The sequence below is a fragment of the Diadema setosum genome, chromosome 1 (genome assembly GCF_964275005.1).
Source record: "Diadema setosum chromosome 1, eeDiaSeto1, whole genome shotgun sequence".
Classification (NCBI taxonomy): domain Eukaryota; kingdom Metazoa; phylum Echinodermata; class Echinoidea; order Diadematoida; family Diadematidae; genus Diadema; species Diadema setosum.
Window position 1 is genome coordinate 6,326,361 of NC_092685.1, and position 117,955 is coordinate 6,444,315.

General features: G+C 38.5%; 5 protein-coding genes across 6 annotated transcripts; 2 read left to right on the forward strand and 3 right to left on the reverse strand.

Annotated features, from left to right (window-relative positions):
* The first annotated feature begins 10,267 nt into the window (after positions 1 to 10,267).
* LOC140226158 (leucine repeat adapter protein 25-like) lies at positions 10,268 to 17,426 on the forward strand. The gene is made up of 3 exons (XM_072306651.1): positions 10,268 to 10,392; positions 13,525 to 14,069; positions 16,363 to 17,426. The coding sequence occupies exons 2-3, from the start codon at positions 13,812 to 13,814 to the stop codon at positions 16,546 to 16,548; spliced, it is 444 nt and encodes a 147-aa protein (XP_072162752.1). The 5' UTR covers positions 10,268 to 10,392; positions 13,525 to 13,811; the 3' UTR covers positions 16,549 to 17,426.
* A 4,849-nt stretch (positions 17,427 to 22,275) lies between these two features.
* On the reverse strand, positions 22,276 to 41,067 carry LOC140233639 (T-complex protein 1 subunit delta-like). Its single transcript, XM_072313747.1, has 14 exons — positions 40,866 to 41,067; positions 36,635 to 36,687; positions 36,217 to 36,306; positions 33,746 to 33,854; positions 32,676 to 32,818; positions 31,722 to 31,843; positions 31,038 to 31,173; positions 30,147 to 30,286; positions 28,470 to 28,566; positions 27,501 to 27,608; positions 25,985 to 26,115; positions 25,285 to 25,519; positions 24,653 to 24,766; positions 22,276 to 24,168 (listed from the first exon to the last, which is right to left on the reverse strand). Exons 1-14 carry the CDS (start codon positions 40,966 to 40,968, stop codon positions 24,154 to 24,156), a joined length of 1,596 nt encoding a protein of 531 aa, XP_072169848.1. The 5' UTR covers positions 40,969 to 41,067; the 3' UTR covers positions 22,276 to 24,153.
* Positions 41,068 to 43,471: 2,404 nt separating this feature from the next.
* LOC140233652 (sec1 family domain-containing protein 1-like) lies at positions 43,472 to 62,029 on the reverse strand. The gene is made up of 19 exons (XM_072313756.1): positions 61,945 to 62,029; positions 60,662 to 60,752; positions 60,051 to 60,173; positions 59,061 to 59,148; positions 57,964 to 58,109; positions 57,419 to 57,504; positions 56,548 to 56,647; positions 55,582 to 55,721; positions 55,076 to 55,166; positions 54,130 to 54,203; positions 53,567 to 53,648; positions 52,928 to 53,092; positions 51,974 to 52,053; positions 50,651 to 50,789; positions 50,169 to 50,222; positions 49,215 to 49,267; positions 48,386 to 48,488; positions 47,722 to 47,805; positions 43,472 to 47,078 (listed from the first exon to the last, which is right to left on the reverse strand). The coding sequence occupies exons 1-19, from the start codon at positions 61,962 to 61,964 to the stop codon at positions 47,049 to 47,051; spliced, it is 1,749 nt and encodes a 582-aa protein (XP_072169857.1). The 5' UTR covers positions 61,965 to 62,029; the 3' UTR covers positions 43,472 to 47,048.
* Positions 62,030 to 68,015: 5,986 nt separating this feature from the next.
* On the forward strand, positions 68,016 to 79,022 carry LOC140226169 (centriolar and ciliogenesis-associated protein HYLS1-like). 2 transcript variants are annotated; one of them, XM_072306663.1, is made up of 11 exons: positions 68,016 to 68,093; positions 70,722 to 70,844; positions 71,152 to 71,214; positions 71,749 to 71,846; positions 72,369 to 72,568; positions 73,025 to 73,080; positions 73,628 to 73,758; positions 74,263 to 74,323; positions 76,297 to 76,360; positions 77,252 to 77,333; positions 77,697 to 79,022. In XM_072306663.1, exons 2-11 carry the CDS (start codon positions 70,745 to 70,747, stop codon positions 77,865 to 77,867), a joined length of 1,026 nt encoding a protein of 341 aa, XP_072162764.1. In that variant the 5' UTR covers positions 68,016 to 68,093; positions 70,722 to 70,744; the 3' UTR covers positions 77,868 to 79,022. The 2 variants fall into 2 exon arrangements, with proteins under 2 accessions (XP_072162764.1, XP_072162771.1); XM_072306670.1 differs by lacking the exon at positions 68,016 to 68,093 and adding an exon at positions 69,836 to 69,886.
* A 4,194-nt stretch (positions 79,023 to 83,216) lies between these two features.
* LOC140226187 (tectonin beta-propeller repeat-containing protein 2-like) lies at positions 83,217 to 116,472 on the reverse strand. Its single transcript, XM_072306681.1, has 15 exons — positions 116,218 to 116,472; positions 111,178 to 111,422; positions 104,604 to 104,732; positions 103,869 to 104,003; positions 102,424 to 102,584; positions 95,714 to 96,165; positions 94,250 to 95,140; positions 92,268 to 93,864; positions 91,644 to 91,776; positions 89,961 to 90,174; positions 88,987 to 89,076; positions 87,953 to 88,180; positions 86,764 to 87,054; positions 85,501 to 85,650; positions 83,217 to 85,069 (listed from the first exon to the last, which is right to left on the reverse strand). Exons 2-15 carry the CDS (start codon positions 111,418 to 111,420, stop codon positions 84,921 to 84,923), a joined length of 4,863 nt encoding a protein of 1,620 aa, XP_072162782.1. The 5' UTR covers positions 111,421 to 111,422; positions 116,218 to 116,472; the 3' UTR covers positions 83,217 to 84,920.
* Positions 116,473 to 117,955: the final 1,483 nt, after the last annotated feature.

Consider the following 117,955-nt stretch of genomic DNA (forward strand, 5'->3'; position numbering starts at 1 on the left):
AGAAAATATAATGAAATGATAAAAATAAAATACCGTTCTAATCCACCCTTTAGTTGTGATGATTGGCGCAAGAGCGCTGTGCAAACCAAATGCGTATATAACCTGATGTATACGATAAGGCCAGGAAATAAATGTTTTATTTGGCGAATTTTAACATAGTATAAAGTGGACAAAGCCGTATGGAACATGAGCCAGGGATAGATAAACAGGTATGTTAGGGAATACTCAGTAATGTATAGCTTTTGGTTTGTAATTCTGATTAACTTAATTGCAAAACAATAATAATAATAATAATAATAATGATAATGATAATAATAATAATAATAAGAAGAAGAAGAAGAAGAAGAAGAAGAAGAAGAAGAACAAAACAAATAATTAAAAAAAAATCTTCTTTTAGAGTCATTATTCATACTTGATTTCAGTATCGTATTTCATTGTGAGCATTTTAAGACAATGTTTTAAGATTTATATAGGCCTATAATAGTTTTCAGGTTGTCTTGTGTGCTCACAATGAAATACTCCTTTGTCGCATATAGCAACAGCATTGTATAGATGCTATTCAAATTGTTATAATTTTATTTGGATATGATTTGATTTGATTCAGTTTTGATTTCGTTTTTATTTCTTTTAAAATTGGTTTGGTATCAAACATTGGATATATAGCCCAGACTAGAAACGGGCGTGCAAATATCGCAAGCAAAATAAAATTGAACTTTATAATAATATAAAAATGTGCGACAATCAAAATCATAAGAAATGTCTTAAAGGTAATAGTGAGGGAGTTTGCTGCTTAAAGCAGCTTGCGGCTCGTATAAGTGAAGAAGTTCTACTGACTCACTCGAGAAAAGATGAAAGGGTAGGGAGGAAAGAAAGAATAAAGTGCACCATAATCAATTATCTCGCCCGTAGTTGCCCGGAGCTGCGCACGCAAGTCCGATTTACCCGCAGCCAAATTTTGAGCAGCACCTCGCAGGCAACTCCCACGCAGGTACTTCGCAGTCCCCGCATGCCGTCAGCGCGTCCGAGATAATGACATTCTGTCATCTCTGTTGGACTTCTTCTGATGAATTTCTGAGTTGTCAGCCCCCACGCGCCTAACACGCAGGTCACACAGAATACCCGCAAGAAGAACATAAGTAGCACGCATCCAGCAAGTAAGACACATAATTATGCACAACTCACGCAAATCCTTGTCCGCCCTCAGAAAAATTTCCTGGGAAAGTGCGAAAATCCTCACACGCAACAAGCCCGCGTAGCTTGCCCGAAAAGGTGTGACAAGGCCTTAACATGGTTACGGGTAAAAAGGATTTGCGTGCGCTCCTCCGGGCAACTACGGGTGAGATACGTACTAGGTACTCTTACGTGCAGGTCATCTGCGGGGACCTCTGGGTAGTAAAAATTGTTCTTCTCAATTCGTACGCACGGCTCGCCCGGAAAGATGTGACACGGCCTGTAAGGGCGTGTTACACCTTTCCGGGCAAGCTACGCGGGCTTGTTGCGAGTAACGATTTTTTTCAGCACGCAGGAAATTTTTCTGCGGGCGGACAAGAATGTTTACGAGTTTCGCACTTGTGTTGTATTTGCTAGACGCGTGCTTCTTACCTTCTACTTGCGTGTATTCCGTTTGACCTGCGTGAGAACTTTGAAACCGATCCGTTTTCTGTTACGAGCGACTTACGGGTACTGCGATAAGGGTACTCCGGTAAGGGTCTCCTACTGGTGTTCTGCGTGTACCCCCGCAACTCACTCGGAACATATTTTGAACATGCTCAAGGCCTTGTCATACCGTATATGGGGAAGTTTGACTTGCGGGGAAGCAAATTTGCTACCCGGAGCTCTCCACAATTGGTCCGCACCTATCCGCACCTGACAGTACCTAGCGCGAATCTCGCCTGTATGACCAAAGCTTTTTCCGGGTGAGTCGTGGGAATTGCCCGCAGAGGTACACGCAGAACGCCAGTAGGAGGCCCTTAGCGGCAGCACCTCGCAGGCAACTCCCACCACATGTATTTCGCAGTCCCCGTATGCGGCCAAATTAATGACATTCTGTGGTACTTCTGCCATTCCTTCAGAGGAACTCCTTCACCGAGTTGTCAGCCCCACGCACCTGGCACGCAGGTCACACGTACAGCATACCCGCACGAAAAGCAATCGCAATACAATAGCTTACTCGAGCCTTCAGCTCGGGTGAGCTGAATAATTTAAGTGTCTTGCCTGTCTTTACTGCTGCAGCAGGCCTGGACCGTACTATTAATCTCAAGCCCATCCATGGGTTTTTAGTTCAGTTACCAAAATGTGCAGATTGTTTAAAATGTGCAGGCAAATCTACTTTTAACTGCACATTGGTAACAGTTGATCCCGTCAGGTATAGGTGCACTATCGGCACATTTTGGTAAATTTTACCAAAATGTGCCATCACTAAAGTGACGGCACATTTTGGCAACTTGCACATTTTCGTAATTTACCAAAATGTGCCGTAACAAGGTGGAATTAAAAAGAGCCGTAACAAGGTGGAATTAAAAAGAGCCCTCTTCCATCTCCCTGGATTTGTTACAGTCTTTTTTCTCTCTCTCTCTCTCTCTCTCTCTCTCTCTCTCTCCCTCTCTCCCTCTCTCTCTTGAATACTGTCTGTTGCAGCACCTACTACGCTCGGCATCATTCCTACGTCATTGTAATACAATGTACTAATTATGTATCATTGCTTGTTTGGGGTTCAAAGTCGTCCAACCGAACGTCGTTATGATCGTGACATTAAATCTGATTGGTTCGACTAGGCGAATGAATCACATCACTCCCCATTCAGTACCACTGATCTCTATGTAAACTAGAAATCAGTGTTCAGTACGCAGTACGGCGCTTTACTTCCGAGTGTTGTATGCATAACTATGGCAAGCCAAATAAAAATAAAATTTAAATATTCGTAAAAATATATATCTTTAATCAAACTTATTTCACTTTCAAAAAGGAATATTCCATTTAAAGGTGCATGGTCCCGGTGTTTTAGTCAAATGCGTACGCGGGCGCACGGCGCAAGTTTCCTATAGAGACCTACGCTATCGACTCCTCTTTAGCGCTTACGCTTTGGCCCACTTCCCCGAGTCCGAAGAAGTCCGATCCACTGTAGTTAGTGGTCCGATCACAGTTCGGCTCATGATTCGGCTGAGGGGCATGACAGCTTTAGCAAACTTCTTTTGTGATGTAACAAGCACATATGCACGCACCCTGGCATTACTACAGACTGCGAGATGCGCATGGAGAAGACAACGAAGGCAACGTTACTTAGCAACACCTACGCACTTTACTCTTGATGACAGCTCAATTTCGGTAATCTTCGTATCAATGCTAGCGGTGATCGGCAGTATCATCAACAGCGCCCTCTACACTACCGGGACTATGCCCCTTTAAATAATTTGTCTTCTATAAGGCATCCGTCTACTCAGTATCTGCCAAATCTTCATCTTCACAAATCATTAATCTTACACAATCATTCTCCTTTTTGCAGATCCTTTCTCATTTACAAGTTATTCATCTACTTGCAAACAATTTTCATTACTTTTTTTTTGTAAACTGTATGTCTTTTCAAGATCACTCTTCATTTTGAATATCATTTCTAATTAACAAATTATTAATCTATTTGTAAAGAATTCATACTTTTAAAAACCATTTTCTTCTTTTTTTGTAAATCGTCTGCCTTCTTACAACCTTTATCCTTTTTTGCTCATCATTGTGTCTTTGCACCAAACATTTTGTCTGTTTAAAGCCAGCAGGGCATTGATCTTTTGCATTGATTCATGTAGATATTGTGGATGTCAAACCATTATTCTTCCAACTGTTTCTCATATCCTGCCAGGCTTCTCTATCGAAATTTTGAACGGCCGACCGAGAAATCCATGTTGTTGTTGTTATTTTAAAGATCGAAAGAAGAGAGAGAGAGAGAAGAGATACATGAAGAGAGAAGAGAGAAGAGAGAAGAGAGAGAGAGAAGAGAGAGAGAGAAGAGAGAGAGAGAAGAGATACAAGAGAGAGAAGAGATACAAGAGAGAGAAGAGATACATGAAGAGAAATCCATGTCTCCTTAGTCTCATAAGAATAGAATTGATGTGCATATAATAATAATAATTTATACACCTGGGTCGAGAGGGACATAGTGGGTAAAAACATCTTGTCCAAGGACGTAAGCACTGGGCGGGATTCGAACTTGGGTCCTCCGATCGGGAGTCGGGAGTCGGGAGTCTTATCCACTATACCACAGCGCCCCCACATACCACAGCGCCCCGCATAATATTGATATTTCACTTTGATTACCTCAGCACCGATTAAAATGTATCGTTACTGGTCTCAACTATTGTTGTTGACTCGACCTGTACACTTTCACATGCACTATATTTCTGTCTCAAAGAAAATGAGATATATACAGTCAAACCCAGGGGCGGATCCAGGAATTCTGTAAAGGGGGGGGGGGCGTGACTAATATTTCTGGTGCCACTTCCGGGTTTCATTGCAGTATTTTCTTTTTATTTTCTTTGTTTTTAACGAAAATTAAAGGGGGGCGTGCGCCGGTTGCGCCCCCCTCTGGATCCGCCACTGAAACCTGCCTTAGCAGCCACCTGTCTATAGCGGCCACTGAAAAATCCCCCGAGAGAAAAGCCCTGTTATAGACCCTGTGTATAGCGGCAACCTGTCTAACGCGGCTAGCGGCCACAAATTTTGTTTCCCGCGGTAGATTTTAACCTGTCTATAGCGGTCACAGACTCAATGAAGCCGTAGCCGAGCCGATAATTCAGCGTGTTTTTCTGCTGTGTATAGCCGTGCAAGTCATTGGCAACGTTCAGTGATCGCCACCGCTGCATTCATCGTGGATTCAGTCATTATAATGCACTAGCGTTAAGCTTTTATCACGGCTGTACACATGCTCTGTGCAACAATTTCATTAACATTGGCATTGTTCAATGCATGAAACACACGTGTGCTTATTATACGTACACACATACATGTAAGTCCTTATAGATGTACACAACGATGGCACGTGTATTGTATTATATGTCATTGTGGAAACACGGAAATAAATTTGATCTTGAACTTGAACTTGCATTTGAAATTGTTCATATTTCGGGCACGTGTGTACTATAGAGAGAGAGAGCCGCGAGGGGAGGGAGAGAGTGGAGATGGAGGGAGGGAGGGAGACGTTCTAAATCGACTCGATGTTGAGAGATGCACGAGAGATCAACTGCACAATGTACTTATACTGTTCGGCCCTATATACTGTCCTCGCTCACGTTTGGCACACACAATTACTAGTATGTTGAATTGGGAATTGATTGGTGCTGAATTATAACTGATGCTGGTCATTGAATCGCTTGATGTTTTATTTCATTCCCGCTGAATTCCAAGTTAACATTACCTCTCATAATTGACTTTAAAGATTCGGGGCGTATGCCTTTACCTAGGGGTACTATACCCCTTCAAGTGGCCCACCATGAGAGCCCAACAATCGCCAGTTGGTCAGTCAACCCTAGATGAAGAGTTGGCAAATAGACAAACACTTCATAAAAGACAATTTTAGAAATAAGTGAAATATAATTTCTCCGGTAGTTACACTGTACTCCTGGATGCCTGTTTTAAATAACTTATTCAAAAGGTCGATCAAACATATTCTATTATCAGCTTCACGCTGAACTCCTGGATACTATTAACTATTAAACTTGATATGATCATATATTTCCCCTGAAATCAACATTTGAATGGGATTTTTGAAAAATTTAATCAATTTAATCAGTATAATTTGCTTATAATGACTTGACACTTTAAACTTTTTCTTGCTCTCTCTTGTCAATGTCCGACAGGACAAATAGGCACCACACATGCATTTCTTCTTTCCCCCTCATGTTCCCATGCTCTTAAACTATTTGCAAGCATATAGATTGTGTGCACGGGGGTTGCAACGATTTAAGCTTATTAGTACAGAGGTGTATGTTGCAATTCCTTTGCGTGTTCGTTACCTTGAATAATGTAGCTCTCTTAGTGGAGTTGTATACTATCCTGTAACTGCTTCTTATCAATGTATACTTATTGTATATATTCTGTCTTGGCTATATTAGATGTACTTGCATACATTTGTATGCATTCTAGTCTGGGTGCCAAAGCCACTTTTTGGGCCTAACCTTGTTTTACCGTCCACCCAATGTTTTTTGAAGGTTTTACCCTGTTTCGGGGGTGCTGAATCCGAATCTGGATGATGCAACTCTTGCATCCTTGAGGGTTTTGAGATATTCAAGATGGCCGCCAAAATGGCCGCCAAAACCGGAAATTCCCACTATTTACTTCTTAATGGTGAGATATTGAAAACAATTGATGGATTTACCCTATTTCGAGGGTGCTGAATCCGAATCTGGATGATGCAACTCTTGCATCCTTGAGGGTTTTGAGATATTCAAGATGGCCGCCAAAATGGCCGCCAAACCGGAAATTCCCACGTATTTCCTTCTAAAAGGTGAGATATTGAAAACAATTGATGGTTTTACCCTATTTCGAGGGTGCTGAATCCGAATCTGGATGATGCAACTCTTACATCCTTGAGGATTTTGAGATATTCAAGATGGCCGCCAAAATGGCCACCAAAACCGAAAATTCCCACCTATTTCCTTCTAAATGGTGTGAAATTGGAAATAATTGATGATTCTCCCTATTTGGAAGGTGCTCAATCCGAATCTGGATGATGCAACTCATGCATCCATGAAGTTTTTGAGATATTCAAGACGGCCGCCAAAATGGCTGTCAAAATGGCCGCCAATTAAAACCGGAAATTCCCATGTATTTCCTTATAAATGGTGAGAAATTGAAAACAGTTGATGTATCTACCCTATTTCTATGGTGTTAAATCTGAGTCTGGATGATGCAAACCTCGCATCCTTGAGGTTATTGAGATATTCAAGATGGCCGCCAAAATGGCCGCCAAAATGGCCGCCAATCAAAACCGGAAATATCTATGTATTAGCTTTTAAATGGTGAGAAATAGAAAACAGTTGATGGTTTTACTCTATTTCGAGGGTGCTGAATCCGAATCTGGATGATGCACCTCGAGATAGTCAAAATGGCCGCCAAAATGGCCGCCGAAACGGAAACTCCAATGTATTTTTTATCATATAAATGGTGAGAAATTGATAACAATAAATTGATGGTTTTCGTCAATGGCACAGTTTGAACTTGCTGTATACAGTGAAACCAGCTCTACTGGAAGTCTTTGAGTTGGTACGATACAAGTGTGCCAGCAATAATTAACCCTTCAAGACTACAGATGCGGTTGAATAATTGCAAGATTACACTGTTTCCTCTACATATAATGGATAAGTTTTGAACACTAATAATTAATGGACAAGACATGTTCATCTAAATCATATTGTGATAGTGATGTAGAGAAGTGTACTGAAATTACCTAACATTACCTGCCTTAATCCATGAGCAGTTTTAATCTCTTTATCCATGAACACTCAAATTGGTTATTTGGTTTATATTGGTGGTCTTGATGACATTGTTGAAGACACGAGTGGGACATTTTTATTGTTATGCTTCAATTTTTTCTTCAATATGATGTAACATTATGTATGTATATATGTATATATAATCTATTACAAACACACACGAGGGGACGGACAAATCACAGGTAACGCGCCTTGGAAAAAAAAAAAAGCTAAATAAAAATCAAACGACAACATGGAAGGTAATAGTTGATAATCCAGTACTTACGAATATCATAATCGCGCATGCAGAGTGCTTTTGAAATTACCCTTATTGATATCTACTATAGTGGTCATGGATGCAACCATTTCCAATGACCTAATCATAATATGCGACAAGTTTTACAAGAATACGAGGCGAGACTCGTCAGAATACAAGACAAGTTTGAACACCAAATACCAACATGCCATAATTTGATTTTACTCTATTGATAGCCGAAAAGGATTAACTTTACATCTATGGAGCCATATTATTGGAGACCACAAGCATTATTTCATAACAATTATGCATAAAGACATTTTCAATCGTATCTTTCTTTGCGTTTGTACGTTACAGTATGATGTCAATATCACTTCTTCTTTTTTCCAGTACGTGTTAAAGTTCCGTTTGAGACATATCGGAATATCTCAAATATTACAATACCATTGTGACTGTCATTTTGACTTTCAATAAATTTTGGCTGATTTGACAAATTCGCTCAACTGAGTTGAATTCAAGAATACGAATTATTGCTTTTCACCCTGCATGGGTTTAATCTCCCGCTTCGCGTTGGAGCACAATACTTCACCATTTCAGTATAAGAACATGTTAAGGAGTTTCCGTTCATACAGGACATTAGTTGTCCGAAAACCTTCAAAGACCTTCAGCACCCTCGAAATAGGGTAAGACCATCAATTTATTTCAAAAATTTTACCATTAAGAAAAAATATATTGACATTGGAATTTCTGACACTTATTTTGGCTGTCATCTTGGACGTCTAAAAACCGCTAAAGAATGGACGAATTTCAGCAACCAAGTTTCGAGGGTGCTGAATAGGGCCTAAAATGTATTAATTTTTGACAGTTATTTTGGCGGTCATCTTGGACATCTCAAAACCCTTAAAAAGAACACGAAAGTTGCATCAACCAGGTTCGGATTCAGCACCCTCGAAATAGAGTGAAACCGCCACTTGTTTTCAATTTAGGGGCCGTTCTGGCGGCCATCTTTATTATCTCAAAACCCTCAAGGAAGTAAGAGCTGTATACTGGAGCTTCAAATTCAGCAAAATCAAAATAGTGTAAAACCACCAACTGTTTTATATTTTACACAATTTAGAAGGAAATAGGGGGTCTACATATGAATTTCCGTTTTTCGCGGTCATTTTTGGCGACCATCTTTATCATCTCAAAACCCTTAAGGATGCAAGAGTTGTATCCTGAGCTTCGGATTCAGGACACTCAAAATAAGATAAAAACCACCAATTGCTTTCAAATTGTCACCATTTAGAAGGAAATACATGGGAACTTCCGTTTTGGGCGGCCATTTTAACGGCCATATTGACTATCTCAAAATCTTCAACAATGCAGGAGTTGCACCATCTAGATTCTGATTCAGCACCCTCGAAATAGGGTAAAAAAATCAATTGTTTTCAATTTCTCACCATTTAGTAGGAAATACGTGGGAATTTTCGGTTTTGGTGGCCATTTTGGCGGCCATCTTGAATATCTCTAAAACTTCATGGATGCAAGAGTTGCATCATCCAGATTCGGATTCAGCACCCTCGAAATAAGGGGAAAACAATCAATTGTTTTCAACATCTCACCTTTTAGAAGGAAATACGTGGGAATTTCCGGTTTTAATTGGCGGCCATTTTGGCGACCATCTTGAATATCTCTAAAACTTCATGGATGCAAGAGTTGCATCATCCAGATTCGGATTCAGCACCCCCGAAATAGGGTAAAACCATCAATTATTTTTAATTTCTCAACATTTAGAAGGAAATACGAGGGAATTTCCGGTTTTAATTGGCGGCCATTTTGGCGGCCATTTTTGGCGGCCATTTTTGGCGGCCATCTTGAATATCTCTAAAACTTCATGGATGCAAGAGTTGCATCATCCAGATTCGGATTCAGCACCCTCGAAATAGGGTAAAACCATCAATTGTTTTAATTTCTCAACATTTAGAAGGAAATACATGGGAATTTCCGGTTTTAATTGCCGGCCATTTTGGCGGCCATCTTGAATATCTCAAAAACTCCACGGATGCAAGAGTTGCATCATCCAGATTCGGATTCAGCATTAATTCTTTTCAGTTTCACACCATTTAGAAAGAAATACGTGGGAATTTTCGGTTTTGGCGGCCATTTTGGCAGCCATCTTGAATATCTCAAAACCCTCAAGGATGCAAGAGTTGCATCATCCGGATTCGGATTCAGCACCCCCGAAATAGGGTAAAACCATCAAAAAACATTGGGTGGACGGTAAAACAAGGTTCAGCCTCTGGCACCCAGACTATTCCTATTTTGTGAACACGCATGAAATCTTGAATAAATAAATACAATGTAGATAAATTCTCTTTTTGGCTTGCCATAATAGTCGTGCACGTACTTTTGTTGAATGTGTTCAGTGTGTTCAGTGCATGTTTGACATGCATTTACTCGGATGCATTTATGCAATGCAAGTGCATAGCGAGCGCACCAACGCAGTTTCAATGAAATCTGTGCAGCCGCATCATCCAGTCAGGACCACTAAGTGCATCTGGACCAGAGACATCTTTTGCATTCTCGATCATCACGCCTCGAAACCCTCCCCATGATTAGTCTACGTCTACGTCTACGTCTTTGAACAGCTAAAAGGACTCTCTGCCTTCGCCTCTCGTATTTGAACACCCTCGCTCCGTAAGTTAGCCGTCTTTATTAGGGCCTAGAACTCTTTAATAGTCTTCATGCTCTTTGGATTCCAGATCCACTGATACTGATCCTAACGTTACACTTACTAAGCTAAGAGTAAGAGTCGGAGACGATAAGAACAGTCAGTAATGTCTTCACCAGTGATTGAAAGGTTGTAGGGCCTACTACGTATTAGAATGTAACGTAGAACAAAACTCGCATGTTTAAAAAGAGACTGTACAGTACTGGCTGAGGTGGGGATTCATGTTTTGAACATTCCTAAGTGAGATACACTGTAATGAGAAACCTCTTATGAAATGTGAAAGAGCATGTAATTTTAAGAAGGATTCAACGTTTATTTGATGAAAATTGGTTTTCAAAAGGCTGAGATATTCCAAAAAGTGACAATAATAAAACTCTAATTATTTTAGGCGACAGGCCACGCCTTTTATAATACGGAATCTCTTTGACTTTGTTTCACATTGTTTTTGGATATCTCAGCCATTTCAAAACCGATTTTCACCAAATAAACTTTTGATACCCCTTAGAATTGCATGCTCTTTGACATGAGACTAGAGAGTGGTTTCTGAATATCTTGCAAAATGTTAAAAACTAAATCCTCATTTCAACCAAAACTGTACACACCCTTTGGGCTTTAATCAGCTGTTAATACCAATGAGCTCAATGGTATGAAGTGAGGATGGTTATGCATCACCGCGACTGTGGTTTATAGGGCAGAGAGAGTCTGAAACAAAGCAAAGGGATCCGTACAGCCACAGCATTGCAAATGACGATAGCACAGTAATGTGCCAGACGGTGTAAATTTTTGTAGCTTTTTTTTTTGGTCTAAATATTAATTTAGATTAGGGCCTAATACAATTCTCTTATCTAGCAAATTTACTGTAATTTACTGTGGACTGTGTCAGCTGTGGTTAGTTATACCAGCAAGTCTAGTGTCTGATCTGCTGATGTTAAAAGTTCATAGATAGAATCTAGATGCCATGGTCTTGATATTTATAACGAAGGTATGTTGTGTCTTGATCAACTAGATGCTTTTGTGATGCTATTAAGGATTGCTATGGTACATTATAACTTTATAAGTCATTACCATAGCTTTTACAAGCCAGGCCATGTTGACCTATTACATGTCAGTATTTCCTGCATTTCAGAATTAATTTAGATCTTAACTCCGTATTGCTAATGAAATGCTAGACCATTAGCGTTACTATTGGGATAAATGAAAGGAATCATGATAGACATAAATTGACTGTAGGGCCTACAGTACAGTAAAATGGTTTTCTGGTATTGGTTCTAGTAGTACTGAACACAAGCAAGTTCTACTTCCTTGTATTCTCTAACGTGGTTACTATGGATAAAGTCTAGACTGGTTTACTAGGAATAGGATATGGCCTGAATAATTATGATCTAGGCCCTATCTACAATTTGTACACATACAATTACAATGTAGATCCTCTATCATCACTGCCTTCCTTGTGTTGTGATGCTCTTCTGGGTGATTGTTATTTTTCATTCCTACTTCTGACTAGACAATTTCCTGTTTCAGAGGTTGCTTACTCTATCCATTCTTTCCCTGTATGCTCATAAGCTGACCTCAGAATTGTCACCAGGACCAAGTTGTCTGCTCTGCTGGCTGTTAAATTAGATAAAGAAATGTTTACATACCGTTTCTTTTGGTCCTAAACCAGTGTAAACAGGAAGAATTAAATTTACGTGTTTGTAAACTCTGATGCCAGGTTTTTTGTCTGGATTGTTTAAGGTCATATCAGAGTCAGTCATGTGGTACATAAAAATTAGATACTGCATAGACATGGGTCTACTCCATTTCATTTGATATAATTCAGGAAATGGAAGCTGAAATGGCTGTTCATGCACAGGCATATATGGATGTTCCATTCAGAGCTGTGATCTAGAACAGAACTCCATCAAAGAATGTGTCTCACCTAAATAATCTCTAGAGTATGGAATAGTAACTTGGAACACGTGTTGTCTGTATACACCATGGGGGACTATATTTCAATAATTTGGAGTTATAATATTTAAAAACAATTTTGAAAGTGGTTGAATTTGCTTTCAAGTTAAGAACCACATTGACAGAATTAGAAATAAATACACTATCCATTTTCAGGAGGAAGTTAGTGATTTTCCACCTTGGAGACTATGATATAGAACATTTTTACCATGGTGCAATATTGGCCTTTTATTGCGTGGCTTTGCAAATTTCAGTTGACTGATGAAATAAGCAAAAGATATAGGGCTTATCACTGAAAAGATCACATACAATAAGTTTACTCATGAAATTCATGAAAATACTATAGAAAAATGTGGCATTCACAGTAATCTTTATCATCAAGGGAGGCAAATTGATTTTAAAAAAAATGAGAAACAGAGTGACTCACACTTTGTTTCTCCATGATATCAGAGAAGTTATTGACTGCACAAGGGGTATGTTCAGTCATCAGACTTCTTTTAAGCAATACCACCAGGAAATCACAGTTGGCTTGCTAATTGCTATGTTTAAGATTTTTCATAATCTTCTGCTGGCTGGTCGCTGAACTCTTCTTTTTCCTCCAGTGGTTATCTTGTGTATTTGTAGAAAACATTAACCAAGTAGGGTATGAGTCTGTCTCCTTTTGTACAATGAAATTTGTAAGATTGCAACTGCTGATATACATTTTTAATAGAACTTGTTCAAATTTTGCCAAATGATAATGCTTAATAATCCCTTGCTCTCATTTAATAACAAATGTTTTCATTACTTCTCACATTTTACTCAGACCCTTCCCATCAACTCAAAGCACTTTTTGTTCAGAGGTGCTCTCACCAGGTAAACATAAACCAATGCTATACAGCAAGCAAAGCTGTACTGTTTTAGTATACTGTATATTTTGCTTCAAGATCATTTTTAGCCCAGCGTACTGTACATTGGAGGTCACCATGTGTGTAGAATTGATGTTGATTGCCTACATCAGAAGATCAATCTGTATTTTAATGGTTGTTCCTGTGATACTAACCTTTTCCTCCTTGAAATTTTTTCACCAAAGTTTAATGTCCCTCAGTTTATGATGCTATGATGTTGCTAAATCCTAACCATCATTTCTGGCATTTTTTGTCTACCCTCAGGAATCCCATGCTTTCTATCAAAGCAACAAGCAGTGGAGACAGTGCAGCGGCTCATTGCTTACGTTTGTTGACTGGATTATCTGCACAGGGAGAGTTCTTCCAGTCTGACAGACATGGCATATTGTGACTGAAACTGTTGCTCTGCATTGTTTAACCCATCTGGGAGCTACTGGTATCATCCAGTAAAGGAGTCAAGGCTGCAGTGGGACATAGACTTTGTTCGCACCTCGATGAACAGCTGCCATATATTTATCTGAGGTAGATTTCATCAAAGGCAATATAACATCATGGATGCTAACTCCAACCCAAAGTTACCAGGATTACCGGCCTTGCCTAAGAGTTTGAGTGGACTTCTGAATGCCAACAGTGGGATATGGCGAGAGACGAGCAGAATCTTGGCCCATCAGACCGATATCCAAGATCACCTGGCAGCGGGCTTCTCACCCAGTCACGTAAAGAAGAGCGGAGGCAGGAAGAAGAGAAAACGAATCGAGATTCCCAGGGGAAATCTGGATGCTGCCCTGGCATTGCTGCGGAAAGAAATGGTAAGGAGGATTTCAGTGTTTAGCAGAAGCTTTGAAATTGAGTGACAGTGGTTTGGCCTGTGGAATCGGGTTTGGGGCCAAAGTTTAAGTTGGTTATCTTTCTCTGTTTAAAAAAAAACAAAACAAAATCAAAAACAAAAAACATAAAAATCTGTAAGTCCAGGTATATGAATAATAGCACAGGCCTCGAATTAACCGACGGCCACCGACGGCCATGGCCGTCGGTGCCCCTCTCGTTGGCCGCAATGCCTTTTTTTCCTTGATCAAAGTTACGGCCAAAAAAAATGTGCCCTTTTTCTTGTGGCCGTGGTGCCCTTTTAGAATGAAAGTTATTATTTATGACGTATAATATGCCCTTTCTCAAAGTCTACACTTAAATAAGCTTGAACAACTTTCCTGATCTCAAATATCATACCTTCAGTTCACTCGCGTCCCAATATATTTGATTCAAACTCAAAGTATCTTTCCGAGATACGAGACGACGTGTAGAAGTCTACGTACATGTACGCCCGATCGGCTTTCACTGTCCCGACTGCCTCCGCAGCGCAGCGGCCATAGAGTTACTACATGTAGCTAGGCAGCGGCGGGCCGGAGCAAGTGGTCGCAAGCCATGCTAAAAAATGCCAGGCCTGTCGGACGGCTGCGAGCATTGCCATCTCTCTCGCTCTGCATTCATGCCCTCATGTTCAAAGCAAAATGGCGCCGGAAGTGCTCCAAAGCGAGCGCGGCGTACGCGTTGAGAACGTACTGTATTACAGAACCTACATCGTATTGTGTATGGCCTACTGCCTAACGTCGTCTGCTGTGGAGAGATCTTATGCGTGCGTGCGCTGCTGGAGTGTAGCAGCACGGTCGATAGCATACAGCTCTATGGGGCATTCACATCACGTATAAACACCCAACATGCCCTTTCCAGTGTGGCCTTGGTGCCCCTCTGACTGACCCAAGTGCCCTGGCCTCTTGGAAAAAGTGCCCTTTTCTAAATGGCCTTGCCCCTCCAAAATCCTATTTCGAGGCCTGATAGCACATGGTTGAAATAGCCTGCATGTATATCAGCCTATGCCAAGATTGACACTAGGCATGGTAGTCATTTGTATTTAGTTCTTTACTACATGTATGTCTAGATTTATTCCTGTGCTCTGTGTTTTCATGCAGACACAATTATGACTTATGATTTCCAGTTGATGTGATTGTATGTTATGATGACACACACTTGCCCCACCAATGGCCACCATCGTGCAGTGCTTGCTTTGCACACATGCTAAGTAGATTTAGAAATCCACAGCTCTAGGACCAATGGATTTAAATGTTTAATTCCCTGGTGAATTTGCTTTTTGTTATTTTAATTTTTGAAATGGAATGGCAAGGTGGAACATTTTGGTTTTCATGGAATTGAATGTTGTCAAAATTACAACATACGAGCACAACATCTTATTTTATAAACCTGACTAATCATGATGTTGAATGCACAATGATTGTGTTGTAAAATAAGATTCAGCCTGCATCAAGAATTGGCTTTGAATATTATTTTAACTGTCAAAAATGCTTTTGGTTTTCAAATGCATAATTTGCGAAAGGGGTTCTCCGTGGCCTAATCTTGAATCTTGTGATTAATTGGCACTCTCAGTTGTTCTCATTACTTTGTGTTATTCATTTTTTGAAGCTTTATGATATTTGTCAATCTTTTTTTTTATGTTTTATTGAAAAAATTATACAGAATCACACTATTCACAACAATTAACTTGATTAGAATAACACAATCACTGAACAATGTAGAGGAATTGTAAAAAAGAACAAAAAAGGCAGAATATCTTTATATATGTGTACATACAAATGTAATTTGAGTGAAAAGAAATGAAGTAACTTGAAGAGATAACCTAGAAAGTAATAGAAATGAAATCATGCACTGTTTCATTCTGCATTTTATTTGATGCAGCTCATGTGCTTTAAAAAAAGTCATCATGCAAATATAACCTCTGAAGTCATTTGTCAATATTTGACAGATTTGCAATGAGCAATGAGAGACATTTTTCACTTTGTGGAAAATGCATATAAATGGTCTGATGTGCATATGAATGACTCATACACTGACTTTGGCATCATTACCAATTTTCAATATTTAGTTTTCAACTAGTATCTATTTCATTCCCAGTGAAAAATAGTCATGTACCACCACAAAAGTGTATCTTTTTCTTTATAACAAGCTTAAGATCTCATTGTCTTTTATTGGTCACATTGCAGTTTTGCTGCTGACTAAAGTTTGTCTCGTACGTGCCTATTATGTCATTTGCAGGTCGGCCTGCGTCAATTGGACATGTCACTTCTGAGTGAACTGTGGTCACTACACGAGTCCATACAGGAGTACAAATCGGACATGGAGAAAGTGGTGGACAGCTCTCTGGACTTGGACCCAGATGACTCACAGATCAGTCAGCTGTCTGCTCTGGATGAGGATGCTGAGGAGGAAGAGGAGGAGTGACAGATAGTGGATGTGTCATGAAGTCCATCTCGCCTCGCCCATCACAGCAGCAGTTTTCAAAAGTTTCTCAGCGTTCACACTTCATAGTGGTGATGCACTTGAAGCAGTAGTGAGCATTATTGTTTTCTCTTTGTTATAGCATGCACAAGTTGTAGACAAGAATTGAGAGGAATATTATATGCATGACAACAGTAGTAATATGCCTTTTCTTGTCAATCAATACGCCAGTTTAGTTACTGGCTTGAGTTACGCAGGACAGCAATATTTTTCTTGTAGATACTTTCTTTTTTTTTCTTCGCAAGAGTATGCCATGCAGTAGTGTAGTAATCACATTCTTTTGAGAAATATATATATGCAAAGTGACCTTGAGAAAAAATATTCTGTACTCCAAAAAGTGAGGCTTTTCTTGTTAGCACGAGCATGAGCTGTATAGAGCAAGGAAATATGAAAATCATACATGCCAGCAAACACAAGGATGGGGTGCATTGTTTACCCAGCAAACAAAAATTGAATTTTCTCTCAATCTACTTTTCCTTCGCGCAGGAGTGTATCTAGGTGTTTTACTTGTGTTTAGTAGACTGCTGCTAGGCAGAACACTGTAAGGTTATGCATTGCTCATACAAAATATAGTACTACTGAGATGATATGTTTGTTTTTTTTTATGGAATGTTATTTGCAATTTTGACTATTTGATGTGCCTTGACAAATGATTTTGAAAGTTTATATGATGCATAACTGGCAATCTGTGAATACTTTGACTTAGAAAAGTAGTTACTTTCTTCCTTTGTGTAGGTACTTGCATCCAGGTGAATTACTTCAGTAGTTTAGTATTTGAGACAAAGTGACTAACATGCAAATGGCATACCTCACTCTGAAAACTGCATCATATCAAAGTGATATTTAAAAGCACAATCCTCCCATTCTTCATGCAGGTGTTTAAAATATCAAACATGGCCATGTCCAAATTGCCTTTGAATAAGTGAACAGAGGTATGGATGCTATAGACATACTACAATTATTTTAATGTCCGGCAAGAATATATTAGTAAACTGGCCCTCTCAAGTGAATTTTCTCTACAAAATGAAACCAATGTCCATTGTACTTCATTATTACTATGATTTTGCAGTATATCGTATAATCCTCTGTATCCTTTTTATAAGCATGATTTTTTTTTTCAACTCCAAAGAACGTTTCTTGCCCAGATTATTTATTAGCAATAAGTTAAGTAGTGATTTGAGATTGACACATGTTATAGATATTTGACATAAGCAGCCCTTTCTTACCAATCTTGGCCCATTAGAAACAAGGTAGAGACAGTAAAACAAACATACTGTATGTGCCAACAATGTTTGCGTATGTATGAAATTACTCGCAAAATCGCAAGAAGGTTACTCTGCTTAGCATTGTTGAGCGAGTGTTGGCCAGTAAATGAGTTCTGTTGATGTACCTGTGAAGGTGGGTTGTCTTAGACTCAAACAAAATGGCAGATGTTGTACAGACATTTTATGATTGATTATACTTAGCTGAGGCAATGACGATCAGTATTAGTAATACAATTAAAAATATTCACAGTACAACCAACTTCCCTTGCCATTGATAATTGCATTGCAAATGGTATACACATGTTATGGGTGTGTGCATTTGTTTGTAGCTGTGTGACTAGGTCTTTTTCATGTGAACAGACAAAGACCAGACTACCATTATTATTTTTAAGAATATTCAGAGACAGTGCTTTGTCATGAAATTCCATAATTTATGTTTGGTATTTGGGATATTCGTAGGTCACTCTCATCAAAACTGATGTCTTAATTCACATTTTGTTTAAATATTGCCATTTGATTCTTTCTCTTTTTAGGGTTGTTTTGTTTTTGTTTTTTTGGTAATGCCACCAAAGTACCCTAAGTATTAAATCAAATCTCAGAATAACTCTCTAAGGTTCCTGCCTAAACACTTATGAATTGTGAATTGCATTACCACACAAGTTTCAAATGTATGCTCCCATATACACTATGCCATATTTTGGCAAGTACTGGTACATTGTACTTCACAGTTCTAATGTATGATTTTGAAATGGTACTATAATTCCCTATTTTAATTATTTATTAGTATTTATAGTAATATTTATAGCTGTTTTAAACTTTTTGTAGATTGAACAAATCATCTGTAGCAATATACAGCCCAAAATTGGAAAATTGCCGTCTTAGTTATATCTGTATCAGTCTTTTCTGTTGTAACTTACACTTGATATGCAATATGAGGAATTCTTGCCAGATACATTGTATGTATGTACAGCATGTTCTGTTCCTTTGTCAAGCCATCGTTATTTAACTTGTTATACATTGTAAAGTTAAATGTAAGTGTACAGAGTAGTGTGGGAAAAAAACAAAACAAACTTGCCACATTGCATTATTGGAATAGAGTATTCAGTGTTGCCATGTAAAAGGAAGGTGTATTTTCTTAGCCTGTGGTTTGCAATGTTGTACATGTAGTGATTCGGCAAATTAATCACAGGGTTAGTATGTACATGTATCTAGTATTTTATAAAAGAAACAAAACAAAATAAGGTATGAATTGTACCTGGATGTAAAGACGGAGATCCAGAAACCTTGAATGGTGTAAATCATCCTCACCCAATGAGCCGAATTTTTCAAACAGTTTGTCATACAAGTTTATCTGCAGTTGACCCTAATTTAAATTTGTTTGTACTTGTAGTACAAATGTATTGATGATGAAGTTTGAAATTTCAAAGCATTTCTGTTTGGAGAGACTTCTGTTCTTGATTCCACTCATGGTATGGTTGATCACGATAACTAATCATGATTATTTATTTTGCCCTTTTTTCATCATGCTTGACAAATTTGTGACTGCAATGAATTTTGCATTAATGTAACAGGAAGAGTGAACCTCAATTCATATAAGAAAGATGAAATGGCTCATGAAAACTTCAACGGGCCTGTCATATGTAACACATTGCATGCAATGTGAGCAGATTGGGGGTACCCCCTTATTAGGGCCCGATTTTTTTTTTTTTTTTTGGGGGGGGGGGGACCAAATTGGTGGCCACTTTTACATTTTCATCTTTACCTTGGGAATGCATCATCACATTTTCATCAAACTTGGCAGTTATTGTCACAAGGGTTATGTGATATTTATTTGTACAAGTAGGTATCATGAACCCATTGGGCACCCCTCCCCATCCTAAAATCCCAAAATAGGCAATCTTTAAAAAAAAAAAAGAGGAAAAAAAATCTTAACCAAAAGTGGTACTATTAAGAAAATGTTATCAGTAAGTTTATCAGTGAGTAATTATGTCAAGTTTGAACACAGCAAATTCAGGGACCTTATTTAATTTGATTTTTTTTTTGGGGGGGGGGGGCACAGGGCAAATTTGAGGCCAAATTTCACATTTTCATATTCTTGAAATTGTAAATTGCTAAACTCCACAAATATAATTGCTGGGGAGCAAAGAACTTGATTGAATCAAAGTATTCTCATCGTAAATTGTGAAGTGTTGTCTTGTGACCACTGTTACCCCCTTTTGCTTTCAAAATGATTATTGTATTGACAAATGCATAGATCGCACTATCCTAAGGTAACTAAATTTGTTGGTTTTGCAATATTTTCTACTGGAAAGTTTCGTAATCATGAGCTTTTTATACTGTTTCACATATTTGTTAAGGATGATCAACAAAATATGTTGAAGACATACTTTTTTTTTTCACTTCTGTCGCAATTACATAATTTTCTTTGTAGCACTCAAGTGCACTTTCAAGTGTGAATTGCATGTACGGAGTACTGTGGTAGCACACTTTTATCAGGTGATGAGTAGGACTCCATGCAGTTAATACGTCAGTACTATCCTACTGTGAGGTATGAGTGAAATGACTGAATTTCTGTGCAGTGGGAGAATGCAGTACAGTACTAACTGATGGGAGTTCTTATGTCTTCACAATTCTCTGCCTTACTCTTCTATGTGCCACAGAGGACAAATAAAGTTCATATTTGATGATTGCCAACCATTACAATACTTCTCTTCTGTCAATATTAATTTTTTGCTGTTGTCCAAGGTAATGTTTGGTGACAGAGGAAAGATATTGGTGTATTTGATATAAATAACCATACCTTTCCTCCAGAAAACTAAATACATGTATGTACATGTGCAGTTAAAGGGATCTTATAGTTTTGATTGAGACCTGATTTTACGTTTCTAACATTTTTGGTGAGAAAATGAGAAACCTCTTATGAAAAAATGAAAGAGCATGTAATTCCATGAGGAATTCAACGTTTATTTGATGAAAATTGGTTTTGAAATGGCTGAGATATCCAAAACAGAGCGATTCTGATAAAGTGTGGGACCCACACTTTATTACGATTGCTTTGTTTTACTTTGGTTTTTGATATTTCAGTCATTCCAAACCCGATTTTCATCAAATAAACTTTGAATTCCTCCTAAAGTATGCTCTGTATTATTTCATAAGTGTTATCTTGGTACATCTCACAAAAAGTTAAAAAGCCCAATTCTGATCTCCACCAATACTGTACCATCCCTTTAACCTTAATGTGAAGGTGTGATACATCAGCATCAGCATCTGCAATGTGGTTCAATTCTTTGCGGGGTGATGCATATTACTGTATGTGTGTGTGTGTGTGCGTGGCGTGTGCATGTGTGTTTGTGCGTCTCATGACTGTAACATGCCCAGCCTGGTAGTGGTCGGCCGTTTCAAACTGTTCCCAAGCCTGCAGTCAAACTTGGGAATGTGGGGGTACTTTAGTTTTCATAGCAACATTGAAAGTGATTTGAAATGAGCAGTGTGATAGTTGACCAGCAGGAAAGAGGTTCATGATTGATAATGCAAGCAGTAGAAAAATGTTTCGATCAAATGTTGTTCTGTTTCTTGGGATTTGAAACACGTTTTCAATGATATACGACAGACACTTGAAGTGATGGAAATTGGATGTGATAAACTGAATTTCTCTGGTCCTGATTTTGTTATACATTGTACATGTATGTACATGTCAACTAAAGCTTCTGATTTAATGAGATTAGCTACACCAAAATAACTGCTATGTGCTGGATATTATCACCTAAAAGACCTAGGCTAATCAAACTTGAGCAAGAAGTAAAATCCAGTTGCCTACATGACCATTCAAAGAGTCCATCAGCTCACACGCCTAGCACATTACCGTATTCGCTAGCAATAAGGCCGCAACGCCGGATAAGCTGCATCCCAACTTTGGCGATGAAAAACAAAACAAAACAAAACAAAAAAAATTAAAGGGGATTTGTTCCGATCAAACCTTAATTACTTTTCTGCATTAATTTTGTTTATAAGAACCTTTGTTACATGTATTTCTATGTGTTTCCACACGTTTCCTAACAATAACAATAGCAATTGGCACTTTGCCTAATCCCATACATGATTAGGATCTCTCTGTGTCGTCAGTAAGGAAGGCGATTCTCCAAGTTGGAAAGACAATACAGTACATAATTTGCTTGTGCTGGCATATAGGCCTCAACCCGACTTTACTGCTTTATTTTTGCTAAAAATAGTGCGGCCTTATCACCGGCGAATATGGTAGTCCCTGCCCACATTGCTACTGTTGTCATGTACATTGTACATGTACCACACAGGGCTCTTGAAAACAGCGTCAAATCCCAAGAAACACCCATTACCATCACACACACATCAGATACCAAGCAAAAAAAGACATGAAAATCTCTTCCTATTTGCTACTTCACTTGTGCTTCTCACATAGCACATTTAATGACACAAAAGCCGACATGCTCACTTGTGTTACAAAGAGCAAACATTTCAGCAAATCATACTGCTTGTCATGCCATGTATAATAAGCGATACATACAAAAGAACACGCCACACTTGTCACATGAGATTTACATATTGTAGAAATAATATAAAAAACAGCAATACGGACACCCATACAGTACCTCATCAATCCATGTTATTATTCAGGGCACCAAACTGAGATGTGCCCCTACACACTGCTGGTTTGGTGTCATAGTTACAAGAACTCCACATCAAATGTCATCTGCATCCCATCAAATTCAGAGGGTGAAATTAACAGGTATAAATGTATGTAGTTACAGCACATATTTCGAACTAGAGAAAGGACAGAACACTGTCATGGTATCACATTCATCATGGAGGTAGGGAAAACTTTATGTGGAGCATCAAATAGAATCAAAATTTCTCCAGCCCCCACCCCCCTTCCTTTTTACTTTACTTAAACTTTCAAAGAAGTCAAACTGTCAATACTTTCAAACATATCATTCACAATTTTCAACTCAACCAAAGATTTTCCCCCTTTCAGCAGAGCTATAGAGAACCCTGTATATTCTTTTCTTTCTTTTTTTTTCTAAATGAGGAATTGCAATGTGAAATACAGTGCATAAACTAACAATGTTATTGGGTATATGTTGCAATTGACCTAAACCAGACTACTTGCTTATTGTTGCAGTCTAACTTTGTGAAACAGAGTACATAAAATATGTCATACCAGCATAGTGTTCTAGGTTTATTTTTTATTTTGTGTGGTTCCCAAATACAGACTGTATGGATGAATAAATACTGCACAGCTAATAACTGGTGCTGAGATGCCGAAGCCTTGAGGAACCACACAACAAATTTTTGGTTGTCCAGGCAATCATCATGTGATCAATTTATGCATTTACTTTGAACTAATTGTAGTCAGTTATTTCCTTTCCTAGAACATGAGAGGCTACATCAATCGATTCTGCTTCATGTATTCAATAGTCACAGGGTTCGCTTGTTTGCTTTTGTTTGTTTTTTAAATATCAAAATCATCCCAACCTGGGCAGCTTGAGCTCACTTATGAAAGATGGTACAATTGTAAGTCCCTCCTTTACTAACATGGACATGGATAACAAATAAATAATGGCACAGTGATCACTGGTCCCAGTGGATTTTTCCCAGTACGGACACTTTCTCGCACTGCATTTTGATGCTGCCTTGACAGTGAATCAATACATTAGCACACTGTGACTTCAACAAAGACTATGTTTATAACTCTGTCAATATGTGCACTGCAAGTCCATTATCTTGCTTCACTGAAAAGACAATCCTTACTGTAGTAGAAACATTTTCTTCATTTAAAAATCAATCATGTAATTTGTTTTCAATAACTGTACTTTTTTGTGTTTTTTGTGGTGGTGGTGTTGGTATTCAAAGGTTCCCAGGCAAGTCTCACTTTGTTTTTGTAGGCATCGAACATAATTCCTTACAATAGTAACTATAAGTAGCATGGGTTATATCATGTTATTTCACTAATCATATCCTCTCAGCATTTACTGGCCTGATAAGAATTAATGATAAATAACTAATGATGTCCCACCCTCATCAACTATTGCCTGACTGAAACATCTCAATGCTTACAGCCAAATATAATATATTTCCCGATAATATTAATCCTTCTTTGAGAGGACTCAAGATCCCATCATTTCAGCCTCCCTCCCTTAGAAAACTTTCTGGTAGTTTGGGATGAATGTCACGTCATTGTCTACGAAGGTACTGATGTCTTGTCATTGACTAACGGTGCAGTTTCCCAGATTGTCCAAGTTGGCAGTTGTTACCGAGCATTTACCTGAAAAGATAAAAAACAAAATAGAAGACACGGATAGAGATACAAGTTGTTGTACATTACTACACATGACCCATTGACTCTTGAGCTGTTACTTTTCAAACATATAACCCCTACTTCAATCTCATAACCAGGGAGATTAACTGGTCTACATATATCAGTATGATCAAAATATCTAAAATTGTTTGCTTCTTCACTAACTTTGGTAATAATGAGTGCACTATAAAGTACCAACTACATGTACAATCATGGCCACCACACATTTGTTTACAAATTTCAGAGATTTGTTACAATCAGAATTCTTCTACACATTTCAAAAATGTATCCTATCCCAATATGAATCTGATAATTTACACTTCAAACTGTCAAAATGTCATTCTGCACCAATAAAAACAAACATAGTATTTCTGCTGCATAGAGTAGGTAATGTTACAGGTTTTGTTTTCAACATCGACCATCAAAGTGAATGGAATGTACATGTACTTACAATATCATCAATCTTCATGATACTCCTGACCGTCTCTGCAGCAAGCTGAATTGCACTCGTTGACACCAGAAGAGGCTGAATGACATTTTCTTCCAAGATGTTGGTAATTGCTCCCTAAAACATAAAATTTCAAATTAACAGTCATGAGAGAAAAAAACAATGAAATTGACGGTTCTGTCAAAGCTTCACCTTTGATCCATGCCAAAAATAAACATTAGCTGATTTTATGTTCAGAAATACAATGCTGCATGGCTTCATGCCCATGTCTTACATGTGGAAACAAAGTAAGTCTGAAAGATAACCGATCCCCCATCCCCCCAAAAAGAAGAAAAACCAGAACTTAAAAGAAACAAATACAAATTGAATGAATAAAGAAAATAAATACACAAGAGGAAAAAAATTCAAGTTACAAACTTTTAATGAACAGAACAATCAAATAGAAAATATTAGAGTACACTCTCAAAACAGACTTGATGCCATGTTGAACTTCCCTTTATTCTAACACAATGAAATGTGAGAAAAGCCTGAGCTTCTCAACAAGCGAATCCAAAAGGTAGATAAAATGTTATGCATATCACTACTGTTAAGATCATCTCTTGGGCTACCTTTTGGTGTCGTTTCGTTTTTCTCACCTTTCTCACATTGATGCCAGCAGTCTTCTCTCCCTGTGCATGCTTGTTTCGGAGCTCAGTGACGACGCTGATTGGGTTCAGTCCAGCATTCTCGGCCAGCGTCGAGGGGATGACTTCCAGAGCCTCGGCGAATGCCTTGAAGCAGTATGCCTCCATGCCTGTCAGCGTCCTGCTGAACTCGTTCATGCGGAGGGAGACTTCAATCTCTGGGGCACCTCCACCAGCAATCAGATATCTGCATACCAAAAGAGAAGAAATAACAAACATGATTACACATTCCCAGCACAAGCATTTGGACACATATGGAAACATTATACATGTACTTCTGGACATTTATCAATAAGAATATAACTACTAGCTCTACAGACACCAAGAATGCTGTTACTGCACATCACATGCCTGATTTAAGCAGCATAATCTTTGAAACTGACAATAATTGATCCATCGGTTACTAAAATGAATGAAGATACAGATGTAAGGCTTCACAAAGAAAGCATTGGCTGAAGTGATGTACACAATGACCCATAGCAGCACAATATGCCATGGAGACACACAGTTTGCTAACTGAGCATTAATGATATGGGTTCTTTTGAACCATTAGATATTGAATCACTAATGCTCTTAGTCCGACAATACAATCATTTTCTTTTTTAGCTGTTGCTTTCATATAGTAAAAAAGATTTCCTGGGATCCCACTCACCGCTGCTTGACCAGGCATCTGATGACACACAAGGCATCATGAATTGAGCGGTCAGCCTCTTCAAGGACCAGCTTGTTGGAGCCGCGGACAAGTACAGTCATGGTCTTCCCCGGGTTGGCAATACCTGTGATCTATCATCAGACATACACAGAGCTTGCTCATGTTAACTTTAAGATACTGGCTTTGCAATTAGTACATGACAGATTATTACATGCTACCCTAGAGGTTTTGGTATTTGAGTGACCTGGGTGTAAAAGTGGGTACCAGCCGCAATAAAAGAATCATGATAGCCTAAGGCCAAAAAAAAAAAATTGTTGCATTGGCGTAACATGAGATTTTCAAATAGGGTCGGTCGGGCGGATTTTTTTTTTTTTTGCTACCTGCATATATATTTTACGTGTAAAACTCGTGCTCAGCTCAGTAAACAGTTACAACTGCTGCACCGAATGTGCTGCGTTCATCTATTCTACAAATCATTTATGAGGCCGATATTACTGGAATTATACCCCTTCACAGAATTTACAGATGTTGAAATCCCTATCCTGAATGTTTTCACTTCATATTTTACTATTTTGACTTAGATAAGATAGATGCACATTGACCCATATGTACGATCTTTTCATCGCACACGGCGATCTCTATTACAGTCCCACATATACAGATTCGTGTAAGTTCTCCACACAAGAAACCTATGGCAAAACTGTGCACAATACATCACAGTCTGAATGCTACGTATACACTGAATAAATCTTGTTAGAGTACGTGTCCATGTTGGAAACAGATGACGTACTGATCAAGGAAGGCTTATGCGAGGCGCTAGATCTCTCCCTCGTACATCCGATATCCCCAGAGCCGTTTCCACTTCCGGGTTTTTGCGATCGCGATCGCAATCAACAAGATATTTGATATCGATAGCAAAAAAAATAATAAAAAAACATGGGGTCGGCGGAATTTTTAGGGTCGGGCGGGTTACGCCAATGCAACAATTTATTTTTTTTTTGGCCTAATGCTCTGGCAGAGTATTGCTTACACTAAATAGGTCACCCTGAGTAAATTTATCAAACGATCACTATCATCGCCACTGCATCATCATCTTCATTGGGATAGTCACTATAAGCTTGCCAACTTCAAACATCACATGCATCAGTAATATCAGCGTGTTTCTCGGCACCTGTGTGTTGTGCACACTGAGGGTTGGATCTTGTTACTCATCATGTGCAGTGATGTCTGCAGTATTTATCTTACACATTGTATTCATTAAATTCCCTTCCCTCACTTTCCTCCCACTTTTCTCCCAATGTTCATGCTGAATAGAAAGGATTACTAAAATGTCACAAGTGAATGGATCTGTCTACGGTTATTTTTAGAACATTTCGGTCAAAGAACACCAGGTATTTTCTTAGTCTGTTCATAATTATGAGAAAACATAGTAAAACTGTCATTGTTTACTACTAATTTTTATTGACACGGTTTCAAAGCTACCACAGTTAAAAAAAAATTCAATAAGTCAACTTACCTTGACAACCTTGCTGGTTCCTGTGACAACCTCTTCAACAAGATCAGCTGAGGCCAAGAACTCGGGAGTGAAGTGATCGATGCTTGCAATGGGCTTGCAGTTGATAGTCTGAAAGAATATCAATGCAAGATGGATTTGGCTTATGGTCAAATAAATCAGACAAAAATTGCTTTCATACAACTTAGGCAGTCAAAATGCAAACAGATAGAATGGAAGATGCAAATAAGTCAAAAACAGTTTACGTAAAAAGTCTTGTAGAGAGTTTTGTAAAAAAAGAAAAAGAAAACAAAAACAGAAATAAATGAATACCCTACTGCATATATTTTTCTACTACAATTCATATTTGTGTTTCAACCATTCATGCACCAGTAAACTTCCTTTGAATACTCCCTGCAGAGTTGTGAAATGTCAGCAATATTGCCGAGTCCATTCTGTGGCTGTTGGGGAAAGAGGTAGTCTTAAGCAAATAACTTAAAGCAAACCTCTCACACTGACAGCTCTCACATTGGTTTGCATATTTTTCATTCATTAATTTTTTTTTTTTTTTTTTTTTTTTGGGGGGGGGGTCAGTGAGCTAAAAACTGTAATTTCCAGTTACAAGAGTATATTTACTCTACTGCACATATTTATTCATTTGAATTCAATTTTACATAGAAATTTGAGAGAAGACTTGTGTGCAAGTCAGCAAGAATCTTGTGAGAGGCAAGGACAGCATCACATCTTCTAATTCGCATATGCCCTTCGCTGAAATGATAATTATGATATAATGAACTTGAAACCATTACTTTCTTACTTGTTGAAAGACATCAGTGGAACCTACACTGCTGTTTGCTTGATTTTACTCTACTAATGACAGCCAACTTAAAAAGGGGCCAAGTTCATCTTTAATGTATCTTTAATTTATGCAATGTATGCAATGTATGTTTGACAGAAAACCAACTACTGAGGTAACGGTCAACGTAATCTCACCTTGCAGACAAACTCAATGTCCTCTCTTTCTATGTCCTTCACCACCATGATCTTCATCTTGTGTAGAAAATGTAGGGCCAGGTCGCTGATTGCATCTCTGTGGAATAGTGAAAAGGCACATAAACTGATGTTCATCACATACCTACTTAAAAAGAGACATGGTATGAATCATTTTTTGGGCCATGTTTCCTTCAAAAGAAATACAGTCTCTCAAATCAGCAAGTTCAGTCTAGTCTCCAATAGTACCAAGTCTTGCTTGTGCAAGGCTCGTCAATGTTCATCGAGTAGTTTTGTCAAATGCTCTATCAGTGGCAACAATATGAAAGAACAAACAAATGGGCTGACGTGTGGAAGACAAACTGACGTTCACTACCTCTTGCACTCCATGTGAGAGCATAAATGACTAAATGGTATTACTGGAGCAATATACTATCAACGCGTGATAAATAAACATGATCACTATAACATTCAAATCCTTCTTGGGGTAGACGTTATCATGTTATGAGTTAGTTGCTAAATACTTATGACTTTCATTAGCACTTCTCAAGCTTTCAAGAAAAGTTTTTTCCAACACAAGCACACTAATTTTTCAACTTTTTGGGCTCAATTCTGCATAAGGATGTATCTGACAAGAGTGGATTACAACTTGCTTGAAATTGCTACTCTACACAGAACCTTGAACATGATGAAGTTTTAATCTCCAAGTGGCGAAAAGAAATTCTGCAAAAGAGGCACACTGCCATCCCACTCCTTAGAACCTCTGAATGTGACCCGCTACAACAAAAAGGTCCTAAAGTCGCGCACGGTCGAAGCCGTGAAAATCGAGTTTGAAGTCAGAGCATTAAAATTGGTCAAAACTTACGATTTTCTGATTTTGATATATTATTGGAGTCTAACATGTCTTCTATCATCTGTCGAAATTTTGAAGCAAAATGATCAAAGGAAAGATAAAAAAATAGCGTTTTTCTGAGCCATGTTTTTTTGGCGTTTCAACGAAGCAGAAACTGGTTCGAAAATTTGGATTGAGCGCCACAGATAGGTTCCGCCCCTAACAACGACCAAAAAGATCTCATTGGTCAGTTTGCTGCTTGCTGCTAACCGAAGCGTCAAGCTCGCACACTGCCCAGTCGACTGGTGCGTGCGGGCGGGGTGCGCTATGATCAGCCGCTTCACACATCCTGGTCACTGATTGGTTGGTGAGGAGACCGCCGACGCTGATGTGCTTGAATGAACTCTTCGGGGGTTGCTAGGGCTTACCTTCTATTGTCCAGAGGTGAAAACTGACTTGCGTGTCCCTTGATCGCGATTGCGTCGAAAGGAAGACTTTTAGGGCGCTTTTCTCGAAACAGTGATTTTCCAGACGTCTCAACATGCTCTCTTTTAAACGTCGATATCTCCGCAGCCGATTATTTTTATAAAATGTGTTCTATATCAATTTAAAGCAGAAAGATTAGGGGATTATATCATGCAATTTTCAAATAATCGACCTCGCCCGACTTTAGGATCATTTTGTTGTAGCGGGTCACAAATCATTACTCTAAGCAGGACTGTGAACACCAAAGAGCTTCAGTGTCTAATCTTAGGGTTGACTTCTGCATGAGAAACACACTGTAGCTAGCTTTCATATACCTTACTCTAAGCAGAAGTGCAGACTTCAAAAACTTGTCATGTCTTTACCTGAGGATTGACTTCTGAATGAGAAGCACATTGCAGCCTGCCTTCTTAATCTGCTTGACAAGGTTAAGAATGTATGCCCTCTCCTCCCGGAGAACTCTGTCCATCTGGGTGTAGTCTGATACCACCACCTGATTGTCCATCTGTGAAGGGGGGGGGGGGGTGGCACACCATATTCTCAAGTCTTTGAACATTTCTATGAACTTGCTAACCATTGATACTCATTTCAAGGGCATGTGATGTGACACACATTTTTGTCTGGTTGATGAGTAGTTAAAGACAACATTCAGCAAACCTACAGCACACAAGAAAATGCCCGATTTAGGCATGTAACATCCTAAACGAACTAAACATAAAACCAATTTCCTCCTTTTTGGAGAGAAAGTAAGATTTCTGGCTATCCTGATAAATCTTTTGGAGCACTGCCTGTATGCAAATCTTGAAGCAGTAAATTTTAGGTTGTAAAAAACACAACACAATCTCGAGAAATAGGTCTTTCTTCTGCACTATGTTCATTGCTTTGGTCTATAAATAAAAGATTTGACCTCTCAGATATTACAATCACAAATATTCATGATAAAAGTGTACAGTGAACAACACTATCATATGTGTGCAAGTGTCAAACTAACCTTGCTGCCACTGTATTTCACACCTTACCTATCCGTATGCTGATGACAACATGCAAGTAGCATATTTAGTAAATGTGTATCAGTAAATCAAACAATAGTCATATATTTGAAGAATAGGAAATTACATGTGCCTTCAGAAAGCAAACATGAGCATCATTAATTATTGCATTCAAGTTTGATATTTTTACTAGTTGATTTTCAGGTCTAGATCACATATCATGGAATAGTGCAGTGTCCATGGTTGGGCCACAGAAGGTTAACTTACATCAGTCTTTGGAGCAGACAGACAGAACTGGATGAGACCTATGCGAGCCTTCTCCACCTTGCTGGGCCCAGCTGTCCCTGCTGCTCGCTGACTGAACACAAGTCCATTTACCAGCTCTGTGTCTTCAATAGTACCACTGTACAAAAAGACAAATAATCATCATCGATATATCATGTACAGCAGAATAATTATACTCGGGTCTTGAGTTGATTTTTCACAAGTATCCCTTAAACACTTTCAGTGCAATGACACCTCCAGATTACAAAGCAATGGGGACATTGGGATAATGGGTGCATTTTCATTTCTAATATCACCTGACAACGAGAAAATCCAGTGCTTTAGCAGTCTGAATGAATTAGCCTTTAACCAAATATCTCTATATATATCATTAAAATGGCATGATTTTTTTTGGACTTTTTTTTGGACTTTTTTTTTTTTTAATACACAAGAATCTATCATTCCTATAGTCTTTGCAAATGAAAATTTGATAGATCTTGTGATGACAGACCTTTCAGGGTTTAGAAATTTCTTTCAGGCAGGCATAGGATTTCTTGTATACTGACAGTGCTTGCTTTGTTGATTCATCATATGCCATCTTTAGGAGATTTATGACTGACTTTCAAAGATCACTGGTTAATAAAACCCACTGAGCATTCAACCTATTCACAGCAGGACTCAACCTACCCTAATTTCTGAATGACCTTGATGTCCTGGAGGTCCACATTGCTGGCAGTGGCCGGGTCAATCACTTGAAGAACTGCATCCACGGCAATGGGAGCCAGAAGACTGGAGTACTGTGACACAACCTAGAACAAGAAAAGGTCTTCAACCCATTAATCTCTAAATCATCTTTCATCAGTTTTCAGTTAGAGGAGTAGTTAAAGCAATTTTAGAAATTTAGAATTGATTGGGCTGGTACCCTTATTGATTAATCACTTCTTGTGATTTGCCAAATGTGACCACCGTAATTATTTTTAATTTTTTTTTATTTATTTTTTAATATATATATATATATATATATATATATATATATATATATATATATATACATCATGTCTTTATATCATTCTTTGTACAGAGCACTGAAATAACATGTTTTTATGATTAATGATTGTAAAACATGTGCAATTCAGCCTTTGGCTGCCAGACATGATTTTTAACAAAACCTGTTCAATTCCAAAACAAACAAGATATGTCTTGCATTGTGTTATTGCCAAAATGTAATACATGTTTAAGAAGGTATAACTTTGGTGACACATAGAAGGGCCTCTAACTCACTGCTCTCCATGTTTGACTTACGGCACATTAATCAATTTCTGTCTTTGATTTTATGCAAAAAATACACACATTACATTTCAATACAAATGCACACATACACACACACACACACACATACAAGCACTGGCAAATTTCAGGATATGCCACATATGCAAATGAACTAAAACTTGTATGCAAGGCATTTTCATGAAGTAAAAACCAATGTGAGAGGGCAACAGCCTTTACATACTGACTGTAATCCAGAGCACCAGTCAAATTTGGTGTCCACAAAGATAATCTGGTGGACTGCAGTTTCAGTGCATGGCCAACAAAGAGTTGGGGGTTAACGACTGACCCCATCGGGGACGGGGCAACACCCACCTTTGAATTGAGGGAGGTGGTTGCACTCTGCAAAAGAGCCTCCCTCTCACCAAGATTGACTGGTACAGCCATGGTGGCCAGAATCTCACAAGCCTTATTGGCAGCTGCCTGGAAGGACTCCGATATGATGGTTGGATGGATGCCTGTCAAATTACATCACAATGAATGACGTTAATCACTTGAGAGTCACTGAGCCGCTTAACATAATCACTTGCATCTATTGTAAATGTGAATTGTATTCACACTCATTCTCACATAAACACATCATACAAAAAAATAAATAAATAAATAAAAAATATAATAATTCAAGAGAATGCTATCCATTTTCTCCCATTAACAATAAATTTGGGCTAAAACCAGAAATAATGAGAATAGAGTAGAGAACAGAGAGGAGAATATTTTGATGCATTAATGTAGGAAACAACAAAGCTTGTCTCATACCAGGGCATCTTTATGCTTCCTTCCGTAGCACATTCCTAGAGCTATGAATAAGGCAAACTAATGATAATGGAATAATCCCTCCTGCATCAAAGCAGTACCTTGGCCTTTGATTGCTAGTCAATACTTGGGCTCTTGCAGCACTCACTAATTGCAGTTGACTTTACATCAAACTCTGAACATATCTTTATACAGACAGCACCAATGGGCTCCTTTCTGAAGTAGCAATAACCCAATTTATTTAAGATATACACTGTACGAAGTCTTATCACTATATATCAAACTGTATTTTTCTGCATATTCCAACCATGACCAGTATTCCCCTATTCCTAGAAATTATTTCCCCCTTCTATTTCTGAGACTATCTAAAGTGATCAGATTTCCAGATGTCACAATGGGTGTAAGTGCTCATCCACCTACTTTGGAGCTTCAAGCATATGTAGATTAAAAAAAAAATAAAAATAAAAAAATAAAACAAAAAAAAAATTCCTTCAAATACCAGATATGGTTAAAATATGGAAAAAAATTGCACACATTAAGCATACTAAACTGTGTTACATCATATTGCCGTCAAGACACAAGCAATTGGCACCATCATGGAGACAATGTATCCACCATTCCGATATTCTCACCCTTGTCCAAAAGTCTTGCTGCAGCCTCCAGCAAACTTCCAGCGATGACCACAACAGAAGTAGTCCCATCTCCAGCTTCAACATCTTGAGCCTTGGACAGCTCAACCAACTGCAAGGAAATAAGTTCTGAAGGTGTAAGCATTTCAGAATATCTCATAGGTTGTCATTTAGGGACATACCTCACATCCCAACATGTTCAAGATTACCTCAAAACCAACAAAATAACATACTAAAAAGTACAAGCAATAACAAAGTCCATTAAAATGCCTGCACATTGTGGTACACATGTATGTAGACTTTTACAATCAATACTTTTTCACTAGACCATGTACAGCATGTACTGTTTTGTGAACGTAATTCAGCCTTTTACTTACCAGCGGTCCTGCTGTGAAGATATGCAATTAACTTTGTGGTTGCTCAACACGTCTTCCAATTCAGTCAAAATATCTATCAATGTCACCACTACTGTCAACTCTTTGTAGTTCTTTACCAAGTCTCCATAAATTGAATATTCAGATCATACCCAAATCCTAGTAATTATGGTCAACATACATCATCTAGTCCATGGGCCAAGAGGCAAAAAATTGGTTATTGGTACCATCTCAGGTGGCAATACCTTTTTGGTGTCATTTTGTTTGTTGGGCATAGATATGCTTATCAAGCTATGATAGCATTTCCAAATGAGTAGCTTAGTCCTAATAAATGAATTTTTAACCAATTTGGTCTCGTTTTTATATCCCTATACTTCTGAATCGAGGCTAACCGCTATAGAAACAAGAGCACGGTCTTCTGTATGTCCATGGAGCTCATGGTATGTCCACAGGTGTTCTGTTGTAAACGCGGTGCGCTTAGTATTTATTCAAGGTGGCGAAGGGAATATCCAAAGGGTGACGCTGTCCAGAGCTAAACGCGGTGCGTTTTGTCGTTATTCAAGACGGCGAAGGGAATATCCAAAGCCTATGATACAGTGTATATCACTTTATCTAAAAAACGCTGAGGTGAAAACACTAATGCCACGCCAATGTAGCTTTATTTCCATCAAACAATGAACCAGTACACTACAATACGTAATAATAAATACTATTGTAAATGAGCAGAGTGATTTTTGTTTAAAACTGATGTATTTGTTGAGAGGGTAGTATAAAAACAGCATAGATAATTCGTTTTATTAGTAACTTTAGATATGATAACGGTACATTGTTTTGTTTTGTTGTTGTTGTTTCTTTGCAGTGTTTACCAGAACTGATATTGTTGTTAATCAGACAAACACACACACACACACACACACACACACACAGACACGGAAACAATTGTCACACAATTAGTCCATCGGCCAAGACCCGAAAAATGGGTTACTGGTACCACCTGAGGTGGCAAGTTCTAGTTGTGCATTTTGAAATGGCGTATATCTAAGGAATATTATTTTGCTATAATAGCATTTCCAGAGTAGTAGCTTAGTCATAGATTTCAGCCATCAACCCGACCAATGCCAAATATCTTTTATTTTTGGATGGAAATAAAGCGACAGTGGCGTGGCATTAGCGTTTTCACCGTAGCGTTTTCACCGGAAAATGATGAATAATTGAAAAATACGGCAAAATCCACTAGGAATTGTTTGTTTGTTTGTTTGTTTTTGTTGTTTGTTTTTTTTTGCTTTTTAGATAAAGGGATATACACTGTATCATTAGCTGTGGATATTCCCTTCGCCGTCTTGAATAAAGACTAAGCGCTGTGGACATCATAACCCTTGGATATTCCCTTCGCTGCCTTGAATAAAGACTAAGCGCACCGCGTTTACAACAGAACACCTGTGGACATACAGAAGACAGTGCTCTTCTTTCTATAGCGGTTAGCTTCGATTCAGAAGTAAAGGGATATAACAGCGAAACCAAACGGGTTAAAAATTCATTTATTAGGACTAAGCTACTCATTTGGAAATGCTATCATAGCTTGATAAGCATATCTATGCCCGACAAACAAAATGACACCAAAAAGGTTTTGCCACCCCAGATGGTACCAATATCTGGCCTGGCCCATGGACTAATCAACATGAAACAGCATTGAGCCGATTGCATTCAGCATTAAGTTCAAAACAACTCATTATGCGCATGCTTACCTTTAAATATTTCTTACTGTTGATAGTATTCAACATCTATCCTCTTCATTATACCAGGCCTTATCAGCAATTACTTTTGTCATATTTCAATTCGATTGAGGCTAATTTATTACAACTTGAGCTACAGTTGTACACTGGCAGTTATCATGATGTGCCACAAAGTTCATTCATTGCAGTGCTTAAAATTTCAGTCATCACAATGCACATATTACCATAAAAGTCCTGAAATTTTATCGGTAAACAAGCATGTTTCAGCATTTCCAAACACATTTTTAATGTTATTTACCTGTTTATTATCCCACTTGCCAGCTAACAAATTCAACAAGAGGTTCTATCACAATGAATAACATCATACCATTTTAGCTGCTGGATGCAACACCTGCATTTGCTTGAGGATTGTCGCACCATCGTTGGTGATGGTAACATCTCCCTTGGCATCCTGGATCTGAAACCAAGAACATGAGAAGACAAGGCTTAATCAATAGCTCAGCAGCTACGTTTACAAGTGCATTTCATTCCATTCAGTATCCCTGTGTGGATTTTGCTTTAGATAGAAATATTTGAAGCAATCATATTTTGACAACACTTGACATCCATTTCCCAACAGAGACAAAAAATATCAATGAAATAAGGTATAAACAAAGCAACAACAAAAAAAACAACAAAATGAAGCAAGCAAAATAAGTTTCGTAAAAAACAAACAATACCACTGCAAAGGCAGTAAAAACATCATAAAATTTCTACAAGTTCTACCAGTGAAGATAAGTACTCACCATTTTATCCATGCCACGTGGCCCTAAGCTGGTTCTGACAGCATCTGCAACAGCTGCAAATGAGAAGAAAGGGATTGCGTGAGAAAAGTATCAACAAAATTTGATGTGATCAATTCCTACCGAAATCAATTGCTTTTACAATACAGTAACACAATGACAAAACGCAAGTATTATGTATTTGGTACATACAACTACAAGGACTGACAAGCACTGAAAGGGAGTTCTGCTGTATCTGTTCTAATAGCTCTAGCCACTGCCGCATCACTGGCATGGCTGGCTAGCTAGCACTTCTGGCCATCTATCTATCTTGAAAGCAGAACAGGCTGAACCACCAAGGGCTGTAAACCTGGGCTGGGGTAGGAAGTAAGCTCTTCTTCAAGAAAACTTGCAATTAAACATGTGACAAGGTCAGAAAAGTGAGAGGAAAATAAATAAGATGATGAGAATGAAGTGGAACCATTTTAACAAAGCAAAGTTGTTTAGACTTTAATGTATGAAACATTGGTTATTTTCATGATGGTGGTGTAACTGTAACAGTGTAGATCGATCAGAGGTACCTATAGATCTAGACTAGATCTAGTTGGACCTACTACTGTACTACTCATCAACCACTTTTAAATACCTTGTAAAAAATATCCCTCAGTTTCACCATAATTTCACCTCACTCGAGGCAGAAAATACCAGATTCATATCCCCCAGGTTCAGATTATCGACTCATACCATACGCTAACCGCACCAGTGACCCCAACCCGTACCGAGTCGGGTTCGCATGGCAGCCCTATACTATCCTATGGCTATCGAAGAACCGCTCGATATGGCTTAGCATTTTGGTGACCCGAGACCAAAATACAGGGTTTAACACTGAAATTCGTAGCCATACTGTTAGATAAGATACTTCCAATCAGAGCCGTGGAAATCGATTTACAATATGATCTGTTTTAATAGCCCAGTGAAAGAGTTTATCCGAGGTTTTAGTCCCTCCACACTTCGTATCGTAGTACAACTAACTTACACAGCGCATGCGCAACAGCCTTGCTGTCGATCGGGTATGGATAAAACGTAGCACATAATTATTATAATACGCAATGTATGCGTGTGGAAAAAAAAACCAGGATGGCTAGTTGAGAACTGAAATGAATATTCATTCGCGCATGTGCAGATCATTTTATTTATGTGACAAACTGATATGTTCAAAATGGCGATTAGCATCTCGCGGAGATGGTCTAAAAGATTACTTGTTACAGCGCCCTGTGCCGGGGTCAACCATATGCGCGGAATGCTCAGCAACAAATGCGACATTTTTTTTTTTTACTGTGTACCAGCGCAAGCTCATCATTTCAATAGACCACCCGTTTTTCTATTGAAAAGCTCATAAATCAAGAGAATGGCAAATAAAAATACCATGTTAAAGGGACTGTACAGTACAGGTTTAGGTGGGGATTCATGTTTTGAACATTCCTAAGTGAGATAATGAGAAACCTTACCGGTAGACTTCTATATGAAATACGAAAGAGCATGTAATTTTAATAAGGATTCAATGTTTATTTGATGAAAATTGGTTTTCAAATGGCCGAGATATCCAAAAAAGTGATAATGATAAAACTAAAAAGGCGACAGGCCACAACTTTTAAGATCTCTTTGTTTCACCTTGTTCTTGGATATCTTGGCCATTTCAAAACCGATTTTCATCAAATAAACTTTTGATACCCCTTAGAATTGCATGCTCTTTGACTAGGGTGTCTGATCGCGCACTGCCAACCTTCGGACAAAACGCGCCCCTATCTTACAACACGCAAGCCCCGTAGAACACAATGGAGTCGCGCGCCTACGCTGTTTTGACCCCGCGTTTTGTGCTAAAAAATCGCATTTATTGCAAAATCCCCGGTCCATGCCGCTATCGAATCCTAACAAATTTGGTATCATATGAAAGAGGAAGTTTTGCTCCATAATCTGTCAAAGCGCTGGTACATGACTCCGACGATAAATTGGTGTAAATGTCGTTAGAATCACACCTATCTCGATATCTCGGCGTCTGCTTCGCTACTTGTACCAGCGTGTGGCATGCGAGTAGTTTAGGATGTGCTGAATCCGATGGTGAGGTCAGTTTTTCGCTAGCTCCACGTCTTGGACCGGGGATATTGCCTAGAAGATACCCCTTGCAATAACTTTTTGATCTCAGCGAACGTGTTAGGCGTGGCTTCGTATGCAACAACCATAGTAACGTCCGAGCAAATACGCTCATAAATATGTAAATCTACACGCATTCGCCGCCACATGGCACGCATGCAGCTAGCTCGCGCGCTGTGTGTGTGTGTGTGTGTGTACTAGTATCTCACGGACCTACACGTGTAGGTCAGCAGTGTGTCTACCGCATAGAGCTGTATTTACATACATACAATGTAACGTTAGTTCGCTAGATCGCTGCTGTGTGTGTGTCTACTTGCGAGTACGTGCGCGCACATCCGTGCCACTGAAAACAGACTGAGCTAGCTAGCTAGCTGTCACGTCGCTTCGCTTGCGATAGTTCTACAGCACAGAGTTCTATGGGTACCGTACCGGGTTACGATTGCCCAGCATTCACAATGTGCATGTATGTAACACGCTCGTAAACCACCTGGCGCATCAGTTTCAACGTAGTCAAAGTAACGTTACATGTACTATTACTGGATTGATAATGATCATAACAGGCCTACAATGTATGAGTTATCAATCCAAATGAATGACCATGTAAAGTCATATTTATTTCTTTTTGATACTTCAATAGAAAAGTGCACTAACGATGCACGAGTTACAGTCTTTCTCGCGATCTTATGCAGCACAACAGATAGGCCTAGGCTACACAACGCTCCATATCAGGCAAGTCAATTGTGAAGCGGTACCGCGGTGGAAGGTAGGTACAAATACCGATTTTTACGACTGAACTTCCAATTGACAAAAAAGGGCAGGCAACGATTTTGGAAGCTATACTCTTCAGCCACGAATGGTGGTAAAGTGGCATTCATGGCTAAATAGCCATATAACATTTTCACATGAACTGCCATAGATCTCGACAGCATCGACGTGTTATGTAGTCGTCGCATTCAGTAGCCAGCTTGTACATGATGTGTACACACGTACGTACGTAGTGCAGCGCATATAGCGTGTGTGTACAGTGTGTAGGTAGTACGCAGTACAATAATACACTCAAATGCACGCTCGCTAGCTCGTCCGACGATGTTGGCTGGGCCGCGCCGGAATGCATGCGCTACGTATTCATTCACAACGCTGAGCGCTGTATACGTACGCACAACATGTATTATGACGACACGAGGGGGAGTGGCTTCTGCGCTGGTTACGCGTTTTAGCAATCCGCTGTACGCTCATTAACCGGTCGCTGGCGATCTGCACGCGAATGCTACTTATCGGCCTTGTTTGCAAACATGATTTGGACACATTTTCGTGCGTGCTCGTCAAAAAAAAGTTGTAATATTGCAGTGATTTGAAAGTTGAATTTCTCGAGATAGAATAATTATTTTGCCATGAAATTTGAAATATATGCTAATGACATATTTTTCTTTCATATGAAATAGTTTATAATCCACCTTTTATAGAATTTCAAAAGTTGCAAAAATGCTACAGACACCCTACTTTGACATCTCAGAGTGGTTTCTGAATAGATCCATCTCGCAAAACGTTTAAAGCCAAATCCTCACCTCAACCAGAACTGTACACACCCTTTGGCTTTAACACTCCAATAATTACTAATGTTAGACCTCTAATTACCATTATGTGCACTAATGAGGATTTTCTTCAATCCTTTTTCCTCGTTTTTTCAGGTGATTCACCTGTATCCCCCTAATTTCTCTTGAAATTCACGTTCGAATGTTCCAGGCCCCAGGGTATTGCGCCCTGTACCACTCATACTTATGAGTTGTCTGACGTCTCCATTTCAATCCGACTTGAAATAACGAAAAGGTAAAATTAAATTTAGGCCTAAATTGAATGGAATCCAATCATTCTCAGAACATTCTGCTTTCAATAATTGGTACCAGAAAGTCCAATTGAAGACCTAGACATGTTCACATACATGCATATCTTGCTCATATCTAAATTGCTGTCACACTTTTTCGGCATTGCATTGGCCACCGTCGACAGGATTTATCGATCCCTTATCCAAAAGCACGTACAACAGAGCGGTATTGAGCAGTCGTCAAGGCCCAAAACACCCTGGCTGGCAAGTTTGCAAGTCTACCTTTGGCTGCAGTGATGTTGCTCCGACGAATTTCGGAAGGCTTTTCGCGATCGACATATGCTCCTTGACGGGGTCCTCCCCTTGATACTTTCTGCTCCGGCATTTTACTTCTTAAGGTGTGATGAAATGATTGTAAAATACTATATTACGGCACGATGTGGTAGATATTAGACGATATTTACACCCTTGTCAATTTTGTTACACGGTATATCAGGTAGATACACACATGTACGAAGAGTTCAGCCTAGGCTTAGTGTCCAGGTACTGGGTAGGTGCAACGTGAAATACTAAGTATATATTCAGTTGATTTATTGCTTTATCAAATGAGTTATTTAAGCCTTTAGAAGGTATCAGATGGTGCATAGTTATCAATTAGCCTCAATAGAATTTATAATCAGCTAAAGAGTAATGTAAAATGGCTTAAACTGTTTGCATGTGTCAATTTTATGGTCTGCGCGCGGATATTACATTTGTAAAAACAACTGTATTCAGACTAGCTATTGGTGTCCTCCCTAGGTTACTTCGAGAAAAGTCGATCCCTCTTTTTCCGTCTCCAGTGGACCCAGGGATACATATTCTTCAATTTTCGTCATTTTCGTTATCATTTCTGTTTTCCAACGTTTTCTCTTTTCATTTTTTCCTCAACTTCTGTATGTTCTTTTTTCTTTTCCTCATATAATCCATCGATTTCAACATTACTGATTTCTTTTTTAATAAGTAGGCCCTACTTCCCCTATAAGTCATTTATTTACATGTATTTATCTCTTCTTAACTCTTTTTACTGATAGTGTTTTAGGAAAGTAATGACAATGATGATAATAGCAATGATGATAATCATAATCATAACAATAATAATGATGATGATGGTGATGATAATAACAACAACAACAACAACAACAATAATAATAATAATAATAATAATAATAATAATAATAATAATAATGATAATAATAACAATAATAATAATAATAACAATAAACATTCCTATATACTGCCAGTAGCACATATTACAAAAAATGAATGTCTCCACGCACATCAAAGGAGGGAAATATAGAAATAAGGGAAAATAGACATATAAGGGAGAGAAGAGGAGACAAACAGACATAAAAAGTGACATATAGCACATAGATAGCACATAGCCTATGCTTGACTTATAAAATTGATTCTGTGTTATGGGCTATTCCCTGTCATCTTGTGTCTGTAGTTGCGAGATGTATACATAGACCTATGTATATCACCTTATATATACATTGTTTAAAAACAAATATACACATACATATATGAACATGAATATACATATATATATATATATATATATATATATATATATACAGTACATATAACTATATATATATATATATATATACATACATTATATATATATATATATATATATATATATATATATATATATATATATATATATATATATATATATATATATATATATATATATATATATATATATATATATATATATATATATATATATATATATATATATATATATATATATCGTCGCTGGGGTGACAAGACCTTGTATCTGCAACTTTGGTGAAAATGACTTTTTTGGATTGATGGTCAAATAATGGGTAAAGTGATGTCCTGTCCAAATCCCAACTGTCTCACCCCAAAAATGAAGCCACCATGGCATGTCAGAGGGAAGGCTATCCCATTCGCCACAGTGCTTTGGCCGCCATGGTTTTTGGCTCTCCTGAACATTTGACATTTTGTAGATACGAGGTCTTGTCACCCCAGCAACGATATATATATATATATATATATATATATATACATAAAGAGTGCGAGAAGGGGTCCTGACCATGTACAGAACAAGTGTAGTATATATATGCATATAATATATATATATATATATATATAATATACATACATGCATATTTCATTTTCTAAATATATCATAAACATATACATGTATATATATATATATATATATATATATATATATATATATATATATATATATATATATATATATATATATATATATATATATATATATATATATATAATACTGGCACTTTTATAGACTCTAACTATAAGACCTTTCAGATTTGTGACCATCCCAATTGCTTAGCTAATTCCCCGGGTGCATGCTCAGGACAAAACATTAACCCCAAAGTCTATACATCAAGTAATCTACAATGTCTGCTGACACATGTTGTATACCAGTAATCATATTTTGATGTTTTGACATTATATCATGTTCGTTTTTTATTTGCCAAGGAGGACGGCATTGTATCTGCGTACAATTTCAGTCTTTTAATTTAACCCTTGTGTGATAATGTGGAGAACACCAGGAGGTCATTTCATAAAGAGTTTTATCAGATTTTTTTTCTTCTGACAAACTGTTATGAGCTACTGAAACCCTTGCATCTCATTGGCTGAGAGCAAATTTGTCAGATAAAATATCTGTCACTCTTTTTTTCACGGTCTATGTGAGCTCCACAACTACATTTTTGAACTGTGTTATAATGTTCTGCATCTTGAATTACCATGTTTTCCATGTATGAACTTTATCTTTTACTGCAGCTGAGGGGGCACAATGACTTTGTATACAATATTTATTGCGTAGAAAGGTGAGAGTACTTTCAGTTCAAATACATATTGTAAATAATATGGCTGATTTGCCAGGTTATGGCTACCAAGGTAATGGTAGGGCATAGACAAAAATGACCACAACAGCCTTTAGACTATTTGCACGCTTTAATGCAATATCGGTCATATTACATACATGTACATTATGCACATCACATTATTTAATGACTTTTCGAACTCTACAGATGACCATCCCGTCCCCACCACCCATCAGTTACGGTAGTTCTTTAAAGTCCAGTCATTATCCAGACTCAAGGGTGGCAGAAAACATCTGCTACATTTTGTGTCAGATCATTCCTACATATCATTACAATTTCTCTCACTCAGCAGTCATGGGTCATTGCTACCTTCAAATTGGATGAAAAGTGGAGGGTTCATGAAATTCTTGATTGTTGCCAAAGCGAGTCTATTCAAAGATCTCATAAAAATGCCCCTGCTGAGTAAAAAGGATTCACCATCTTGAAAACAAATACATATCTCTCTGGCAAAATGTCTTGTCTATTCATGAAGGAAGAACAGGCATGATTCTCAACCGTTTGACAAGTCTCTGGAAAATATACTACACTGAAATCTTTGTCTACAATAAGGACAGAATCAAATTGTGAGAAAAACAGTTAGAGCAGTCACTTTTCTTGAAATAATGAATGTACCTGATTACAGTAAATAGACAACATATGTGTATGTACAGAAATTAAATGCACATTTTTCTCTCAAAAAGACTTAGTCTGACACTCTTCCGTTTTCAGTTGAATGAAAGAGACTAGTTGCACTGCCAAACTTACAGCAGGCATTCTCCTTAGCATGCAAATTATACTAGCAAAACAGTTTTCTCAACTACAGCTGTATTATAAATTGCAACTACAAGATGAAAAGCCATCTGAAACTGAACAAAGCCTGGCAAACTACCTTGCAGTGCCTTGGTTGTCATGGAAACATTTTGCACTCCAAGCTTGTTTGCCACACGGTGTTGAAAAGCCGAAGTTTTGGAACTCCGAAATACAGTGCACTACCGTTATAACCAACACTGCTATAACAAAATTTCGGTTACAACGAAGTAAAATTTAGGGCCACAACATTATCAACTCTATGTATTTTTATTGTTTATTCATTCGGTTATAACGAAATTTTGATATAATAAAAGAAAATTGCCTGTCCCGAGGACTTCGTTGAGTAAACTGGAGTCCACTGTACTGGAATACTGTCTTTAATGATTGCTAGCTACATCCAAAACACTGATATCTGTTTCAGATCTATGTGTTGTACAAGGTAAGCTACGGGAGGTACTGTGCAGTAACTGAGTGCAGGGGTAAAATGAATACATAGACTTACTATGACAAATTTTGAAGGGCAAAGAGAAAACAAAATTTGAATGAAATCTGAAACAGAAACAGACACATCAAAGTAACATCTGACACGAAATGCTACATAGCCATGACTATGCATGTCTGTAAGCCATCTAAAGGGGAGCCACATAAAATTATGCCCCTCCATGTAGCCATCTTAATCAGGTGGCTGATGTACAACTCTAGCAGCAATTCTCCTTTTGTTTTTGACATATAATGTTACAAAAATCTCATCACTTCAATATTTTTCCAATACCATCATGTTTTCCAGTTCCCTAATCCAGGTGTGACAATTCATGTGTTCGTAAACATCCTTTACAACAGCAAGTCACTCCCTATGTAACGTGAAGATGTATTTAGATTTACAGTTTTGTTCTGCTGCATTCAGCCAGTGCATGTTTACAATATAAGGCCCTACCTTTTGCATTGCACTGAAATACACTGACTTGAGGTTGGTCACTTGATGTGCAAATGTCTAGAATTACATTTAACACTGCAAATGTAATCACATGCATCACACATTTTTCAAAGCAGCAAATTACTAACTCTCCATTTTTGCTTGAGTTATTATTTCACTTTTTAACAGTTAAATAAGGATAAGAATGGCGGATCTTATTCAGTTGGATAAAAGTGATAGCTTTCAAACAATTTGTCCACAGGTTAGTAGATTATTTCATTCTCCAATGACAAATTTTCACATCATGAATGAGTTTTTGTTTTTGCTTGAACCAATCAGCACTATAAGTGACATTATTAATTGCTAAAACTGATAGTACGATCTGCATTTTCCACTGTCAAAAAACATCACACTTCCTTTAACAGACCAAATATAACAATATCCTTTATCATACCACAGTGTCTATATACAGTATACACATCATATTGATCTCTTTCTTGGCAAGTGTACAAACTCTTCTTTTCCATGTTTTTGACGAGAAGATGTAAAGGAGGTTGGAAGAGGGATGGAGGAAGGTCAATTGAAAACTGGAATGTGCAAGATATTGAGTGTGAGAAATACTTTAACACAAGAACTTCTTTTCCATTTTATTGTTGTCTTAACAATTAATCTATTCATGTAGGTGATGCAGGTGTGTGTGCAATTTTATGAATATGTCTTCTGCGCTAAAGCAACGTCACGCATCCTAGGGAATTTGTGTGTACTGTCTAAACACACAAAAACAAAAATACCTATGTGCAACACATAAGGCACAAGATCTTGATGCTACAGGTACGTTACTGAATTACTGTAAAGAAACAAAAAATGCTGGGCTTCATTACTTTGCATTACCTGTTATTTCACAATTTTGAATTGTATCAAGCTTGATAAGCACAAACATATTGTCACAACAAAAACGCAGAGTTCTATCACAATAGAGGGCAGGAGGGTACTCTATCACTTTTATATGATCCATTTTGCTGCAGTTCCTCTTTCAGCCCATGTAAAATGTATGTTGATTTAGCAGTACTTTAAGGGAAATCTTCAAAGACATCTTCTCAACAATGGACCATTCTGTGAAAATCAGTTTCTGAGTATCATGGGGATGGGGTGTAATAGTTTCAGGGAAACACAGCTTTAAAAAAGAGAGAAATAAACTGCTAAATGTTAAACCACAAAAGTCAACATGGATATAGGAGTGTGGAGCAATATAACTTTGATTACATCTTCCTAAATAAAAAGAAGAAAAAAAAAAACCTTTTATGATATATCATAATCATTGCATAATTTTGGGACTTGAGCAGTACTTATCTGAATGTTCATTGCAGTAAATTAGTCTCCCATCTTCTTAAAGAGAGTCTTTGACTGCATGGGAAACTTCATACTGTTTCCCTAAGAGATGTCAACAATTAATGTCATTTAAGACTGCTCACAAACATTATTAGTTACATGAATGATAAACTTTAGGAATCAGCATTGAAACATGTGAGAACTTTGTCAATCACATGAACTGCAAGCGAAATATGTTGACAGCAATTATGTACTACCTATGCATTCATTCAAGATTTGATGTGGGTGAAGTGCATGTTTTACAAAGATTTAGCAACACCACGTAATGAAATAGAACCATCTAAACATTGCCAGCTAATCATCTGTAGTTTGTAGAATGCATGTCTCCACATGATAAGTTCAAGTAGGTTCAAACAGACAGCTGTTGAAGTTCACTGAATAATATCAACAGATCATCAGAGTCCACTAGGAACGCTGGTGAACCACACTCCTTCTTTCTCAGTGCTGTTCTTCTCCTAATAACGTAATCTGAGAAGAAGAGAAAAAAAAGAGACGAATTTACAAAAAAATACTCAGTATCATCATGTAGAATGATATGTGTCAAATATTTCATTAGAAACCAAAGTCAATTGCTATTTTAGTGGTTATTCTATTATTTTTTTTTCCATTCAAGTTATTTAGGTTTTTCATCAAATTTGTACAAAGGAGGCCGCTTGCATCAGACACAAAACATGTGAAACTAGTTATTGCTAAATGCTGACAAATGAAATCAATCCACTAATTTCTGGTCCATCTCTCCAAATGCCTCAAGTGCCTTCTATTACTTTGACCTTCTCACGACCATCACATCCCAATGTGAATATAACATTGCATAGAATCAAGCTTAAGAAAAAATATATATATATTGACAGGATCTCCTCACAATCATCTGTTTCAGCCAAAATAAAATGCAGCATGATATGCCTGCAATATGAGTTCTCTTCTATATTATCCCCATCAAATTTGATTAAATAACAAATTTCGCAAAGGAGACCTGTTAAAGTGTTGATGACTCAGAAATATGTCACAGAGAAAAAAAAAAATTTAAATAATCTTATGTGATCTCTTCTAATCATGAAAGAAGTTGTCATGAAGCATTTAACCATCAGGATTAGAAAAGTTTGCAGCTCACCTGTTTGAGGAATTGCGAGGAGTTGAGGACTTCGCTGCAGCCATAGGTAATCTTTTTGCTGATTCCTCCTGTGCTGGACTTGCTCTGTACAGAAATGGTAGAAGAAAGTAACATTTGAAAGCTGTTTATACTTGGTCACCGGGCATAGCAATAAGGGATTCTAATTCCTACTTCTTATGTCTAGTCATAAAAGACTGGAACACAGACAATAATCTTAACTTCATGGAATTTTCATGAAATAATTGTGGGGAAGGTATCTCGAAAATGGACTTTTCACTTTGAATAATGATGGTCAGAAAAACAAATTCTGAAGGTTGACCTTACAATTTTGATAATAATATCTTTTTCTCCAGACATGATGCAAGATAATGATACATACTGATGATACAAGTGCTGTAGAGGTCAGGTAAAGTTTTGTCTTATCACTCTTCCCACAACAGCTTTTGTCATTGCGTCACTTCACTCTAGAAATCACATACACACCATAACTTCATAAAAAGGCAGCTTCAGCTTTCTGAAAAACCTGTCACAGTAGAAGAAGACAAACATAAGAAACAAAGCATAGACACCATTTTTCTTTGTAAAATGCCCTTTGTTATCTTCACTATTTCAGACCACTATTTACCTCTGTCATTGCTGACATATCTCCTTGCCTCAAACTCACCTTCACGTAGTCTAAGAGGTTCTGATACTCGATGTAGTTACCGCCACCAACCACAAACACTATGGCTTCTTGATACGGTGATTTGTTGCGGGGAATGGAAGAACTGGAAAACAAAGGACACAAAACTATGAAAGCAAAAATAGTCTTGACATTGTTGAGAATATTACATAACTGGCAACTGAGGCTTTGCAATGTCACACACACACACACACACACAAACTCAAACACACAAACTGGTGTGTTAAAAATCAGGTCATATCAAATCAGGTCATATCATACAAGTGCCACCAGTATAGTCAACCACTGAGACTTTATAAACATTCCTGAAAACAACACAACCACAAAGAAAAACAAAAATAACAAGAAAAGCACTCAGAGAGCGCAGACACAGACCTCCACCAAGCAGCTCATTTGCACCTATACACACATGCTGAAAATCACAAATTTTCCAATGATAGCTAAAATAAGAGGGGAAAAAAACTAAAAGTGTTTACCTCATCAGCTTCCTACTGTGTGGCTCATCGAGCAGATCACGCACTTTAGTATGCGTATGCAAACCTCTAATACGCGCAGCTTGAATTCCCAAGTTCATTGACCCTATTTGCCACAATATAATCCTTCAAAAATGCATAAGCATTCCAGGATCACTATGAAAATATAATCATCTGTTCCTTGTGTCATTATTGACTTGTCCTGTAAGTATCATTCCAATTCGTTCTCAACTGTAGGAGTTACTTTGCACACAGGCAAAGCAACAGCAACAAAAATGTAACCTCCTTCCTTGGTGGAGATAAACATTTCCAAAGTATATGCTATTACACTCACTAACCTGTCTGTCACTCTCAAAAGTTTTGGATCAAAGTATCTGTAATCATCTGTCTCCTGAAATTTGAAAACAAGAAGAGGCAACAAAAGATGAAGATCAACAATTGATTTTATTAAGTAATAAGAATGTCTACTGTATTCCAATGTTCGCATGGGTGTATCCTTGTGTATAAGCACATAACTTTTAGCTCCACTGCAAATTTGCTTACTATAATTCTCCATGGATGTCACTATATCTGTATAGATTTGAATCATCGATAAGTTTCATATGATCATACTGCCACAGGAGTGTGTACAGCATGAGAAAATGCACTGTGTCAAGAAAAATCAAAATTGCGGCCTCATAAGTGCCTACTGGCACATTCCACTCATCTGCAGAGATACATACAATAAATTAAAGCATATAATTACTGAATAATAATCAACTTCACAGACCATCTGACATGTACTTTTTTACTGGTACTGACAAAAATACAAGTGACTATGATAACTTGTGGATCCTTGGATTACAATCTATTTTAAGCACCATTTAAATGGTCTAGGCCTTTTTGTATAGAAACAGCCTTACCATGGTCAATGTGATAACATTTGCTTTGGAAAAAAAAATACTTATGGAGTTGAAAACCTACAAGAATCAAAAAGAAGGAAATGGAAAGCCTGTGATGATTTCACTAAAAGAACCAAACACAGGATATTTGCAAAGACATTCCTCTATATGCCATATCCGAATGAATTATGGCTACGGGACTTGGTATACTGGTGTTAACCATGTCTGATATCTCCTTTCTAAGTGTTATGCTTTTTGTTTTTTGACGAGCGTCAACCATCATCGTAAGAGTACATAACAAAAGAACCCCCCCCCCAAAAAAAAAAAAAAATAAAAAAAAAATGAATAAATAGAGTGAATAAGATAATAATAATCTTTTCAATGATAATAACATCAAAATGTTATACTTACTGAATTTGATTTCAGCTCAAGCAAGGAGTCAGCAACTCTTGTGACAGGCAGATTCTGTTCATGACAGAAAGTGATCAGTGTTACATGAATGCATACTGAGAAAAATTCACTGTACATATACACCATACTGGTAAACTATCTATGTAACAATTACTGAAGTTTTACTCAAGAATCAGATTTTCTCTTGAATTAAAAAAGATTGAATATGTTTCATATGTGTCAAGTTTCACTGAATGGAAATGATAAATGATTATGAATGAAAATAATGAAAGGAAAGAAAATAAAATTTACTCAAATTTGAAATGCATATAAGCAGAAAATTACTTGAATATCGAATGAAAGAATAAAACATCAGCACCCTTTGACATGTGACCTCTTTTAAGGAGGGTTCTTCATCTACAACTCAAAAACTGCAGTTAGAGTTTCTTGCGTTTATCAGTTTTATTCATAACCCCTCCACAGAGGCATCCCTGCTCACTCACATGTTTCTTGACGACAAAGTTCTTGACCCCTTCCATGACAAACTGTGACCCTGTACTCATGAGCTTGGAAAACATCCCCACGGTCTTGGTGCCCCCTCCTCCATATTGGTTTACTGGCGCTGCCATCTTGGTGAATGCTCTGGGTTTCAAACAAAAATGCACAACACAAGTAAGTACAGTTCAATTATTATCATTTTTATACAAGTTACTTCATTGCCATTGTATGAAAACTGAAAGATATTGTGGAATTCAAATTGCCCCCCCCCCCAAAAAAAAAATAGCAATACAACATAATATTCACTCAAAATTCATGCAAGAGATAAAATGAACTGATATGATTTAGACAAGTGAAGGAGAGCAGAAAGGAATACACACTGGCTACATAATAATTTAGCTGCAACCTGGATCTATCAAAAGGTCTTGTCGCAACATCACATTTTATTGGACTATCTTTGTATGTATATATTCTTTGTACTCATTGTTTGAACTTGAATAAAGTCATGATTAAACAACAAATTACATCTATACACAGGCACATTTCTGCTTTAAAACAAAAGAGAAAAAGTTATCAAGTGGAATGAGGGTATAAACCAAATTAAGAGAGGTTCAAATGGCATACAATGTCTCTTGGACAGTCATTCATTAATATGGGTATTTATTGCTAATGCTTTGTCTACAAGCGTGATTTCAATTCTTTAGCTCTTTGCATTCTGAAACGCTAACACCTGCAACCACATCTGTGCATGTGAAGAAACAGAAGTTTGGAGGCAAACTTGATAAGGAGTTAGTTCTGACGGTCAAGTGGTTAAGTACTGGTACACACATCTGAATCATAACGGGTTCAAATCCAAGTGGGTCTTTGCAAATGTTACATACTGAATAAAACATTGTCTTCCCAAAGTCCGTCTGAGAGACAGGACAACAAAATTTCAATCTCCAGGGCAAGAATGCAAAGACAATGTCTGTGATATAGCCTCCACAGTTTATTGAAAAGGAGTAAACATAGGGGAATACAATAAAATACAATACAATGAATGTCTGATGCGCTCTTCCCATGCGGCTCAGAGCTCTTACAAAATTAAAAAACAACAACAAAAGATTGTTTAACAGAATATGAAATAGTGAATAAAAAAAAAGACACCAACAGGAGAATCACAAATAGTCTGCAAAAGCAGACATACACTGGAATACAATACTGGCAAGTCCTTCACAGGTCATTTACACCATAGTTCAACTGTGGTTACCACTGACTGTTGATACACAGTTATCAACCATATATCATTTGGGCATGCTATGCCATAGTACAGAAGGAAAAGAACTTACTTCCATCTTCTGATGTAGTCCAGAGGTGCCAAGTTGCAGCCAGCTGCTTCTAAAGCTGTACGATACTGGTCCACTTCAGTCTGCAGCCATCATTAGTGAAAAAAATACACAATTTTTATTCACACAGATTACTACTGAACCACTGAAAATAATGTCATCAGAGTCAGTAAGCATACCACCACCAAGAATTGTTGTTGGACTACATAAATTCCATTTAGCTGAAGGGCCAAGATGAGAATCAAGTTATTCACCAATCAGAATTTGGAGTACTGAAGTGATGATGTCACAGTCTTTTGTTACAGCTCAGGTTGGAACAAGGCACAAGCATGGTTAGCAACAATAGTGTGCACAGATATTCGTACCAGGTGAAGTTGTTTAGAACTAGTTTCCATGGTGATGAATGGCTATGACATCACACTCCGTATCCCAGTGGATGGCCAGCAGAAACTGCTGACAATTGACAGCAGATTTACTAAGCATAATTTTTGTAGACTGGTGAGAAATAGTCCTTTACTAATCCTCACTGAAAGGAACAACAGTTTAGGGTGAGCCCTGATTAACTTAATACATTTTTCATTCTTTATAAAATCTCTGTAAAAAAAAAAAAGCTGACATTGCAAATGAAAAACAAACCATTCATGTTGAAGCTACTATGAGATTAGTTGACTCCTACTCACTATGCTTTCTCCACAACACAAGAGATGTACTGTAAAATCACAAATTTTCACGTGCATGAAACTTACACGAATTTCGAGAGGGGCCAAGATTTGCAAAAGTAAAATACAAGCAAAAGTTTTTGTGCACACAATGAATTGAATGCCAGTGGCAATTCACGAAGGTTTCATGCCGCAAAATAGGCCATTGGCTCCGATTTGCGAAAGTTTCAAGCTGCGAATGTGTTTGGTTTTACAGTACGTAAAATGGAAGACTGAACACTGATTAGCAGATCTGTACCTCTGGGAGGGCTGTAGAACAGATGTAAAAGATGATGAAGAGCCTCATCTTATCTTCCGGTGTCCCAGCATCTGGGTCTGAGATGACATCCATTAGTGACTTATCTAGTGTCTGTTTGCTCATCAGCTTCTCTTCCAGCTCAAAGTAGACATCCAGTTTCCTGGCCTAGAGTGAAAGAAAGAATGACATCCTCAAGAAATATATTGCGCGATTGCAATCCGATTCCATTTAATTGATAGAGTGGTAAAACTCTGCAGGGTTGGCATCCCAATATCTACTAGCTGCAAAATTCTAATGAAGTTACAATGTTCAATCTTCAATTGAAAGGATGATACAAGCATCTGGCCATAAATCATTACACCAATGTAATGTTGTAGAAGAATGCTTAGTTGCCTCCAAGTAGCATGATACATAACTTGGTGGAGACCCTACAAGGCATATCTTCCATCTAAAGCCTAAAATTATTTAAGAAGCAATAGTAGGCACAATGAAAGTGGCTGAATTAGTGAATTAATGGTAGACAATATAGAAACCAACGATCCTACTTGTGCATCAACAAGTCTCTTGTCTACATGTGTAACTTGCGACTGTTATGTGAAGTATCGATCCTGATGAAAGTATCCAAAGCACAGTGTATACCTTGATGTGATCCAGCAGTGCCGTGGCAACATTCATGTGCATGTCAATTTGCCTCTTCTTTTCCAGCAGCTCTGGTAGGGAACTGTGATCAAATCATGGTGAGAGCAACATCACAGTATGGCTGGTGTACATATACCCAGTCCTCTCGACATGGAAAGGCAAAAAACACAGCTGCCTGCTTCCTGCTATGACAAAGAACTGCCATGACAACAGACACACTCAATTCACATTGCTGATATACGTTGAAAAAGCAAGTTATTACAAGAAGCACTCTACGTCTCTGTGCAATGATACAATATAACAATTAGTGGTTGCCAATAAATGACTGCCTCATATTCACAAAGTTAGCAGATTAACATTACAACTTTTTACCTTACAATACTACATATAATTACAAATCTTTAGCATATTTTAACATTCTAAAAAATACCTACCACCAGGTGGCTTATCAAGCAATTGGCAGGACTAACCAAACTTCTACCATACACTGATCCACATAGAACAAGAGGGACCAATTCAAGTGCACAACATACATGACCAATTTACTTCAAGAGAGACTTTACCTTACAGCTGACGTCAACTTGGCGGTGGCATCTGACAGCATGCTGATGGCTGCTTCATCTTCCCCCTCTAAACCCTGGAATAATAAAACATGATACAGATATAATATTCATTACCAATCACTTGTACCTCTTGCAGCAGAAAAATGGGGAGAAAATAGGGAATTGAACTTTGACACACCTGCACCAAGTTTGATGAAATGATATCTGTCAATATCCTGCAACTGTTTTCAAATACAGAAACCGCATTAAATCAATTAATTTAAATATGAATGTACACAACATTTCACTATTTCTTTGCCTAGCTGTGTTTTACAGTAGTCCCTTTGTCAGACGCATAAAGATGTGATACTTGAGGAAAGAGTATAGGCCACCTTAAAGGACAAGTTAACCTTCATAAACATAAGGATTGAGAGAATGCAGCAATATTAGTAGAACACATTAGTGAAAGTTTGAGGAAAATTGAACAATTGATGCAAAAGTTATGAATTTTTAAAATTTTCGTGTTGGAACCACTGGATGAGGAGACTACTAAGGCTTGTGATGTCATATGAGTACAACAGTATAAAGAAAATGTAAAGAAAATTCACCATATTTTCACTTTTTTCGCATAACAAAAGAGCACTTGACTTGCTTCTTTTTAAAGGCAATGGGAATAATATTACCCATAACATATGTCAGTAACGAGTCAAGGGAATGTGTACTTTTTTCAAAAGATGAAATTTTGTGAAATTTTCTTAATATTTTCCTTATATTGTTGTACACATGTGACATCATACACTGCAGTAGTCTTCTCATCCAGCGGTGACTGCACAAAAACTTCAAAAATTCATAACTTTTGAACGGATTGTCCGATTTTCCTCAAACTTTCAATGATGTGTTCTAATAATATTGCTACATTCTCTCAATCCTTATGTTTATGAAGGTGAACTTGTCCTTTAATGCTTACCATGGCAGATTTCAATTTCTTGACTTCATCCTCGGATGCTCTGTAGGCATCAAGCTCACTCTGAACAGCCTCGGCCACCTCAGGAAAAGGACTGTACAGAGTAAACACAGACATGCGAGGAGTTTTACATGTAATTAGCGACAAATCATAGCCTATGTCTACACAATGCTATGGGGTGTCTTGTGCAGCAGTGCTTCCAAAGATTTTGTTTTACGGTGCTAAGGCATCATGTTGCCTTCATGAACATGATGTCACAGTCATATGACACACCTATGAATTGAGTTAAATTGGCTTGAAGCTGTCATATATACTGCCATAGAATAGAATAAATTTAATCACATTATGTTGACTTTTGTTGACATTAGGAAGAAAATTAATAAGCCTATTTGACAGCAGCAAAACACACAAACATATTTAGTTAGTAACAAGTGACAATGGGTTTTACATCCTCGAGAAGAATGAATTAAACTGAATAGAATAAAGATCCAGATATGGACTTAACTTACTTTCCCTTCTGACCGATCCAGAAAGAATCATTACAGGACAGGTCATAAGACTTGACCTTCTTCTTGGTCCTGGCTGCCCCAGGTCCTGGACTTCCTATAGGAACAGTCTCTTCCAGCGTTACCCTGTTCAGCTGCAAATCCTGTCAAATGGCATCAACAGGGATATAACAGAGATCCCATCATCAATTGTAACAATGGGATACAAACATGCACAAAAATTCTTGAATTCAATACTTTGAAATGCACAGAAAACTGTCAGCCTATATTATTTTATTAAGATATATTATAATAAACATGGAACAAAAACCTCCACTGTAGGGGCTTTAATCCACAGGACTCTGATGGGCATTTATCATGGCAGATAATGCTAGATTGTGATTCCTGTTAATCTAAGAAAGGGAGTAAATACTGTGATATCAAAACATTCAATTTATTTCTGTTGAATTAGCTGTCACAACTGTTAATTTGTAAGCCTTGACAATCACTGTAACAGACTGAATTATGGTGGTACTAAAAACACTTTCATCACATCGACTGAGCCAGCTTTCAAAGATAAATGAAGCTCTGATGGGAGAGGAGAGAATCAATATCATTATTTTTTTTAAATGAAACACAGGTTTTTGCGAAACACACACAAACACAAACACAAACTGATGAATAAGAATAAAAATCTGCTATGTGGCAAATAAAACAATGCATTGTGCAGATCTTCCATAGCTACATGTAGTCCAAAATTAAATTCTGAATTCATGTGGCAGAAAAAAAAAGAACAAATTTGCTTTTGATTTCTCAGGGAACAGTATAGGTATGGTCTGATTCCCTCACAAAGCAAAGGTTCATACCCCAGAAATAAGAATCAGATGGAAACTTGGCAAATAAAATTGATCATGCAATACTGCTGTTAATGGACACAATTTTTTATGTAAAATTTGTGGTGCAGGAAAATTGTAACTGTAGGTTGCTTACGAGGACATCATGTGACAAGGCCTGGTACGTCCATGTGTGATGAAGGGGAGTGGCCATATCCATATTTCTGTCGAGGATGACCAACAGTGGACGTTGAAAACTGCAAATAGAATGGTAAGAAGCATCTCATTTGTAGAAAGTCAGCTCCAGAGCTCATGATGGAGTGATGATGTTCATATTCAACATATGTTCACACGTGTCTACCACGGCATGTCAAAACGTACAGTAGTCATGCTGAAGAATAACTCAGAGCAAATCAAAATCGGTGAGTAACACTCATTTCTTCTGGATTTCAAAACATCTCTACTGAACTGAATAGCATTTAAGTTCTCTGATTTTCTAAACTATAAATTCACCTGATTTATATTTCTTTGGAGTGTCAGGACTATTCCTCTAAAGGTGATATTGGACTTTCATGTTTGACACAATCTTTCCTGGAATCTAACATTCCCCTCATAAACATGGAGCTGTATTTCATTAAAAAAAGAAAAAATGTTCTATGACCAGAATGTATTCAGGAGAATTACAATGTATTCAAGTGCTTGCTTGCATCTAGACAGAAAAACAAACCAACAGACAAAAAAACAAAAAACAAGAATAAATATGGCAGCTCTTAGGTGCATATATTCTTCTTTAAATGTGCATTGGCTGACAAAAGTCAGCTGCTGACAAGGACAAAAATGCTGGCTTGGACCATTCTACCGATATTATTACATCAAATGCAACACCCTAGCTGTCGTTTCTACCTACATGAAAAGAGATGATTAATGGACCTCCACCTCCTATCACCATCATATCTACCAATGAAAGAATGTTAAAAATGAACAGAGTGAGATGAGGATGATTTTTCACTGACTGCTTGAATACTCACCTGATCTGACCTGACTGGACAGAGTCTGTGGTAAAAAGGCTGTTCCTTGCATCTCTCAAGTTTTCCCTCAACTTCTTGTCCAGTTTCTGTTTAAAATCATGCACACAAGATACAGTCTGTCAATAAAGCTAAAATTACTATATCAAAAAGGAATACAATGGCGGACACACTTTGGTCATATGATATATGAACTGTTGTTATGCAAGCGGTGCACAGTAAATGGCAATGCTTGCCTATAATGCTCTATTTATGTGGTAAGCATTTGAAATAAGAATTTCAGTAACATATGTTGAGTCTGATCAACTTCATGTTGTTCAGCTTTAAAAAAGCTTCCTAACATGAAATTGCGCCCAGCATTCATAACATTACATAACAGACTATTCAAAACCATGATTACAGCTTTCATGGGGTAAGCATCTATCATCCAGTGGATCTTTAATCATACATCTTCTTCAGACCAACACAGCCACTTTAAACCTTAAACCCTCATCCCACCAACAGGTCATCGCACCTGTTGTAAAGACAACTGGAGAAACCCCCCGTACCTCTGCCACCATCTCAGCAGCATTTCCCTTTGGAGACCGGATGATGGGCACTGCTCCCATGGTAACAAAGAAGGAGAAGAGGCTGTCGACGATGGTGTCCATGATGGCCTCCATCTCTGTATCTTTGACATCGCCTCGGTTGATTGCTGGAGGAGACATAGCAAAGTGTAGAGAAATTAAACTCTGCTATCCCTGAACACAATCCACATTTAAACCAGTTGAGGAATCAAATTCCAAAGACAGGTTTCCACACATTACCAGTGTAACAGACAGAACATAGAGACATTCAGTAATAAATAATTTCATACTTTCAGTAAGACTCATACATGACCATTAAGACAAAGAGGAATGAAGAAAATTCAATGGCAATCATTCAGTAAATCACTGACTGGTACTCAAGGTTTTCAGTAGTGGGAAGGGGTAGGGCCTATTTCATGCAAAGAGAAAAACAAATGTACACCCTAGGTATACTCAAACATTGTAATTGATACCCCACAGGTATATGTGATACATACTTGAACTTTGAACTTTGAACTTTATTATGTTTCCAAAAAAAAAAAAAAAAAAAATATTGTAGTTTATAGTAGTTATATGTTATGTATGCATGTTCATGTACTCGTTTCCTGTCCTCAGTTTGTCATTGTACAAATGAGATATATATATAGACCAGAGTCTTGTCAGGGTAGTTCCCAACAGAAAGAATAATAGGAAACAATATTGCTTTACGATCAAGACATAGGACAGGTGAAAATATTACAAAAACAGACAAAATACTACCAGCACTTGTGGTTCAAATTAATGCTAATGACAATTCTAAAGACTGAATATATATCTTTTTTTTTTCATTATTAATCTACCAACTTAAATGAATGGCAAGGCAGATCTGTTGAATACTGTGTACATAACATTTTTTTTTTAGTATCCCTTATGGAATATGCTGCAAGGAGAGCATTTACAGGAGAAGCAGTACATAATCTTCACTGACAAAGAATCCTCATCAGGGTTAGAAAACATAATCCCCTGCCTTTCAATTCAAACACAGTCAATGATTTCAGTTTGAAAAACAAACAAACAACCAAACAAACAGTGATACTTACCATGATAAGAAATGGATTCTTTGTTTTGGTGTCTGACTGTGAAGAAGTGATCCTCTAATGAGATGAAATTGAGGTATTGGTCAAACACCTAGACAGAAAGAATGAGAAGATATCAAAGGATTGCAATAAGCAGATAATGGTAACTTGAACATAACTGCAACAAGTTTCATTATCTTGAATTAAATACTCTTGGCTAATATACCATGGTAAAATAATGAAAAAGATGACATAAATGCCAAACAGGTATTAAAGGTGCATAGTCCTGGTAGTGTAGAGGGCGCTGTTGATGATACTGCCAATCACCGTTAGCATTGATGCGAAGATTACCGAAGTTGAGCTGTCATCAAGAGTAAAGTGCGTAGGTGTTGCTAAGTAACGTCGCCTTCGTTGTCTTCTCTGCGCATCGCGCAGTCTGTAGTAATGCCAGGGTGCGTGCATATGTGCTTGTTATTATGACATCACAAAAGAAATTTGCTAAGCTGTCATCCCCCTCAACCGAATCATGAGCCGAACTGTGATCCGACCACTGACTACAGTGAATCGGACTTCTTCAGACTCGGGGAAGTGGGCCACAGCGTAAGCGCTTAAGAGGAGTCAATAGCGTAGGTCTCTATAGGAAACTTGCGCCGCGCACCCGCGTAAGCATTTGAGTAAAACACCGGGACCATGCACCTTTAAGAGTCTACATCAAATGAGTTAATAAGATGTTTGAATTACTTTTCAGACAAAGGTAATTAACATGTTATCTTTAACCTTCATAGTGACAAGGATCACTGCATGGTATGATTGGTGACATTACACAACGTGATATCAGAAAAGAATAGGTTTTAGAATAGGTGGATCACACACTACCAAAAGCCCTGCATACAAAAATATGAAGGTGTCAACTCTGCATTTTGGTGATTGTCCACACTGTCCCCAAGGTTTAGCACACCTCACCAGGAAGCCATTATATGGAAAGGCCTTTTTGTTGCAAAATTCCCTACAAACCTTTGAGATGAGGGTAACTGTACTGGATTGGAGGGCAGCTCCCGCTAGATCCTCTAATCTCTGCCTCGAGATAGCCGAGATGAAGTTAAGGTAGTACGACACATAGGTCTGGTTCTGCAGATCCTGCAGTGAACATAATGTGCAATACAATGTTATATGTGCTCTCTAGACAAATAATTACAAACAAAAAAGCACAAATAAAAATGAATAAGTAAATAACACAATATCACCACAATCATTGGTGCTCCATTGACACAAAGCGAAAGAAGAAATCACCGACAAATATCCAATTTGTGGTGGAAGCCAAAGAAATTTTTCTAATTTGTGAATAAAAAATTTGTTAGCGTGATAACTGATCACCCTAGTCACCCTAGATATTTCCCAAATGGACAGACACATAGACTTATCTAACCATGCTGTCAAAATATGAAATATACTACAGCAGGAATTACCTGTCCATTTATCAAACAAGTTTGTATGCTTTCTTTTCAGTCTTCCATTGGTATGCAAATAAAGTGCAGGATTGGACAACTGTCATGCCAAGTTCTTGCACTCTCTACACAGACTATTCGAGATTGCATGTGAATAAACGAGTGTACTTTTTCACATACCTGGCATATCCTTTGAACATTTTCATCTGTTGGCAGTACAAAGTAAACAGCAGGAACATCTGGGATTGGGTCTCTGTCTGAATGCAAAAGTCTGAAGAAAAAAAAATGAATAAAAAGGAAGGAAAACTGCAGAGTATAACATGCTTTCCCTGAAATCTCCAGTCCATACTGACACAGTATATGAAATGGCTTTTATTGAATTTTGAAAGGGCCTTTGGGCCTAACCGGGGAAAAAATGAAAATGTATCAAAACTCTTCCTGCAAACAAGATTATAGCAAGCAAATGTTTCACATGCTCCATGTCCTTTCATATTAAATGTATGTAGATAACTGGCTGGCACTTCACATGTTTTGGATTTTGTTTTGTTTGATTTTTCCTATTGACCTGCGGTAACACGGCAAACCTTTGGGCAGCACAATGTAATCTGATAGGCCTCTGTATTTAACAAAATACCTCACCAATAGTTTGAGTTTATGCCATAATGAACTTTCACTCTCTTTTGCCAAAGTCTAGTGTGTCACATGACTTTTTCCACATTAGTTTTCCCAATCTCACATTATCACAAGCTATAATACTCAGCTCAATTTTATCTGTTATCCTATATATTTGCCAGAAAACTGATTCACTTATTGTAGTATCTTGAAGCAGTATTGAAGACATTAAAATGAACAATTACTTCCTTGATCGTTTCACTCCGTCTGTAAAGAGCATTGATAGTTTCTCTGGTCATGAACTCCATCATGAGGAAATTAGCTACAATTGTCACTTTCACATTAGTGCCCTTTCACACAAACATAAGACTTCATCATTAATTTTGAAGGTCCTCAGATAACATATCATGTGATACAGAATTTGGCCATTACTATGGACCCCTTCCTTTACAAATTACTTTGCAGAACCCTTATGTGCACATGACCTGTTATTTGAACACTACATGAATGACTGTGCACATATAGAGAAATTTTAAGGTCTTGACCCTGACATATACATCTCGAAATAAATTAAGTTTATATATCATACAGTGTATGTGCGCATTCACTTGTATCATAGAATAAACAGGTGAATAAGTTATTTCTTTTTATAGAACTTGACCTTGAACCCTCAAAGTCAGTAGATCCTGAACTACATTTCATCAGTTACTTTGCCTGTCATCTACGTACATAATTCAATGACAGTGTATCAATTTGAAAGTCCCTGTTGGGTAATGTACTATAAATAATGCTTGCAGAGCACACACAAAAAGACTGAATATTAGCACAACAGAGCTCAAAAGTTTACTCACAAATGAAGAGTTACTCCCATATCCCTCAATTCCTTGACTGATAGTAGTGGGGAGATGACATCTTGTCCAAAGCGATCATACACCAGCACCTGGAAAATTATGGTGAAATGATTTACAATTACACACAGCTTGCTTCTGGTTTAGGCCGGTTTAAAAGTGTACAGCAGCAGCATATATCGTGAGATGGAAATTAAAAAGAAAAAAAAAGACTACATTTTGCTCATCAGGACCTTGGGAAACATTGTTGACATCACAGACATAGCTTGTGTTGTTTGCAGGATGGCTAGTTATCATGGGTATGAGTGGGACATCACAAACAAAGGTGTACCAACACTATGCTTATTTTGCAGTCTCTACTTTTTGTCTATAGCAGTCTACATAATACATCTTACTCTCATGATACAAATCAATTCTCGGGGATATAATAGGAGGAATTAAAGCCACAAGGACTGTCATCAATACAATACAATACAATATAGGTACATATAAAGCTTTCTTTATACATGAGTTAACATGTATCACATGATTTTTTAAAACATATTTTTACATGAGTTAGTATGTATCACAGCACTTCACACAATTATGATATCAAACTTACATTAAGGGGATAGGAAAACAAAATAACAGATGACGATAAAAAGCAAAATATACATAATTGATCAATCAGTTATTGATAAGGAAAGTCTTCAAAGATTTTTGGGACACTGATATAGATGGTGATTCCCTGATATTTTAAGGGAGCTGATTCCACAGGCATGGGGCAGTTGCCAAGAAGGATTTGTCTCCTGTCCAAGTGATCAATTTTCATTTAGAATAAGCATACCTTCCACACTGGCTCGGCAAGTGAAGCTTTTGTTGGTGCAACATTCAAGTTCAACATGCGCTTGAGGGCGGCTGAAAAGAAGTGAAAAAGAGCATGACACAGGGTAGGTATCTAAACTGCATGTCTTCAAATTATGTTGGTGCAGACTTTAACACTGTAAAACCAGAGACATCCATGGCATGAAACTTTCGCGAATTGGAGCAGATCGCCTTTTCATTGCCTGAAACTTTCGTAAATTGCCAATAACATTCAATGCATTGTGTAGACAAGAACTTTCATGGATCTTAGCTCCTTGCAAAATTTGCAAATGTTGCCTGCTCGCAAAAAAAAAAAAAAAAAAAAAAAAAAAAAAAAAAATTCTGGTTTTACAGTATAAATTAATAAATCTAACAACTACAGAACCAGAAATTTTGGAGTGCATTTTAATTTCACGAGCACCAGGATTTGCAAAAATAAAATGCATTCGAAAGTTCTTGTCTACACTATATGCATTGAGGGCCAGTGGCAATTTGCAAAACTTTCATGCCACGAATAAGGCCGCAGGCTCCAATTCACAAAAATTTCTTGCCACAAATATTTCTGGTTTTACAGTACTTTTTGACATCAATGATCTATCTCTGACATTCTAATGTTAATATGAACAAAAATAGCACGGACTCACTGGTCACTCAAGTCTGTAGAGCTGTTTGCAGGCCAATTCATACTCCCATCATTCCATGTGTGTCATGTTTGATGTGTTGAGTAAAAAGCCCATGATTATTTCACATAAATACATTAACCCTTTAGCAACTGAAGATCCCGTATATAGCTTATGGTTCCCTAGAAGGTAGAGCAGTATTTCTCGCAATACAACTTTCTAAATTATGTAAAATAGCTCACTGCATGTTTATTTTTGCCTACTATAAATTGTTTATTTGTGGTGTGTCACAGAAGTAATTCTGACATAATTTTATTGAACTTTGACATCTTTCAAATTTAATATGTTATTACAAATTCTATGTATAAGAAAACAATAGAAATGTTACAGCATAAAGCTTCTTTTTTTTTAAGTGGATAGGTGGTTTCAGGAATTTCAGGGAGTAATAAAGACGGGCAGTTTCAGGCAGTTCAGTTACTAATGGGTTAACCTCTATAGATATTAGTTTAGTGTTATCTCTTGTATCATGTCGTATTTACGCAGTCAGAAAAAATGTCGACTACTAATGAATTTAATATTAACTTACCATTCTTGCTAAATTTAACTCCCACTCCCAGCCTGTTGAGAATCTTGGCATATCTGAACAAGCTAAATATAAACAAGGACTATGGTCCTGGCTGGAAGAAGTTTGTGTGAGCCATTCTGGAATATTGCTGTTCCCTGATGTGACGCACGTAAATTTATTCCTGATGCGATGCATGCACACTGCTGCGCTGGCTATGCCATCAATGGTAATGCAATAGCCACCATGATTGTTGTTGTTGTTGCTATATTTACAGACTCTAGAATAGCCTTGCTTGCTTGATTGGTTGCTTTCTAACATAATTTACAACTCAAACTAGGTACAAGTAGTAACGTTATATAGGGTAAGAGCACCAGTATTCGGCCAGCTACCGGCATTCGGTCACTTATCACTAGTCACCAGCCAGTAAGTTCAACTGTCACAACACACACAAATCACATCAATTCACATACTTGCACACTCATTCACAACAGGAAACTCCCTTAGCCCCCTCCAAAAATCCATCCAAAATCCCAAATTTTACCGTCAAAAGTGCAGAATTGGCCCTACTTTCCAAAAGCGCGCGCGGATAAGGTCCAGTTTTAAGAGTAAGGGTCGCCGAAAAAGTGCTAAAAATCGAGAATACGCCGTTCTCTCGCGGGATTTTTTGCTTATCGCAAGCTTGGAGTGTGATGGTATCCTCAAAAACGCAAAAGAAAAACAAAATTTCCATATGTGCCGATACAGTGTCTCAATGTACAAGGGTTCAATGCAAGTGCCAAGTCCCCAGTATTCGGTCACCAACGGGCGCCGCAACATCCCCGATGCAATTTTGCCCCAACAAGGTAGCGCTTGCGCACATTTTTCAGCTGCCTTGAACACGCATTGACTTTGAACGCGCATATCGCGTGACCGAATACTGGTGCCGGTGACCGTATACTGGGGAATTTTCAAGGTGATATATTTTGCGATTTTGTGAAATTCTGTGTGATATTTAACAAAATGAAAATTGAGATTAAAGAAATTTGATATATTTCACATACACTGCTGTAGATATGATGTATGTATTTATCATTTTAGTTCGAAAAATATTGCAAAAAAGCTTAAGTGACCGAATACTGGGGATATTTATCCTACAGTACTGGTAATAGTAGTGAAGTCACTCACAGACACACAGTCACAGAGCATGGAACATAGATAGATTGTTATGTCACAGTCAGAGTTATGATCTGGCTAGACTAATAACAGTTAGACTTCTAAACTAGATTAGTAGATTCTATAACTACATCTAGAGGTCTAATCTAGTAAATTTAAACGTTATTGTCTTCATTGCATGCCATATGGCATTGGCATTATTGTGGTTCGTTCATTTCTCTGCATTTAATTACATAAGCACTTCATACTCTGGTCTCTGCATTAGTAAGCAAGTGCTGATAATTTCGTTCGTTCATGCATGGACCTAGGTCCATGGTTCATGGGGTGCTACATAAAGTTTACTCAGACTCTACTGAAGTAGTCTAACTGTTAGATCTAACGGGTTACATGAACTAGACACGACACTAGACTAGTTAGATCTAGATTGATCTGCTGCACAATTTGGGACACGTCACAATACACACACAAATGGAAGTTACAGGGACTACGGGGAATGAACCGTATCAAATATGTTTCCAAAATTGTGATAGTTTTGTGTGTTAACGACAATTCACCCATAAAACATAGTAATCATGGAACCCAGACCATATACGGGTCGCTAATCTCAAATGGTTGGGATAGCATATGTACTGTAGATCTACTTACCAATTTGTTTTTCTCGTATGGATATTGCCATGTTGTCACTTTCCAAGGAGCTCGTAAGTAACCAATGGATAACGCACGGATCCGGTATCCGGATACGAGGACTGTATTGGCAAATACAAGCGATCGGCCGGGGATGCAGCATCTGATTCGATGAGCCATCTACTGGTACAGTGGTAGTAGTAGGTTCACAAAATATTATCAATAACAGCATTTCTTTTCTTTCTTTTTCTAAGGGGGGGGGGGTGTTGTTCATTTTAGCTTGTTTGTTTGTTCGCTTATTCTTTGTATGTTTGTTTTTCTTTTTTTATGTAAATCGGCTAGACTGCAGGAGCGGCATTATTATAATTCAATAGACATGGGGCTAGATTTCTCTTCATTATACATTTCTCTCTACTTTTAGAGAGATAAGTACCATGCATATAATCGGTGGGGTGTTGTTCATTTCTGGGTTGTTTTTTTCCGCTTATTCTTATTTTTTTCTTCTTGTGTGCAAATAGACTGCTGCAGGGGGCATTAATTACTGTCCAATCTATTTCTCTTTACTTTTAGAGGTAGTACAAATAATAGGTAACAGACAATATATTGTGAAGAATCAATGTAGAATCAATGTAGAATCAATGTAGTTGTGCAAGAATCTTCAAGGTTGAAGGAAGCAAGAAGAAGAAGAAGAAGAAGAAGGGCCTGTTAGAATATGGTCGAGACCAGATTGAACAGTGACAATTAACCCTAATTTCTTTGCCAAAGAGTCAAATGTGTAAAGATTTTACACACAAACCTATGAGCAGGTGATATAAATGACACGCAGATGTTTAAAGGGGGAACTGGGACAAAAACAGAAGAAAAGACAAATAATTATTGGCACCAATAACAACAAAAACAAACATTAGTGATCAGCCTATAATATCCCAACTTAAAGGCAGTACATTACTAACTAAAACAACTATCAAAAACATGATCAGACAACACAATAAACAATGAACAAAATAATACTGGTCGAATATCAAAACTTCACAGTCAAACTCCGAAGAGGGCAAAATAAAACTGTGTCAGTTTCTTGTCACTAGATCTGGATCATTCATGCATCACGCAACATACAAATGCCAGAACGAAACTAAATGTGCCCTCTTCACAGTTTATTAGCTTTTTTTTTTCTTCTTTTTTTTTTGTTAATTTCAAGTGTGTTATTTGATTATTTTGCTCTTTGGTGGTTGCAAAGGGAGGGGGAGGGGAGAAGGGGGAGAAAAAAAAAGACAGTACCAAACATATACCTGAACTGTGACCCCGAATGGACATGGGCTGCACAATATATTTGGGTCTGTTCTATCTCCTATTGTACCCTAATTTTCATAGATAATATATGTTTTAGATTTACGAACTGAATTATATCCATGTGTATTCTATTTTTTTTTTTATATTTGAGTGAATTGGAGACACTTATTTCACGCAGACTGTCAAAGGCAATTTTTTGATACCTTATGCATGATATCTGTCAGACTTTACTGTTGTCAAATTCCACTTTTTTCCATTTTTTTAAAGGAGAAGAATAGAAGAGGAAGAGGATGGTTAAGAGAAGGGGGATCAGGAAGGTGGAGGAGGGAAGATGGCTGAGAAGGGAAGGATAGAAAGAACATGGAAGGGGCTATACTCTCCCCAAATCGGCTGACAAGCAGCAACAGCAACAACAACAACAACAACAACAAACAAACAAACACAGAGACTCCAACCCCAAGCACTTTCTGATCTGGAGATTCTCCCGCCCGAAACCCCTTGCAAACGGGAGACTCCAAGTTGATGTGTGCGAAGCGCGAAGTTCCTAGGGTTCTAGATGTTCTCTGGTGCTATCTAGGGCTTATTTTTTCAACATACGATAGCAATAAGTAAGAAATCCTTTCCATCGGGAGACACAGAGCCAGGGCGGGAGAAATCAAATTTCAAGCGGGAGAACGGGAGATTTTGCAAAAATGGGCTTTCGGCGGGAGAACGGGAGATTGTGCAAAAATGGGCTTTCGGCGGGAGATCTCCCGTCGAAAACGGGAGAGTTGGAGTCTCCGCAAACAAAAACAAAAAACGCATTTTTTGGGGGGTGGGAGAGAACCACCCTGAACCCCATGACAAAACAAAGACCACCCCCCCCCCCCCCCCCCCCCCCCGAGCTCGGTAGTTCGAGGAGGAGGAGGAGGACGTGCGTGGAGGAGGAGGATGATCTTAGTATGCTGCCCTCTTCGTTCAGAGTGAGTGAAATTTCGCTAGCAGAATTTAAAAAACTCCGAATCTGGGACTGTCGTTGTATCTGGAAAGTCTATAGTTACCATTGACAGAGTCATATTGTGAGTATATTTGTTTGGTCATTCATTTACATCCATGTACATTCACTGTGATAGTACTAGTGTATATTATTGCCATAAATTGCGTAGTTGTCGTTTTTAAGTTGCTGGTGGTCGTGATGATGGCAATGTCGCAATGGTATGGTCCCATGCCATGAATTCCATGTCGGTTGATAGCAAACTAAACGCTAGTAGCTAGGTCGTAGGAGATCTAACGTCGCGTCGTTACGTTAGCTGGAGTGGATCTAACCGCACCAGCGACCCCAACCGGTACCGAGTCGGGGTCGCATTGCAGCCCTATGGCTGTTAGTATTTTGGTGACCAGATACCAAAAATACAGGGACCAGGGTTTTACACTGAAATTTTACTTACAATCACGAATCAGATTCAGAGTAAAATATCGCGAAGTTTGGGCAATTGGTACGCGCGCAAGAAAGATTGCACCGTCCGATGGCTAGTGATTGTGACGTAACAATGCACATTTGTTCATGACAATGGCCTCGCACTTCGGAGGCACTGCCCGCAAACAGATCGAGAAGTTTTGAGGGAAGTTTCGCGGGAAGTTTGCGGTCACACTGGCAAAACTTCAAGATCTTAAACTTCCCGATCTTTTGCTAGTCTGACCACGCCTAATGTATGCGTGTGGAAAAAAAAGCAGGACGGCAAAGCTGAGAACTGAAAGGAATATTCATTCGCGCATGCACAGATCATTCTATTTACATGATATGTTCAAAATGGCAAACCACATCTCTCGGAGATGGTCTCAAAGATGATGACGATTAATCTTGTTTTCAGAGGTAATGGTGAGGGATACATAGTTGCCTATATAAATATTCAACAATATGGTATTACAACATGTGACTTTTCGTTGCGAATCCAAGTGTCGTTTTGAACGATGAGTTGTTTACTGAATTGCAAGCATCGCAGTGCACTTGTATTTCACTAAATTGCATACAAGTCATCGGGGCGCTGTTACTGGTTACAGCACCCTGCGCGGGGGTTAGAGTGGATCATATCACTGGACGCTTTTTTTTTTCGTGGCTCTAAATTCAGGACTCTGAGGATTGAATTTCGGCCAAAAATAGCACTCAGTTATTCAAAAAGTCCTGAAAATTACGAATTCAGTAAAATTAAACCTATAGGGTCCTAAGTATAACCACCTGATAATGTAGACAAATTATAGCTTTGATATAGATTAGATGGCTAGGTGCATGGTCGAACCTTTGCATGGGAGGTCACACCTTGGTGAGGGTGCCAATACAAAGTCAAATGATTTGTGGGAAGTTAAAATGAAGTTTGTTCAATGTTAAAAAATGCAATTCCTTATCGTTGGAGGGTTAGCCTTGCAGATTGGCCTCCCACCATCGCAAAGCAAAGTTGTGGTCTACATACTCTATCCCCAGGATGTTGTACAGTTTTGCCTTCATGAAGTTCAACAAAAGATCCCGGAAAAGCTCAATTCTACACAGGCTCTTCTTTTCAAGAAACTTCTAGGCCTCCCAAAAAGTGCGGTGAATGTCTTCCTCTTGACTGGCATCCATCCTCTCGACTCTCTCCCTCCAAGTTGAGCTCTTTTTATCATTCTCTCCCTAGGACAGCTTTTCACACCGCCATCAGACAGATTTGAACACAGGATCCTCCTCACGCTTTGGCAACCAACTTTTTCCATCCCCTACTGGAAGCAGCTTGTTGCCCAGTTCAATTTACCCCCGTTACTCTCTGACACCTCAAGCTTCTACTACTCCAACTGGTAAAGGCTGTGTCGTTAGGATATCCATAACCACTACAACGCTGAGGTTCGTGACACCATAGAATAGAAGCACACCCTTACTCTATGAAAGCAATGTTGCCACCTTCCAACCCCTGCCAGATTGTCAACTTGCCTCAAGGACTCACAGAATCACAGCGAACTGCAGATGCACAAGTGGCAGACAGTGACAATGTTCATGTACTAATATATATCATTATGCTTGCCTTATATTATTTTTTTTTTCATACCAAATGTTAAGCTGTCATGTAGAGGGTACATAATAACCTATTATACATGTACATAATTGTATATGAGTATACATAATGTGACGTGTGATTACCATTTGACAGGTAGTCAAATGAATTCAGTGTATGAAACTTGTAATGTGAATACATTAAATTCAAACATTGCACTCATCGCGCTTAAAGTTAATTAATGTGTTGCAGAACAGAAATTTGAAGTGCTGTTATGGAGTTGTTTCCAGTTATCACCAGGCATAATCAACCTCAAAAAGTTTATGAGTTAGATATTTGTTTTGGCCAATTATTCTTGTCAATACTTACAAATCTCATGAAAATGACCAAATCATCAATTCCCTTGCTGCTAATGCCACCAAATAGATTTGGACTTTGTTCCAGTCCAGCTCCAGTCTACTTCTTCCTTGTCTGTTTGACCTGTATAATTATCAACTTCTCTATTTAGTTATATACTGGACATGATCTGTGAAATTGAACTTGTCTCTTTACAGCAGCTAATGTGCCTAATTGTTTCATAGACACTGCAAGCAGGAAGTTTTTGACAAGACATGAAATGTTATTAAGAGCTGTCTGATATGGTACACTATTTTTTTTTTGTCATTTCCTTTTTGTTATATTTCATAGTATTCCTACCAAGAGGTGGTACCATGGCTGACTTAGTTTTCACTGAAGGTGACATCAAACGGCAGTTGCAGCTTCTGGGCTATCGTGATGTGCCAGCTCACCATATAGCACAATTTTCGAGAGGTATGGACAGCATAGCAAAACAATGCATAGCCTAATTTACTTTGCATATATTGAATCAGTCCCTTTATTATCACATTTCTGTTTCTTACCGTTTTTCTGACATATTTTCCCCAACAACTGTCAGGCTACAATTTTTCCCTTCATATAGTTTTGAATTTACATTGTATGTCTTTCACATTCTTACATTGCATCTTTACACAGATGTGCAATCCCTGACTAGCAAACCCATTGTGTAAACATTTCTTCTTCTATTATCTGTTTCTTTTTCTTTCTTTTTGTTTTGTTTGTTGTTTGTTGTCAATAACAGACCTAGAGAAGTTGATTGATCAGGACAAATTACCTCCACCTCCAGTTGACTATTCTGATGTGGGTAAGTGCAAATGATTTGCTATGATGTAATCGTGCTGAGGTCCAGTCTGACTAATCATTCTGTATAAAATCCAAGCACTTATTTCGGCAGATAAATAATGCAGTGCAAGAGATTGGGAAGAGATCAGTTTTGACTATGCTATGAATCATCACCACCCAGTTCATTTTTTGTTTGTTTTTGTTGATTACTGGTATCTAAATGCTAAATGGCAGAAAAATGGCATATCACTGTCTACCCATTGTTTTGTGGCTTTGTGACTACAAACTGTGTAAATTCCAAAACTATCTGAAATTTGTTCAGAACTTACCACAGATTCACTAGTGAATATTGAGGCAGACATATTTTAAACTAGGAAAACAAAATATTCTGACAAGCTTCAAGTAAGTTCAGGATGACATGACATTTTGTCATTGCTTTACATATTGTAAAAAAGTAGGGGGAGTGCACCATGATTCCATGTTCTGTTAGACTGTCTGAGAGTGTAAATAGAGTGTTTTTTTTTTTTTTTTTTGGCTGGTTATTTTTGCTACTCAGATTTAACTGATGCTAATGACACAACCGGTGAAGAGATATCACAGGACAGTGATGCACAACCACAGACATACAGGCAAACCGCTTCATCAGCAGCTCGAGTGAGTAGATCTTGACTTCACGAACATGCAATGCCAAAAAAATCATAGAAAGCCTGTATTGATTCTGCGCATGGTGTCAGTATGACAAGTGTATACTTCAGAGAGGGAGTAAGCTAGGAAGAAAGAGAGAAAGGAAAGGAAGAAAAAGGTTAGAAGCAAGGAAACAGATGAAAAACGTTTTTCACATTTCGATTTTGTAACAAGAAGATGGTCTGAATGGTGTTATACCATAGCTTTTTAAACAGGATCCTTAGACAAAAACAATATTACAGCTATGTTTGCCTTCCATTAAATGATTTGAGGTGTTCTTCAAAAAATGTACTAAATAAATATCAAGATGTGTTCCTGGAAGTTGAGCAACCTGTAATGCCAGACAAATAAAGCACAGAATTGAAGTTTGGTCACCATAGCTTGCTCAGCAACAATACATGCATTTGAAATACACTAGGAGGAAATAAAGTTTGGTCTCTCTACAATATCTTTTATTTTTTGTCAATTGCTTGGTCCATTCCCTGCATGTAGACTAAACCTGCACAATCCAGCCTTGACCAGGAAAACAGGACTGCGCCATTTCCTGGTCACATGAGAGGTGGAAAGCTGGCAGCCCACTCAGAAAGAAGGGCAGTGTCACCGCAGGTCATTGACCCCAATGTGTATAATTCATACCAGAGGAGAGAAGCAAAGCCTGAAAAACGAATTACACTGAAGAGAAAAGTAGTAAGGTAAGAGTATGTTTTAGTAGACAATAAACGCTGGAATTGTCTTATCTCATCTATGTGACATGTTTTAACTGGCATCTCTTGTTGTTTGCAACTAAGTGATTGTTATGATGTGTTATGTAGATATCAAAGGACCATAAAAGGCAGTAAAAGTGATTATGACAATGATAATTGTTTTAAACTAAACAAGCCACATCAGAAGTCTGGACCACAGTACTTTACTGGATTTTATTTAACCCACTGTGGGCTAAATAAAATCACAGTAAATTAGACAAGTTTTTGATCCATATTCAAAGCATCCACTATCAGGATGGCATCCAGCACTATGTCCATGCAATTTCTGTATGCATCTCTACATCCTCATCTGGCAGGCTTTTGAGGCATGAAAATGCTTTGCTGAGTGAAGTATTTTTCATCTTATGCCCTTTACATTTTGGCTGACATTCTATCATTGTGCAGGAAACGGGATGGTGTCTCTCATGTTTTTGATGAATCTGTGACAGAGAGTGAATCAGGTACAGTCTGCTGTTTTGTTTCTCTTTCCTTGCTTTTCTTTCTCTTCTCTCTTTTGTCTTTGACTTTAATCAAAATGTTGTGGATGCATGATACAACACAATTATTTGCTACCCTAGCAATGCTGAGGCATATCAATTTACATACATGTATGTAGCCTCTGAAAATAAATTGATGAAGTAGTAGCAATTGCAGTTTGAGAATAAGCAACACTTACACCAAAGTCATACATCTTTGTTTTTTTTTTGCACTTTGATGGGATTTTACATACCAACAACAGCACTGGAAATGGAAGGATTTTTGAATGCATCAAGACTACACCAAATCACCAAATACAGTGTATGGAGTAATATGCAAGTGAAAATGCATGCGCCATGTAAATTGGGTACATGTAGTATGCTGTAGTAGTTGTTGCACCAAGTTGTGTGTTGGCTTGGCATCAGTACTGTATCAAGTTTCCTTTCCTGCAGATAGAGAGGTTTTTTTTCAGTCCATTCAAAAATGTATTATTGTTGGTAAACTATTTGGGCTCTCCTCCTTCAAAAACAGATATATCTTACCTAAATGAGGGTTTGCAGCGCCTTCCTCTTCGTGACGACGAAGTCGATTCGGAAACATCAAGCATCGGTCTCGACAGCTTCAGGCGTCGTATAGGTAGAAGCAACACTTCACAGGGCTTGGTAAGCCAGTGTTTTTGCATCAATATTGTATCCATTCTGACCGTTTTGCCTCAGGATGTCTTATCTATGCTAAATTGTCTTGCATGTAGATGACATTTTTGTTCCTTTTTATTTTGGAAACCAAGGTAAAGTGTTTCTTTCCAGTGGGTGTATATGGGACTCACTCATCGATAGAGACAATGTTGTCCTTGGATAAAGAATTGAATGACAAAAGACAAGTTCCTCCACAAAGATGCATGTATCACGTAGCACAGAATGTCATTTTACTTGAAGAGAGGTCCATATTTCTCAAGACATGAAATCCCCTGTCACATATTTGTTATGTTATTTGATGTGATTGACTTCAATAAGTATGAACATCTCAGACTTGGTTTATTTAATCTTTTGTGTATATCACTCCTTCGTTTATCATGTGAAATCATGACTGTATCGCGCTCACTGCTGCTCAGTGATATTGTGTGTTATTAAAGCAAACATTACTCAATTGTTTTCAACTGTCAACAGTACTCACACAGGCCTGCTGGTGATGAAGAAAGTGTCTACAAACCTCATCTCCCTCGTTCATGTAAGTTTTGGTTGTAGTCAAAGTTTGTAAGTGTTGTAGTCTAATGGTTTAAGTGAATTACTATTGATGATACACTGTCCCTATGCCATAGCATTAAGAATCTTCTGTTTTGCCCACACTTCCTTTAGATCCAAGCATGTAATTATGAAGCTGCAAGAGTATAGAAATGTGCCAATACTTTAGCACAGAAATGTTAAAAGGAAATGCTCCTAGGAAAGTTCAGATGGTGCACATTTCTGTACCAGTATGCATGCTACTGCCAATCGGAGCACTCATTTTTTAACAAGTTCTTCAAAAATTGCATGCGACATATCAGTGTTAGATGGTAGTCAAATGGTTGTGGATAATGAGAGCAGTTGCTGTCACAATAGTTGTAATCTGCCGTAAAAGTCTTGGAAATGAAAAGAGCCAAAGAATGAGGTATGCAGTTGATCAAGTGTTCTGAGGCTGTAGTGAAGCATATCAATCTACACCTTCAATAGTTGCATCTTGCTGTTAAGCATTGACAGCGTATTGAGTTAATTTCCTTTTTGTTTTCATTTTTTGTTTGTATGTGGTGAAATGTATGATCAGTAGAACAAATTATGCCATAAATACAGTAGAGGAAAACAAGACAAATTATCGTCATGATATTCATTCCAAAAAGAAGTGAACTTCAATTTTGAAGCAAGATAGCAGGATGAAACTCTATGACAGAAGTGGTGGAAGTAGAATTGAAACCGCTTGCGATTGACTATTAATTTTGAGTACCAAAGGATGGACAATTGCCTCGTATAAGAAAGATTATACAATTATAAGGTTTCATAGATAGTAATGGTAGAATAGCAATGGTAGAATAAGTCTTACAAATCATGCTTCTCTCCTCCTTTTGCACTCTCTTTCTCATGCATAGAAATATTTTCTCTGTTCTCAATGTCTCATTTTGGAAATACCTGGTAACCTTCAAGAAATGTTCTGACACACATGGAATGCCAAATTTTTACTGACCAGTTAATATCTTGTCGATAATAGATGCCAGATGTCACAGGAAATATGTATACAGCCTGTACACTAGGGCTGCGTTCATGCGAAACTAGAATTGCGTTTCTAAATGCGTTTAGTCGCTAAACGTGTTTAGTTGTGTTGCGTTCATGCGATTTTTCCATTTAAACGCGTTTCAAAACGCCGATCTGAAACGCGGAAAAAAGGGCGTTTTGAATCATGATTCTGCCAGAATCACAATCGCAGAAACCGCATGAACGCAACCGTGATTTCAATCATGATTCTGGACGTCATTGTGCGCTGTGCGCATGCGTGTCTCACGGGGTATCCCACTGGTTCTGTTCGCGCGCTTTATGTACGTCTTATGAATCGTGTGTTTCGGTACCACACCTGCACTAGTTCGTTTACATCAACGCCATACACCGATTCTATGCTAGTATTTGGCTGTTTATTGTGATAATACATGTAATTATTGTCCGATCGAGTTGAATGGCTCCAGCTGTTCTACCAATCATAAGATTATTCCTCGTTCTGTGGGCAGAGCCACAGCAAATTGGACGGTGTTCACCGAAATAAAAACGTATACAATAAACTCGCAGATCAACAGGAGGTCAGGCTCGAGTTGTAGAGACATGGTCAAACTGCGCAGTGCGCTGCGCAATGGCAGAAGGTGAGCTGAGCCAGAATCAGCATTGACGAAAGCCCGCATGAACGCTCTTCCGCGGAGACCGTGATTTGAAACGCCGTTTTGAATCATGATTCGTGTTTGTGATTCTGGCTACGAAATTCGCATGAACGCGGCCTAGTTTTCCTTGACACCATGTGATGAAAACGCTTCCACACTTTTGCTGTTGCATCTCTTAATAAATCCCCTTTATGGATGGAAATATGAGAAAGGATTAAGGAGTTCTCACTTTGTGTGTATTTGAATGTGCACAGTTATTTGACATACACATGTTTTGTCTCCTTTGAATATGAATATCCTCTTGTAGTCATACGACCATCAAGTGCCAGCCAAACATGGAAACACAACAAGAAGACAGATCCAGTGACAAGGTCAGTTACCATCATCTTTTCTTCTTCTTTTTTTATTTTACACATTTTTTTTTTTTTCATTCTCACACTGTTTGTTGTAGATTAGCTGAGAGTCATTTTTACATGTGCTCTGTCGGTCATGCTGCCCTTTTGTTCAGAGTTAATTTCTTTTGAGCTCAGAATGTGTTACTTCTACGTCTGGATGAAATTAAGTGTCAGTTTCTGGCTTCAATACCACTTTGCAATGATATTTACATCTTTTTTTTTCCCTCACTGGGATATTTATTATTCTCTTTCATCTGTACACGTAATACATCATATTTCAAATAACATCATACTTTTTCGAATTCAATACAATATAATATACATCAAGAAAAAAGGTGTCTAAAGAGACACCATTTTTTCTGAAACACTTGCAACTTATTTACATTTTTGTTTACTTAAGCAGTTGGCAGTTCAGCTCGCATTTTTTTCTCTTTTTGAAAGGCAGATTGGCAATCAATTGGCCAAAGAGATCATCTGAACATTGCATTATTGTTTTGATTATGGTTGTCATTTGTGAAGCGTATTTGTTGTTTCACATAACTACCATTATTTTGAAAGCAACTGTGTGTGCAGTACAATTGATAACTTGTGATAGTGTTAGTGTAATGTCATTCTGGCCCCCCACAATTCTTTAATTTGTATCTATGTTTCACTGGTTTCGCAAATTTGTATCCCACAGCCCAAATCTATTTCTCTATAACACCAGCTCATAAGACGGACGAACGAACGAACGAACGAACGAACGAATGAATGAACAAACAAACAAACAAACAAACAAACAAACAACTAAGTAAACAAAAGGAATATGTTGATTGATTTTATGATGTTGTGATGTAAAGGTGAATCCCTTTTTTTCTGCCTGTGCAGGCATCAGATGTACCGGGCTCAGTGGAGCTCCCAGAAAGCTCCCGGTGAGAAGAAGCACAAAGAACTGAGATGGAATGTGAGGGTAAGCCAACTTCTCACTGCAGCTAACCCTGTTCCTACATGGCTCTGTGTTTAATGCATTGTAACCTGAAGTTGTGGATTAAGAACTGTTGCTTTTTTACCTCCTAGAGGAGGCACTGATACATTTATCTGTCTTTGTACAATACTAGTGAGTCTCAATGAAATGCCATAATCTTTTTGATGAATCATGTGAGTTTAATTCAGAAGATCAGGGAAGAGCAGAGACAGAGAAACCCAAGTAACACACTAATGGTGTTCCCTTTGAAAATGAATGGAAAGATTATAGCTGTGTGAAGTGGTCTTGAGCTGTGCATTGCATTTACAGGTCCCTGTAATTCTCTCTATGTGACTCTCCCCACCACAGGAGCACATGATGTACAAGGATGAAGTGGTACAGCCAAGGTCGACGCCCAGAGTCTACGTGCCCAACACCTATGTCGTGCCCTCTGACAAGAAGCGGCAAGCCCTGCGCTGGGCAGTCCGCACACAGCTTGCCCACAAGCAGATGCCATCTTCAAATAGTTTCAATTTCTAGCAGCCACCTGTGGAGGATCCCTTTTAGAGACTGGGGAGATTTCAATGTCTTTGCAGAATAGCATTTGGTGCAAGATGATTATAGGGTATGTGCCAAAGCTTGAGCATCAATGGTGTGCACTACCCTTGGCTCATCATCGAGTTCCAGTGGCTGTCTTCACCGAGGAGCAAATATACTTTGTCTCGATGCATGTTATAGAAGCAGCTCATAGGACCACTGCTCAAGAGAGTGCATAGTATGGCATACCTGCATATTCCCCTTTCAGCAGCAAGATGTAATGACTGAATGGTTTTATTAGTCATTGTTCTGCTCAGAGACGAGTGAAGAGACTTGGGCCTCTGCCTAGATGTGAATGATGCCAGAGTTGAATTCTGCCAGGGCAGTGGGGAAATGCACTCACAGTGGGCAGTCAAATACGTCGATCAAGGATCACACTAAGGGCACTGAATCTGATGTCCACAGATCACTGGACAGTTCAACATAGATCAGCTTTTTAAGCACACACTTTCAGCGCAAATGTACACTGTATATATACACAACATGCTCGCGTAAAAAAACACCAGTACACACGAGATGATTGCATTTTGCTCTCTCACCTGGTTGACATGATGAATTTACTTCTGATGGTGAATGGTAAATTTGCTACATGCGCAAGACGGTGCTAACATTAGATGAAAGCTACATACACAAGCTTTTGTACTTGTACAGTGATCATTTTCGTTGCAACATACATGTATGGCCTTATTTTTCCAATTTTGTTGCACATACTACAGGATTGCAATGTGAACAGATTTCTATCTTGACTAGGTGGAGACATGAAATTCTAAATTTATGTGACCCTCCTTCCTTAATATTTCATTTTTCTGTGATTCAAGAAGGCCTTCACTGTTTGGCCTCTACATTCTCACTCCATTTTTTCACTCCAGCCAACTTTTACTTGGAGAAGTGTTTCCCTTTTACCAAACATAGAGTGAAAGTTTAGAATTCACGTTAAGAATGTGCAGTGCTGTACACACAAGTCCCAATATCTGTGTCTTTACTCAAGGCTAGTATTTCCATTCATACTTTCTCTCTTTAGTTTTTTCCTTTAAAGGTTTTACCAGGATAATGATCAGCCCAGTATGCAGATGTAAAAACAAACAAACATCAAATTCATCTTCATGTATGTGTGTGTGTTTTTTTGTAGTACTGTACTGATGTTTGTGTGTTTGTATGTGTGTGCGCAAATGAACACTGTGGTCAAAACCATGTTGTGTTGACATTGTATCTCTTGTAACCTAGTAAGTTTTGTGAAAGCAAAAGAGAGAACATGTACGTACACAGTATTTTAATTTATTTGTTTTTAAGATCTGAAATGTAATCTCGACGAGAGAAATTGTATCACATTAAAATAAGCATTTTAACACAACCCACTGATGGCAGTAACTGATGCATTTATAGACTTTGTGAGTGAATATTATTTTGCACAAGTTTCATTCGTGGCTAACGTCCTGAATGATGTCCTGAATATTTGAAGACATCAGCCATCAATAAAACTTCTTGTGAAATAAAGTACATGTTCTCCTATGCAAATTCTCACCAACAATGTTTAACAATGAATTAAATCTTGTGACATTTCCATCACATGAGGGTTTTTTGTTATTTTTTTTTTAAAGCCCTGGTGCAAAGACCGTGCACAGACCAGTGACTCACACAAATCACATGACTTATCCCTTCAGGATCATACATATCACATGATATCACAACATTGTACATGCCACACTTTGAAACGGGATCAGCCAATTTATTTTAATTAATCAGTGACAAAATGAAGAGCTCTAATAAGTTTGTGTCTTGTTTATTGCATATCTGAACGCAGAAGCTGCACATCAACATAAACAAGCATTTTTTTTTTTTTGCATTTATATCGGTACGTACATATATTATTTGAAATAAAATTAATATATTAGCAATATTCACTTTTTGTGGATAATCACACTTGATTTGAACTTTGAGTTCATCAAGAGACAGATTTTGACAGGAACATATGGTCATAATATATTGTAGTTCTTTGATGTTGGCTTGTTCATGCTGAATGCAGAACATTACACAACTTTGTAAAAATGTTTGACCAACAAAAAGCTTATTTGTCCAGAGTTATAAAAAAGAAAGACAAGATCATCCACAGATTGGTTTGGCAACCACAAACAGATTATTCTGTATACTGTACGTGTGTAACTGTATTGAAAAATGAAAGTATACAATTGAAGGCTGTGAGGACTGAAGGAGATGGGAATTGATCTGCTCAGACATACATCACAGAATGTACTATAGTACATAGAGTGTATAATTGTATGTGATCAATAATTGTATTGACCACATATCAGTGTACTCTAATAATAATAATAATAATAATAATAATAATAATAATAATAATAATAATAATAATAATAATAATAATAATAATAATAATAATAATAATAATAATAATAATAATAATAATAATAACAATAATAATAATAATAATAATAATAATAACAATAATAATAATAATAATAATAATAATAATAATAACTCATGCTTGGTAAAATAGTTTGACACTCACTGCAAATGCTCTGACAACACATAACATACATGCACTGTGGAGGAGATGACATTCAAATGCTGCTCTGGTTAATAGCAAAAAAATAATTACACTTGCCTGGCATTAAAGACTGAAAATGTAGTACAATGTAATATAACACAGTAAACATCAATATTCATGACTCTTTATGGCACTATGTGGAATGAAAGATTATCTGTACTGCATATGATATAATTTAAATACATAGATGATTGTAATCAGTACCTGGATATACATTTTTTTGTCTTTTTTTTTTTTTTAAAGAATGTACATGAACAACTTTGCTGAGCTGTATAATAGGAGCAATGCCCATAAAAAGAATTGCAGTCATTGTAAGTTACATCTGCAGTTACCATGGCAACAAATTCTGAGCTCACTGCTGATTGACTATTTCATCTCTGCTGCAATACCAGTTGTCAATATTGTACATTGTAAGTGTTCCAAAGTACTTTGTCCGATGGCCCGACTTCCTTGCGACATGAAATACATCAACAAAATGATAAAATAATCTTCATACACACATGCTACGATATTTAAATTTGAGTTTTGCACACCATCATTGCACATAGAATGATTTGGAAGTCTTGAAACTGAAACATTTCATGACAAATTCAGTCTCCTTTCAACTTGCACATCCATTTCAGTGTTTGAGAAGAGCTAGCTCACCATACAGATGTAAATTCATGACATCATAATACTCCTGAAGTGGACTACAGGAACATAGAGGCTGCAGATGTTGGTAATGCTCCATGCAACCTGCTACAGCCTTTGCTCTGTTTCACATTTATGTGGTAATGCTTGCCAAATACAAAAAGATGACTTTTGGCTTTCCTACACTGTATATTTTGCATTTGCCTAATCCTTTCAATGAAGTTGATGCTTGATACATTGTAGTATAACATGGTACCCATGCGTTCATCTGTGAGACTGCCAAAATTTCCATTACAAAAACATGCAACAGATTGTATGTTTTGTTTATTTGACACTTGGATGGTCTTTGACTCACTTGGACACCAGTCTTTAATTCATTGCAACTACCAACATATAACAGGGAAAACATAGGTTGATCAATGAACAAACATGCAATTGATTGTACACTGAAAAAAAGAAAAAAGAAAAAAAGGCCAATGACCTGATAAACTTGACTACACAGAAGTTATTCAAATACCCATAATTTTGGAAATACAGGCATTGAACTAGGTTGCATTTTCTCAACAAAATACGGGAAAATGCCCCCAAAATGTTGCCAGCCTAAAAATGTATCCAGCCAATGCAGGGCAGTATGATGAAGTATCACTAATCCTGCACTGCTTGTTACTAGTACCAAGTCCACTGTCGGCTGGGGATGGGTTTGCTCTAACAATCTGCCACATGTAGGGTAGAAATGAACAGACGTCTGTTTGCCATTTCAACAAAGCATTTGACTTTCAAAAGACACCTTCAGAGGATATGAGTATATTCCAGCACTACTTTTTGTTTTAGGACGCTTGATTCCATTGCACAAACAAACAAACAAAATCAAATTAAAGTCTCTGTTTAACTAACCTGAGGGATACATAAAGAATCACACGTCACATTACATGAGTCTACAAAAATATTCAACCGTCATTTCTACAGGAAATGCTTGTGTATCTTTAAATCTCTTCACTTCTTAATTGCATCCACGCCTCAGATACAACAGTTCAACACACTATGGGGTACTTTTTACCTCGTCATTTTCAGTTAAAGGTTACATACATAATGGTTTCTTCACTTCATAAATAGCCTAAAATGAAGTAACCACAGTTAAGATATCACTGACTGACAAACACTAGGAAGCTGTACTAGTCATTTGAGTTAAGGTCCTGCTTTCAGCTTATGATAAATGGCAAGACAACTTACTCCTTTACATAATTTATGAAGTGTAAAAAAGGTGATGGAAATCAAATAGTTATAATACTGCACAAGATTGATACATTTAATGGATATCCACATAAGGACACTGAACACAGCCCTTGGGAGTAACTCCCTCATGCATTGGAAGTGAGAGGTTAAAACAAAAGACAGCTTCCAATTCCTTTGAGCATATTACAAACTGACATTCAACCCAGTGAAGACTAACATAGAGAGCCTTTGAGTCAGAAGGAAGAAACTTGGAATGACAAGGTGACTCTCATATACCGATATGAGAGGCAAACGCAAGTTTTATAAGCATGCCACTACAACCATAGACATCACATATTGTCACTGAATAACTGGTAATGAAGCGACATTTAGTTTGAAATACAGGCCTATGGCCTAGACTTTGAAACGAGAGTACTACTGTCAAACGTGATATTTGACAAGACGTCTCTGACAGACTAAAAGTATACTGGCAACTGATTTTAGCGAGAGCCATTAGTCTAGTATGCCACTCATGCGATCTTCAGCTTCAAGTTTCTGAGAAAGGTTAGTTATGAATTACAGAAAGGTCATGTACCAACGTGACAACATATGATCTACAGCGTGTACACTTGTTAGGTGTGACTACAGAAGTCATGCACTCAGAGGGTAAAATGCAGTTAATAACAGTAGGTAAACCTCTCAAGACAACTGGTCCATAATCCTACTGACCTTTTTTTTTTTTTTCCAATATAAATCGTCTTACCAATGGGACTGATGGCATCATAAATGAATCAATGATACATTTGGCACCTGTCCTCAAATACAGCTTGTCTTTAAGAAGAAGGAGAAGAAGAAGAAGAAGAAGAAAAAAAAAAGATGACGAGTAGGAGTCATATTCAGACCTCAAATGCTAAGGGATGTTGGTGGAGCTGCATTTTTATAAAGAGGCTCCAAAGATAACTATCATATCTCCTCAGACAATGCTTTCACGATGTGGTATTCAACTTGCCATATTTACTGGAATGAACAAATCAACATTAGAAGAAGTACAAGATACGGGCATGCTTTTGATAACAATTTTCTTGTCTGGTCACAAAGAAATAAAAACTCTCTCAAGATAGGTTAGTTTGTGGGATGAAGAGCAGTCTTTCTTCAAAATGTGAATGAGCTAGCAGATTAGATCCGTGTTGAAAGTACATAGAAATATTTGTCATGTTCCAATCGTGGCAAAGTTAATTGGAAGTATGAAAAGGTAAGTAAACACGATGCCAACAGTGATTATCACAACAGAACAGCAATAAAGTTGCCCCTTTTAGGTCTGTTCAGTACAACAACACATTAAGAGCAACCCGTAGCATCCCTCTGGCATATCCTTAAATATAATTTTCAAGGATTTACATAACTGTAATAGAGTAGGCACACAAAAACATGGCAGTTGTACATACAAGTTGATGACGGATACAACGTTTAAAAACTTTTTATTTTCAAAATACAGACCGAGAGTGCTAAAAGCTTTCACCTTTCTACCCCCTTTCACTTTTCTTCCCCTTTCACGGGCAGTCTCTAAAATGCCTTTTGAGAACAAAGCAACTGGACTGTCTGATAATTATTAGAGCCAGAAATGGCCAACCATTCAAATGACTAGGCAAAGAAATGAGTATAAGGCACACGGGATCACATGAGCTACTGCCAATGATGTGCTGTAAGCCAAAAATGAATTACAGAACCAAGTAAACTATGTACTTATATTGACTGTACTGTCTCTCCAGGGCATGTTAAAGCCATCTCTTCTTACAAAGCACTTCTAATCACTGTTAGTTGCTATACAAAATAGTACTGGTCATATCATTAAAAAAAACAATGACTAAAACACGAATGAAAAAAGAAATACAACAAGAAATTATTCTTCAGTTCACCTGCCTTCGACTTTGCAGCCAAAGGCATAATGACAGCTGCACTCTAAAACTTGTCCACATGTGGATAAATGCACAAAAACATAATATGTGGTATATAAAAAGATACAAAACACAGAACTGTTTGATATTAAGCATGTATGATCTGAAGCATCGTTATGAAGTAGTGGTGGTGGGTATCCTCGTAAAGATTACAATCTTGTGTAAGAAAGGGGAGAATGTTCCTGTGGCTGGGTGTGTAATCCCTCCAGGAGCTAGTCCCACATCATTGCTGGGTTGGTTTGGTGTTTTGTTTTGTTTTGTTTTTCTTCACAGCCACGCTGGAGTTCACAAGTGATTCACCTTTGAACCCTGGCCCACAGGAATCACACAAACTGTGCACATTGATTACAGAAGTCTACAGAAGATAGCAGCCATCGTCGTCGTCATCATCATCATCATCATCATCTTCATCATTGTCAACCTGGCATCCAAGGCAGCGGCCTCTGTGGTGGTACTGTGGATGTTTATCTCGTCCACTGTTCTCACACTCTGCATCAATATATCACGCACCTACAGAAGTTCCAAGTCACCGTTGTCCTGACTCAGTTTGGTTTCCATGGCAGTGGCCTTGGTGGTGGCACTGTGGCTGCATGTCTGGTCTGCTCACCACACAAACTGCACCATTCAGCTGGTCTACAGAAGCTCCCAGTCATCATCATCCTGGCTGAGTTTGGTTTCCATGGCAGCAGCCTTCGTGGTGGCACTGCGGATGTACATCTTGGTCAGCCGATGGAACAGGCGGCTCTCATTGTTGATTGTCCAGAGCTCATCATTTTGAGAAACTGTGAAACAGGAGAAATTATCACACACGATGATTTAAAAACAAAACAAAACAAAACAAAACCTGGTATGAAAAATACCAGTGGCCTTTATATGTACTGTAGGACATTTAATTCACACATCATATCGCTGTTATTTTCTCATCCACGTTTAATCCACTATGCTTTATCTATTACACCTATTACTTGCTTAAAAAATTACACTAAAACAATGTCCAACTCAAGAATTCCACATTTGGCCTCGAGGATTTGAAATACTTGATTATTACATCAATTGGTAAAGTTGTTATCTACACAACACATCCGCCTTGATACTATAATGCCCGCACAAACTAGATAAAGTCACATAGTATTCAAACATTATGATCAAGAAATGATAAAAAAAAGTGTACAAATGGATTGAGAAGTATTGTATCTCCAATATCAGCACTTACCTGTGACGTGCCTAAAGTTTCCAGGTATCTTCTTCCAGTAATCGCCGGTGGCGTTCTCACTAGAGATACCAAAGCGACAAGCCAGCTCCCCGTTGGGGCACAGCGCCCACACAGAGTCTGTGCTGATGCACAGCTGGTTGGCTTGGGTGCCTGTTCACAGGTCCATGAGAGATGACATAAGAGAAATGCTATAAGGCACATATGCAAGCACATCAAAATCAAAGAAATTAGGATATAATGAGTCAGTAATGACAGTAATGAGTAACTGTCGACAAGACACATTTAAGAAAATGCTTAGTGAAGAGTACATCTGTCTTCATTACACATGTATGCAAAGTTTTGTTTGGTTCTGATATACATAGATGCAACATAAATGCATACATATGCATCTGAATACTCCTAGCATGGGCTTTGCAATTCCGTCCAAATGAATTCTCTCACATTTTAGGACAGATTTACATCTTGCACATTCATTCAATATAAACAAATTTCATTTCAGTCACAATCCCTCAACTACAAATGAGGAACTTGAGGAGCAGTTGTGGCTCAGTGAATACCACCATGGACTACCAACCTCAATGTCCCTGGTTTGAGTCCCTTGGGTGCAGTGGTTGCACCTCAAGGTAAAGCACTTTAGCCTCATTGAATACTTCTCTTCTTTTTTTTTTTGGGGGGGGGGGGGGAGGGGGAACCCAAAACTGTCAGATCTGTAGTTGCTTGCATATAGGGATTCAGTGCTTCCTTAGTGGTCTTGTTTAAAAAAAAAATGCATTAAAATAAAAAAAAATCATAAAAATATGTATAAAAATATTTAAAATGCTTGATCAGTTACCTTTCCCAATTTCTAACTTCTCACACCTAAGATTTTTTAAGGCTTCCCACTAAAACATCCATCAATAGCCAATGACTTTTGTGCAGCATGATACGATTTTGTACATGAACGTACACTTGCATGAGATATAAATTGCTCACAATGGCATGTGCTACCTTAACACAACATAAATGTGTCATGTGCTGAGCTCCCTATGAATCGTCGATGAAGGCAAGATAAACACACATCATTTTTATTCCATTGCTCATTCATAAGAAAGATGGGTTCCCCTACTAAGATTGGGACTAAGGGACTGACAAAAACTGGCTCAAATGCTAAATTTTACAAGCAGCCTGATACATACAAAACCTGCTGATAATGGACACATGCTGATACTGATGCAACGTACCAAGAGTTGACACGTTTAGAACAAACTAACCCCGATGACCTACCTTCCACAGGCTCCCATCCTAGGCCAACAGGCAAGTTCTTAGACACGCCTTGCCTGGCATACACAGTCTTTTTGTTGTCGATGGCCCACACGATGTTGCTGGTGGGGCTGCAGAAAACATGGGTGAAGTACACTCCATAGCCCACCGGCCTTCCATCCACCGGTACCCAGGCCAGCGGGAGGGCGTCGTACTTGGGCAGGACCACTCCCAGCCGGAAGTGGATCCCACCCATGGAGTCGACAGCCCACACAGCATCACTGCCAAGCGTGAAGTGGGCCATGTTCTTATTCCCTGTAGGCAAGACAATGAAACTTGAGATGATGTTGGCCCATTGTCAATAAACTACAGTACTTTCAATACAATCCAGGCTTAATCTGTGTTTCACGATTGTCTCATCGAGGGCAACACTTGCCTTGTATGAATTAGCAGGTCTGAATATCTCAAACACATGTATAACACAGACATATCTAAATCATCTGTTTAAGAATCAAGACAGCTACAATTTGTATCAAGACAGCTACAATTTGTACAATTTCCTTTCATTAGCATGCTTATTCTCATGTCATCTTTCAAGTGATCTTTTTTCTTATCTTTCACAGTTTGTTTCCCGCAGTATTGATTTGCTTTAATTTTGGTGGTGAGGGGGATGATATCAAGGAAAACTGACTCATAACCTGATACACAACGGTTTTCTGCTATAACAATCCTATAATGAAATAACATTCTAATGACCAAAGCAAATATCAAGCATAAAGTCTACAATGGCAACACATACAAGATATCAGAGCAATATTTCAAGTCACATATCACATTGTCATAAGCTATAACTGCATGAAAATGTTTAACAGAAATAATACTAATAGTAACAAGTTGTTTTTCTCTTCTTTATAGACCGCATAACATTGCTTAAGTACTGTAAAAGTTGATATTTTCACATGACTAATTTTTTTGCGCTTGGTTGGGCAAGAAGAGTTTCGCTTGTTTTTAATTCCACGGAATCAAGACATCAACTACTGGAACATATGACAAGCAAAAATATTTGCATGCTTTTATTTTCGCGCTAGTTTCTGGTTGCGCGAAATACGCGAAAATCTCAACACTGTGAAAATTTACACTTCTACAGTATCTCCATGCAAGAGGTAGATAGACAGAAACCAGCAGAAAGAGCATGCCTTAGAGAAGTACTTACCAAACTGTGCAAGATTCAACCTTTTCCACTTGGCACCTCCGGGGCAGCGTTCAGAGATGTCCAGCCGAACATAGACCTGTCCCTGGGTGGACAGGGCCCACACAGCATTGGTAGTGGCACTGATGTAATCAAAGAGGATCCCGTCGGGAGACTGGACCATGACGGGCTTGCGTGTCTCTGGCGAGAAGCAGAAGATTTCCCCGCTTGTTTGCAGGGCCCATATCATGCCTGGAAGAAAGCGTGGGAAAATGTGCTGGTAAATCATTACTATTCAAGCATGACATCATGAAAATGATTTACGCAGAAAAAAAGGAGACATACAGAAAATGTGTGTGCGCAAGTAAGGGATTATTGTACAGAGATGATGTAACTGTCCAATATGATTTGCATATCAATTTCAGCTTAATCACTGTTACATGTGAACGATGAATTACTTTACTTCATGGCTAATTTCAACGACACTGTCACTGCTCTATTTGCTTAACCAGTTGAGGACTGGCTGATTTTGCTACACATGCATTTCCCACAGACACTTGCCCGAGTATACTCGGGACTCGTCCTCAACGGATTAACTTTACAGATTACATTGCAGATGTTTTCTGACAGCTAAGTTAACAGTCAAAGTCATGGGATGTATGCTTGTGTAACATCATCTAGATTGGGGGAGCAAAATAAGATGTATCTCCAATTTTCCACATACAGGATGCACTGTTATTATTCACTCTCGCTTTAATTCTGTCGAGACCATCCCTCATAGTACCATTGCTCATGTGAAGATGAAGACATTCTTGCTAGAGCCATGAAAGTGGTGAACCTGAAGCTACTGCAAATAGTGTTGGGGTGTTTACCCAAACATAGCAAATAAAACAGAGAAACCCTATTCAGACGTCACTTTCACATGCTCACACTTCACATTAAAAAAAAAAAAAAATAATGTTTTTCAGCATCTTTAAAAGCATTTCTTCAGTAGTGTTAAGCATGTACTAGGACTAGCTCAAAAGCACTACTGTAAGAAGAAAGCCAGAGGCACAAACCACTTGGTCCATAAGAGGGAGATGCACAGACACACTTCCATGTAGCTGATGTTGGCAGACCCAGTGGATTGGAGAGCTCCCATCGGGACCCTGGACAGCAATACATGGGTCAGACAATCATACATATAACAATAATAATATATCAATTCATAAAGCACAAAATCTATACACATATATTCTTCTGCGCTGCAAAAGCTTCTGATGTACTTGATAATAATAAATAGTTAAATGAAAAGATGTGTTTTGAGTCGTGATGTAAAGACTGCTACAGTGGGGGATTTCCTGACTTCTAATGGAAAGGTCATTCCAGAGTTTGGGAGCTGCACATGCAAATGCTCTGTCTCCCGATGTTACTTTTGTTTTACGTGTTGGAATTTGTAATGATTATGTATTATCATCAGCTGTCATAAATTGATATGGCTACAATAACTCTCGTTCGTTTTTCTGTTAAGTTAATGGCAGTGTAAGCTAGTTAGAGAGACATTGACCCTAATGGGGCTGAATCTCATTCAAGATTCAGTGTTGCCAACAGGCTTAGAGGGTATGACCTTAACAGGGTAAGGCCTCTGAAGTGCTAGGAAGGATGAAACATATATTTCATGACAACAAACAATAACATGCTTGAGTTTATACATGTATATCATTACAAAATGTATGTGTACACCTTTCAAAAACATAACATTCTTCTTAATGTGTTACGGTATAATACAGAATGGCAAGTCAAGCATTGTTATTCATCCTTTGCAGGAGGCTGCGAGGCAACATGGACTCTAATCAGAACAAATCAATAGAGACTGAAAAAAAAAATCATTCTTCAACACTATCACTTGAACAACACCCTGTCTGAGAATGATACCAATTACACAAAATCTGAATTCAGGTTAGTAAAAAGTTAGTTGTGTATGATTAATGACAAGAGGACACTGCTCAGTTGATACTGTTCGTCATAAGAATCTAAGGAATATTATTCATACCGAGCAGGTTTCCCTTGGAGACATGCAGCGTGGTCTTGAAGTGGTAGGAGCTGCAGACCCACACCCCCATGGAGTTGGCAGCGATGGCCGTGGCCTTGTAGTACTGCTTCTTTAGCCAGTTGACCACCCGGTCCACCCTGGTGGCACTGCCAGCCATATTGACCATCATGCGCAGGACGTTGGGATCCTCCATGAGGTACTCGCTCATGCAAACCTATTCGCAAAAAAAACAACAAAAAAAACCCAAAACAAACAGAGACAGGCTGATTGTAGTGGTGATGTGACTTGCCTGGCACTGTGTCATTGCAATGTCCAATGATGTACCTCTTGATACTACAACATTTAAGTTCTCAGTTGTTGTTGTTTGTTTGTTTGTTCTATTCCATCAGAGAGGATGGCTGGATAGCCCATATTCAGCTATGTTAAGCTGGTCTTCCATGGGGTCCAGTTGGATGTGAGGTGGGACCACTTCACCAGGTTAAACACCCTGCTCTTTGCGATGAATGAATGAAGTGGGATCTTTTACGTGCATGAGTTGTTACTCTCTCATACACGGGACCTCCATTTTATGTCCTATCCGAGGGAAAGAATGTTTTGCCTCTTGCTAGAGGGGACAGTATGCTTACACACAACATTGCTCAGTCCAGACTCGGGTTCAAACCCGGGCTGTGTGATCGTGAGGCAGATGCGCTACCGACTGAGCCAACTCACCACCCTAATTGCTATTGTTCATCCAGAGCTTCAACCTTCTGGCCTAATATCTAATTGCCGATTTACACTGCGTCTCCCCCATTTTACAAATTGTGATACAGTGCAATTTCAAGCCTTGACCATGGTTGCTGACCCATAACCTTCACCTGATTTTTCATACCATCAAAGTGTATGAATTACCCTATGACACTATACACAATGTTTAATTGCTTTATTGTAATGTTATTGCCATGATTGTATTGTAACTTTACACCACAATTTTGAGATATTTGGGATTCAAGCAGGCACAAGAATCCAGGAAAAATTTATCACCTAAGAAACATTCATACGAAACATTCAATTGTTTGTGCACATGTATCAATATGCAGATGGGGGAGGGGGAGGGGTAATTGAGGCACAGTTTAACATAATACTTCTGGCAGGGGACTCTGGGGCAGCAGTACATGCATGCACTAGTTCTATATAGGCAACCCTCAGTAAATAAGACTATAGTTGATGTTCCCAGCAACCACGGCATTCCCGTTTCAGGCCACCGTGGACAAAACGGGATGGACTTGAAACAACACGGTGCGACGGGATAGGCAAACGCGACAGGCCGTGATTGCCATGGATGCCTTGTCAGATCTTTAAACTGTCCAAAAATTTGCCATGGCAGTCCCGGTGCTAATGAAGAATCTTGTATGAAGTGATAAAAGCAGGGTAAACGCAACAAAACGGGGCTGCACATTATAGGCCACAACAAAACTTGGAGGCAGTCCGTTGCGGGACGCAACTGAAAGTATTGATTGTCTAGCCTGACCAGACGCCGTGAGAACAGCGTCTGATAGCTATATGTTTACCACGGCCAGGACTGGATCAATCAAGACTAGAATGTGAAGGGGGGGAGGGGGAAATGCATGAGATGTGTCTCATCTACCCACGGCACACTACATGGTATAAACGCAGCTTACGATATCAAATTCAATGACTGACCTGCCACCACTTCTGGTCATCTCCTACTGGCCTTTCCATGCTGACCCCTGTTCTGAACCACACTGTACCCGTATCGGTGATGGCCCAGCCAGTGTTCTTGGAGTCCAGAGCTATGCTCACCATCTTCAGATGCCTGTTCCATTTGGTTTGTAAAAATTACAGAGGGAGAAAACAGACAGACAGAAAGACAGACAAGAGGACAGATACACACGAACCCACAGAGACAAGGAATTGCAGTACCCCATCACAGAAAGTGTTAAAAAAGGAGGGGAAGGACAAATGTAGGAAACGGTTACAAGATAAACACTGGATTTACATAGCAGATTTAGTCAAGACATTCCATTTCTAGACTACATGTATGTTCTACTGTTGTAATAGAAAGCTCCAACTATTTACAGCAGCAAAGGCAATCACTGAATGCATCAGTGCTGCTTGGCTTGCACACTGACCTGGCAAACCAGAACTACACAGAATTTACAGTATTCTCGAAAATTTGCAAAGGGATCTGCTCGCATTAACATCTTGTTGTCCTGAACAAGCATTGTGTTTACGAATTACAATCTATTTGCACCAAGATGTGACAGTGCACGCTGACAGATATGAAGAAAGATGCTGCAGACTTACTCATTATCTGGCAGTTCTGCCCAATGTGTTCCCTGAGACTTCCTGGTAGTGATTCCCACTCTGTATACCACTTTATTCTGCATGGTCCTGGCCCACACCACTCCATTGTTCGCTGCAATCTGTACCACATGGGCATTGCTCTCAACCAAGAGGTCCTTGCTGTAGGGCTTGTCCCGACAGAGTCCCTTCTGTACACACAGCTGTCCATTCTGCTTGATGATCCACGCAATGTTCTCATCCAGGCACACTTGAGAAACCTCTCTTGACACCTCGTTCCACCTGAAGCCCACTGGGCAGCGTTGAGTTATAGCTGTGCTGGCATGTGCTGACAGAGTCTTTGGGTGCACGCGCCAGACGATGTTGCCTGATGGAGAAACGGCGATGAGGCGAGAGTGCGCATCCTTGAGCTTGCTCCATTTGCAGGCGATATCGGAGCTGAGGCTGTGGTGAACACGGTCCCGGTGGTCCACGTACCAGATGTGTCGCTCAGAGGCCAATAACTGGAAGATGTATGTTGGGGTTGTGCACTGCATCCAGCTCCCTGCTAGTTTTTGCTGGATGCTCTCTGGTAGTGACGGCTCTACTTCATCTCCTTCGTCCGACTCATGACTCTCCGTTTCAGAGTCATCACTGTTGGCTGCTTGGACGACCTCATCCTTGCCTGCTTGGGCTGTTAAGTCCTCTTCAGATATGGATTCTTTCATAAGCATGACTGTCTGTCTGTATTTGGAGTAGATGTCCTCAAATTCAGAGACTGGTCTTGAGGCATCTGCCGACATCTTCACCTTTCCAAGATATCTGTTTTTCTTCCGTTCAGGTATCACTGGAAGTTCATCTACCGTGTCTTCCTCCTTCTCCTCAATTGGAGCATCTGAAGGAACTATGTTCTGTGGTTCTGCAAACTTTGCAGCTCTTTCATCAGCTGACACATTTTCAAGTTCAAAATCCTCCATAACTACCCCTAGTCTTCGCGTCTGCTCAACACTAGACAAACCCCTTGGGGACCTAGGACTTCTGAGGGGAGACAACTCCCCATTGCTTCGCTTTGGCTGATCCTCAGCATTTAAAGACTTTGGCATACTAATGCTCAATGGTTGTTTATGACTACCACTGTCTAATGTAGTATGGCTTTCGACGGGTTGTTGAACTGATTCCTCACCAACTGATTTACAGCCTGTACTTGAGGTCCTTGCCTTCTCTTCATATGGACATTTCAGTGACCTAGGGAGTGACTTTTCGCCTACTGAATTCAGTTCTTGCATTTCAAATTCTTTCTTTGAATTCACTGACGACGTTGTACAAATTTCAGTTTTACTTGTCAATGGGGCATCCTCAGCTGCGGTCCCATTTCCAGGGACACCAGATTTTTCCAATTCTCCTGGGAGTGATAATTTGTCCACTTTCGCATCAACTCCTGTAAGACTTTCTGCTTCTGGAGACTCCTGTCCTGAAGAAATTTCTTCAAGTGTCTCACCTTCCTTGATGGCTTCTAGGAAAGGGGCTGTCTTCTGTCTTGTTGAGGAAACCTCTGCATTGTGAGCATCTACATGTGATGAATTCTGTTCGCCTATTTCAACATTGGTGGCCACTTTTGCACCTAAGTGTAGAAGAGCAGGAAAGAATAGGAGAGAGACAGGCTACATAAAGGTGAGTTTCTTTGAGAATTCTTGATTGCCTATATGCATTAATCACATCCTCAAATTCCAAGATGTGCCACTTGTAAATATGCACTTGTGATTGATATAATTCTTGATCGAAGTATGATCATGTTTGAATTCATAATATTCAGTATGAATCACATGTAATCAATATTACTGGCAACAGTAACAGACGAGAGCGCACATGGATATATTTTTAGTATTAAGACCCAAATGAAATAATAATATTAAAGCGATACACCTACACATCAAGACAATCTACAGATTTGAAGAAAAATACAGTTGAAAGAATAACTGTTTGAAATATGTGATTTTGTGAGTTACCTTTGACAGTTTTCCTTTTCTTTTTCGTTTTGGACCTCGGCTTGGGTTGAAACACTATACTTTCAAAGTTTCCATCTATGTTGCCCAAAGTGTCTTTGCTGATTTTGAATGCAGCAGACTGTCGTTTGTTCAAGTTCTGCACCACATGTGCTGACTGGTCCTCCGCTGGATCCTCAGTAATCACGATAGAAACCCGATCCACGGCACTCTCATTGCCATTTGCTAACAAATTTGAACCCGTCGAACCTGTCCTTTCACATGATCTATCACTACTCGAGGGGACCACTTCACTCATTTTCTTGTCTATATTGCTTGTCTCACAGGGCACCTCTGTTTCAGGACAGACAATGCTACTGGATTGCTCTGTCGTTTCCCCTGCTGGCTCTGCTCGTTCCTGTTGAGAAAGTTCTCCACTGGTTTGATTCGATAAGTTGGCAAGAGGGTCTACTGGAAACACCTGTCCGCTGGGTGACACCTCACCACTCATTGAGCTTGAGTTCACGACTGAGACAAGCAACTTCTCAGACAGCTCGGCCTCTGGAGTACCAGGGTCAGCTCTGATTGGCTCATCACTGTTGACAGATGACCTGTCGCTCTTGACGCTGACATTGTCATCTGAGTTCCTCTCAGGGATGGGCAGGTTGAGCTTGAAGGATCGCTCCAAGTTTCGCTCCATCTTGTTCTTGGTCTCCAGGGCCTTATCGGTCAGCTCGTCTGCTGCTTTGCTAAGGAAGCCACGCATAGAACTGAATTTGCTTTTGATTTTGACAGATGTCATTCTTTCTGCAGGAGTTGGTGCACAGGGCTCCAGAGTCATGTCTGATGGGTTGCCGACAAGATTCAGGCGTATCACATGAATTTTACCGAAATCTTTATCCGATTTTGCAGGTTCTGCAAGAAAGGAAATGTATCAATATATCAGAGTTATCTTCATAACTGATGAACCTATAGCTGATTGGAATAGGTAGATTGTGGTGCAGGGCAGGTATCAAAGTGGCCTATGAGCATGACAGGGAAGTCTAAATGAAACTGGGGATTCCACCAATAATGCACCAAAATGCCTTCTACAGATATGCAGATATTTGCTTTATGAACGGTATATCATACAAAAATGGGAATTTCTACCAATGACATTGCCCAAGAGATAAAAAAGTAATTACAATATAAAAAAAAATAAATTTCAAATTAAGCTACATCCTCTTATAGTTTCATATACACTTTTAAGATAAATGGGCAGTTTTTCTAAAATATTGTGTATCCTCAGCAAAATGCATAAGCAGATGTCCTTTAAAATTTCTTACAAGCCAATTATGTATCAATACACACAGGAATAAAGCTTTTTGCACAGTGGTTCAAGACTCGGTGTACAAATGATTTCAGTTTCTGAATCACACTTTTCATGAACACGTAACTTGAGGAAATGAAAGAGGCAGAAATTATTAGATAATCTAAGAGCATGTATACCTTTGTTCATTTGAAGCTCAGGTGTACTAGCAATACGAACAAGGTTCCTTTCACAACCTTTCCTGAGAACAAAGATCTCATAGCGTGTGACAGCCACAGTAACAATGCTGCCCAGTTCGCCAAAGTTGCTGGCCACCACGAGAGCCCCCTCGGGACCACTGGGCTGCAGGACCACGAGAGAGGACAGTGACCAACTGACCAGAAGCCCGCTACTGTATGGCAGCAGGTGACCCAGCTGAAGTTCTGTCGGGGGTGGGATGACAGCGGGGGGCGTGTCTGGGAGGAGTTGAATGGGTGAGTGCTCCTTCCCAATCAGGTCCTTGAACATAATGGTTTCCAGGACCACGCCCTCCGGGTTGGCATGCCACAGACGCCAGCCGGGCCTTGCCACATACAAGGTGGCGTTGCTAGGCTTACACAGGCCTGGGTTGAAATGGGCTCCATAGCTGCCTCTGTAGAAGGGAATAATAAAGTAAAAAGAAAATACAAAATTTAATCATTCCTATAATTTCACTTAACATTCAAATTCTAACTTGCATTCTTACTTCCAAAGCAAATCAAACTTCAAAAGAAAAGAGCATATAAACCCATGCCTTAAAAAATTGAAACAAATGCACTGCTTTTGAAAAAGGAAGAAAAACAAAGAAAATTAATGAATTGAATGCTATAAAATGTTTGTAAACATTTAATCATAAACTCTAGATGGTAGTGAATTTCTTTACAATATGATCATACTGGCTTACTCAGCCACAGACTTGGCCAAAATCATGATATTGAGAGCAGCCTCTCCTTCAAATCCAGATACTTGCTCGCTAAAATGATGCTCTCAAACACACAGATAACTGAATTGATTATTTTGCCCGTCCTCAATGGGTTAATACTTCTGTTCATGCAGTTGGTTATAACCAACTGCATGAACAGAAGTATTGGGGTCATCCCACAAGACCGACACCCATGAGTCATACAGCCCACGAGTCCTACAGCCCACAAGTTCGACACTAGGCGAATAAAGCCCATGAGACCGACACTAGGCAAAAACAGCCCACAAGTTCGACAGATACAACACAGGGTTTGATGTGTCGGTCTCGTGGGCCTTGTTTGCTTAGTGTCGCTCTCATGAGCTGTATGACTCGTGGGTTGTATAACTCGCAGGCTGGATGACTCGTTGGTGTCGGTCTCGTGACGTGCACCCGAAGTATTAACCCATTGAGGACAGGCAAATTTTGCTACAACACGCATAATTTCCCAAAGACACTTGCTCGAGTATACTCGGGACATGTCCTCAACAGGTTAAAATATCCTAAACTTGACTTCAAGTTACTGACTTTGCATTACTATCACACAATGCTATACAAAGATCTAATTTTCAATTTTTTTTTTTTCTCATAGGATCTGTTTTCTCAGTGCATTTATTTGATTTATTGCACTTTGTCTCTAAGCAGGATGGTTAAAATGCAACAAATGAAGCAGTAGACATTTGTCTGTTGCATCATCACATTGTATAAAGATCCATCTAACCCACAACTGAGTGAATTTCAGATTCATGTAACATGAGTCGAACTGCAAGCCAAGATGTAAAATGGAAATGCAATGACGAATGAAATGTTTTCTCTTTCATTTTCTCATTTTCTATTTAGCAGAGTGGGGAAACTCATCAAATATTCTAGTCATTTTCCAAGCTTTTGACCTGAAGTCTGATGTCAAAGGTCTTGAACTAATATTAACAGGATGGGGGGGGGGGGGAATGATATTTAGATGGTTTCATTTGTCCCTTTAAAGGGACTGTACAGTACTGGTTGAGGTAGGGATTCATGTTTTGAACATTCCTAAGTGAGATAATGAAAAGCCTCCTATGAAATATGAAAGAGCATGTAATTTTAAGAAGGATTCAACGTTTATTTGATGAAAATTGGTTTTCAAATGGCTGAGATATCCAAAAAAGTGCTAATAATAAAAGGCGACATGCCCCAACTTTATTAGTAACTCTTTGTTTCACCTTGTTTTTGGATATCTCAGCCATTTCATAACCGATTTTCATCGAATAAACTTTTGATACCCCTTAGAATCGCATGCTCTTTGACATCTCATAGAGTGGTTTCTGAATATCTCACAAAACGTTAAAAGCTAAATCTTCACCTCGACCAGAACTGTACACACCCTTTAAATTAAGTAAATTAGTGATATATATACTTCCTATCACCAAACATGGTGTAGGAAATGAAAACACTTGCTATTGTGAGACAATTAGTTAAATGTATCATACATGTTTCAGTTTATCAATATCTTGTCATTTTGACAAAAAGGCCCCCCCCCCCCCCCAATAACACACAAGACATCAATATCTGGAATGTAAATTGTTACCACATCATGAAACAGAGAGAGAGAGAGAGACAGTAAAGAAAAAGTATCAGCTCTGGAATATAACTACCTGATATACTAAAATTGCTGAACAGTGTTTGACAATATGGCATATGACTGCATTTTGATAATATCATAAACTATGAACATTAAAATACTTTACGCAGAGAAAGCCGTATCTTATTCCTTGTAAATACAGTTACCTAGAAAGCCCTATATGTGACCCTGCACCACAAAACAAACAAAAAGTCGCCAGGCATGAAATTTTAGGTAAGAGCATATTTTGAAAGAGAAGACTTTAAGCTTTAAAATGATGTATAACTCAAATCAAATGGACTCTCCTAACCTATCTAAATATTGGAAAGAAAGCACACACTCAGGAAAAGTGTGAACTGAGAAAAGAGGCTCTGAAGTACAGTGTCTATTCAAGCGTTTAATCTTTACCAAGCCGTGCTGGTTGTGCAATGAATGGGAAAGAAACAGGATGTAAACCACTGGAGTAACAACAATGAAGGGATTATCAGATTAAATTGAAATTAGGCATGCCTTATTGACCTATTCTGTCCTTAATTAATCCAAACTTTCAAAGTAGTAGCATTATCCTTTCAAAAGTTATAGGAGTTGAAATTGAAGAGAGTGTACAAGGTTTTTAAGAAATGAAAAGGGGACTCCAAAGACACACCTAATCACACTATTCTACCAAAAATGTTCGAGAGAAACTGCTTAAAAACACAGTTTCCTGCCCGTTTTATGATCCAAAATTTTAGCATAATGTAGAAGAAGACTTGCTCTTTCAGAAAATATGAAAAAGTCAAGATTGGCTCGGTTGACCCATTTCACCTATTTTCAGTCCTCACACAAAATCAGTGTGTGCGACTTTTTGTTCGTTTTGTGATGCACGGTCACATATTATACACACACCTACATAATGCAGTTACTAATTCCATTTAGTCTGCTAGGTCAAGCTTGTTACCTACTAGTGCTACAAGCAGGCACCCTGCATTTTTTCCTATGCAGTCATTAGACTGGCAGATCCTATCAATTCATAATATTCCACTCTATAGTGATATAGTTTGTCAAAAAATCTGGATAGGCACATCATTAGTGACATTTTGTCAAAGTTTGGATACGAAAACTAGGCACAGTCATTCAACTTTCCAAGAATGCAAGTCTGTTGCAATTAAAAAAAAAGCAAAAAATATAGCAATTTTTTTTGTCTGTTTTCCCTTAAAGTGTTACATCTAGAACACTGATTTCTGCAAGTTTGAGTAGAAGGATTAGCAGATTTTATGACGAGAGAAGTTTTAAAAAGAATATCAGTATCTCAAGATGACTGCAAAATACAAACAATGAAGTAGACAAAGATTTAGTTTTAAAAAGAATATCAGTATCTCAAGATGACTGCAAAATACAAACAATGAAGTAGACAAAGATTTGTGAAATGATTACTGCATTACACTAAGTAACATTCTCTTGGATGTATTCAGGTTTCAGCATTAAATATTTCATCTAACATTTACATAAAATGTGGATACTGCTATATATGATAAAATCTATTAAAAAACAGCTTTTAAATGGACACTTTATTCACAACAGAAATTCAATGGAATAACACATGTAGTATTGAAACAGCAGATCAGTGATTATCTGAGCAAAATCTGATTAACACCCAAATTATGGTTACCAGTGCATCACTTTGCATGGTATGATAGGGACTCTCTATCACAGGTGTCTTATAAACCACAGATCTCAAAATTGCTTGTATCATTTTTAGGCACACCAAGCATAAAATCACAACTTATGATTTTCTTGAATTTGCATGAAAGTATCAACTGATAATTGAACGTGTTGTGATGTCCCATCTTTAGAAAGATCAAATATCCAGTCTCCTACAAGAAAATGTCAAATTAGAAATATTTAATTTCCAACTGATTGATGGGTAATTTACAACCTAACATCAGAGTCAGGAGACCCCAAGGGTTGTCTTGACATGACTAAATGTCCTGACACTATAATAGCCCTGGCAAACAGTATGATATTGACATGATTCCAAGACTCACAATACTACATGTATATACTATCTCCCTGGTTTTGTTTGAACATATACTTTACTGTCCTGTCATTCTAAATTAGTTTCAATCTGCATGAATTCTCCTTTGGCAGTTGACAGGAACTGTTTTAATACACCAGTAGTGCCTGTGAGCTTGTACCACCCAACACGCCCAATTCAAGTGCTGAATAAACAAATGCTACTACTTCAGGAGAGTATTTAAAATCATTCTGAATTATAACAACTCATGAGATTGGGGGACATGGTCCAAAGAACATTGCCATGATAACAAATATAACGGAAGAGTCTTGGTGAAATTCTTTGTATGAAGGTGCAAGCACATGAAGTGAAATGTCATGATACTGCTTTCAACAGTGGCATGAGGCATGGATTACACAAGCTTTATTTGTTTCCTCTGTCAGGAACTTGTAGAAATCTTTCTGACAAGGCCAAAAGGGTTAAAAGTGCTTCTTTTCCTTGTTTGCTTGTTGTTGTTGTTATCATTGCTCAAGATGCTATTTTTGTTTTTGCTTTTTCATACATTCCCCCCCCCCCCCCAATAGATCAACCACATCTATTGGGAGGATACTTGTCCTTTATGGGTGGCAATATTTGTCACGTATGAAGTAGATGTATCAATAGGTTTCCTGCTGGATAGGACTCATTGTAACTGGTTTTTACTTACAAACACAAATCACACTTCCCTGTAGTGAATACACTGTAACTGGTGGATCTCATGACAAATTAAACAGCAAAGGGGAGATCCCTTGACCTCTATGACAAAGTAACACCATTATGTATAACAATCTCTTTAGATTCTCAAATAAGAATGGGAAGGAATTCCAGAAGAAAAATAAATGAAAAATGGCACATACTTTTACAGCACAGAGTTTGCTTACAGATGCAATTTCTGAAGATGTCAGAGAAAGTACAAATCTTCTAACTGTGACACATTGAAATGGACAGCATCTACGATGTATGCTGATCATTTGATCAAGAGTATCTCTACAACAGATGGAGTGATCTGAAGCACAGTATTTATGTTTCATATCAAACTATTGACCTTGGCTTTCATATTATAAAAGGTGACTTGAGTTTCCTACTGGTAACTGGCAATGAATACCTGCACAATGTAAATAGCAATGTAACAGGGTAACGACTTCCACTACTCCCAGTGCAAAGGATGTCATTAAAAATATGACAGTATACTGGTACTGTACATGTGGACACTATAATATAGAAATAAATCTGTGAGTACAGACAATGAATTGCATGGATACACAATATAAAGCACACAATTTTAAGAGGTACACGTACAATAGGTTAAGACAGATGAGTAGGACGAGGTGGTAAACATGACATACCGGTAGTACAGCACTATGCATGGAAGCTGCATGTTTTATATTTATCGTGATAAAAATCCAGATGACAAGTATTCACACATACCTGATGATGTCTGGATTATTCTTGGATATGGCATTCCAAATATTCCTGTCAGTGTTTTTCACAGATATGTGTATAAATGCATGCACACATCAACTTAAAATATAGTCAAATGTGACTTATTCCATGTAAAGACATAAAATGAGTCACATTCCTTCTGCATATCAAACTTACTGGAAGAAAAAAAAATGATGTATAGGCCTACATTCAAAATAACGAAAGAATTATGACTATATAGAGAGTCCCATCTAACAAAAGTAGGAGTACAATTTAAAAGGCAAACACAACTTTGTGTAGAATGGTGGTGATTATCAAGTATTATAACTGAATCAAAGTCATGACTTAGATCTCGTTTATAGTGAGTGAAAAGGCCGGGCTCAAGCCCGGCCTTCCTTTCACTGTAGTGTAAATGCTCAAAAGGCCAAATGCGGTACCAAAAACGGTCGTGCATTTGGCTAAGCTCTAGAGGTTGTCTCGGCCTGGGCTCAGCCTGGCCTTTTCTCACTGTAAACGCAAACTGGGACCGGCGTGCTCTCAAATAATCGTTTGCTTACAAGCAGAGCGCCACTACGACAAAGTATTGAAAGGTTTGAATTAAAAGCCCGGGCCGAGCCCTCCACTGCAAATGCACAGAATTTGGGGCCAAGTACCGCAATTGAGGATGCGGTCGGCCAGGGCTCAGCCCGGGCTCGGCCAGCCCTGTACTGTAAACGGGGTACTAGACAATTTCGATTCAAATCAGAATATGACTATGTTCTCCCCTTACATTGATACTGCTGAGGAATTGAATCTCATAAAGAAAGCACACAATGTGTTGTTTGGATCTATAGGCCTTCAAAGATTTGAGCCCTGGACTTACGATTTTCTTGGCTGCTGCCCAACTTGCTGGATCTTGTTGTCATCTTCCGGAGTACAAATGATTGTGCGTCCCACAGTGGAAATAAGGATTTTCTTGTGCGCATAGCTCAGCTGGACCACACCTTCTTCTTCTGTCACCACAAGTGAGGCTTTGCATTTGTTCTGGCAAAGTGAAACACCACCGTAATTGTCATTATTTGTGCAAGCACATCAATCATCACTATTGAGAACATTCTTCAAAGTGCTACAAACAATGGTATCATAAGCATGAAAAAACACTAATGAAATGGGAATGACCACAATAAGCATAATCATTATCATCATCATCATCATGATTGTGACGCTATTGTGCAATAGTTATGATATCACTGATTACACTGATTACTGCTATCACTACTTTTACTCTCTATACACAGTACAGGAATGTTACTATTGTCACAAATAATGTGGCTTATTCCATGTAAGGACATAAAATGATAGCTTACAAACCAGTATTGAGATTTATTAGTTGTTGTTGCTGCAATGCATTTAAATTATGCATCATAATTTGCCAATTTTTATGACATGTAGAGCTTTGTACTGCATCTGGAAGTTATAATTCATACCTATTAACTCTTTCTGTACTATTGACTTTAGACAGTGTGTACAACACTAAGGAGCTTTCAGTGCCAATTGGTACTCAAAGCATACAAAGGTTTAACAAATTTAAAAACTGATTCATACATGTACATGTTCTGTCAGGAGCAGCAAAATTGTGAGCTCATCAAGGATGATAATGTAATTACCTCCGCCAAGGGAGGTTATGTTTTCGTTACTGTTGGTTTGTTCGTTCGTATGTTTGTTTGTTTGTTTGTTTGTCCGTGTGCAAAATAACTCAAAGAGTAGTACACGGATTTGGATGAAACTTGCAGGAAATGTTTAGAATGATACAAGTAACAGATGATTAAATTTTGGTGGTGATTTATTTATGAAGGATTTTTTATATTTTGGCAGGTAGGGTCAATGAACTTGGGAGTTCAGGCTGCGCGTATTTGAGGTTTGCATGCGCGCACTAAAGTGCGTGCTCTAGTTTCTGCTAGAGAGAGGCGTGCCGTGCAGCTGAGGGTTTATGACGTAATAAAGGCTTCTATATTGGGAAATCTGGCGATTTTTCACCATGTATACCTATGGGTGGAAATCACTGATCTCTATGGAAGAGCCCAAAGAGCTTTTAAAATCTCTTTGGGAAGAGCAAAATCATCGGTAGAAAGTAGCTGCTTGGCGGAGGTCTGCGCTCTCAGAGTGCTTTTCTAGTTTTGCATGTGAAAAGGTAATAATATGTAATTTCTCTTTGAAATGTCCAGAATTAATGATGCAGAAACATTCCAAGAGTGTTTTTAAAAAGTATTTAAATAAATGCCAGAGAAGATGACATTGATGGCTTGGACTATATCATGTACACTTTACCTCATAGAAGTCGATGTCTGTTTGAATCACTTTCCCTTCTGTATCCCCCGAGAAAAGTTTCATGCCATTGTTGCTCCATTCCAAGCATGTGACCCGGCTGTTCTGGTGGAAGTGGTCCAGCACAAACTTTTTGGCCTAACACACAAGAGACAGGTGACGGCCAGGAAAACAAATCCACAAACTGCCATTCAGTATATTTTACACACTTTTATAACTGGTAACCCCATAAGAACGATGCAGCTACGAAATGTATGTGCACTGCACTACTGCAAACATGGGATTTTCTTAATTGAAAATGATAAGAAAAATCTTGAATATATCTGAATTTTTCCTCTAATATCTGCAATACACTTTCACTGCATTACAAGTGTTCAAGGGTTTTTCAGTGTCTTTAGTTTGGAAGAGAATTCATCCATTGTTTCCATGAAAGCAGCATTTTACAAATCCACAATAATTTATCATTATCTTATGTATTTTGATGCTCTTGCATTATCTCTTGTGACCAACTTGATGAATACACTGTCTCAATTTTTTGTGCATAAATACAATTCATTATATCAATCTATTCACTGATTTATTCATCATTTACTAATTTGAATAAAACAATAATAGAGTTTTTAACTTACCTGAACAGCATGAATAACATAATATTCATGCACTAATCATACTAATTCATTCGTCCACCTGAATGATTTTTTGTTTGTTTGTTTGTTTACAGGTGAGTTTCTAACTTACCTGAACCGCATGGCCATGTGACCTGGACGGGAGGAGAAAGATCTCAATGTGGCCATGGGATGTTCCCACAGCAAGTTGATGGTCAAGGCAGGTCAGAAGTTTTACACAGGACACATGGCAGGTTTTGTCCTTAGGAGATAAAGAAACGATAGCACAAGGGATGAAGTTTTTTGCGTTCTTCATATGAGTTTACAAGTGTACTTTTAGAATACTGAATAGAATCACACTCAGATTGCGGTAATAAACACAGCAGTCAAATATTCATATAAACATGCGGTATAGTCAACAAAAAGTGTTTGTTATTAAAATTTTGCCACTGAAATGGGAGATAGACAATATTTACTTGTTTAAGCTTAAAAAAAGGGCAGGTCAGCAGAAATCAAAGAAACTGAAGATCACTTTTATAGATTTAAATATTTGACTGTTGCTAACTAATGCTGTAATATTGAAATTTAGAAAAAATACCTTCCCACCATCTCAGTTGATAAACTGCAACAATGCTATTACAGTTATTTGCTTCTGTTTTGTTTTGATTAGTTTTATGTTTGTTTGTTTTTTTTTTTTGTGGGTTGTTTTTTTTTTTTTTTTTTGTCCCTTAAGTCACTAAATCATGGGAGGAAAGATCATTTACTCAGGCATTCAAGCCCCAAACTCTGGAATATCCTTCCTAATGACATCAAAGCTGACATGCGACTCCTTCAAAAATAATTTATAAACTTTTTTTTTTTGTCTTAATTTTGCTCTGTCTCTTATGCACCTTGAGCACTCTACAGAGTGAAAGTGGCACAATATATTACAAGTTATTATCATTATTATAAAAGTTACAATTTTTTTGACATACTTGCCTACAGCAAGTATACTTCAATTTGTTGAACATTGCTATGTTACACAAATTTTCTTAATGTCAAATACAGAATGTGTTGCAAAGACAAACATTAAAGTCAATAAAGTTTGCATGCATTTGTTGTTGCTATGTTACACTGTAAGCCTTATTCAAATACCGAATGTGTTGTAAGGCAAGCATCAAATTCACACTGGTCAGCACATCACACTATGACAGTTGTTGTTCAGGTACGGTACTGCTAATTTTGAGAATGCATCTATTTTTGCCTTCAACACAGAAACATACTTCCTTCCTGGGTGTGTTGTCACGCTTCAATCATGATCCTTACCTCAGTGTCACATGTTTGTTATATGACTCAAAATTATATGGTCTGGTAGCCCTTCATACAGTGTACATACACATGATCCAAAGGCTACTCATTAAGCGTAACAATATCAAGTAAATGATAACTCATAGACCTCACACTGAGTCTTAGATTACTGAGTATTTACATGTTTGCTATTACTATTGTATATATTCATACGATAAACATGGATACCGTAGTCATTTACAGTAATGCAAACAAAACCCTAAATTTACATTTTGAAAGTTTCTAAACATCATGAGATGCCTAACAAGCTCATATGTCTTCAAAAATACAAATTGTACATAAACACAAAGAAATCAACAAAAGATTGCCCCCTCCCCTCCCAACCCGGGGGGAGGGGGGGGGGGGAAGAGAAAAAGAATTGAACTAGTACTCTCTTGAAGGAATAAGCAGGTAAGGTTACATTGGAAATCACAAGATGAAGTGAATAGTGTGTGTCTGAGTCATTAATGGACAAACCTTGTATCACAGGGCAATGTCCACTCCTACAAAAACCAACCTAGAGCTATTCCTGACACTTCTCTCACTTCCTGAGACACAGCATTAGGACAAAAAAACAAAACAAAAATAGATTCTGTAGCTAGAAATGTGCTCTGATCAGTGTTACAGCAAAACGACACAATCTTGTATCATTTGTGCAATTTGGGCATGTTGCATATCACACAATCGAGTATCTGAATATAAGAACGACCCAAGTCCATGGAAGACCATTTCGAGTAAACTTAAAAAAACTTCGAATATCTTTTTTATTTGTCCAACAATATTCTATTTAACTGTGATGGGAAGGCAACATTTATATGCAAATTAGAACATAACATTATTATGACAGTTAACATCTACATTAATTGTGGAGAGGCCATTTTGTGTGATGGACTTGGGTCGTTCTTTGAATCATATACATGATATTCTGCTATAAAGATGAGAGAAGGATGAGAGAGGGCGCTATAATATGAATGTAAGAATGACCCAAGTCCTTCATTTTTACATTCACATAAGATTTAACTCATTCATTTCAGGCACTTCCGGGGGTAATTAGGATTTATCATTTATACACAAGATGAGTCCATGCATAAGCTACAATTTCCCCATGTCAAACTGAATTTGGCCAGAAATTGGACTTGGGTCGTTCTTATATTCAGGTCTTCAATTACTAAATGCACATCAATCCACAATGGGTTGAACCTACAATGAACTTTCAAAAATTTGCCAGTTCTGCTAGGGCATCTACATGTAAAAACTTCAAGCAGATGTATCATGAAAATCCAAGAGAGGTGAATATACCAGAGAAAGAGAGAGAAAGACAGGGGAGAGCTCAATAATCAACATTAATTGTATTCTGTTCCATACATGTCATGAGGGTACAATGTATGTTCCCTTGTGGACAGATAACTGGCAAGAATTACTTTAAAAGTGGAAATTTTTCGCCCATTTTGCACAACCAGAAACTAGAGCAAAAAATAAAAGCATGCGATTATTTTTGATTGCCATATGCTCCAATAGTTACTGTCTTCATTCCACAGAATTAAAAACGTGCAAAACTCTTCTTAACCGACCAAGCGCAAAAAAATTAGTCACGCGAAAACATCCACTTTTCCAGTACGTTAGCTGTCTTTAGATTTATCACATGACAAAGTATCCCAACATTTAATTAGACAAATAATGGATGCTATGACAGCATGGGTTCCTGTAGCAGCTACAATAACAAAGCACCGGATCCTTGTGTAAGGAAAGCCCTGCTTCTGTCATGTGAATCCGTTTTGAGAAGTGCCCTTGACGAATATCTTCTTCACAAAAAGACCGAAACACATCATTATCCATTGAGTGGGATAAGGGATAAGAATGCTTTTAAAATCAATAGCCGATCACAATGAACACGGATATAATGACATAACAGCTTCACATAAGAATGCCTGATTGGGTGCTGAAGGAAGTTGAAAAAAAGAGTACTACATAACTTCTTCAAAAGTGAACTTATAAAGCAAGTAGTACTGTATTGGAATTACATTGCTACAAACTACATCAATTACTGGAAAAAATGGGAGCCTCGTACGCCATCATCCCTGTTCAGAGTATTATGTGTTTGGTTTTTTAGAGTATTGGTTTAAATATCTGCTCAAGGCTCACAATAAATTTCACACATCTATCCAAGGCACTATCGATATGTTACATTGTACATGATGTGAAATTACATTTCTGTCTGGAATGCACCTTTAAATGGCTGAAATTTCTCAGTAAGTACAACAAAATGTACATTGTAGTATTGGCTGAAATTTCTCAGTACCGGTACTACAAAATGTACTGTAGTATGGGTAAGTGACATTACATAATACGTTGGTCACACTATACTATGGTACACATGGTAGAAGATTTTGTAGATTCACTGTCTGAGGGGAAGAAAAAAACACACTCACACACAAACAAAACACAGGAAGTGTGTATACAGTTTGCTCACACTGCTTGGACTTCAAAACTCATACCTGTACTACACTATGAATAAGTCGGAAGCACTATCTCCCCAACATCCTCCTAACTGCAGTCCCTGACAAATTCAGATTCATTGACTGCATACACTGATACTTTTCAAGCAACAGCCACACAGATTCAGTCTTGGGCCCAATGTTAGTCTTCCACTGATCAGGACAAATTGACGTTACTACACAATGTACAGCTATGCCAGATTTCACAAGGCCAACAGAAGTCAGATTTGGGCCAGTTCTGGACTTTGCAAGCTATGCGACTACACTGCAGTATAATAACACAAAAATTAAACAAAATAGCACAGGCATAAAAAAAAAAAAAAACTAGAACAAATAGCATGATCCTTTCTTAGCATCCACAACCTATACAGTTGCAAATAAAACACACAATGTAATGTGAATACCCACAAGTCTTCAATACCTTCTGTTCGAATGTGATTCATACATGAGACAAAAAAAAAAGGGGGGGGGGACTAGTTTGCAGGCACAAACCCTTGTTGGTCGTAAAGGAGTCTGCGCCAAGACTACTGCATGCGCCACTTCGGCACTGTCCCATAGGCCCTGTGTTGTAGCTTTGAGGCTGCAGTGCAGTGGAGTGTGTGGTTAGTCTTGGCGCATGCAGACTCTCTTACCACCAACAAGGGTTTGTGTCTGCAAACTAGGGGGGACTTGAATTGCAATTTGACTCATGATGACATTTTCTTACTTTTTTTTTTATGTACGTGAATGAGCCTAATACTCCGTAGCTCACTTGAGCCTTTGGCTCACATGAGCTAAAAAGAGATCAAGTATATAGATAGCAAGAGCACAACTTTAGATTACAAAGCAAGATTAAACAACTACTAGTATGAATTCAGGCTAATCTTAACAGATCTTACAGCTGACGAAATATTTGGAATTTGTTGGGGAAGTTGATTCCAAAGGTTTATTCCGAAACTTCTGCAATGCTCTTCTTACATGTGTAGCTGTATTCAAAGATGACACCGAATCCTACCGTACTTAATATTATATCAGCCACATTGACTTACTGCGTGGATTCATTGCATGTTTCTTATTCCCTTTCGTACAATATGTGCAGCTATCTTCTTTTCCTCTCTCCTCTCAATGCAATGTTCCAAATGAAATTTGTCAGAACTATTGCAAATCTGTCATAAAAACTCAGCAAAATCCACAGTAGAAGGACGCAGACTATGTTTATTGTCTAGCAAAGAAGAAACACACACATAGACATGCACATACACTGTAGATCGTTACAGGAAAGTATTGAATGGAGATGATTTTACACTTGTAACAAGGAAAAGTAGAAATTATGCGGTGCGTAATATATGTCCCCGCCGGAAGTAGCATTTTACATAGCAAAATGTACAATATAGGTAAAAAATCAAGGTCAAAGGTCAAAGAAGTAGAAGGTCAAAATTCTGTGTAGAAGTTTTGAAGCGCTCACCTAGTGCCATCACATAAAGCAAACGGAATCGAAATCGGGTTAGAAATGGCGAAGGAGTAGCATTTTGTAGCAAAATGTACAACAAAATGTAGGTAAAAAATTAAGGTCAAAGGTCAAAGAAGTCAAAGGTCAAAATTCTGTGTAGAAGTTTTGAAGCCCTCACCTAGTGCCATCACATAAATCAAACAGAATCGAAATCGGGTAAGAAATGGCGAAGGAGTAGCATTTTGTAGCAAAATGTACAATACAGGTCAAAAATCAAGGTCAAAGGTCAAGAAGTCAAAGGTCAAAATTCTGTGTAGAAGTTTTGAAGCCCTCACCTAGTGCCATCACATAAAGCAAACGGAATCGAAATCAGGTTAGAAATGGCGAAGGAGTAGCATTTTGTAGCAAAATGTACAATATAGGTCAAAGGTCAGAAAAGGTCACGACTGAAATTCTGTGTAGAAGTTTCAAGCTCCCATGTAGTGCTATCATATAAAATAAACAGAATCAAAATTGGCTCATAAATGACAGAGAAGTAGCAAATTGAAGATTTTGATCACACACGGACGCACACACGGACGGACACACACGTACGGAGCCCGTTTCATAGTCCCCTGCTCGAACTCGTTCGGCGGGGACAATTAGGTGTATGACATCATCAATTTTTTGACAGTCATTATATCAAAAATCTCAAGTATCACTTCTATCATTTCAATATAACTTCATCATAACCAACATACCTTGTACCAATACCATCCTCCTCCGATTTCATACTGTCATCTTCATCATCAACAGCACCAGCATAACACTTATCTCTCTCTACTGTCAGCAGCAAAAGCATCACAGGCATACTGGTAATCACTGCACACCTAAAGAGAATGTAGCTATCTGATTGGTCGATTGCCCATCACATGACATTGAGTTAAAAGTCCATCGCACGCTGTGGCTGTCAGCCACACAATTTTGTTTGAGCAAAAATGGGTAACATTTGCCCAGGTTTCCACGCGCACTCAACAATTACATACCGTGTGCTTGCAAGCGTGTACTTTTGTCACTCATTTTTATAAACAACTTCAAACAATCAGTTTCGCGTACCGCGTATACACTTGATGGCCGACTGTGAGTGTGCAGCTACTCATTTGCCATCATCACGAAAATGGTTGCCATTTCTGTGCTGAATTCAAGAATCTGTGTGGACTACCTACCTGTTGACGTCCTAGGTAATGTTTAAAACAAATAGTGTATGGTCTTTACTCGTGTAATGGAACAAGATTTTGCATGAGGTGAAAGATAGAGGCACACTTTTCAACTCGGCTTTGCCTAGTTGAATAGAGCGCCTCTATCTTTCACCTCGTGCGAAATCTTGTGCCATCGCACTCGTGACCATTCACTATTTGTATATTATCATCATCATCATTATCAACATCCCACCATCACCATCCTCCTACAGAACTCACCTCACATTTGAGCTTGGCCAGCTGCTGCTCTTGCCTGTCGAAGAGGTACACCACTGCGATGTTGGTGCCCAGGATGATGAATTCACTGCTGGCATCTAGACACGTCAGCTCCACATCGATGGCTGACTGGCTCAATGTCAAGGCCCTCTGAGCCTTCTTGGGGAGGACTTTGAAGAGGGCATCCAGGGGGGCATACTCCCTCAGCTTCACTGCCTCCAGAATGGAGAGAGGCCGACTCGCCATCCCTATTGTACAACAGCAGAGAAATTATTCACTGTACACATTCTAATGTGTGCAAAAACATTGAAAATGAGGCTCATTATCAATTCATAATTTATAAAATGAAACTTTTCTCTATGCTTTAATGTTGATCCTCTATTAATACACAGAGTACAATGACAAACCAGACACAGCAATAAAAGCTTAAGTTCATAGGTTTGAATTGCCAATTTGACCTGAATCTTTTCATCGAAGGTAACATTAAACAGCATGAAGAGCTGCATTTGAACACCTAAAATGAACTATGCACTTGAATTCAGTTTGAAGGTTGCTGGAAAAATAAGCACATAAAGTTTGATTGTTATTCCTCCACACCAGGAAACGGTTCAGGAATCTTGAAAAGGAAGCATTATCTGGATCAGAGTTTACAGGGTAAGACGAATACTATTAAGCCTTTATAATGTATTCTGAATCATAACTATCTTTAAAAGTTTTCTGGATATTGGACACTTTAGCACCCTTTATGGCATGGGACATCCATTATGGCATATGGTATAGCTTCCATGGGACCGTGTGTGGGATTACTGTAACAAGAAACAAGTGACAACAATTAAAGATATTCAGAGACCACATGGACAAAGTACATTATTTGTACCATGACTACGACCCCGCTTACAGCGCAAGGCTTGGCCATGGCCGAGCCGCGGCCGAGCCCACCTTCATTTTAGTGCAAACGCGCAAAAGGCCAAATGCGAGGCCAAAATTGGCCTCGCATTTGGCCTCGCTCTGGAGGTGGTCTCGGCCGCGGCCGAGCCCGGCCTTTTCTCAGTGTAAACGCAAACTGGGCCAAATGGGCGGCCAATTTTAGTCTGGCTTCCAAACCCTCTGCCTGTATCTTTCGCTATTCAGAACCCCCTCAACGTCGAAAACTGCAAAGGATTCTTTCCTTCGGCAAAGGCCTTTGCCCGAACGGCAACTATGTCACCACGGAATTCAGTTGGCAAAGGGTCTGAAAACCAGACAATACCAAATTGCATTTGTTTACAAGCAGAGCGCCACTACGACAAAATATTGAAAGGTTTGAATCAAAAGCGCGGCCGAGCCCTGCAGTGTAAACGGACAAAATTGCGGGGCTCAGCCTCGCAATTGAGGCCGGGCTCGGCCGCTGCTCGGCCGCCGCTCGGCCCAGCCCCGCACTGTAAACGGGGTCTACAACACATTGTACATTTAGACCCATCCTTCTTCAACAGCTGAAGCGCCATGTAAAAAACAAAACAACAAAACAGCAAGACACCCACAGGTTTTGCGCTCACCTCAGCAGCACACATTATCTTCATGGCACTCCACCTGAGGCAAACTATTTACAAATCTTGAGATTCTGGGATTGCTGCAGGTCCCTCTAGTAATGACCTCATAATTTTGGGCAGCCACACCTGCCAAGTTTAGTCCAAATCCAGCCTCCAGTTTTTGAGAAAAAGATGAAAGTTAGGGATACTTGGGCCTTGCCCTAGAGGCCACCTCATGGGACATAACCATTTATACAAACACCAGGTACATTCACATGAAGGCTAACCAGTGGTGATTAGATCTTGCCCCTTTAACCCGTCGAGGATGGACTGATTTTGCTTTACAACGCATTTCTCACGGACACCTGCCCGAGTACATTCTCTACACTCATCTTCAACGGGTTAACTATGAAGTGAGTCCACACGGCACCAACAGCTGCAATTGTAAAGATTGAACATTTGAGTGAGAGTCCCACTCAATGATCAAACCTTGGGACCAGAAAAAAGACATGCACACAGTACTAGTGATATTAAACCTGGGCCCCGTTTTATCAAAAGATACAGATGCTGCATCTAATCGATTATAAATTTCCTTACCACAAAGGCTGCCACAGACTTATGATAGAAATCAACTATATTTAATCAATTATACTGTAACTCTTCATAAAACAGGGCCCTGATCATGGTGTGATGATACAATATTGTACAACATGCTCTTGAGGTTGACTTAGAAGTTGAGGGTGGGGGGGGGGGGGAGGGTTCATGGAGAGGTAACGCCAACTTTTGAGCTTGTTGATTACAATGTCCACACAACACTCAACTACAAGGATCCCCTGCAGCTCATGGATAATAATAATAATGACATTGAGCGGACCTATGAGCAATGATAGATTGCTCACAGAATTTCAAAGCTAGTTATGGAAGAAAAATAGATAATCTTAAGCATAAAAAATACACCTATTATGGGTTTGTCTTCACTGCACCGCTGCTAAATGCCTGGATATCCAACCATGAGAATAACAAATTGGCACTTGCCTACATGGTACTTTTAAGTATGGGACCCTTGCCCAAATGCCCATCTCATTTTCAGCAAGTTGGACAAATACTTTCTGTAGAACCATGCTGATTCATGATGGTCGATTCGCACAGCACATGACAAAAACGAGTACATTGTGCATTCATCAATGATTTCCAGTAGTAAGTTTGGGTGTTCTGCCATGTCCCGATTTAGGAAGGTTAGAGTCCATTTCTCCATGAAGCCTCCTTGAATTGAGCATTGAGGCCAGACCAATCAGCTTTTTTTTTTTTTTTTTTTCCCCTAGTGGTTTTCTGAAGGTCCTGTGATAAAGTGACATGATGCACCAAGGTTCAACAACCAAACATATCACATGCTTTTTCTTGATAAAATGCCCTGCCCTTGTCACATTTCCCATTAATCACAACCACTGCAACCACCTTGACTTGAATCTCACACCGGCTTTTTCTTTTAATTATGATCCTGAAATCTGATATACCTGGCGTATGCTTGTTTGTTTGGGGTTTTTTTTTCTCTCTCTTACCTTGAAATTCCATGACACAGATTTTATGGCAGTTGGTACATTATCATGCCACATGTGTACCAAGTATATTTTTTAAATACTGGAGAGATTTTAGCCAAGAATTTGTCAACAATGCCGTGTTTTGCTTGTTTCACATGCAGCTGTGGTTTTTTGTTTTTGTTTTTACAGTATATAGTGCAAAGTAGACAAAATTGTGTCAACACATATTTGACTTTCTTTGCTCAGGTTATACAGTTTATACTATATTCGGTAAGCCTTTGGGCGCCTTTCAGAGCCAGCTTGCACATGCACGGGCATTCTATTTCACGGCTTGCACACTGTCTGCGCTGGATGTCATGGGACGCTTGCATGAAAGGTGCCCAAAGGCTGGTGGATGGAGAAATAGAACCCATATTAATACCAACAAAGCGATTAGTTTGCTTGACAAATTCGAGTACCATCCTCCTCTATCAGTATGGAATATAATTTGGAATGTATGCACGAGATCAGGTTAGTTCTGATTTTATTTTTCTCCTTACGAACATTTGTAAAATTATGTTAAACTTCAGTTTCGTTGAGCTGATTCATGTGTGGAGAGGTGAGAGCCGCAGGAAAAAGGACCAAAAATTTTCAGTCGGTTCAGGCTGAAAGGTGCAGCAGCTCTGCATTGAGTGAACCTGCTTGTGCCCATGTTTCGGTGGGTCGATGCACATCACGTCGGTTGATTAAAACTCAATTTTGGTCAAAAAGCGCAGACAGAATTTTCTTCTTTTCCATCACGGCAATGGAGAGTGGACATGTGTGTGTAACCAAAAATCACTGTCCGAACTTGCGACAATTTATATGTCAGATACGAGATGGATGAGAAATGAACAGGGGGCCTCACTCATAAGCATCTCGCCACCCAGGGCTTCAAAAGCATCACTGGGATGCGCAGGAGGAGGGGGGATCCTTTTGAGCAGGAGCCCCCCTCCACTGGGCGGTTTCCTGGACTGAACTTGACTCTTAGATCTGTGAATTTAAAGGGAGGGCATAGTATTTGTTTGAAGATGAAGAATGGGCTTTAACTGTTTGCATGATACCAAGGAGCCACGTACAGAGCATACCATCCTTTAGGAATTCAAAGTTTATTTGATGAAAATCAGTTTTGGAATGGCTGAGACCATCCAAAAACAAAGTAAAAGTATTAAAAACAAAGCCATCGTAACTAGACCTTTATCACATATCACATTCAAGTTTTGTGACTGTTCATGACAAAGGTTGTGACCCAAATTTATGAAGTGTTTGGATACAACTACTGTACAAGACGTATGAAACTATTCAATACATGTCATCAACTTACATGGGTCCTACCTTAATCCCGGACCAGGGCACTCCTTGTGTGCACGCTCTGTTTTGGTTATCTCAGCTATTTCATAACCATATTTCATCAAATAACGTTAAATTCCTCATGGAATTACATGCTCTTAAACATTTCATAAAGTTTCTCACTCTTTGAGTCTCAGTACATAACATGTAAATTTATCTATTAAAAAAAAAGAAAAAAAAAGTTAGAAACCTGAACATCTTAAGTTAGGTCTCAACTGACCCCGGCACGCTCCTTGTACTGAAGGCACGCTCCTTGTACTGGTACACAGTTGGAAGCATTGGGGCTGGTCGCAGTTTATTGGTTTCACTCTCAACCAAAACTATCGTGACAAGCCCTATAATCTGATAGACACTGACACTGATATGTGATATTACTGATAATCAGCATGATCAGTTAGAGTAGGCCATATTCTAGTAAATTTTTATTACTATTAATATATAATTTACGATCCCTTTCAACTCGTTTATTAAGCAAAATGTTTGTTGTCATGGCCGAGCAAGGAGCTCTAAGTTAGAGTATCGTTAGTTGAATGGGTTGGAACTATCTAACGTTAATAACATTCAAGTTAATTTCTTTTTAAACTAAGCCCCTAGATCTCTAATTTAGATTACTTTACTTAGGAACCTACCTGGTTTGGTGTAAATTAATAGAGCGTAGACTTTCGAGCAATGTCGTCTCTTGATTGAAGTGAATAAGCCGTGGCGTCGGCCGTCAGTGCAGACTTACAAATATCGACCCTTCTTTTCTGTCGAACGCTCTAACGTTATCTTTTTCTGCCACGAACATGGCGTTTAACATTGCGAAGAGTCTAGACGACCTTCCTTGAAAATTGTGGGGGTTTCGACAGTAACCAAAAAGAATGACTGGCTTCAGCGACCCCGTATCTGGCCGTTCCTGTTCACAATCAGCTAGCTCCCGAGCGACGTGCGTGCGTGGAAAATGTATATTGTACTGTGTTAGATCTTTGGTGGTATGGTCGTACGGTGGACATCGCTGGTGCGGTGGTGGTTTACCAGCATAACAATACAACATGTGATGTCATCTCATACCAAGTCACATGACAGCTCACACTGCTGAGCAGCGTCTTTGCTACGCTGCTGAGGCGGTAGACTCAAATCTGTCAAACGAACACATCAAGTAAACAAAATGAGGAGGCTATGAATTCGGCATGTGCAGTGGCGGATCAGAGAGGTGAGAAGATTACAGACTCATCGGGGGCGCACCGGGCGCCCCCTTATTTTCTATTGAAGACAAAAGAAGTAAAAAAAAAAAAAAAAAAAAAAAAACCCACAAATAATGAAACCCGGAAGTGGCACCAGGAATATTTGTTACTTACACCCCCTTTGAGGAATTTCTTTCTTTTACTGGGTGTGGTTCTCCGCGCATTTCGACGATTTCTTCTTTTAGAATACCAAAACATTGCACAGTTCAGAGAGTTTCTAGATATGCTGCATGGCATGGGCGTAAATTCCCGGGGGGGGGGGATGGGGGATATATCCCCCCTGAAATGGAGGAGGGGGGATGGCCTGTACAATCATCCCCCCCCCCCCTGAATTTTGAGGGGGAAAAATGGAGGAAGCAGAAATGTGATTGTATCACTTTTGGCATATTGCATGACGTTTGTACGCCGGCCTTCAGACAGGTAACAGAGCTGAACAGTATTCTATCTTGTAGGAAAATGTATAATTTTCTCAAGCGCTCGCTCGCTTCGCTCGCTCGCGAAAAAAGTAACATCGACATACACTGTAAGGTATGGCTCGATCAGGCGTTGACAACGTCAAACGATGTAGGTCTACATGTAAACATGCTATGACGCGAGTAACTGGGGACCATCTGCAAAATATGTACGAAAACATACAAACAAACAATAACAACAACTTTATCGCCACAATTGAATCCCCTCCATTTCCTGAATCATTCCTGAGAAACGACAGTGACTGATGACTCAGTCAGGATACGTTATGGGCATACCAAGGGAAGATCAGGGACGTCGAATCTAGGGGGGGGGGGGGGGGGGGGCAAAGGGGCATTTGCCCCGCCCCAAAGGAAGTGTTTAGACAGACAAATCATTTATCCCCCAAGCAATTCCCGAGATGAGGACAAAATATCTCGAACTTTCTTAATGGAAAATTGTCCAAATATCGCCAGAACTATGCACCAGATCGTTGCATTGCAATCATGAACATGCAAAAGGTCCGCTATACAGGATAAGGGATAAACTTTGTACACTTTTGACATAGACGTATATTCCCTAATTTATCAAAGAGTGTGCAGCAGATCTTTCACTTAACAAAAGCAACCTAATATGTATAGAGGCGTCGATGGGGGGTGGTTCTCAATAAAAGTGGGACAAACAAAAGCGAAAA

Bases quoted from the DNA above. Each gene is read 5' to 3' on its own strand.
- LOC140226158 (XM_072306651.1), top strand. From the start codon at position 13,812: ATGGATGCTAACTCCAACCCAAAGTTACCAGGATTACCGGCCTTGCCT. The intron at 14,070-16,362 runs GTAAGGAGGATT...TGTCATTTGCAG, and splicing joins CATTGCTGCGGAAAGAAATG to GTCGGCCTGCGTCAATTGGA.
- LOC140233639 (XM_072313747.1), bottom strand. From the start codon at position 40,968: ATGCCGGAGCAGAAAGTATCAAGGGGAGGACCCCGTCAAGGAGCATAT. The intron at 31,174-31,721 runs GTAGGTTGAGTC...CTTTTTGTACAG, and splicing joins AAGGTCATTCAGAAATTAGG to TGGTACTATTGAAGACACAG. The intron at 28,567-30,146 runs GTAAAGACATGA...ACTATTCCACAG, and splicing joins ATTCAGAAGTCAATCCTCAG to AGATGCAATCAGCGACCTGG.
- LOC140233652 (XM_072313756.1), bottom strand. From the start codon at position 61,964: ATGGGAGTAACTCTTCATTT. The intron at 53,649-54,129 runs GTAAAGTCTCTC...ATTTGATCACAG, and splicing joins AAGTTGACGTCAGCTGTAAG to TTCCCTACCAGAGCTGCTGG. The intron at 52,054-52,927 runs GTACAGATCTGC...TGATGGCTGCAG, and splicing joins GTTCTACAGCCCTCCCAGAG to ACTGAAGTGGACCAGTATCG.
- LOC140226169 (XM_072306663.1), top strand. From the start codon at position 70,745: ATGGCTGACTTAGTTTTCACTGAAGGTGACATCAAACGGCAGTTGCAG. The intron at 70,845-71,151 runs GTATGGACAGCA...TGTCAATAACAG, and splicing joins TATAGCACAATTTTCGAGAG to ACCTAGAGAAGTTGATTGAT. The intron at 71,847-72,368 runs GTGAGTAGATCT...CCCTGCATGTAG, and splicing joins CCGCTTCATCAGCAGCTCGA to ACTAAACCTGCACAATCCAG.
- LOC140226187 (XM_072306681.1), bottom strand. From the start codon at position 111,420: ATGGCGAGTCGGCCTCTCTCCATTCTGGAGGCAGTGAAGCTGAGGGAG. The intron at 93,865-94,249 runs GTAACTCACAAA...TTCTACACTTAG, and splicing joins GAAAAGGAAAACTGTCAAAG to GTGCAAAAGTGGCCACCAAT. The intron at 85,651-86,763 runs GTAGGTCATCGG...ACCTGTGAACAG, and splicing joins AGGATGGGAGCCTGTGGAAG to GCACCCAAGCCAACCAGCTG.